At 40.9% G+C, this 108,346-nt stretch overlaps 2 protein-coding genes across 2 annotated transcripts; both read left to right on the top strand.

Annotated features, from left to right (window-relative positions):
* The first annotated feature begins 10,723 nt into the window (after positions 1–10,723).
* On the top strand, positions 10,724–79,964 carry LOC114249465 (uncharacterized). The gene is made up of 6 exons (XM_089730466.1): positions 10,724–10,860; positions 65,131–65,210; positions 72,514–72,567; positions 74,603–74,785; positions 75,725–75,916; positions 76,731–79,964. The coding sequence occupies exons 1-6, from the start codon at positions 10,853–10,855 to the stop codon at positions 78,782–78,784; spliced, it is 2,571 nt and encodes an 856-aa protein (XP_089586592.1). The 5' UTR covers positions 10,724–10,852; the 3' UTR covers positions 78,785–79,964.
* An 8,983-nt stretch (positions 79,965–88,947) lies between these two features.
* Positions 88,948–92,642, top strand: LOC114249502 (uncharacterized). The gene is made up of 3 exons (XM_028183106.2): positions 88,948–89,021; positions 89,776–89,938; positions 91,936–92,642. Exons 2-3 carry the CDS (start codon positions 89,795–89,797, stop codon positions 92,077–92,079), a joined length of 288 nt encoding a protein of 95 aa, XP_028038907.1. The 5' UTR covers positions 88,948–89,021; positions 89,776–89,794; the 3' UTR covers positions 92,080–92,642.
* Positions 92,643–108,346: the final 15,704 nt, after the last annotated feature.

Raw genomic sequence — 108,346 nt, 5'->3', positions numbered from 1 at the left:
TATTAAGGATGAATACCGTAAATACATTAATGAGAAGAGCATTTATAAGCTTACCGAGAACCGTATAGACGCGGGATAGCCCGGTTCCCGCAGTACAATAACCAGAGCCAATGTTTATTAAAACGAACTGAATATTTTCATAGAATACTCCGAAGTTCTCGGTACGGTGATCAAACTAACAAAATGAGGTATGGTTTACATTGCAGTTACCGAGAAGGTGACGCACGTGACATGAGGATAACGGTTCTCCATTCTAAGTATTGGTCATTAGTTTTCGTTTGGGTTATTAGAGTGTGCGTGTTTATGTACTTATTGGCTAGAACTGACCGCCTACCTACGGTTGTCTTGAGTTGCAGACATGACAATTAATTATTATTGCTTCAGTCATTTTGGCTTAGGAGCAAAACTGGGTAAAACTAATATTAATTTTCTTTAGCTAATACGGCCCGGAAAGGCTCGTCTGGTGATTATTTGGTACCGGAGTCCATAGAAATCACAACGCGAATATTTGACACACGAGGCTGAAGTCTTAAATGTATTCTTATTCGTAGTTGTAGTATCTCCACCGTGTATCTCACGGTATCTTGAACCCCCAGAAACAATTTTGAGTCCCGACAAGTCCGTACCTCTGTTCTGATGTTTCCGCAACATATCAGCTTTACTGTTTGATGGAGCCTCAAGAACTTCATATCGACTTAATAATAAATAAAGTAGGTACTTTTGAAAAACGGAATAGATTGTAAAGGTTCCCAGTGTCAAAACTCGGATAACTTGATACGAGACAAGCGCGTGGTGTGTTGTTGGGATGTCTTTGAACTAACAAAAACAGCAATCGAAAATAAAGTTAAATAAAATCTTAAAACAAATGTAATACAGCCCCCTGTCTACGTTACAGCCAGGCTTGAAGATACTTTTCGGCCAATTCATCACAAAAGTCGTATTCCGCTGAGCTAGGACCTACCGGCGCTGGTTGCTGACTCAGGAACGATCACGCCACACCTTATGCTATGTAATATGATCATGCCTTGCCAACTGTACTAAACGAAAGTGTTGCAACACAGTTGTTATTTTGCTAGACTAATAGCTGACACTTTGTTTTTAGCCGATTAAATCAAAGAAGAGCTATGTTCATATGTTGTAATAAAATGTAGGTAATATTTAGATTTCCAATATAAGTTCTCTATGAGCTTTTAAACGACTTATCATATTTTGGTAATTAAAGCATCATTTGCTCTGTATGCTGTTTTTGCCTTAATACTATTATTTCATGCGGTCACCGTCCTCGTCGCACCCGTCGCTTGCGACGAAGGGCTCGACGTGTGAATAATTAACCCATAGACACAGCCCACTGAGCTTCTCGCCGGATCTTTCCAGTGGGTCGTGTTTCCGATCTGGTGGTAGATTCTGCGAAGCACTGCTAGGGTCAGTGTCAGCAACACTCCGGTTTGAGCTCCCTGAACTCACCTACATGTTAGGGCGAAGCTGAAATAGCCTCTCAAGGCTATCAGCATAGGCAGGAAGAAAAAAATTATTTCATTGAATCAAATCCACGGGTGCTCATGGTAGTAGTGTATATTCATTTAACTATAATATCGTATCGCATTTCGTCTTAACAAAAACGTATTTATTTTAAAATTATCTACTAATGTCATTGTCGAATTATTACTAATTTAATGCATTCCAGATCGTTGGGGTTATTTGGGGTAAAAATATATTTTTTGTAAGCGTATGTGTGTAGTTTACCAATTTGTAAATAGATTAATTTAATAATCTATTTTAATTAAGATTAATGATGAACTTACTTCGCAATGCAAACTTTAAAAAAAAAACGGATTCGACATATAATTCCTAAACTAAAAATAAACACATTACAATTACCTTTGAGTTCGGCTACTGTATAGTATGTAAAACAGCACGATATTCACAAATGTAATATTAGCGTGTAACCTGATTGTACAATCAAATTAGCATATTATTATTCAATTAATTTCACTGTGAATATTAACGGAGTCAATAACCTGATTTTGTATATGACACACATTTTATGAATATGTTAAACAAAATGTTTGTGTATTTTCCTTCGGTCCTCGGGCAGATACAATTTTTTTAAAGCAATTGCTTACCTGACCGGTGCTCATCGACGACTTGTGTTGGAACAGTCATATCTCAAGGTGGGTTTCGGTTTTCACATTGTGATGTCTATGGGCTCAAGTGATCACTTAACAATTAGGTGTGTCGTATTGTCGTTTACAGATACATATGTACTAGTAAAAAAGGGTTTTAGTGACATTGGACTCTGACAAAGCGGATACAAACGCGTCGCTAGAGGGTTTTTTTATTGCTTAGATAGGTGGACGAGCTCACAGCCCACCTAGTGTTAAGCTGTTACTGGAGTCCATAGACATCTACAACGTAAATGCGCCACCCACCTTGAGATATAAGCTCTAAGGTCTCAAGTATAGTTACAGTATAATTATAGCTTCCCATAATCACTTAAAATCATCTAGACCCTGAACTCAGCTGCTAGTCTACCACTTGAAAAATACACCAGCCCGTAGGAGCCGCTGCGCATCATGAGGCGTGAGGTCGAAATCTCCATGACATTCTGTCTCTAGTTAGTTTGTCTCCAATTATAGCAACGCAAGATTATGGTCATTGGCGAATTATATGGTGTACGTTATAATTAGCACACATGAAAGGCGGGTGTGCGTGTACTTATTATAGGAACACGCTCATTGGACCGGATGGGATAGCGTTATCCAGGGCTAGCTTCAACATATTCTTATTTCTTCATATTAAAATTTCTTTTTAGCGTAGACGTGTCGGATGCTACTTCTGCCGATAGCCACTTAGGTTACAAGTGATTTGATAGGGAAAAAAAGCTGCAGAGACCTTAATACCGTCCATCTTTAGAAGTTTGAAGTCTCAGTTACTGAGACCTTAGAACTTATATCTCAAGATGGGTGGCGCATTTACGTTGTAGATGTCTATGGGCTCCAGTAACCACTTAACATCAGGTGGGCTGTGAGCTCGTCCATCAATCTAAGCAATAAGAAAAAAAGTTCCACTGGAACAGTAACTTTACTGCTTTTCTTTGCTTCTTGAACCAAAATATCAGCCAAGTTGGTCAGTGGATCGAGGATAGAATGGTGAATATTTATGTTCAAATAATATTTTCTAAAAATATTTATATTGCTCTAAAGAATTCAGATAGATGAATAACGACTGATATCACAAAGTCAATGCCATTTTAAAGTCGAGGTCGTGATGATGAGGATATAGTAGCCATCTGAGGATGCTGGAGTTAACAAACTGATTAGGATCTAAATAGACTTCAGTTATGTAAAACCCCGTAAAAGTACTTACTGTGTAGAAATTATTATTAAATACTGACCATATATGCAATCTAAGCGCAATCTCCATCCTTGCTATAAGCTACGTAACCATAATGCATAATGCATATTAGATGCAATGCACTCGATACGTAATTATGAACACTTGTAAAAAAAATATTAATATATTCGTATCTGTATCTCGCTTTAAGTGGTTTACGAGGTGTATAGAAAGCCTAAGGAATAATAGGAAATTCGTAGAATACCTTGATTCCCTCCCTGCAGCCCGACACAGCGGGACCGGACCGTGAAACGAATATTCCTCTGAACCGGAATGATGCGCTTGATGCTCGAACGAAAATAACCACTTCAGTTTTACGACACGTCCCTGAAATTACTAGCAGCGAGCACGTAATTGGTACTAGTGCTCCATTACGTGGAGTAGGACGCGTTGCAGGGCTAGCACAGGTTGGTTACAAGGTCCTGCTTGTTTTTACCACGAAGTCAATACTGCGGCCCTCGTCAGGCGGGACGTGGTGCATGATCAGTTGGATTTGCTGTCCTTCACATCGACAAGGTCAGTCGGTGTGAGGGTACACACCTCGGGGGGAGATATGCGGATCTATGCCGCGTATAGACCCCCGGGGCCTGAATTTCACCCTGAGGACATAAGACGGGCCCTGAATCACGACAGCCGCCCAGCTCTGCTGGTCGGGGACCTCAACGCGAAGCACGTCGCGTGGGGCTCCCGACTCAACTCAGCAGTGGGCAGGCGGCTGTTAGAAGATGCCGATAGGGGCGACTACTCCGTGGTCGGCCCCGACGAACCCACACACGTCCCGACCGCCGCGCGCTATCAGCCCGATGTGCTGGACGTGTGTGTGCACAAGGGGCTACGGTGCCCCGTAACGATCGAGGCACTGTACGACCTGGGTACCCCACATCTCCCTATCCTGGTGACACTGGGAATGGGGCTCACCCGGGTTGCGACCTCGCCCCTACGACCGAAGGTCGACTGGGAGCTCTTTAAGAGACGACTAGTCGACCTTCCCGTGATTCAGGACCCCAATACCCCTGATGGGGTCGACGATGCGGCAACCCGCCTTGTTGACTCCATCAGGGGAGCGATCGACCAGGCGACGACTCTTGTGCCCAGCGGCGGGCCCAGAGGTATACTCCCGGCCCATCTGAAGGCGATTATTCGCCGGAAGAGGGGCTTGAGGAGGCTCTGGGCGACAACTCGTTGTCCCAGGATAAAGCGCGAGCTTAATGAGCTGGAAGCGGAGCTGGCGACAAAGATTAGCACCTTTAGGGGCTATGCCTGGCAGGAGAGGATCGAGGAGGCCCGCGAGGACCCCTCCTCAGTATCCCTCCACCGGCTTTGTCGCCAGCTCTCAAATCGGCCTGCCCCGACTTGTCCACTTGTGGACGAGAGGGGCAACCGATGCTTCTCGGCTCAGGCCCGCGCCGATATCCTGGCCGAAATGCTGGAGCGGCAGTTCGCTCCTAATGACTCTGCACCCTCAGAGGCCGCATTCCACCAATCGGTGGAAGAGAGCGTAGCAAGCCTACTCTCCTCCCCGGTGCCACCGTTGGGAGATGGTGATCTCATCACTCCCAGCGAATTGCGCCTCATCATCAAGCGGATGAAGAGGCGCAAGGCGCCGGGCGAGGACGGTATTCCCTCCCTCGCTTTTTTCCACTTCCCTGAAACGGTCGTGTCATATATGACACGGCTGTTCAACTCCATTCTGTCCACAGGACACTTCCCGGGAATTTGGAAATTGGGCAAGGTTATCGCCCTGCCCAAACCCGGCAAGGACAGGAGAAATCCCTCCAGTTACCGTCCGATCACGCTGCTGTCGCACGTGGGCAAGTTGTTCGAGCGGCTGCTGCTGAGAAGGATGTCGCCGCACATCCTTCTCAGACCCGAGCAATTCGGGTTTCGTAGCGGTCACTCGACAACGCTGCAATTGGTCCGCGTCATGCATCACTTGGCGGATCGGACCAACGCGCGCCAGTACACGGCCGCAGTCTTTCTCGACATCGAGAAGGCCTTCGACCGTGTCTGGCATGCGGGACTGATCCACAAGCTGTTGCAGAACACGGACCTCCAGCACGCCTACGTGCGACTGCTGGGGTCGTACCTGGAGGGAAGATCCTTCCTTGTCGCGGTCGAGGGCGCCAAGTCGTCGGTGCGCCCAGTCACGGCCGGAGTTCCGCAGGGGAGCGTCCTGGCACCATTCCTCTACGCTCTCTATACCAACGATATTCCCACGCTCGAGGGCAACCTCGAAGCCTGGGAAGCCGACGTGAAGTTGGCGCTGTTTGCCGACGACAGCGCCTACTTCGCGTCATCCAACTTCCCCTCTGCGGCCATTTCGAGGATGCAGAGGTTATTGGACTTACTGCCCCAGTGGCTGGACCGATGGAGGGTCGCGGTCAACGTGGGGAAGACCGCGGCTATCCTCTTCGGTCCGGTCCGCACAAGAGTCGTCCCGGGACAGCTCAGTCTCCGTGGCGCTAATGTCGAGTTTAGATCCAGCGTCCGGTACTTGGGGGTCGATATCGACCGGAGTTTGAGGATGACCGCCCACGCCAATAAGGCGTTGGCGGCGGCTCGCTACGCGAGATTCCTCCTCCGGCCGGTGTTGGCCTCCAGGTTGCCGGTCAGGACTAAGCTCGGCATTTATAAGACGTATGTCCGTTCCCGTATCACGTACGCAGCTGCGGCCTGGTATCACCTCATCCCGCAGGTCACGCGGGTGAAGTTACAGGCCCAGCAGAATCTGGCTCTTCGCACGATAGTCGGAGCAGGGCGTTACGTCAGTAATGCCGTAATCGCCCGGGATCTGGATGTGGAGTCGCTCGAGGAGTTCATCCGGAGGCTAGCTCGTAATCTTTACGAGCGGGCTGACGGTGGACCCCACGAGCATCTCCACAACTTAGCTCCCTTGCACGCTAGACCACCTGATGGTCTGGCGCTACCAAGGGAGCTACTGGAACCCCCGGCTATGGTAAGATAGTCGGCTTAATCGGAGTGATATGGGAGTGCTCATAATGAGTGCCCCCATGGGACTGAGCTGTCCACACTCGTCATTTCCCCCCACATCGTCGGGGTGCCCCCTTATGGGGACCCATTTCCCACCCCCGTTGGGTGGACCACTCCCCCGTCTGGGGAGTGTTTAAATCGGTCCCTCCCCGCGATGGTCTTCCCCGTTTGGGGAGCCCGGAGCGGGTGAGCGCTTTACTAGTGCCGCGGCTCCCCCTCTGATTTGTAGAGGCGGGGCCGCGGCATGGGGCCGGTGGCGGGCCCCACGGCTGCTGACTGTTGTCCTGGCTTATGTATATAGTAGAGTAGTTAGTTTTTAGTTAGTTTAGTTAGTAGTTAGTCGTAAGGAAAAAAAAAAAAAAAAAAAAAAAAAAAAAAAAAAAAAAAAAAAAAAAAAAAAAAAAAAAAAAAAAATTACAATTAGGAAGCAGAGGACAGCGGCCGGCGCCGGGGTGACTTCGCCACGGGCATCGAGCCGTCAGCAGACCAGCCCATCGTATTATGTATAAGTATATATGTTTTGTCGATGTAGTGCAGCCGTGCGCGCTGCGAACGGCGTACCTCTCCCTAGTTCTTCCTGCATCCATACCACCCCTGCCCTATGTGGCAGGGAGCTCGTCCCGGGCAGTGGGGTTTGCCCCGAGGCCCGTTCCGTGCCCCCGAAAGGGGGTACGACGACCCTTCTTCTCTTCTCTCACGAAGTCAAGATGTAGTTGATAAATAGAATAGTCATTGCTCTAATGCATGGTACCATTAGGTGAGCTGCACTAGTCAGTCGCGATATGTTTCGAGAAGTTTCTACCCTGGCATATATTTCACAAAACATATATAATTCTATCTCTTTGGTAATTATATTATTTTTGTGAATCGAAGTACGAGTATGGCGTGATCTCAAATACAGTACTATGAACATTATAATATACCAAAGTAGCCTGAGTGTTATAATGAAAATGTTTACCAGCCATTTTCTCTGTCTTCGACTTATTAACGAGGCTGCAGTAGAAAAGTAGGATTCATTCTGTTTATTAACTCTGCACTCACATGTCAAATCAATACTCACAAATCTGAGAACTTAAAGTAAACAATAAATTATTAAACAGAAATAATAAAAAAAACACCAATTTATCGGTTTAACAAACAATGAAATGTAATTACGATAAAAACAATAGGAACGTGTGAATCACCTCTGCGGCACAGTGCCGGTTGAGTTGTCGCCGTCGGGCCACGGTCCGTTGATATTACATCTTGACTTTGAACGCGGCCTTAGCAGTGCCGGGGAAAATCAATAATTGACCGCATCATTTTTAAGGCGATTTTGTACAAACTTTATCTAATAAAGCCTAGTAGTAGTTGTAAAACTCAGCCGCGCTAAGCTGCGTCTGTCGCGAAATATTACATTGAGCCCGCAGGTCACGGAGCGACTAGAACGCCATCCTGTTATACCAAAATTTTATCCCAGCATCAATAATGGTTGTATAAAGTTCCTACTAAATGTGTTAAACTACGGTAGGGTCTTAAAATTCCTTGGGCCCGCGGTCTGCTCCCAACACCTTGCAGGTCGTCAAGTACCACATACCCCGAGCGCCCCCTAGGCGCGGGGACCTCTAGGAAGGTACAGCCCAGGCCCGAAAAAAAAAAACGCACGAATGAAATAAATATTAACTTTCGCGGCTTTCGACGTGGTTTTCGCAGTGAAGCCAGGTCCCCTGACGTTAAGCGGTCACCGAAGCGAATAACATACCGAGATTAACTCCGTTGTCCTTCTTAAAACACGACGAAGTATTGCATTATTATAATACAGACAAATAGCATATAGAAGTCGTCGTGGCCTAAAGAATAAAATATTCGCTGCATTCGTGTTCAGTGATGCGACCATAGGGGTGGTTTTTCTAATCAAATACTATTTTCATGCCTTCGACGAAGAACGAACAATATTGTGTAGTAAAAGTCAAACTCGGTAAAAAATATAATTGCATAATCACTGCGGGCAGGGCGTCCTGTGAGCCCGCCCGGCCTCTATCCCGGTAAAGTTACAGTTTAAAGGGTGGGACAGACCTTATGCTATATAACTGAGTCTTAAAAATGATATCTCAATGCGGGTGGCGGCTATCACGCAGTAATGTCTGAGTACTACTGAACATCAGATGGGCAGAGACCCCGGTCACCCGTCTAAGCGATCAAAAAATCTTTGTAAAATGACTGACATCGGACTGGCAACGGATAACAACTATGTCTACATTGAAATGTTTAAACCTTAAACTCCGATTGAAGAAGTTTCATAACTCCGAGGGATCATGGAGGAAAGTCGTACTCATGAATGTGATTTCTTCACAAGACCACTGTCAAGTTTTCATTTATTAAAAAAATTATTTGTCTGCGGCACGGCGTGACCGGTAGCTGGTGTCATTGAATTAACATCAAGCTCGATGTGATTGTGGTAATTGAGTCACGTTGACTCGACTGCGCATCGCAATCCTCCGAAACCACATACCGGTGGTAGTTTGTGTAGTGGGCCCACGTTAGCCCGGCAAGACGCAATGTCGGCGATATTATAGTTATCTTATACCTTTAAACGAGCAATTCTTGTATATTAATATATATGTATACTTAGTCTGGCCATAAATACTGTTACAATTAAAAATAAATACAAAATCTATGGCAAATAACATTCATTACTTTTACAGTGTGTTAGTTTAATACATAAAAAATATAAAAAGCTTATTCGAAGTGGTCTCCATTGGCTGCAATACAGTCATTTAAACGTTGAGGCTAGTTATCAATAGAAGCATGCACTCTTTCCATGGGAAAATTTTTCACTGCCAATCGTATGGATTATTTTAGGGACTCCAAATTATCATGGCGTTTAGCAAGCCGTACTCTCTAAAACTGACCATAAATCATAATCCAGCGGATTAAGATCGGGACTAGACTTCATAAAATTTAGTACACAGGAGATTTCGGGGGCGATAAATCGATCTAGCTACGATTTATTTTCAGAAAATGTTGTTTTATTCGTATTTTCAATAATCAAGTCTTCCCAACATCTATTGGCGAATAATAATACTATTTTTCTTAATTGAGAGCAACTAACCGCTTTAAAGACACAACAAGAGGGCGTTTTAAAAAAAAAACCGAGCCGAGCTCTGTCTTCATCTCGTTACATTTATGAGCTCTAATGTCAGAGCCATGAGTACGTTTGCCTTTACATCTATTAACATATTTCAAAATGGAACACAAATGAAAATGACTTCGGCTGCTCTACCGTCAAGTAGATACGAAAGCATCGATAAAGTATGTCAGATCGTTATTAGTTTTTTTCATAAGTTGCTATATCTGTAATGAAAAACATCCTTTTTGAAATGAATGCATTAAGTATTGTTCTATCGTTTGTCGGCAAGAAATAAGAGACTGCAAGATTTAAATGTCTCGATGCTCTAATGATTAGGGGACTTGAGTGCTGGACCACGGGAGGGGGCGTCGAGCCCTGGTCTGAGTGAGTTTGTTGAACGCATTCATCAATCACCGCGGTATTGATTTTGTTATGGCTACGCAGCTAATCTTATTTTCATTTACCAAATCAGCGAAAAGTCCTAGATTGCGACACTTAAATGCTTTGAAAAACAACATTATAGATTTTGGCTTAGATCAGTGGACTTGCTTACGTGTTGTCCATCTAGCAATGTTAAGTGATGATATTTATTAACAACTAGCTGACTCGGCAAACTTCGTAGTGCCTCAATCGATAAATAAAAGACACATCAAGGGGACACATCAAAGGAAAAACAAAATTGTTTGTTTTTATATAATTCCGAGCTTTTTTATATTTTCTTACTTTTTAAACTTTCCCTGGACTTTCACGAATAATTCAAGACCAAAATTAGTCAAATCGGTCCAGCCGTTCTCGAGTTTTAGCGAGACTAACGAACAGCGATTCATTTTTATATAATAATATAGAGATTATAACTTTAATGCTATAAGCCTACTTATAGAAAAACAAGTGGGAAGGGGTTATGAAGTTATGTGTATATAAAATACGGTAGAGACTTCGCCTTCATGCTTCAAGTACCGGTAGGAAAATTCACGATGTGATGTCTATGAACGATTTAGATAATCTGTAGGCTGGGTTACCCATACATGCAACTATCTTTGTTTATTTGTGTGAAAGCTTCCAGATTGATTCAATGTTAATATAAAGTTTGTTAGGGCAAATCTCCGCGGAATAGGGCAGCGCGTTGCCAGTAGTCACCACTAAATCGTCAAGTGATGCACTGAAGGACGAAGCGAGTATGGCGGGCTGGAGGGCAGCTCCGCAGCCGCTGGTCCCACGGCGGGCTGCGGGCTGCGACACTCGCGTTCCACCCACCGCTGCGGACGCACGTTATGGCGGCCACGCGCTAACTGAAAATCGTGCAGTGCTGTGAATTGTACGCTCCAATCTCTTCGAATACCAATTCAATTACAAAACATAATGATAAGGTATGTATTATATTGTTCTGTTATTAAAATAACGACCGTGGCACAGACGGTCTAATTTTCCTCCGGGAAATCCGCCGCGTCCCGTGAATCCGTGGATTTTTGTAGGGTTAGCTTTATTGACCCGAAATCGCATGTTTGTCGTGTAAAACGGTATCTGTTACGGTATACGACGGGACGGGCCGCCTTCGACGCGTCTCGATGCTGGATATTTGCTTAATCTGAACAAACTGAATGAGAGGTCACGAAATTACATTAAGGTTGGTTGACTGTTGACTCAGTGGTCCATCGGAATCTGGTTTGTGCGGAAACTACAGCATTTCGGGTCACGGATAGGGCTTTTTCGCGAGAAATCTTCGTTCGGAAATAACCACAACGTCTTTACTTAAAAACAAGTTTAAAAAAGTCAACATAAGGAAAATCGTCCACCTTTTATGAGTATGATACGTTTTATGAACACAATTCCATTTCATAAACCTACTGTAATATAAATAGCATACAAAACAGTGTGTAATTAGAATAATCAAATGCAAGTAATGGAACGTGTTTAATTGTTGCATTATTACGAATGGCGTTATAAAGATTGATGTACCGGTGTTATGATGAACGGAATCTAGCACGTCGATCGCCGTCTGAAGGCTGAACAGTAGATCTTCGGAGAATTTTAATTAGTGACGCAATGACCTCAACTCGCATCTTTTTGCATAACGTCGAAAAAAAGGCAAAAACCAGTTGTATCATAATCGCAAAAACCGACAGCGTGAGTCAGTCTCTTGGTTCGCGCTAGTGGGCCGGTCACATCCTTGCATGCTTCTCATTTGAAGAGACGAAAGTCTTGGATGAGCAATATCCATTTTCATAAAAAAATAATTCGCGCAGCTGAGCACTTTACTGTTACTTTTAGTGGCAGTATAATTTAATTTATTGGTCCCGGTAATGTGGTGGCTATGTTTGTCCATTTTTATTTAAATAATTACGTTGCGGTCCATTTGTCATATTATATGCTTTTTAAGAAATCTAAAAACTTTGTTTATTATTTAACTGGCTTCTCGAATTTCATACTGAATTTCTATTTAATATAATTAAACTAGATTTTTTCGTTTATAATGCAACTTTTCAAACAAGTGCGAAAAGCTCTGCGCTCCTGAGCTTGACATTTTGTTGTTTTAGGTGCTGATAGGTGGACGAGCTTACGACTCAATTGACTTTAAGTTATTGCGATATTACAACGTAAATGCAGCCATCCAATTGAGATATGAGGTCAAAATCTTAAATATGTTGCATAACAACTACCACGACCCTCAAACCGGTGCGCATTACTACACTACGGCCTAGTAATGGGCAGGAGGGTGGCGGCAGTCCGCTGTATGTTCTATTAACAGCATCTTGCTCCTTAGTAGGAAGTTTTTCAAGCGAATCACCGGGTTGTCACTGTCGTCTATGGGCACTGGCAATACCAGTGGCACATGCGTACCGCTACCTGCTGTGAATTGGTTTACATTGCCGGCCGGCCCCAATGATTGTTCTCAATAGCTCTGCGATTAGACCCGCGCAGTATCTAGGTCACAATACCGTGTAATCATTTACGACGCTAGAGACACACAGATGGACTCGCAATCTTTCGATTTTATGTAGATTTGCTTTCTGGCAGTAGATTGGGTTATAAACTAGCATGGATTGTTACCAAGCCTGATTTAGCTATAGGCGTATTTGGGTTCGAAGGATATGATGAATTTCTGGTCGTAAGCCTGTCTCCTTATCGACTTTTTTTCTCCTACCTACGCTGATAGCCTTGAGAGGCTATTTCAGCTTCGCCCTAAAATGTAGGTGAGCTCTTGGGGCTCGAACTGCGACGTCGGCTCGTCTTTTATGGAGAGATACTATAGGGTTGGAGTTATGGTCGTCGAGCTCCACTACAGTACACGGGTCTTTCTTCGCTGGCAGTGTTGATTATTTCTCTGGTTGCTCGGATTGTCGGTAATCCTGAGCACGCGGCTGTTTGAAGCCTCTGGATCTACGGATGGGCTTTAGTTTTTTACTGGTGGTAGGACCTCTTGTGAGTCCGCACGGGTAGGTACCACCGCCCCGCCTATTTCTGCCGTGAAGCAGTGATGCGTTTCGGTTTGAAGGGTGGGGCAGCCGTTGTGACTATACTGAGACCTTAGAACTATATCTCAAGGTGTGTGGCGCATTTACGTTGTAGATGTCTATGGGCTCCAGTAACCACTTAACATCAGGTGGGCTGTGAGCTCGTCCACACAGCTATGCAATAAAAAAAAAAAAGTTCATTTTCTATATTGCACCGTATGGTCTATAGGGAGTGCTTGAGAAATTTGTGGGAACAGATCCGTTATTCCTTTTTACCATCGCACCGCGATAATCAAAGTTCATCTCTTCTTCCTGAAACTATTGGGTTCATGCACTTTGAATTTCTAGAGATTGTTGTCGTCACGTAGCGAAGGTTCTAGAATAAACTTACATTCCAGTGGAGCCCTTAGCAAGCAATGCCGGTAACCGCTTACAATTTGGTCGTAGGGTCGCAGGCTCGCCTGTCGGTGATGGCAATAAAAAAACGACCCTCGTTATGTAAGAAATAAAATTTACAATACTATAATAGTTATATACTAGTTGCTAAATGGTTGCTAAGTCGTCAGTATTTTGACATTGACGTAGTCCTGACATTGTTGACGTTCGTATTTAACTATCAACCAGTGAATATAGTTTTATTTTAAACTAGTAGTCCCTCAGTAGTTGAAATTCGATTTTAATTATAATAATTGAAATTATAAGTTTGAACATTATTATGGTTCTATTGTCAAAAACTATTATACTTCTAATCACATATTTGGCCAAGATTATACTAGACAAATAATATTAAAGACAAACAATATTAACCTATTCTAAATTTGCCAACAGACTAACAAAAGAGTATAAATGCGTGTGTGTGTCAAACACATGGTAGTGTGTGTAATGTATTTTTATTCATAATTTTAAAGAAATATTAGAATTCTGTACTCCGTTTCTATATTCTCTATAAGTGTGGGAAATTTCATACTCCTCCGTCCTCATTATTTTCGTAAAAAGGGGTAAAAAGTATTTTCTTCACGTATTAATATATAGATTATAGTTTTAAAGGAATATAAATGAAAAACTTGTTCGACATTTGATCGCCTGTTTTTTTTTATTGCTTAGATGGGTGGACGAGCTCACAGCCCACTTGGTGTTAAGTGGTTACTGGAGCCCATAGACATCTACAACGTAAATGCGCCACCCACCTTGAGATATAAGCTCTAAGGTCTCATATATATTTACAAAGGCTGCCCCACCCTTCAAACCGAAACGAATTACTTCTTCACGGTAGAAATAGGCAGGGTGGTGGTACCTATCCGTGCGGCCTCACTAGAGGTCTTACCACCAGTAATTACGCAAATTATAATTTTACGGGTTTGATTTTTATTACACGATGTTATTCCTTCACCATGGAAGTCAATCGTGAATATTTGTTGAGTACGTATTTCATTAGAAAAATTGGTACCCGCCTGGGATTCGAAAACCGGTGCATCGCTCAACACGAATGCACCGGACGTCTTATTCTTTAAGCCACGTTGGGGGTGGCCGGTGCGTTAAGCCGGCTTCTGCCCAACGTCGGGGGGCCTGACCAGGTGACGCGCTGTCTCTATACGGGAGTGGTGCGATCAATGGCCCTATACGGGGCGCCTGTGTGGGGCCAGTCCCTGGCCGCGGGGGTGGCGAAGCTGCTGCAACGGCCGCAACGCACCATCGCGGTCAGGGTCATCCGTGGTTATCGCACCATCTCCTTTGAGGCGGCGTGTGTACTGGCTGGGACGCCGCCTTGGGTTCTGGAAGCGGAGGCGCTCGCCGCTGACTATCAGTGGCGGGCTGACCTTCGCGCCCGGGGCGTGGCGCGTCCCAGCCCCAGTGTGGTCAGAACGCGGAGGGCCCAATCTCGGCGTCCGTGCTGGAATCATGGTCCAGACGGCTGGCTGATCCATCGGCTGGTCGTAGGACCGTCGAGGCAATTCGCCCGGTCCTTGTGGATTGGGTGAGTCGTGACAAAGGACGCCTCACTTTCCGGCTCACGCAGGTGCTCACTGGGCATGGTTGCTTCGGTGAGTTCCTGCACCGGATCAGAGCCGAGCCGACGGCAGAGTGCCACCATTGTGATTGCGACTTGGACACGGCAGAGCATACGCTCGTCGCCTGCCCCGCATGGGAGGGGTGGCGCCGTGTCCTCGTCGCAAAAGTAGGAAACGACTTGTCGTTGCCGAGTGTTGTGGCATCGATGCTCGGCGACAACGAGTCGTGGAAGGCGATGCTCGACTTCTGCGAGTGCACCATCTCGCAGAAGGAGGCGGCGGGGCGCGTGAGAGACGCACAATCCCGCCGCCGTCGAGCGGGGGCCAGGGAGGCGGATCTCGCCCAAGCCCTGGCCCTCTAAGTGTTTCGGGTCCCCCCTCACATGTCGGTCTGGGGACCGTCGAGGGGGGCCTAAGAAGACGACGTGCAAGCTGCTCTGCACGCGTTTTACGCAAGAGCATCCGGGTGATGGAAGGCCGGCTATCCTCGACCCACGCTGGTTCTGGTCCAGCGGGGTATTCCGTAGGATAGCTCACTCTAACCGGCGCCATCTAGGCGGCCTTCGGATAGCCTGCCGACCGAGAGGGCTGGTGGTCGTGGCGCCGACGACCGCCGGTCCGGCGTCCCGAGGGGGAGGGTGATGGGAGAGATGTGCTCCGCACTAAACGCTTCACTTTCCCCCTTTTGCCTTTCATGAGTTCTGTCTCATGCGAGGTTTGGACGTTGGTTGTTGAGCGACAGGAGGTTTTAGTCAGTTCGACTCTGACATGCTCCGCCCTCTATCCCCAGTGGAGGGCGGAAGTCCGGCGATTTCCTCCTGACCAAAAAAAAAAAAAACTTCAACTTTTCTGTGACGGAGTAATTTCCTAACATGAGATGTTACTTTATTAGCTTTGTAGGTTATCACGGGCGATGGGCAGGGCAGTGTAACCGGAGCGCAGTATGACTCTAATAGTGTTTGACGCAAGACAACGCGGTAATATAAGCATTTTTGCAGGTTATGTAATTAAAAAAAATCGTACACATGATATTAGTTTTGTAGTTGTATACGTGAGCGGATACTTGCGTAATCTAATTGTTGGAGCGTTGTTTGAATCGCGAATAAACCTCGTTACAATAAATCCGTGCGACGTCGCGTGGTGTCGCAAGAGCGCGGCGCTTGTCGCCCGGGACTTGCACGGTACGACCGCGCGGAATCGCAATGAGAAACGTGCGAATTCGATCGTGAGTAATTCAGATGGACAGCCATAGTCCGGTACAGTTGCCGTAGTCTGGTACAGTTGCGCAGAGAAGGGTTTTGTTCGATTGGTATTTAGTTACCAGGATTTATTGTATCATTAGGCACACTCAAACTTCGTTATCTTTTTTTTTCGTTATATCTTCTGGTACTTATTAAAATTAACGCATGAAACGTTAAAGATTACAGTACAGTTCAGTAGCCGCCTTGGGTTCTGGAAGCGGAGGCGCTCGCCGCTGACTATCAGTGGCGGGCTGACTTTCGTGCCCAGGGCGTGACACGTCTCAGCCCCAGTGTGGTCGAAGCGTGGAGGGCCCAATCTCGGCGGTCCGTACTGGAGTCATAGTGCAGGTGACTGTCCGATCCTTCCGCTGGTCGTAGGACCGTCGAGGCGATTCGCCCGGTCCTTGTGGATTGGGTGAATCGTGACAGAGGACGCCTCACTTTCCAGCTCACGCAAGTGCTCACTGGGCATGGTTGTTTCGGAGAGTTCCTGCACCAGATCATAGCCGAGCCGACGGCAGAGTGCCACCATTGTGGTTGCGACTTGGACACGGCAGAGCATACACTCGTCGCCTGCCCCGCATGGGAGGGGTGGCGCCGTGTCCTCGTCGCAAAAATAGGAAACGACTTGTCGTTGCCGAGTGTTGTGGCATCGATGCTCGGCGACGACGAGTCGTGGAAGGCGATACTAGACTTCTGCGAGCGCACCACCTTGCAAAAGGAGGTGGCGGGCGCGTCCCTCCCTGGCCCACCGCCGTCGAGCGGGGGCCAGGGAGGCGGATCTTGCCCAAGCCCTGGACCTCTAAGTGTTTCAGTTCCCCCTCACATGTCGGCCTGGGGAACGGCGAGTGGGGCCCAAGAAGGCGACGTGCAAGTTGCTTTGCACGCGTTTTACGCAAGAGCATCCGGGTGATGGAAGGCCGGCTATCCTCGACCCACGCTGGTTTTGGCCCAGCGAGGTATTCCGTAGGATAACTCACTCCAACCAGCGCCATCTAGGCGGGCTTCGGATAGCCTGCTGTCCGAGAGGGCTGGTGGTCGTGGCGCTGATGACCACCGGTCCGGCGTCCCGAGGGGGAGGGTGATGGGAGAGATGTACTCCGCACTAAACGCTTCACTTTCCCCCCTTTGCCTTTTCGTGAGTTCTGTCTCATGCGAGGTTTGGACGTTGGTTGTTAAGCGACAGGAGGTTTTAGTCAGTTCGACTCCACCCCCATCCCCAGTGGAGGGCGGAAGTCCGGCGATTTCCTACTGAACAAAAAAGATACAGTTCAGTAGTTCATCCGGGCTCGGTTGTTACTAGAGACCACACCGCTTCCAAAAGACGAGTGGTTAGACAGCGCGGCAGCGTTAGGAAAAATCGTTGATAAGTGTATTTCGAGATAAATTCTAAAATATACAGCGCTAGAAGCTACGTGCCTTATCAATATCAACAAAAGTGTTGCCACAAGACACAAGGGCTGACAATGCGGTAATAAAGAAACTGCGCTTCAGCAATACTTGATTTTTGTATAAAGATTAAAAAATCTGAATCTTGCTACATTATTTTATTTTTGGAACAATGATAGATAACTAAAGGTAAAAGTTGTTTCTCAGTAGTCGTCAAAAGGCTTGCTTTACTCGCCTCCTAGGTTCACCACCAGCAAGACTGGTATTTTGAGCCCCTGAAAATCACAACGTGAATGCCGCCACCAACTCTAAGACATAAGGTCAAAGGATGTACTATATTTAGTTGTGTCGTCCTTCGTACAGGAACGTATAAGTATTTGTCACAAATAAAAATGTTAAGAAACACACCCTGTAGAAACAATCATGTTACATACATAGATGGTGCCTCTGAAAAATAAAAAAAAGTTTTGTAAAAAATGTGGCTGTCTATTTCCTATGAAATGTTATTTATATTATAATCCACGTATTTATTAGTTGAAGGTGAAATTTAAGAAATCCCAGTTAAAATCCACTGAAAAATCATTTCTCAAAAAAATCGTGTAGGTATGTACTTTATACGCACATAAGGACTTATACTTGTTTAGGGTAATTGAATTATGTTGTAATATTAGTATAAAAATTGAAATTCCCATAAAATATTTATTTAATCATTAATAATTTACTTACATAAATACAGCCTCAAATCTTGATACGCGGTTAACAAACTCTTGCAATGAAAATCACAACAACGTAACAAATCATGTGTTAGATCGACATGCGGCGGCTTATCGCGCGCTTAAATACAACTTTCAAAATTTAACTTCAAAAATCTAGGTCCACAAGTGATGTGAATTATTTGTATTTCGTTCGCATGTAGACTAACAGTTTTTGTATTAATTGTAATTAATTGATCAAAATTATATTCTCGAGGGCGACACAATGAGAAAGAAGACGAAATAATTAAGCACGGATCTGTATGAAAGCCTTTTTTCTTATAAGAATACGTGAAAATATTGACAAAACAATATATGTACTGACAATATATGTTACGAGGTTATATTCAGTAATAATGTATTCGTATTGGGGACATCAGCCGTGCCGGCTTACGGTCACGGTTTCTGCGTTCCACGCCACCAATTATTGTAGCCAATTGTTGTAACACCGGAAATAAACAGTTTATCAACAGTATATTGAATTTTGGTTATGTTTGTCTGTAATATTGACGGCAATATAAATGCAAAATTTAATTCATTAACTCCCTTCCAGATGTACAAACAGACAGAAATTTTGTGTGCGCACTCAGTACCAACAATATAATAAGTAGTATGTACAATGTTTTCATGAAAACAAGAATACACAATGCTGATCGAATTAAATAGTGTTTTAAATTGTAACTGTTCTCATAAACTTATCGGGGACATGACCCTTTATATGTTTAGGTTATTTAAATGCAGTTGATATATTGATCTCAATTTCTAATATTTGCTGCGATAGTACTGGCTCCAGTTACTAGTACGTCAATACCTGAGAACACGATTTGTTTTTTTTTCACTCGCCCCCCGCCGCGTAATATCTATTTTAAATTAATCATATTTTTTATTCAACGTTTACTTACTTGTTTAGTCAGAAATAACTTGATGTTTCATTGAAATTTTGAAAATCTTTACAACCGCGCCACGTCTAAATACTTTTCCAAATCCATTTGGTTCATATTATTGTTTAATTTCGTCTTTTTTTTCCTACCTAAGCTGGTAGCCTTGAGAGGCTATTCCAACGGAACCTTAACTAGTAGGTGAGCTCACGGGGCTCAAACCTGACGAAGTTGCTAACACGAACCCTAGCAAGAGCCGTGCTTCGCAGAATCTACCACCAGATCGGAAACGCGACCCACTGCGAAGATCCGGCGAGAAACTCAGTGGGCTGTGTCTGAGGGTTAATTTACTCGTCGAGCCCTTCGTCGCAAGCGATGGGTTCGACGAGAACGGTGACCGGTGCTTGAAGTACCTAAAAGCACCGTTAGTGGATCGGGAGGATCCGAAATGCTGCTGCTTTCCATTCTTTCCGCAGGATCGGGAATGTAGTCACCGGCGGCCACGATGAGAGGGTTCTCGTGTCGTGCCGCTTTATCGAAGTGGAATTTCGTCACTGTCTACATACAGTACTGCCAGTCAGTTACGTAATTCCGTGACGTAGACCTAGGCAGAATGAAATACTACGTTTGTTCATTTGATGTGAGCTCATCTGCCCATCCAAGCAAATAATATTAGTACGACATATTCATTTGATTAAAAGTATTAAATTAAAGAGATTAAACCAACCTCGTGTTTTGTAATTTTACAGTTTCCAATAAGTTAAGCCGTAAAAGTAATTATAATTTTTTTTACAACTCGCAAAATTTTAAGTAAATCTATACTAATATGTATTATAAAGCTGAAGAGTTTGTTTGTTTGAATGCGCTAATCTCAGGAACTACTGGTCCGATTTGAAAAATTATTTCAGTGTTAGACGGACAATTTATTGAGAAAGGCTATACCTTTATATAACATCACGCTAAGATAAGAGCACCAAATAAAGAATATTTCAAAATCGGGTTTTTTCCCTTTTGAGAGCTTCCGCTGCGTGCGCTGCGGAAACGGTTAAAGTTTTGCTAAAATAATGTATGACAGAGTTGTTCCCCATTAAAAGATCTAAAAAAAATCCGCGACAGCATATGTTTGACTCGCTACAACGTTTTTTTTATGTTAAACAAATTTGTTTTAAAATAAAGCATTATTTGTGAAGGTGTTTTTATAAAGATATTAATCCTTATCCAAACAAATACGTTATTCATTACAACATTGAAACAGCCAAATCACTTCAAGATAAGGTTTGAAAATTATAGATTTTTCTAGATTTCTCCAGGATCTCATCAGATATGATTACAGGACCCTTGGGGAAGTCTACCCTTTCGAACAATAAAAGAAAAAAAGAATTATACAAAAAAAAATTATGGTCGAATTGATAGCTTCCTGTTTTGAAGTTGGTAAAAAAGCGTGATTTTGGTACCTTAAATAGCTCCTTAACATTCTATTATTCAAAAATAAATTCACTTTCTACGTAAATGAAGAGGCGGGTAAAATTTAGCCTTATGCTAAAGTAACTATTCCACGCGGACGAAGTCGCGGGCAAAAACTAGTATTAAAATAATTTGTTACGTTTTGCCCTAAATATCTAAAATTCATTCATATTTTGTATTTTATTCTAGCCAGCCGATATACATCTTCCGATCATTTTCCGATCCGGTGGTAGATTCTGCTAAGCACTGCTCTTACTAAGATTAGTGTTAGCAACGTCATCAGGTTTGAGCCTCGTGAGCTCACCTACTCGCTTGGTTACGCTGGCATATCCTACCTAACCTCCTAACCTAAGCTGGAAGCCACGAGGCTTCAAAGCAAGCTTAGGTAGGAAAAAAAAAACGGTCCACATGATTTGCGTAATAAACCATCTGCATGTTATATATATATGCCTCGTATAATACAAGAGAGATGGCATATAACGCGTGTGTAATATGAAACAATAGCGTTACTACAAACAAGTGTCACTGGCCACCGTCCATTGTTCCGGCCTGTTCAAACAGAATCATAAATGTTCATTATACACTATTCAGGAATGTACCGATACCGAATACATCGAGAAATCGCGATTATAATAACTAGCGACCCGCCCTCGCTTCGCTTCCTAAACTGTAATTTATTATTAATTTCTCCGCTATTTAATGGATGTTATTATACATATTTTTTTTTTTTTTTTTTTTTTTTATTGCTTAGATGGTTGGACGAGCTCACAGCCCACCTGGTGTTAAGTGGTTACTGGAGCCCATAGACATCTACAACGTAAATGCGCCACCCACCTTAAGATATAAGTTGTAGAGATTAAGATATAATAAGATATAATATAAACCTTCCTCTTCAATCACTCTATCTATTAAAAAAAACCGCATCAAAATCCGTTGCGTAGTTTTAAAGATTTAATCATACATAGGGATATAGGGACAGAGAAAGCGACTTTGTTTTATAGGTACTTTTTTTTTTTTTCCTACCTAAGCTGATAGTCTTGAGAGGCTATATCAGCGGAACCTTAACTAGTAGGTGAGCTCACGGGGCTCAAACCTGACGACGTTGCTAACACGAACCCTAGCAAGAGCCGTGCTTCGCAGAATCTACCACCAGATCGGAAACGCGACCCACTGAGAAGATCCGGCGAGAAACTCAGTGGGCTGTGTCTGAGGGTTAATTTACTCGTCCAGCCCTTCGTCGCAAGCGACGGGTTCGACGAGGACGGTGACCGGTGCTTGAGGTACTTAAAAGCACCGTTAGTGGATCGGGAGGATCCGAAATGACGTGTTTGGGGCGACGTCGACTGCTTTCCATATAAGTATATGTCGAAAAGTTCAAATCAATCTTATAAAAACCATGTGCAGCAATAGAACACAAGCAAAATCGTAATTGCATTTCTACATACCGGAAGACTAATAGCGGATAGATAAGCGGTTGCATTTGTCGTCAACACTCAGTAATACATTTGAAGTTATGTTCAAAATATTTTATTTTGCAAAACTGCACTAAAAACTATTCTGACATAGGAAGTAGGTAAGGACTAGGCGCTAGGGCAGATGGCAGCTAACACGGATGCGTTGAAATAAATCGAGCAAGAAGTAATAATACGTTTTATGAATATTGTGAGAGGTACAAATCAGCTGATTTACGGGGTCAACGCTCTCGTATGGCCGTTTGGCGTGTTATCAACATTGTGGGTACATAAAATATTAGTTTGCTAAATGAAGCTTATAGATATTGTTTATAATCCAGTCTGGATAGTATTTTATAGCTTTTCAGTTTAGCGTAGCGTTTTATAGGCAATCAGGCATTAATTTGGTAACTAAAGCGAGCTTGCACCGTGTTTTGTCTCCTTCGATATTTGTATCAGAATCTAATAGTAGGTACTTTGTCAATCTTTTTTAAATATTTTTTATTGCATTTATAGGTGGAGGCTGGATGTGCTCACGGCCCACCTAGTGTTAAGTGGTCACCGGAGCCTATAGACATCTGCAACGTAAATGCCGCTTGAGACATGAGTTTTAAGGCCTCACACTTGTAACATTACAACGGCTGGCCGCCCTTCAAACCGAAACGCATTACTGCTTCACGGTAGAAATAGACAGGCTGGTGGTTCCTACCCGTGCGGACTCACAAGACGTGTAAGTTTCGCCCCTTTCATCGTTTTATAGCTCACGTTAGTAGCAATCGACAATAGCAGCCGCCCATGTCATTAACAATGCCGCAGTACTCGAGAGCTGAATTATTGTTCGACACTTTCCGTACGTCTTCGCCTAAATATTGCGACCTTGACTCATCAGTGAGCGAACTACTCTGAGTGTAACGTAACTATAATTAAATTTTTAATTATTAATTTTTGTAGGATTATTGTGTTATTTTTTTCACGAGTTTTAGACATATTTTGAGTTTTCTGAACAAGAGATTAATTAATATTTGTGACCATAAGAACGGTTAGTGGTTTGAAGATATGTCTGTTAGTTTATGTTCCTTTAGTTAACGTTGTTAATAGAAAAAGTATTGTGAGGAATCTTGTTGGATAGAAACAAACCGTGTTAGTATTAATAAGCGGGCCCCGAAAAACATTGAAAGAATAGGAGTGTGGGAGAGTCTTGCGCTATTTTCCATATCTAGTGAAAGTGTCTGCGGAGCGGTAGACCGACGCTCTTACGTCATCAGTTTACATTCTACTTTATATGAGTTCGTTTGTTTTGTAACACGCGCCGTTTATTAGTATGCGGAATCTTGTTTTAACAATAAAACAATTTTTGTATTGAAATTGGACGATCGATCGATTGGTTTTTACATCAAAATGCAAGCAAAAAATATGTGTGCCAGTGTGTGATGTGTCAGAAGATTGATACTTTTGTAGATTTCGAAATGACCACATTTAAGGATCGTTTAATAATTTTTGTTCCTACCTACGCTGATAGCCTTGATACGCTATATCAGCTTCTGCTTGACGTGTAGGTGAGGTCACGGGGCTTAAACCGGCTAACCTGCTAACACTGGCCCTAGCAAGGGCAGTGCTTCGCAGAATCTACCACAGGATCGAAAACGCGACCCACTGAGAAGATCCGGCGAGAAACTCAGTGGCTGTGTCTATGGGTTAATTCACTCGCCGAGCCCGTCGTCTCAAGCGACGGGTTCGACGAGGACGGTGACCGGTGCTTGTGGTGCCTAAAAGCACCGTTAATGGATCGAGAAGATCCGTAATGACGTGCTTTGCGCGACGTCGACTGTTTACCATTCGGTCCGCAGGATCGGGTATGTAATTCCCGGCGGCCACGACAAGAGGGTTCTCATATTTTGCCGCCTTTTTGAAATGGCGCAATGATGCCGACTGTAGATACATACTGACTTAGTCAAGCTCCAGGTCATCATGGAGATCCACGTTCTTAGGAACCATGGTGCTCCGACAGCTATCCTGCAAATCGTTTAATGTGGCAGTCGTATGCGAAGTATGCGAAGATCGAGTGAAAGAGACCTGGCGGGCGCAGTCCGACTAGGTGGTTCGACGAAATCCGCGCCACACTAGAGATCCCATTACATGAAGCCCTTCATGTGGTCAATAAGCGAAGGCGCTGGAGGGACATTACAAGGAGTAAAATCCTCAGCAGTGAGGAAACGACGCGACGCGAGGAAGACGTATGCGATAAACGATTAATTTTATAGCCTTGACGGGAGAACGAGTTTACAGCTCACCTAGAGTCAAGTAGTACTTACCTAATTGGAGCACATTGACATCGGCGCCATCCATATTTATACGTGAAGTTGGAGTATCAGTTGTATTGTATAATGGCTGCAAATGTATTCTTTTAAGCACGATTGCATCCAATATAACGCCAGTTAATGCTCGTTAGCGATCACTGCACGCTGGCATCTGGCTCTTACGACATCCATGGGCAGAGATGGAATGAAGCTATTTAAGCTGGACTCAGAGCCATCAGTGTTATTGAAACTTACCACCTCATGTACCAAGGTGGTCGCGCTTACTTAACACGTTGACTGGCATGTAGGTCACCGGTGCCCTACGCGGCGCACTGAAGTAACTACGTCGATTTCTTTCTTTGTTTTTTTACTAAGGCGCCGGTATATCTAGTAAACTCTTGATAAGACGAATCCGAAGATACTGACAGTGAATCTATTTCTAAGAGACCTCTCTCTCTCTCTCTTCGATCGGTTCCTCACTGCTGAGGATCGTGACTCCGTCCGATTTCGTCAACCAACTGTCTCCATCGATCCCGCCCTGCAGCCCGGTGGAGTGCGTCGCTGATAGGTATCCCCAGTTCCTAAGAGACCTAAGAAATTAAAAAAAACATTATCAAACAAAAGAAGACAAAGTTAGGCAATTCAGGCGCTTAGTAACAGAAATCGACATAATTACTTCAGTGCGCCGCGTAGAGCACCGGTGACCTACACGGCAGCGAATGTGTTAATGATTCATGTGACACCAACAAAGTACGATATGTTTGATCTTAAACTGAGAGTCGCACTTCTTGCAATAAGCGTTTAAATGCATACCATCACGGCTGGTTCTGGTTCTCGGAAACAAGTGTCACTGTATGAGTGTAATGAGCGAAGTTCAATACATTACGCACGTGTGCACTTGTAGAAATATTGAAGTATGTATGTGTGGGTGTCTTGATTCATGCGTTCGCATGTAGATTATGGCATTAATGAGCCACGTAAATCACCAATTTTTCTGTGTAATCTCGTACATAATCTTAGAATATGTTTGAGGTGATCCCGTCATTTTCAAAATACCATTGCACCCTGACAAGAGCGAAATTAATTCCTAATTCTGATATTTCCTCGTGAAACATTCCTTTTGGTCTTAATTGGTCAGCAGCAACGTGTTCGTAGCATTGCTGATCTTGATCGAGCTGCGAAGGATAGATATTTTCAGAGCGATGGTCGATTTTTATACTATATAGTATATTTTTTTATAGTTTAAATGGGTGGACGATCTCACAGCCCACCTGGTGTTAAGTGGTTACTAGACACAACGGCTGCCCCACCCTTCGAACCGAAACGCATTACTGTTTCACGGCAGAAATAGGCAGGGTGGTGGTAGGCAGGCTTAGTCGTCGTGGCTTAACGGATAAGACGTCTGGTGCATTCGTGTTGAGCGATGCACCGGTGTTCGAATCTCAGGCGGGTACCAATTTTTCTAATGAAATACGTACTCCACAAACGTTCATGATTGACTTCCACGGTGAAGGAATAACATTGTGTAATAAAAATTAAACCCGCAAAATTATAATTTGCGTAATTACTGGTGGTAGAACCTCTTGTGAGTCCGCGCGGATAGGTACCACCACTTTGCCTATTTCTGCCGTGAAGCAGTAATGCGTTTCAGTTTGAAGCGTAGGGCAGCCGTTGTAACTATACTTGAGACCTTAGAACTTATATCTCAAGGTGGGTGGCGCATTTAAGTTCTGGATGTCTATGGGCTCCAGTAACCACTTAACACCAGGTGGGCTGTGAGCTCGTCCACCCATCTAACCAAATAAAAAAAAACCTACCCGCGCGGACTCACAAGAGGTCCTACCTCCAGTATAGTACTATAACGAAAACTTTTGAAGCAAACAATGATAATGTACTATACAAATTGGAACTTAAGTTTGTCTTACGTCAGAAGTAGATAGAAGGCAGGTGAGGTAACTGCCTGTATCAGTAAATACCGGCAACGCCATCACCAAAATTGTAGCTGAATTCCAAGCGCATAATTTATAAGGAATGCGATTTTCCTACAATTAATTCTATTTATAACGTGAATGCTTTCATTTATACCTCTACATACACTTTCGACTGACGCACGGTCCGAATGCTAAGCAGTCAGTTTATTACGAATGCGAACCCACGGCCCTGCGTCTCCTGAGCATATAAATGCTTAGGAATATGCATATGCATTAATATTTACTATTAAGAGATGCATCGGTGAACATTTCCTGTCGTACTTTTTTTTATTGCTTTTGTAGGCAGACGAGCATACAGCCTGGCTGATGGTAAGTGGTCACCGACGCTCATGAACTCAGTAATGGCAGGGGCAGTGCCATGCTTGGCAGCCTACCAACAACCTACACTGGTATATCGCTCCTGATGGCCGACAATGCAACACCTTGAGGTCTTCCAATTCGCAACAGAGAACTTGGTTGGTCTTTACCTGGAGTACTCTTATTTTGAAGTCGAATAATCTGCTGGAATTCAATATAATAATAATAATAATAATATAGCCTTTTATTCAGATCTCTTAGTACAATGAATTTTTAAACTTATGTAAAATCTAGCATTAAAAACTAAAACTTAATAGATATGAATAAATTTAAACTAATATTTGTTGTTTGGTTATCTTTCCTAGATCTGTTTGCCAGTCGGCAAAGGCCTCCTCTAACCTTTTCCATTCCTTTCTTTCTTGAGCCACTCTGTTCCATGTGACTCCTGCCACTTGTCTAACGTCATCGTCCCACCTTTTCTGTGGTCGGCCTCTTTTTCTTTTGCCTTCCCTTGGGTACCACCATGTCACCCTTTTGCTCCATTTGTCGTGTCCTCTTACCAGGTGACCAGCCCATCGCCATTTGAGTCTTTTGATTTTGCTTATTATATCGGTAGTTTTTGTTTTGATTCTAATGACGATTTTTTTTACTCTGTCGGACTTTTTAATGTTTAGCATACTCCTTTCCATTGCATACTGGCAAGTTGCTAGTTTGTTTGAGGTGACCTGATTTAAGGACCATGACTGACACCCGTATGTAAGGACAGGTAGTACGCAGGTGTTAAAAAGTTTGCTTTTTAGGTTTATATGGAGCTTTTTATCTTTCATAGCCTCTCTTAGACTCCAGTATGTCTTCCAGCCATTTGTAATTCTTCTGTCCACTTCCTTCTGCATAGGATCTTTTTGAGTTATGAGCTGCCCTAGATATACGTACTCGTCTGTATAGTTGATTTCAGTGTTTCCTAGATCTATAGTATGTTTGTACCCGTTTGTCATCACCCTAGTTTTTTCCGGATTCATTGCCAGCCCTACTCTCTCACTTTCTTTCGCAAGTTCTTTTATCATTCTGGTTAACTCTTCTGCTGTTTTGGCCATTAACACTATGTCATCAGCAAATCTTAAGTGTGATAACAGTTGGCCGTCTATATTAATTCCAAGATGTTCCCAATTGAGTCTTCGGAAGATTGATTCTAATACTGCGGAAAATAATTTCGGAGATAGAGGGTCTCCCTGCCTTACGCCTTTTTCTACTCTGAAAGGAGTACTTTTCTTTTCTAGTTGGAGTCTTGCTCTGCTGCAGCTATATATATTTCTTATCAATCGAATGTACTTGTGCTCAATTCCTTGTTCTAATAACGCCTCCCATATTTTGTCATGATGTAGAGAATCGAATGCTTTACTATAATCGATGAATGCGATGTAGTATGTGAGTTGGTACTCGTTGTATTTCTCCAAAATTTGACGCACTACGTGAATGTGGTCAATCACTGAGTAATCTTTGCGGAATCCTGCTTGCTCTATAGGTTGGTTTTCGTCTAGGGTTCTTTCGATCCGTTTTAAGATGATCTTAGCAAAAATCTTATATACATTGGACATAAGACTTATAGGGCGATAATTTCCTATGTCATATTTATCACCTTTCTTATACAGTAGGATGATGAGAGACTCGGTCCATTGCTGGGGGATGGTTTCAGTATTCATTATATCATTGAATATATCTGTGAGGACAGGTAGCAGTATCTCTTTGCTATTTCTTAAGATTTCATTGCTTATGCCGTCAGGCCCGGGTGCTTTCTCACTCTTTTGGGTATCGATAGCCTTACTGACTTCAGCTTGGAGAATACTGGGGGTGTTCGAGGTTTCCACTAGACTGATTTCAGCTTGCGTAGTGTTGTTTCGGTAAAGATTTTTGTAATATGACGTAGCTGTTTTTAATATGTCAATTCTGTGATAATCGAATTTTCCTCGGTTATCTTTCATTTTTACGATCCAGTTCTTCGTGCCGGTCAATTCTTTGAGTGCTTTTTTAGTTCCACCGGTTTTTCGTATGTAATTTTCGATTGTTCGCAACCTTCGTTGTTTTCTATCCTTTCTGATACTTTCATTGATATCTTTGCTGATTTTGGCTAATTTCTGTCTTCTGTTTTGGGTACTTCTTTCATTAGTAAGGTGATTTCTTTCTTCTAGGAGTTTTATAGTGGCTGTTGATAGTTTTTCTTTTGCATCAATTTTCCTATCTGTTATAAGTTTAGTTTGGGTTTTAATAATATTCTCTATATACTTGTATTTATCTTTGGTTTCTAGTTCCTTAGTGTTCTCTTTGAAGTCTCTAAGTTCAGCTCTTAGAGCTGTTGTTATTTGCTCTAAGTGTTGTTCTTCGAGTTTTATGTTTCCTGAGTCTTGTCTTGGTCTAGTCTTCTTTGGTTGTTTTATTTTGAGCTCAGTTCTAAGTAGCCTATGGTTGGTGTTGAAGTTAAATCTTTTAATGACGGTAAAGTTTGTGAAGTAGCTGTTTCTGTTGGTCATAATAAAATCAATTTCATTTTTTGTTTTACCATCCGGCGAGATCCAGGTCCACATGCTCTTTCGGTTCTTCTTGAAAATAGTATTTAAGATTGTTAATTTGTTTTCTAGCGCGAAGTTTGTAATTTTTTCCCCATTTCTGCTTCTGGTCTTGTTACTATATGAAAATTGTCCTAGTATTGCGTTTTCTCCTAGGCGTCTTGCTCCAATTTGGCCATTGAAGTCGCCCATGACTATAAGGTTTTTGTGCGTATGCTCTTGAATGGCTTCGTTTAAAATATGGTAGAAGTTATTTATCGTTTCCAAATTTGATTGCTCTGTAGGTGAATATATTTGTACAATGGACCACGCTTTTTTATATCCTGGTAGTTTCAAATTCATAATCGCTATGCGTTCTGAGATTCCTATGAATTCTTCCACATATTGTTTTAAATGTTGTTTAATAATAAATCCTACCCCATATTGGCCTTGCTTCTCCCCTATTTGGTATAGTAAATAGTCTGGATGACAAGTAATACTTTCGCCCATTCTTCTCACTTCGCTCAAACCAATTATGTCCCATTTGATAGATTTTAGCGCATATATCAGTTCCGTAAGATTTTCTTCTTTTCCCAAGGTGAGTACATTGAGGGATGCTATGTAAACTACTGGTTTTCGGTGATTGTTGTCTTTAGATGTTGGAGGGTTGTGGTCGCTTTCCCCCTCGAGGACCAGTCGGCTTGGGGGAGTTCGTTCCTTTTTTGTTTCTTTATTGACAGTTTCTTTGGTTGGTTTTGGTTTCCGTTTGCCGTTCTTTAGTTGCTATTGGTTTTTATTAGTATTAGGCATGTTCGAAAGGGAGCTGGATCTATATCGCATTAAATCAAAAGCATTTGTCCTGTTTGTCCTCATTGTGTTTACGGTTTGTTGCTTTTTTGGTTGATTATTATCTGAAGAAGGTGAAGCGGATATTTCCCTTTTCCTTTTCTCTTGGCTGTAGTTGTTCTCTTTAACAATCAATTTATCATATTTCAGGTATGCTATATTGCCTTTTTGTCTCTCTTCAGTTAACTTGGCTTGCAGCTCTTTTCTTTTTTCTAACACATCCTTCGAGTAGTCCTCCGCAATGTATATAGTTTTTAGGTTCTTTTTACTTTTGATAATTTCCGTCTTTTTCCAGTTGCTTATAAACGAACACAGTACCGGTCTCGGTTTGTTGCTCTCTCTCTTTCTTTTTCCTAAGCGATAAACTTTGTTGATATCGTATTCTTCTATTTTAATATTCAGATCTTGGTTGAAGGTTTCTTTGAGATTTTGTAATAGTTCATAAGAGGATTTTTCGTTTTCTTCTAAGCCGAATACTATGATATTATTGTTTTTCTCAGACCTCTTAAGATAATCTATTTCTTTTTCCAGTTTTTCTAATTTAGTTTTCAAGTTCTTATTTTCTTCAATAATAGGGATTAGTTTCTCATCCATCTTTACCATAATACTATTTGTTATAGAGTCCTTCAATTCAGCATTTTGACTTTGCATCTCCATTTTCATTTTTTCAAATAATATTTGAAATTGACCTTCCATCTTATAGTTTGTTATCTACGTGTAACGAGACGGAATAGTAGAATATGGTATAAATATTTTTCTCAATTAGCAACACTGTTTAATATGTCAGTTAAATTGACGTTCACGACAAGTGTCATTGAGTGAACGATTTGTTGTTTTCGTGTTTTCTAACCTCTAAACCAATAGTTGATATTGTGGTTGTAGATCCGCGATGGATTCCAGTAATCGCACTTCACTGTATGTTTTTAGTCACTTCCAAGAGGTCCCAGCACTGTATCAACGTATACCAGCAACCAGAAATTACGTTTGCTATTTTATTTCACTTAATTTCACTCGGAGCTTATCACTACGGTGTTGACAGTTCGGATGCCGGAAACGAATTCAATATGCTATAAATAAAATTAAGCGACGCGGCACATTTATTTATTGCTTAGTTGGGTGGACGAGCTTACAGCCCACCTGGTGTTAGATGGTTACTGGTGCCCATAGACATCTACAACGTAAATGCGCCACCCACCTTGAGATATAAGTTCTAAGATCTCAGTATAGTTACAACAGCTGCCCTACCCTTCAGACCGAAACGCATTGCTACTTCACGGCAGAAATAGGTAAGGCGGTGGTACCTACCCATGCGGACTCACAAGAGGTCCTACCACATATTACGACTTAAGGGTGGTAAGGCGTATTGTGAGTCCTCGTGAGTACCGGTTACACTTTTGGTTCGAATGGGGTCTGACAGCCTCTTAGAATTAGGTGAGATCGTCTGACCTAACACAGTAATAAAATATCCCACTTCTGTACTATTGTGGTAGCAGAGTTTGTGAGGCCATGGCTATCTGAAGTCTCTAAAAAGTTCGCGTAACTTTGTCAGGCTTTGTCGCTGTTTGGAAACCTTAAAAAATATAAGGAATATTTTTCCCAGATAAGATAACCTACAGCAACAGATATTTTATTAACTTCATACAAACAAATTGTAACCATCTCTCATCTGGTGATATTTCGGAGCGTCTGGAATCATGCCTTGTTATCTAATGGTAGAGTAGTCAACCTTTTCTCTATTCTCTACTATTTTACCGGAGCCGCTAATCTCATATTCATTATATAGGTATATACTGAGTTAGACGGTGGCCCCGTTACCATCTCAAGGGGTCGCAGGTCGGGAGTAGAATATAAATTTTGCACGCCCCCGAAGAAGCTTTCCGTGTTTTATTAAACAAATTATCATTTGATTCCGTCTGCATAATTATAGTGTCTCGAGAATTTCAATTCTCAACAGATATAACACAGTGCATTATTTAATGTCTAGTTTTAGTAACTTGCTAATAAACAAGCTTAATATTGTATATGTGGCGAAGTAGCGAACGCACCGGCAAGCCCAGTCAATAAACTTACTAATATCTAAGAATGACTATGTTTTGCATAACATCATCCATACCTCTCTAATTGAAAATTAAAATCTGATATTATATATCCTGTTCAATATTCTGCATACTTAGGCCCAATTCTTTTTTATACCAACGTTCTCTGTATGTACATCTTTATGTTTGCATAATTAAGCGACACTCAATTAATATTGTCCTTACTGAAAACGTGAGCAAGCCGCATGCATTTCCAATATAATATCTTATTTACAGTACTGCTGTGCATATACAAAGATATGTATTACATAAAGTGACGTAATTTAAAGAATACAATCAGGTTAAGAGCCAGTATGCGCGAGTATAATATTGTTAATGCCGGAGAACTATTTCGGGACCCTCTTCTTCCGAATGTGTAAAATCAAATCATACTAGCCATTTATACGAGAGTCGTACTAGTAACTTTACATAAGTAGATGAGTTCACAGTTCACCTAGTTTTAAGTGGTTACAAGTACCCGTCGATACTATTGTTCAATATGAAAGCCTCAATTGTATTGTAATAACTATTGTGATATGGTTCAAATCAAAACGCCCGACAGTTTTTGCAGCGATTGCCAGGACGGTGGTACGTATCCAGGTAGTCTTGCTATGCGAATAACGAACATTAACTCGATCCGAAAATGAGTAACTACTGCAGATATTTTATTATTTAGTATCAAAATAGGATTGCTATTGCTAGGAGGTCCCGGAAGCTACGATCTCATTTTATGAGATATACCTATGTATAGTCTATATGTATAGTCGCGGGTTCGAATCCCGCAAAGAGAAGATATTTGTATGATAAATATAAATGTCTTTTCCAGGGTTATGGATGTATATTAAATATATGTATGTGTATATAAAAATCTTATATTTATTTCCGTTATCTGGTACTTGTAACACAAGTTCTTTGCGAACTTATCACAGGACCAGTTAACGTGGCGTGATTGTTAGTCAATATTTATTTATTTATTTATTATTTATTTATTTATATATTTATTTACCTGTATCCATATGTATGTTCGAAATCCCAATTTCTTCAGTCAACCTTCTCCGACCGGAAATCGAATGATCACATTTTGTATGAAAACAGGTGAAGCTAATTAAACACATTAAATTTAGTTCAGGACATTAAGCCGTGCCAGTATTATAAATACAGTCTAGGAGTAGCTCTCACTGAAAACGAAAAGCTGAGAAAATACTCTTCTCTACACACACACATAAATTTCCAAATAAAATACTATACTCAAATTCAACACAGGCTCGTAATATTGTATTTTCTAGGAAGCCATCTTTCTCGTATTTTCCTTAAGTGACTCACTTTAAACAAATAAAATACATATTAGGAATTTGTTTGGCGCAACATCGACGCCGTCTTCAATTTGTGCCGTGTATACTCGTACAAGGCGAGGTCCTTGTTTGACCGCGAAAATAAACGTTAAACGAAGGCGGAAAACTTTTTATTGTCGCCATTAACGTTAACAATGTCAGGGGCATAGCTGATGTTCCTAAACTTAAGCCGTTTGAAGGACATGTCAAGGTTCTTCATTTTATTCACACCCTTTGAATTAGCTTCATATATTATGTATTTGTTGTCGCAATACATACTCGTAAGCCCGAGATCATTTATTACTTGAAACATTTATACAAAACTAATTTAGTTTAATGAAATGGAGTGAGACAGGAATGTTTTCAATGTTTGAATGTCTGTCGACGGTGTTTGAACATAAATTAATCAAAATCAACGTATCTATCAATATTTCCTCGATATAAGAGATCGTCCACACATCTAAGCATAAAAAAAAAAAAAAAAATTCAGCCGAATTATTTTTATGCCATTATACACGTAAACAGCTGTGACGCATAATTAATTGGCTGCCTTAGAAATAAGATAGAGTCAACAGCGCCCTGTGCCGCGGTAACCCCCCCGAATGTTACCTGAAGAATCTGAAGCGGTAGAATGTAGAATGAATGGCTTACATAGCGATAGCAAGAATCATCGTGAGGTAAACACGATCTGTTAGTATAACAGCACTGAGTCATTGGTGATTCATCGAGTTAACGTCGAGTTTAGTTCTGGTGCTTATTTGATAACGAATACAATAGTTACCGACGTCTACAGGGTTTGTTATGATATTAGACAAGTTCTCATGCATGTTGTCACAAGTTCGTAACTGCACGCGAGCTTCCACATTTTCAGCATCGATATACATATATGTATCGGTAGAATATATGTCAATGATTTTTAGTAAGTCAAACGAATGGTAGCTCACCGTGACAGTTCCGTTAGCGACTATCAGTTACTTAGCAACTACAACCACATTGCATCAATGTCGGCGTTGCGCTATAATATTATAGCTAAAAGTCACTGAACCCCTATGCTACTCATACTATTCCTAATTAAAAGTACTGTTTCATTTTAATTGCGTGCTTAATAGTTTCCGACATTTCGAACAATTTGCAGTTTTCACGCGGTGGTCACCCACGACTTAGAATGATTTTATCTGACCCAGGCGACGCGGCGACGGATCCACTCTCAGTGCTGTTAGTCCCCTCGAGCATCGGTCACCGTCCTCGTGAAACTCGTCTGCTATGACGAAGAGTTCGACGTGCAAACCAACTCATAGACACAACCCAATGAGTTTTTGGCCGGATCTTCTCATAGGGTCGCGATTCCGATCCGGTAGTAGATTCAGCGAAGCACTGCTCTTGCTAAAGCTAGTGTTAGAAAATTCTCTGAGGTTGAGCCTGTGACCCAACTTACTCGTCCTGGCGTATCTGGAATAGCCTCTTAACCTACCAGCAAATAGGCAAGGGGAAAAAATCGCCACTATTATTGTGAGAATAGAAGAGACGCCGTTGCTACTCCTATTCTCGATCTGTGCAGGCTGTACGACACGTGCCTTCTAGCGCTCGTGGCCAGCAGCTGTGAGTGAGCGACATAATTAGACGACGGATGCCCTCTACTCTGTGGTCGGATCAGAGACGTTACAATGTTATTTATGTTAATTATTGTTAATACGAGAGTTATAATTTGCGAGTTGCCAGTTTTAAGCACGTGCGTTCCGTTTTAATACGATCAGTTTTCGCCGGCCTTCGAGCAGCGCAGCTGTTTCAATTAGGTTCCGTCAAATGTTTTAGGATAATAAAATTTAGGCCATTATATATTTTATTGATAAAAATTATTTAAATATATGAATTTATGGAAGAACGTTCTAAATTTTGAACTGACTACAAGTTCTGTTACATGTACTAATTTAAATATATTGCTAGCGGACCGTCTGAGCGGATTGATCTGAGCATATGGGGATATAGTACTTGATGTATACATAAATTATATTATTATATAGATCACAATAGAGTGCAAGTATTGAAATTAACTTATTTGATGGATTTGATCAAGTTCGGTTTTAAAATAATAAAAAAACATTGCCATATTATATTTCGTCCTCAACCTCCTGATTCTAGTGCTAACATTGCCTCACCAGCCTAGTAATAGAGGGTAGTAGTACGGCTAAATGAGATTATGAAGTCGGCGCGCTGAATGCAAGGTCGAGTTTGAGTGCAACATTTTGTTGCAGCGCGGTCTGTCGTTATGAAAACGTATAATAACTCTCATCACTCTCGGTATCCGCCCTCGAGGATCGGTAGAGTTACACGCCCTCCCACACTTTTATTTCAAGAGTCCGGGTGGATATTGTTTTTTATTATCATCAGACTTTCCTGTCTTCCATGCATATGCGTTGAATTAGCATATTCCTCAGTTTTCCCGAGTCCTAGACATAATCAAAACCACTTTTACAGTTTAAGCTGCCATTTTACAGTTACCGCTTAAATTAGCGAGGTCGACCGTGACCACAAACTGTAAAGTAACCTAATTCATGGCGCACCGTGGAACTCAATAGTGCCATGTGTCTTCTACTTTCAGAATCACATTTCTACGTTAATTTACGAGTGAATTCATACGAATAAATGTTTTTTTGTTACAGGTAATAAAAACCAGGAAAGACAAGACGATTCATTTGCATACGATTTCAGAAGAAAGAAACCATTACACTGGTAATATAACTTTAATGTGTTACCAACACAAAAAAAACAATGCCTACTAAGTTAATTGCTAAAAATAGACATTGTTTTAAGACTTAGGAAGTTGTCTAGTCTGCAATCTGGTGCATAACAATGAATCTTTTTACGTACAATTTGAGATTTTTGTCTCATTGCGACGTTTTACGTAGATTGAATTAAAAACGCAGATTAAGATGCACGGAGATTAAAATTTAGTTTAATCGGTGACTGATTTTGATTACGGGTTGGAGACAACTTGCGCGCATATTACGTTCATTACATTAGATATTCATAAGAGATTAGAGTTACATTCCATACGATCATCCTGCCCAAGGATCCCGCTTATTGCTAAGTACTCCAACGTTTTCAATTTGAAGACTATGACAGCCGTGAAATAATATAGTTGAGACTTCAACCTTGTCTCAAGGAGGCTGCGGTATTCGCTCTGTGATGTCTATGAGCTTCAACAGCCACTTAAAACCAGATGGAGTATGAGCTTGATTGCACATCTAGAAACTATAAAAGCCATTTTTTTAGTGGGTCAATGACTGCATCGGTTCCTTGGTTTGACGAATTGAATGCATAGTTATCAATTATTTTTTAGTACAGTTCCCATGGGTGTTCTCTTATACATTCGATTTGTGACTAAACTAATGCAGCCTGCATATTTATGTCCTATTGCTGTGTGAAGCAGGGAAAATGTACCAAACTCCCATTTGCATTCTTGTTGTTATTATATTTAAAATCAGAAATATTATAAAACTTACACAGTAACTCCTAAAAGCTTGCATTATATCGCTTTATTATATATTTACCAGAAGGTTTTTACGCTTTATTTTATATATTTTTTATTTTATTAATTTTTTTTCTTAGATGGGTGGACGAGCTCACAGCCCACCTGGTGTCAAGTGGTTACTGGAGCCCATAGACATCTACAACGTAAATGCTGCCACCCACCTTGAGGTATAAGTTCTAAGGTCTCAAGTATAGCTACAACGGCTACCCCACCCTTCAAATCGAAACGCATTACTGCTTCACGGCAGAAATAGGTAGGGTGGTGATACCTACCCGCGCGGACTCATAAGAGGTCCTACCACCAGTAATTACGCAAATTATAACTTTGCGGGTTTGATTTTTATTACACTATGTTATTGCTTCACAGTGGGAGTCAATTGTGAACATTTGTTGAGTTCGTATTTCATTAGGAAAAGTTGGTACACGCCTGGGATTCGAACACCGGTGCATCAATGCACCGGACGTCTTATCCTTTAGGCCACGATGACTTGAAATATATTAATAAATTGAAATTGCAAGTAGCGGCACCATATTAATAAGTGTACATATGTACCGACACACAATTGCGCATGCGTCAACGGTAGCCGCAATTGAAGTCTCGGTGAAAGTATGAACTTTCGCACATCTATCATCTCTGTCATTTATTTTGAATTAGAAAAAGACAAATGGCATCGGTTCGAAATGATTATTTTTGGCAATATTTGGGTTACCTGGTCATTTCTTTTAGGTTTTTTTTGTTATGGTTTGGTTGATTGACTGGTATTGATGTTAAATGATGTTAGCGTCGCTCCCAATAGAGTAGCAATAGTAATTGGGTTATAAAAAGTGCTTCGTATCGTTTTGCTAGTCATTTTGACCTGGATTTCTTTGATGTCAAGCTTGATGTTCCGTAAGCATTCCTATAACACAATCAAACTAGATTACTTTCAGATTGTATTAGTATTAATTATTTCCTAATGTCATTTACCATCGTACCGGCCGCTGCTACGTAGGGTTCAACCTAAAATAGTACATCAACACTGTGTTTTCAAATATATATTTTTTAACACACATCTTACGGAAACTCTCCTCCCTCATTCCTTTCTCCTTGGAATGAGTTCCCTTCCCTGTTTTTCATGAGAGCTATGACTTTATCCAAACAAGGTTTGAAAAGAGTCCTCACGGGAGTAGCCGCTAATGATAAGGTAGATTCGCTGCCTTTGAGGACAATAAAACACGACCTTCGTTATGTAAGAGATCGGAATTATCATTGTATCTATTGTAATAGTTATACAGTGGTTGCTAAATGGTTGCTAACTCGCCAGTATCGCGGCATTGATGCTTCGTTCGACTCCCGGCCAGGCAAGGTTATGTAACGTTTGATCAAACTGTCATAAACAAACAAATAAATTGTGTTTTATAAACATGTGTTGGTCACGGAGGACTTTCAATTTACACATTGTCACATTAGCGGTGCGACGTCTGCTCCTGACTTGTTAGTGGAAGGTAGTATTAAGGGTTCATACGCGTGAGTACCACTATCCTGCCTATTTTAACCGCGAAGCCAGCTTAAAGAATAAGACATACAGTTTAGTTATATATATTTTTATTTATTATTGTATATTTCTTTAATATGTTAATTAATTATTATTCATTCAAAAATGAATGAAGAAACAGAATACTTAAAAATTAATATGATAATTCTCAAGTGTTATTAGTTTTAAGCGACCAGTGTGTGAACACTGGGACTTATAGAAATAAAAATCGACTCAACAATCTGGTCCACGAGGCTTACTAGTGGTTGGTCGTGCCGCGAGTCAGCAGGTGTTAGCGCCGCCGGCTCCGGTCTGTCTGCCAGGACAGCTAGGTCAGGTGCTCCATTATTGCACGATGAAGACTTCCACCGCTATAGGCTTGACCGGTCACCGTCCTCGTCGAACCTCGATGAGCGAATTAACCCACAGACACAGCCCACTGAGTTTCTTGCCGGATCTTCTCAGTGGGTCGCGTTTCCGATCCGATGGTAGATTCTGCGAAGCACTGCTCTTGCTAGGGTCAGTGTTAGGACCACTCCGGTTTGAGCCCTGTGAACTCACCTACATGTTAGGGCGAAGCTGAAATAGCCTTGAGAGGCTATCAGCATTGGTAGGAAAAAAATAGGCTTGAGTAACTGATAAACGTAAAATTTACTACCCATCTGTACTATAAAGTGTTTTAACGTCACAATATGACATCATCAAGTGACATCTTATTTGACTATATAGACCTGATTACTCAAGCGTTTTTAGTGCAAACTATTATAGATGAAAATATGACGGTCTCAATAGAAACGTATTGTATTAGGGACGGGCGGCAGGCGTTGTCTGTGACCTCCGCTGCCAACCCTCAACTCGGCAAGATGGATGAAGTCCGCGCACGCACACATCAGATCGTTTCACATTACGTACTCAATTAAAAGCAAAGTAATGCTTTGTCCTGTCTCGAACTCACGATCTGGGAGTCTTCGAGTGTAATAAAGTGACTGCGACCAACTGACCTACAACGTTGTGTCGGAAACAATCGTCATTACAAAATATCGATGAAAAACAACTATAATATATAAACGAATGATGTGTATAGTCTCGTGTTTCGAAACTTTTATTATTGTAAATAGTCTTACACGCAGGCTACCTACCGTTTGAAAGTAAACGTTAGTTTGTTAGTGCTGAAAAAGAAATTTGTTTGATAAAAAAAATAAACTTACGTCTTTATGGTTCTGTTTGATTGTTCTACGCGCTCGCAGTTATTTAGGCGTTTAAAGTTACGTTACTTAGGAATTCAATTGTTGTGTAAATTAATTAATTCAGTTGCGAACTTATTTGGCTGATTAAAAACTGTATTTAAGTATCGGCTGTACGTTTCGGAGGCCGCTGTAGCTCGGAGGTTGTGAAAAAAAAAAAAACTGGAAACATCACTACCAATTTATTCATAGTTCGGCTTCGTCGTCCTACCTATTTCAATCGAGAAGTAGCGAGATGATCCTTATTCAATGCAAGGCAGTCTCCGGTCTCTAGGTCGCGGTACAGGTGGTGACTATTCACGATGAGCAGACACCACTGGTGGTATGACCTTCTTGTGAGTCCGCACGGGTAGGTACAACCATCCTGTCTATTTCTGCCGTGAAGCAGTATTGCGTTTCGACTTGAATGGTGGGGCAGCCGTTGTAACTATATTTGAGACCTTAGAACTTATATCTCAAGGTGGGTGGCGCATTTATGTTGTAGATGTCTATAGGCTCCAGTAACCACTTAACATCAGGTGGGCTGTGAGCTCGTCCAATCAACTAAGCAATAAAAAAAAAAACACCAGTTTAGGCTGTCGTGACGGTTAATCAGCCGGCTGTGTGCTCCTTCATCGACACATCAGAACAAATCAAGAACAAACTTTTTTCGAGTTCATTCGATGAAAACAAATCCTTATTAATTCATGTCTCGCACAATCGATACAACTCCATCGTCTGTCCTCAAACGTAATTATATCGATACGTTCTCATCCCTGTATGTGGATCACGTAGTTAGGAAGCTGTGACTAAAGCAGGGTTTTCCTTCGACCTCATGAATCTTGCAACAGCCGATATTGTATGTGATTGCGGGCACAGATGACTCGTGTTTGTGCTGCGTTCAATCATCGCTTCCCCGTATCTGCTGGTATGTAATCATGGATACTGGTTTTAGGTCTCTGAGCGAATATAACGTTTATTATACTGTAAATAAAAAAGAAAAAATTAAAGGTTTTTTATTCTATTAGGTTTTTACAGACGCTTTTAAATAATCGTAACTTACCACCGGTTCGGAATGCAGCTTCGGAAAGCTCGGAAAGCTTAAAGCTTTTTCTTTTTTAGTATATATAATTTTTTTTTAATATATTATTCCAAGTCCAATATTACCTGTGTTTATTGTGTTTACTTGCATTTGTATAATATTATCAGAGGATATCATATTATTATTATCATACTTCTAGTATTGATCGCGTATATCTCAATATGTTGTGCAGAAAGACACCAGAATTCGGTTTGTTTTTTTTATATTTTTTTTTTTTTTTTATTGCCTTTGTAGGCAGACGGGCATACGGCCCACCTGATGGTGAGTGGTTACCGTCGCCCATGGACTTCAGCAATGCCAGGGGCAGAGCCAAGCCGCTGCCTACCGCTTAATACTCTCCACAAGCCTCGTTTGAAGAAGGACATGTCATAGCGCTCGGGAAACACCGTGGAGGGGAGCTCATTCCATAGCCGGATGGTACGTGGCAAAAAAGATCTCTGGAAACGCACTGTGGATGACCGCAGTGGCTCCAGGTAGTATGGATGAACTCTACTCCGGTGGCGGGCGGTGCGATGGTAAAAACGAGATGCTGGTATCATCTCGAACAATTCCTCAGAGCACTCCCCATGGAACATACGGTACAAAATACAGAGGGAACCGAAGTCCCTCCGCAGACCCAGAGGCTCCAAACGATCCGAGAGAATGGGATTATCGACAATCCGAGCGGCCCTCCTCTGTATGGAGTCAAATGGAAGAAGCTGGTATTTGGGAGCCCCAGCCCAGAGATGGGAGCAGTACTCCATGCGAGGCCGGACTTGTGCTTTATAAAGCAAAAGTCTTTGTCCAGGCGTGAAGTACCGCTTCGCTCTGTTGAGGACTCCCAGCATTTTGGACGCCAACTTGGCTTTGCCTTCCAAATGACTCCGAAACTGGACATCGCTCGAAATGTCGACCCCAAGTATCCCGATACTCTCGGAAGTTTGCAGGGATACTCCTTGGAATTGCGGCGCCATGACAAAGGGGTCCTTCTTCGCAGTGAATGCGCAAACTTGTGTCTTTAACGGGTTGAATTAAACCAAGTTCAATTCCCTCCATTCGGAGACTCGCCCCAGAGAGTTCTCCACTTCAGACACAAGTTTTGATCGTCTCTCTTGCACCACGCTCCGAGAGAGACTCTGATGGCCGATATATCGCGCATCCCCCGTGCTGTCATCCGCATAGCAATGCATGCCATCAATAGACAGCATGTCATTGATATACAGGATGAAAAGCGTGGGGGAGAGCACCGAGCCTTGTGGAACGCCAGCGTTAATGGTCATGGTATCAGAACAGTCACCGTCTACAACGACCGTGATGCTCCGCCCATCCAAAAAGCTAGCGATCCACTTGCAGAGACCCTCGGGGATTCCGTAAGATGGTAACTTCGATAGAAGTGCCCTATGCCAGACCTTGTCGAAGGCCTTCGCGATATCAAGGCTCACAGCAAGAGCCTCGCCCTTGCTCTCCAAGGCTTCAGCCCACCTGTGAGTAAGGTATATAAGAAGATCGCCAGCTGAGCGACTGTGACGGAAACCGTACTGTCGGTCACTGATCAGCTGGCGATCCTCCAGATACTTCAGGAGTTGTATATTAATTATTCGCTCCATCACCTTGGAAAGCAAGGAAGTTATCCCGATAGGCCTATAGCTCGATGGGTCCGACCGGTCACCCTTCTTGGGGATAGGGTGGACGTGGGCAGTCTTCCATGAAGACGGAACCCTGTTAGTGCAATAAGAGAGGCGATACAAACGCGTTAGCGCAGGCGTCAGCTCAGGGGCGCACGTTTTCAGAACCACTGCAGGGATGCCGTCTGGCCCGCTCGACTTATGGACGTCCAGGAGTCGGAGTTCCCGCCTGACTGCACACTGTGTAAAGCAGATCTCCGGCAGGGAACTATCACACCGGAGGATGTTCGGTGGTGTGGCACCCCCGTCGTCCACAGTCGAGTTCGAGGCGAAGAGTTTGACCAGAAGGTCAGCCTTCTCTTTCGCACTATGGGCCAGACTCTCATCGGACTTGCGTAGTGGTGGGAGACTAGACCTGCAAAAGCTACCTTCTGCAGCTTTGGCGAGCGACCAAAAAGCACGGCTCCCAGAGGGATAGCTCTTCAGTCGCTCGCCAATTCTAGCAACGTGCTCCGATTTCGCCCTGGCAATAACCTTCTTGTAGGACCTGGAAGCGGCGTTATATTTCCGCCTTTCCCCTGAGATGTTAGGATCCCGACGTCTCCTGGCATTATCCCATGCCACGTATGCGGACCGCTTGAGGTGTGCAGCATCCCTGCTGGCATTATTATACCAGGGTCTGCTGCGACCCCCAACGGGCACTTCAGAGGAGGGAATAAACAATTCCATCCCCTGGAGCACCACGTCTTTAAGACGGTCCGCACAGACGTCAGGATCAGCAGAGGAAAAGCAGAACCGCCCCCATGGGTAGGATGCGTAAAATTCACGCAATCCATCCCAATCTGCTGACATATACCGCCAAACTCTTCGATACCCGGTCGTCGTTCGACGATCAGGACGAGAGAGTGGTACGGCAGCACGAATAAGGCAGTGATCAGACGATCCAAGCGGAGCGTCGACCACCACACTGTATCCGGCCGGATCTGTGGTCAGCAGAAGGTCCAACAAAGAAGGCTCGTGCCCCTCGATATCTGGGACACGGGTGGGCTGTGTCACCAGCTGGGAGAAGCCGTAGGCCAAGGCGAAATCGTAGGCAGTCCGACCCGGGAGGTCAGTGGTTCTGGACCCCAACCACTCTTGGTGGTGAGCGTTAAAGTCTCCAAGAACCACCACCTCCGCAGATGGGTACTGCTCAAGCACGCGGTTAGTCCCCTCTTGCACATGCTCAAACAGAGCTGAACCTGCATCACTGCTGTGGGACCTGTACAGGCACGCGTAGATTCGGCTACGGCCCCCGTGATCTACGCGCAGCCACAAGAGGGACAGGTCCCGTTGTTCGAGGCCCCGAAGACGGCGACAACAGACATCAGCCCGGACGAATACGCACACCCCGGCTTTACGCAGGAAGTTGTGCTCCAATACGTAGCCGGGGTATTCAAGGTATGAGGTATCATCCGGAGCAGATATCTGCGTCTCCGTTAAAAAAAGCAGGGCAGGCTGCGCCGTCTCAATGTGGTGGTGTACGGCGTCAAGGTTGCTATGTAGGCCCCTGACATTGCTGAAATCCACATTAAATGTGGAATGGGGAGCCGCCTGTAAAACCCTTTTCTTTTTTTTCGACTTCATTAATTAAGTTGTTATATTTCCGGAGAGTAGGATAAGGAGAGGTAGGATGTTAGAGGTGAGATCGAGGCAACACCTGAATGAAGCGCGGAACATAGTACGTGCTCGACCACGGGTTGCGTGAGAGACCGACGCAGGGCATGGAAGGGCCCCCAGTCCACTCTGCGGGCGATCGCCGGGATCCACTCCGGTCTCCGACTCCGGCACGACGACCGCACGACAGAATTTTACACCGGTTGGCGGGACAGCTTCCCGGGGCGGAGTTTAGTAGAGACACCCGGGTTCAGGTCCCCTACTGACCGGCGGGCGGCAGCGGGTACCGTTTCACTGGGTCTCCCTATACCCCCGTCAAACAATCACGCCCCGTGAGTTCGCACGCACGTCTGCTCCGCAAGTTCCAGGCGTCACCAAGACTCACCCACAACAAGGAAGGGGAAAGGGAAGGGATAGAACTGGCTCTCCAACCCACACGCCGGAACACAGCTAGGCTATTTGGCGGCGGACTCTAGTTGGAGGGTGGTCGCCAGCCAGTCGGACTAAGTCCTACCACCGGTTATGTTTTCGGCTCCCGTTTAGCACCACCCAGGGGTCACTTGTAGGGAATCGCGGGTTAAACCTACGGAAGCGGGAAGCACCAACCCCCAAATTGTCTGTATATTGTCTGTCAATGAATAATAAACATATAAGGGAGTAGTAAATAAAATAGAGTAAAAGAATATAATCCAGTTAATTTTAGAATCCCCCTCATATTTTATGTCTGTTTTGAGAACCCCTCTTGAACTACTGAATGGATTTCAGTTTTTTGTTACCGCTGGACGGAGATTAATTTAGAGGTTTAGTCAGTGGTCAGAGTAGGCTCTGTGTTATTGAAATTGAAAGTTGTAAAAAAAATTGTGTGGTAAAATTCCGCAAATAGTTTTAAAAAAGACGGCACAATATTAAGGCATCTCATTTAGGTACTAAGTAATTAATAAATAATTTCCAAATTTCGACCCACGTAAATTAGCCTGCCCTAAATAGCAGTTAATCTGTGTGCGCGATAGTCACAGTGCCCTGGCGCCGGAAAGTCTCGTGTAGCTAGACCCGTACACCCGCCTCCTGCCCTGCTCTGCAGCCTGGTCCCTTTAATTAGAAGAAGTAGAAAATTTCCCAAAATCTGCTACTGTAGATGTGTGCAGCACAATTTCACAATTGGAAACGAGCGTGTTGTATATGCCATTCTCGAACCTGCGACCTACAGCTGCAGCGTCATCATCATCATTAAGAGCCCACAGTCGTCCACTGCTGGACATAGGCCAGGTCTACGGCTCTCCTCATCCATTTCTTGCCGGCCACCGTTCGGAGGTCATCGCACCACCTAGCCAGGGGGCGTCCCACATTACGTCTTCCGCTGCGCGGTCTCCACTCGGTAGCCCGTCCACTCCAGCTATCGTCAGTTTTACGGCATGTATGGCCAGCCCAGAGCTGCAGCGTCACATTGATTTAATTCAATTAAAGTCATTTTAAATTTAAATACTATTATTCGATCCCACACCTCAATACCCTTCATTAAAAATGGAGATATTGTAGTCGAAAGCCTTATGTAAGATAGATTATTGGTTAGAATTTAAATATGTGTGTTTGTATGCCGGCCGGGTGTGCTGCGGCCATCGGTCAACAAGGCGTCGACGACGGCATTGTATCAAGCTTGTGATCGAAGACTTGGAACTACGTGGATTGAATGTGTCGAGCTATGGGGAAAACGGTCTATGGTATTGTTAGGAACATGCCATTAGTGTTTCCCACCGCAGAGAGGTAACTTCTTTCGACGTCATTCAAGACACATATATTAAATTTATATCCGAATCTACTTCTATGACAGATATATTTCCCTTGTTTATTGTGCCTGTCGAATAAAATTACTTATTTAAAATTAACAAAGATGATACTCATTTTATGCGAGATGTCATTGCATTGAACACAACACAACGTACACGCTGTGGCTGTATGCGCGAGACATTTTCTTTAAGGAGCTAGTAGATAGTTACAATTTGATCTTTGGGGAATTCTTCGGTTCTACTCCTAATTTGTACAGTTTATCGCAAAACGTCGCTGGGCTATAGTACTAAATGGGCTGTCGTTGAGAGCTCTAAATATGCTTATAGCATTAAATATATGTAATTTTGAAATAAATCCGATAAAAAATACAAAAAGAGTTTAGCTTGTTTAGTGTGTTAGCGGTGCAACTCGTTTAGATTTGGTATCAGTAATTTGAATGTTATTCAATGGAGGATAATTACCTCGTAATGAAAAATTTAGTATTATGTCAAATAGCAGATAAAGCGTGTTTGAGCTTTGTGAGCCCGTAATATGGAATACGTCCGCTCCTGGCTGGGCTCGGCTCTCTAGAGACATAGGACATCGCCCTTTAACTGACTTCTTCTTTTTATCCTACCTAAGCCTTAGAGGGCTATGCTAGCGTTTGATTTGTAATTGTTTTCTATACGGTTAATGAAATGGCATTAGTATCATTACGTTTCATTAGCTGTTTACGTCTCTGGAAACCTGTTTCAATATATTTGTAGGGCAATTACTGGAATAGGACGCGCTGTGATCTTGCACGGGTACATACCACTATCCTGCCTATCTACCGTGATGTAGTCACGTGTTCTAGTTTAAAGCCTGGGCAGCCGCACTTAGTAACCATTAGACTTCAAGCGAACTGTGAGATCGACCGTCCATCGAGAGATAAAAACAGTTTATGAAGAATCACTATCAGTTAATGATGTGTAAACGAACAATAAGCTATGAATAGAAAAAATATATATAGGCGACTTATTACAATACACTTATATACGAGTATATACAATCTTTTAAAGTACGGTAACTTTTTCTACCTTATTTTGAACAAAATAATAGAAACATACAAAAAAACCCATTAGAACGTTTCATAAAAACCCACAAATACTCGGAAACACATAATTTTATATTGTACGGAAAAACCATTTATTATTTTACTGGCTTTGACTGAAATTGTCATCAAGAAAATTGCTTCGCGTTAATGTGACAATTCAAGTCATCTTTTGTCAAGTGCTCAGTGACCACATGTAGTCGATAAAAGAGGCTGTAAGATTTTCTTCTCTTGCTATTTCCTTCTGCACGAGTCAGAGTTGTCCTAGAATCGATATAATCTAATTTTATGTTTTCTCTGGCGTTTTCAAGATCTTAAATTTCCAACATTACAGGCGGTCGATTTGTCGTTACCAAATTCAAATATTTCGCTACCTATCATCTAATACACGTTCGCGTTTATCCGCACTGGTTCCTTTCAAAGAGCCTTGAGGTCTGGCAGTTTGTTGATCTGTTTTAGATTTCGGATTCACGACAAAAGGAACCCAGAATAAATAAGTAGTTTTAAATAAAATATCTGTGACTCTCTGCCTATCTGCTTTGTTCTGACCCTGTTCACTGGGGCTCGGAATAGAGTTTAGGAACTAATTTCTAAGCTGTTAGACCTTTCATGACCATAACTATCAAGTTAGATGAGCCGTGGTACCTTGATGTAAGCAAAAAGTATATTTTCTCAAGAGATATACATGTATTTAGACAGTGTTTCTGCTGCGAAGTTGAAATATTTCGCTTGTGATTACCATAAAGGGCTCGGTATGATAATTTTGCATTGCTAATTTACGAGGCAGTTGCTGGTGGTGGAATTATTCATAACGCCAAGTTGATGTATCGTTCCGGCATTCCCTTGAGAATATTTTGGAATTTGAAGGTAAAATTATAAAATTTATGGCTCCCATCTGCCAACCTTTGCCTTTTTCACATTGATGCTTTCTTTGGGCAAAATAAGAATACGTGGCTTGTAAAAGGTATCTGTTAACATTATATATTCTGGCCTGTCATGCAAGTTAAAATGAGTTTACTTTTTGTGTAGATAGGCTAACAGCTTAAGGTCATAGTAATTCCGCGCTGATAATTTCTTCTGCTATAGTTCTACACAAGAGCATAGGAATGCTCAGATTTAGTAGCAATATTTTCCCTATGATTTTTTTGCAGTAATGTTACTCTTACTTTAATATCCTTTACTCTTCCTCTAGATTGTTATCCTGAACAATTGCATGGTTGGAGTTTCTATACGCTACATTCCCAGTGTTGTGCCAATTTTTGGTGTAAGGCAGTCGTACGATCGATACGAAGTGTAGGGTATCTGTTAATTCATTGCAACTGAGATTTCAATGAAATATACTAAGGTGACATTATGTCATGATCCAGACGTCAACATATAACAACAGGTGGACAAACCAAGCCACTATAAACAGCACACTTGGACGGCTCATGCGGCTTTATGCATATTATATTGGTATTAGTAAGGGATTTATGTCGGAGGCAAAGCAGAGCGTTCGCTTTCTGAAGCGCGAGGTAGTCAATGCAACTGATCCTTCGTCCTCGCTTAATTGTACGGATATAGAGACGCTCTACTGTTGGTACACTGTTACTACAATCACAATGCTTAAGCCGCTTCTTTCTTTACGGCGCGAAGTCAAAGCAATTAATTGATTGCAAGGGCCGCACTCTTTTAATATGTATTTATTTAATTATTTCTTATGACATCCCTCACCTCGATACATGAGTTCTAAAGTCTCAGTTTTTATAGTACAGCGGCTGCCTCACCCTTCAAACTATATTACTACTTCACGACAGAAATAGGCGGGTGGTGGTTCCTACCCGGGCTGACCCACAAGACATCTTACCACCTATTGCTTCACAAGCCATAACGCTGATCTGACTAGCGTGAGCTCCGTACAACTGTCTAAATTACAACCTCTGATTTGACTTCAGCGTGGTCGTCTACAAAGTCACGTAATAACTCTTGTAATTTACATTTAAAAATATTGTATTATAATGAAATGCATTAACTACACGGAACTTAACATGAACATCAATCCACAAAAACTGAATTACTAAAACAAATAGCATTTAAAAATATGTTAATTAACATTACAATTAGTTAAATATGATTCATGTTTAATTAAGGAAACTGTAATAATTCTTTGTTTTATTTTGAAGACTTCAAACCATAATAAGTAGGAAATATGACGATACATCTGTGTTGTGAAGTAAGATGCTTTTGTTACGTGAATGAGCTCACGACTTGCTTAGTATGAAGTGGCTACAGCACGCATGGCGTCACTCATTTCGGGAAATAGACGGCTCGATGGTGTTGTCCAACTACCGTCCCACCCTTCAAACCGTAACGAATGATTGCTTCGCGCGGCAGAAATAGGAGCATATTGCCTACCCGTGCAGGCCCACTATTTGCGTTACTATTAGTCTTAGGTTAAGACTTCATGTGTGTGAGGAGCATGTGTGAATGTTGGTGATGGCAGAGATGAAACTCACGCTTCATCCGGCTTTAGATTAGAACAAATCCATCACAAGTAACTAAAACTTTAAATGTGCGAATAATATGTGCGGATCAGCATCATCATCATTCCGCATTTTAATGACTTTTACTGTGCATGATCCGAACATTGTAAAATATTGTTTGTGAGAGGTAGATTACAGTTTATATTCAATCTAAGGTTCGAAGGTTCAAGTTCATATTTCATTAGATAGTGTCATTCCTGTGGATCGAAGTTGTTAATTGACACTTGTTAGGGTTTTTTTTTATTGCTTATATGGGTGAACGAGCTCACAGCCCACCTGGTGTTAAGTGGTTACTGGAGCCCATAGACATCCACAACGTAAATGCGCCACCCACCTTGAGATATAAGTTCTAAAGTCTCAAGTATAGTTACAACGGCTGCCCCACCCTACAAACCGAAACGCATCACCGTTTCACGGTAGAAATAGGCGGGGCGGTGGTATCCACCCGCGCAGACTCACAAGAGGTCCTACCACCAGTAATAGAATCTACCACATTTCAATCAATCACTGAGGATTCAGGCAAGATTTTGGCTTCACTTAAAACGAGCAGGACACATGGGTTATATTTGAAAGCCTTATAACGAAGACAGGTTTGAGTGGTTGATTCCTACCACAAAGGAAGATTTGTAGTGGGCGTGACACTTCGTTTAAGTAATGTATTGTTGCGCTGCACGTAATGTACGAGTAAGTAAAAATCAGCCGATGCGTGCGTGCTGTCTCGGGTGGTGTGTAGAGCAGCCGCCAGTTGCAATACATTGCGTGGTCCAAAATGTGATCTTACCAAAATGACACTTTTTGAGACTTAACTTAGCAAAATAATGTTGTTTTCCATTGCTGATAGCAGTTTCGGAACAGGGCATTGTCTCTTCCTCCTATCTTATACAGCAGAACAGTAAGATTAAAATGAATGTATCTTTGTCTGTTTGTCCTCAATGCCTTCATAAGACATTCATCTGATTGTAGTGAGACTTGGTACAGTTGAAGTCGGTACTTAGGGTGTTTTTTTTTATTGCTTAGAAAAGAAAAAAATCGTTGAAGTTGGTTAGGGTGTTACGTTAAGATCGGAGTACGTCGAGCGATGCCCGTATTGTTTCAACAAATAGGTATATTTGATTGATATAAGGATGGCGCAACGTGGCCGGATTCCTCTATTTAACTATAAATAAATTGAGCCGAGAACAATATACTAATTAATTCCAGACGATTAGATTTTATAAACGGTATAATCTTGATGTTAATGTCAAGACAGCTATTGCCTTGCAGTTGTTCTGTTGTTCTCGCTGTACAGCACGCCGCGCTGTCTGTTCCAAGCGCGAATATTTATGAACAAATACGTGATCACTTAGATGAGTAGGTACTTAGCGGTCACTACATATGTATATGTAGTACAAGGTATTTGAAAACAATCTGGTGAATTTAATCATTACATTTGTCGATATTAGAAAACATAACATTCATTGTGAACTTTACAAACTGAAATCTTTTTGTATCGCTTTCGAAAGCAGACGGCCCGCCTGAGGTTAAGTGGTCACCGATACTTATGGACATCAATGCCAGCATCGTAGTGGATCCGTTCACCACTGTTTCAAAATATAATCGATTCTAAGAACTAAAAGACAGAATCGATCTAACAAGTCTTCTTCTTTGTCGTTTCCTCATTACTGAGGGTCGTGACCACCTTGGTCCAGTTTTTGTACCAGCTTCCTCCAATGCTGCCTGCATTCGGCCTGCTTAATGGCGCCCGGGACGCTGGTGTTTGTGGCCTCCTTGATAATGTCCGTCCACCTGGTTGGCAATCTTCCTCGACTTCTCTTTCCTTCCACGTGACCTACAACTATTAATTTTTCTAAGTTCTCTGGATTTTGTCGGGCCACGTGTCCATTTTGTGCCAGTGCTAAATATTTTTCAGAAAACAAATACAATAATAATGAATAACAATCTCGAAGATTACCAATAATAAATATTACAAGCGCTGTACGCAATCTAGCCACCATAAAAAAAGAATCGGCACCAACCTCGGAGTGCAAGGTTGGCTGTTATCTGCGCATGCGCCAAGTATGGATTACGCGACTGTCTTCAAACAAGTCTGACTAGTGAACTAAAAATAAAACTAAAAAAAGAGACAACCCGGTGTCTTCTTCGCAGGTTCGATGAGATACTCGTAGTATTATGAACTTTCTTAGACGCAATACGTACGTACGTACGAGGTAACAAATTCAAAACGTTGACTTGGGATGTGGCGTGACAGATAAAGTTTTTGTATCTTTGAAGTTTTCGCGAATCGCACACCAGAAACAATTCTTTGGATTAGCTGCTTTTAAAATTTTGTAGCAAATAAAATAAAAGGGAGCTTTTTGCTAGCGTATTAGGATCATCCGATGTTAAGCGGCTATGCGAGTCCAGAGATTCGAAGTCACGATGGCCGGCACCCGCCTCGTAATAATAGGGACAACCTAGGTTATTTTGAGCAACTGGTGCCTAGCAGGATTGCTTTGCCCATTCGCTTCGTAAGGCATGCTGTGAGCCCAAACATACATATGTGTGTGTGCAGCGGTCGAGACGAAGCAAATATGCATTCCGGTTTCAAATTTAGGACATCCGCTCCATTAATGAAACTGAGACGTCAGTCTAATGGAAGCGGGCAGCAGCGTGGTGGTTTGGCTCAAGTGACTGCTTTATATCAAATGGACTTCTATTATTTTACTAAAAAATTCGAAACATTTTTTTTAAATTTTTTTTTTTTTTTTTTTTTATTGCCTTTGTAGGCAGACGGGCATACGGCCCACCTGATGGTGAGTGGTTACCGTCGCCCATGGACTTCAGCAATGCCAGGGGTAGAGCCAAGCCGCTGCCTACCGCTTAATACTCTCCACAAGCCTCGTTTGAAGAAGGACATGTCATAGCGCTCGGGAAACACCGCGGAGGGGAGCTCATTCCATAGCCGGATGGTACGTGGCAAAAAAGATCTCTGGAAACGCACTGTGGATGACCGCAGTGGCTCCAGGTAGTATGGATGAACTCTACTCCGGTGGCGGGCGGTGCGATGGTAAAAACGAGATGCTGGTATCATCTCGAACAATTCCTCAGAGCACTCCCCATGGAACATACGGTATAAATACAGAGGGAACCGAAGTCCCTCCGCAAACCCAGAGGCTCCAAACGATCCGAGAGAATGGGATTATCGACAATCCGAACGGCCCTCCTCTGTATGGAGTCAAATGGAAGAAGCTGGTGTTTGGGAGCCCCGGCCCAGAGATGAGAGCAGTACTCCATGCGAGGCCGGACTTGTGCTTTATAAAGCAAAAGTCTTTGTCCAGGCGTGAAGTACCGCTTCGCTCTGTTGAGGACTCCCAGCATTTTGGACGCCAACTTGGCTTTGCCTTCCAAATGACTCCGAAACTGGACATCGCTCGAAATGTCGACCCCAAGTATCCCGATACTCTCGGAAGGTTGCAGGGATACTCCTTGGAATTGCGGCGCCATGACAAAGGGGTCCTTCTTCGCAGTGAACGCGCAAACTTGTGTCTTTATCGGGTTGAATTGAACCAAGTTCAATTCACCCCATTCGGAGACTCGCCCCAGAGAGTTCTCCACTTCAGACACAAGTTTTGATCGTCTCTCTTGCACCACGCTCCGAGAGAGACTCTGATGGCCGATATATCGCGCATCCCCCGTGCTATCATCTGCATAGCAATGCATGCCATCAATAGACAGCATGTCATTGATATACAGGACGAAAAGCGTGGGGGAGAGCACCGAACCTTGTGGAACGCCAGCGTTAATGGTCATGGTATCAGAACAGTCACCGTCTACAACGACCGTGATGCTCCGCCCATCCAAAAAGCTAGCGATCCACTTGCAGAGACCCTCGGGGATTCCGTAAGATGGTAACTCGATAGAAGTGCCCTATGCCAGACCCTGTCGAAGGCCTTCGCGATATCAAGGCTCACAGCAAGAGCCTCGCCCTTGCTCTCCAAGGCTTCAGCCCACCTGTGAGTAAGGTATACAAGAAGATCGCCAGCTGAGCGACCGTGACGGAAACCGTACTGTCGGTCACTGATCAGCTGGCGATCTTCAAGATACTTCAGGAGTTGTGTATTTATAATTCGCTCCATCACCTTGGAAAGCAAGGAAGTTATCGCGATAGGCCTGTAGCTCGATGGGTCCGACCGGTCACCCTTCTTGGGGATAGGGTGGACATGAGCAGTCTTCCATGAAGACGGAACCTTGTTAGTGCAATAAGAGAGGCGATACAAACGCGTTAGCGCAGGTGTCAGCTCAGGGGCGCACGTTTTCAGAACCACTGCGGGGATGCCGTCTGGCCCACTCGACTTATGAACGTCCAGGAGTCGGAGCTCCCGCCTGACTGCACATTGTGTGAAGCAGATATCCGGCAGGGAGCTATCACACCGGGGGATGCTCGGTGGTGTGGCACCCCCGTCGTCCACAGTCGAGTTCGAGGCGAAGAGTTTGACCAGAAGGTCAGCCTTCTCTTTCGCGCTGTGGGCCAGATTGTCATCGGACTTGCGCAGTGGTGGGAGACTAGACCTGCAAAAGTTTCCTTCTGCAGCTTTGGCGAGCGACCAAAAAGCACGGCTCCCGGAGGGATAGCTCTTCAATCGCTCGCCAACTCTAGCAACGTGCTCCGACTTCGCCTTGGCAATTACCTTCTTGTAGGACCTGGAAGCGGCGTTATATTTCCGCCTTTCCCCTGAGATGTTAGGATCCCGACGTCTCCTGGCATTATCCCATGCCACGTATGCGGACCGCTTGAGGTGTGCAGCATCCCTGCTGGCATTGTTATACCAGGGTCTGCTGCGACCCCCAACGGGCACTTCAGAGGAGGGAATGAACAATTCCATCCCCTGGAGCACCACGTCTTTAAGTCGGTCCGCACAGACGTCAGGATCAGCAGAGGAAAAGCAGAACCGCCCCCATGGGTAGGATGCGTAAAATTCACGCAATCCATCCCAATCTGCTGACATATACCGCCAAACTCTTCGATACCCGGTCGTCGTTCGACGATCAGGACGAGAGAGTGGTACGGCAGCACGAATAAGGCAGTGATCAGACGATCCAAGCGGAGCGTCGACCACCACACTGTATCCGGCCGGATCTGTGGTCAGCAGAAGGTCCAACAAAGAAGGCTCGTGCCCCTCGATATCTGGGACACGGGTGGGCTGTGTCACCAGCTGGGAGAAGCCGTAGGCCAAGGCGAAATCGTAGGCAGTACGACCCGGGAGGTCAGTGGTTCTGGACCCCAACCACTCTTGGTGGTGAGCGTTAAAGTCTCCAAGAACCACCACCTCCGCAGATGGGTACTGCTCAAGCACGCGGTTAGTCCCCTCTTGCACATGCTCAAACAGAGCTGAACCTGCATCACTGCTGTGGGACCTGTACAGGCACGCGTAGATTCGGCTACGGCCCCCGTGATCTACGCGCAGCCACAAGAGGGACAGGTCCCGTTGTTCGAGGCCCCGAAGACGGCGACAACAGACATCAGCCCGGACGAATACGCATACCCCGGCTTTACGCAGGAAGTTGTGCTCCAATACGTAGCCGGGATACTCAAGGTATGAGGTATCATCCGGAGCAGATATCTGCGTCTCCGTTAAAAAAAGCAGGGCAGGCTGCGCCGTCTCAAGGTGGTGGTGTACGGCGTCAAGGTTGCTATGTAGGCCCCTGACATTGCTGAAATCCACATTAAATGTGGAATGGGGAACCGCCTGTGAAACCCTTTTCTTTTTTTTTGTCGACTTCATAGTTGTAAAATTTTCGGAGAGTAGGATTAGGAGAGGTAGGATGTTGGAGGTGAGATCGAGGCAACACCTGAATGAAGCGCGGAACATAGTACGTGCTCGACCACGGATTGCGTGAGAGACTGACGCAGGGCATGGAAGGGCCCCCAGTCCACTCTGCGTGCGATCGCCGGGATCCACTCCGGTCTCCGACTCCGGCACGACGACCGCACGACAGGATTTTACACCGGTTGGCGGGACAGCTTCCCGGGGCGGAGTTTAGTAGAGACACCCGGGTTCAGGTCCCCTACTGACCGGCGGGCGGCAGCGGGTACCGTTTCACTGGATCTCCCTATACCCCCGTCAAACAATCACGCCCCGCGAGTTCGCACGCACGTCTGCTCCGCAAGGTCCAGGCGTCACCAAGACTCACCCCCGACAAGGAAGGGGAAAAGGAGGGGATAGAACTGGCTCTCCAACCCACACGCCGGAACACAGCTAGGCTATTTGGCGGCGGACTCTAGTTGGAGGGTGGTCGCCAGCCAGTCGGACTAGGTCCTACCACCGGTTATGTTTTCGGCTCCCGTTTAGCACCACCCAGGGGTCACTTGTAGGGAATCGCGGGTTAAACCTACGGAAGCGGGAAGCACCAACCCCCAAATACCTTAAGAATCGTGAATATATTGGTAGGATTTTATTTTATTTTAGAAAATGAGCTTCTGATACTCATTTTGTGAATATTATCCACATTGTAACTATACTGAGACCTAAGAACTTATATCTCAAGATGGGTGGCGCATTTACGTTATAGATGTCTATGGGCTCCAGTAACCACTTAACACCAGGCGGACTGTGAGCTCGTCCATCCATTTAAGCAATAAACTAAAATGGCTCAGATAATCTCACTAGCTCACTCTCTTTACTGGTGGTAGGACCTGTTGAGAGCCCGCGCGGGTAGGTACCACCACCCTGCCTATTTCTGCCATGAAGCAGTAATGCGTTTCGGTTTGAAGGGTGGGGCAGCCGTTGTAACTATACTTAAGACCTTAGAACTTATATCTCAAGGTGGGTGGCGCATTTGTAGATGTCTATGGGCTCCAGTAACCATTTAACACCGGGTGGGCTGTGAGCTCGTCCACCCATCTAAGCAATAAAAAAAAAAGCACCATTCAGCATGACTCCCTTGTTGCTACATAGATAGATGCTGTACTAGAATGACGCAATCCAGTCTAGGAATGTTTCTGCTTGTGTATTATTACACGTACGTTTTTTAAATAAAAACCTGTTTCGCATGAATACCACACATCTCTCAGAGATGAGTTAATTGTTCTCTTGTATGTACGAAGAGAATTTTTTACGACTTGTTTATTTTTCCAAAGAATATTGTATGGTTCGTATCATATAATAACAAACAGTGGATCCTTGGAATAGAGAGAGAGAGCTAACCGGTGTGTTAGTTGTATGTGACATGGCCATGTGCGGGCCTGGCTGCGTGCGTACTACCACGAAGCGGAGGTCCCGGAGTCTATGTGTCTATATTCTTATTTCGTGTGTGTCTCCGGTGTCTATATTGCAGGACAAAATTCTAGTTTGGGGTCATCCAAATGTAATTAATATACAGCAGTAAAAAGCTTAGGGCTAGTGGCCAAGCAGAATACGGGCATCTACCATTCTACATACCTATTATTGCTGTTACAGTAGGATAGGTTTATATTTCGACATCAAACCCTTAGGTCAGCGTGTGCGAGAGCCCAATTTTTCAGCAATAACAGCAACAGGCTTTATCAAAATCCTTATCAAGACAAATGACACAACTAGTGATAGCTTTCCAACACATTATTAATACAATAGATTAATAAGGCCGGAACAAATGCACAAACCAGCCCCTATAGTGAGAGTTCTATAACACGGTCCTAAGCCCTGCGTGTAGTATCGCCATACATTAGAAATATATTGTAAAAAAGGTCTTAATAAAATAAATTTAGCATATTTATTAAGTATGTTAATCAATTAACCTCGCACACATAACAAACACTTGACATTCAGAGTGCTCCTTCCCATCAATGATCAATTGGGTGAAGCTCTTAACATCGATCTTACAGTTACTTACGTGTATGGATGTATATTGATAATAATATTCAAATTGAGCGCAGCAAGTTTTCGTATATGTCTGGCGCTCACCAAGTGTGGATGTCAATAGGTTTAGATTTGACAAAATATTTGGCATACATTTTACAATATTACTAGACTAATCAATTGTATGTTTCATAAATAAATTATAAAAAAAAACTTCTTCAATGCAGTAATTGTACATAATGAAACCACCGTTATAATAAAAACATCGACCATTTGCTCGAAATAGCAAAAAAATGGGAACAATAATACATTTCACCGTAACACGTTTCTGTCAATCATAATACAGCCTTTATAGCCGTCGGTAATGGAATGTCATGACGCACAATAAGCGGCGGCCCACATTAACGCTTATAATCAATTAGTCCAGCTACACGATGATAAATCGTTTACCGTGAAAGGGGTACACGCTTGAAGCATTCTGCTATGTTTGTTTTGATGAGATTGCTATTTTTAAATTACTTTTCACTTAGCGTTAACTTGGTTTAATATGAACTGTTTTATAAGTAGGTAATATGAATGTGCGAAATAAATAGATGATTGAATAGTTAAAATTTTTTTACCCGTAATTCACATGTTTAATTTCTTTGTTTCCAAACCAGTAACCACTTAACATCAGGTGGCCTGTGAGCTCGTCCATACGTCTAAGCATAGACATTTACAACGTAAATGCGCCACCCACCTTGAGATATAAGTTCTAAGGTCTCAGTATAGTCACAACGGCTGCCCCACCCTTCAAGCCGCAACGCATTACTGCTTCACGGCAGAAATAGGCGGGGTGGTGGTACCTACCTGTGTATACTCACAAGAGGTCCTTCCACCAGTAAATTAAATGTAGAAAACACCTCTAATACCGCGACTGTGGCTGTGGCTTCCAAACATAGCACATGCTAAGAGACAGGTGGGTTAGAGTTGCAGGTTGGTTAGGAGCACATTGCTGATGACAAGAGTAATCGGGTACAGAAATCCGCAGCTTGAGAACACGATATCACATCACATCGATATAACACGATATTCGAAATTGTTTCGAAGTGTAAAAGTAAACAAGCTGAGCGAAAAGGAAAAACAATTCTGGCACCTAGTATACTGATTGCCTTAGCAAGTTTCCATTAAAAAAACTTATAATATAAACTAATCTGAAGATAGTGGGCAGACGTCCCCGAGCCTACGAGGTCACGGGGTCACTTGACCTCGTGCGTCAGTAGATTTCATTGCGTGCTGTACAAAAAACAATCCTAAATATTTCGATCACATTTTTATCATTATTGTGAACCTGTTTTATTTTGCCGTGATAGTTCATTCTTCATCCGGTATACTATAATTTAGATTTCACATTTTATTACAGGTTAAAAGTTTGCATTTCCTACAACGATTCCCAATTTCTTAGGTGAACCAAAAAAGGCATCTTCGCGGCATCTACAGGACATAGCCATAGTTATTTAACGCATCAGAGATCTAGACAACAGTTAATGCAACCAAAAGTGGAGTTGAATGAACTGCAGAAAAACACGATGAAACTCATTCCTCTAATGTCATGTATTTAATGAGAATGCCAAAAAAACATGATCGGTTCTGCGGCGCCGGGTCTGTGGCGTTTAGCACGTCGCTAACTAGCGCTCGATTCATTTTATTTTTCATTCCTTAATGGGTCATTGACAGGGTCAATAACTTTCTTTATGCTTCTTTTATTGGCATAGCTGGGTAAAGGTTTGATGGATACGACTTTTGGTCTTGCGATTGAAATCCGTTTGAGTCGAATATTCTAAAGCTTTCTTGCATATAGCTTTAAGAATTGGTGCTTTTAATCTTTTTAGAATACGGGCTAGCGTTGAACTTTGGTTCTCTCAGTGTTGAGTTGCTCGCTCCAGGCATTTCAATATTGTAGTAATTGTTACGTTATAATACTCAGTGTAAAAAATTCATATAAAAAAAAATAATCTAATATTAAAAAATTAATAAATAATAATTTTATATGTAAAAAAAAAAGACATGCCCGCTGAGTTTCCTGCCAATTCTTCTCAGGACGGAGGCTAGTTCTTGTGAATTGGCGGTAGTTCTTTGGCCGTTCAACAAGTATGTACTTTCATTTATGTTGAATAAATTTTTTTTGATTTGATTTTTTTTGATTTGTTGTGTATCGTACGCGGAGTGGTTTATTTGAATCGATTCTACCATTTCATTTTTACCAACCATCGCACTGGCCACCACCGGCGCAGAGTTCGCTCGCACCACCTGGAACACCTGTTTTGGTCGATGTTATGTCTGAGGGCATCCTGTTTACCATACTGGTTTTGAAATGAATTACCCTCTACAGTCCCTCTTCATATGAGGTTTGAAAGGACTTCTTAGTTTGGTGGCAGGTTTTTTTTTATGAATGAAGGATTACTGGTGGCCCGGAGGCCTTTCCAAATTCACCAGGACAGGTGGGCGAGCAAAGGCTCAGCCAGGAAGGGTGGGATTTGCTAACAGCTACCCGAGCGCCTCCGAAGGAGACTTAACAGCTCAAGAGCAGCTGCTTCGCGAATGAATCTACTACCGGATCGGAATCGCGTCCCGCTGAGCAGATCCGGCGAGAAACTCAGCGAGCTGATTCATGGGTTAGGTTGTACGGCGAACTCTTTGTCGAGTTCGACGAGTACGGTTACCGGGGTCCCTAAGCCTGCTCCTAGTGTTAGAGCTAAAGGCGTCTAATGCAAAGGTTATTGGATCTGATGGATCCGTAAGGATAGTGGCAGGTAGCGCATTAACTATGCCCCTGGGTGACGGTAATCACTCAATATTAGGCCTTACCTCATACTTTTTTGGCTTTGGTGACACTATGTACGAATTTGTTAGACCCGATTACTATTCATAGTATAGTCACAGAGCCTAGAACATACAACTTTGAAATAAGTAATTTGTAAAATGTGACCCAGTTTTTATTTACTATTGATTTACTTTCCGGTAAAGTTTTTTTTTTTTTTTTTTTATTGCTTAGATGGGTGGACGAGCTCACATCCCACCTGGTATTAAGTGGTTACTGGAGCCCATAGACATCTACAACGTAAACGCGCCACCCACCTCGAGATATAAGTTCTAAGGTCTCAGTATAGTTACAACGGCTGCCCCACCCTTCGAACCGAAACGCATTACTGCTTCACGGCGGAAATAGGCGGAGTGGTGGTACCTACCCGTGCGGACTCCCAAGAGGTCCTACCACCAGTGATTACGCAAATTATAATTTTGCGGGTTTGATTTTTATTACACGATGTTATTCCTTCACCGTGGGAGTCAATCGTGAACATTTGTTGAGTACGTATTTCATTAGAAAAATTGGTATCCACCTGCGGGATTCGAACACCGGTGCATCGCTACACATGAATGCACCGGACGTCTTATCCTTTAGGCCACGACGACTACGTGTCATTACATTAGGCAGGGACAGTATAATATGACGCATCTTATAGTTACTATGTGAAGCATCTTCCACGGATCGAGGGTAGGAAATACCTCATCTATGTATGTGTATCTTGAAGTCGTGATAGTCAGAGATCCTCATAGAACCTGTACCTTGCTGGCTGCTTCTTTTAAAGAACTCTAACAAGGTAACGATCTTATAATAAAGATGAATTATTGCACTAGTTACCCTAGTACATTCAGTGTAAATTGAAGCACACTGAACGGTAATTTAAAAAATAATGAAAGACAAACACACATCTCAGATTACATTACGAAATTATTATATGTTTATGTATACATTTACATAATACTGCCGTCGTAGCATATTATTCTATTGACACGATCGCTATTGTTTAAATGATTTGTCTGTTACTAGCTTAACTTAATTAATAAAGAAATTGATTAATTTCATGATTTAAAATGGTAATAATCCAAGTCTATCCATTATAAGTCCTTAATTGTGGCACCCTTTGGCTGAAACAATTCATAGTAAATTATTCAATTGGTTCTGTTTTATCCTCAATTGAATTGAATAGTATAATCCCTTGTTTATCTCACAAACATAACATGATAAAATAAAGTTTTCAAAGAAGCCGAAGCGACGATGAACACTTACAATCAGATGGGCCGTAACCTTATTTGCCTGTCGCGGAAAAATAATTATGGTGATAATAGGTGTAAGGAGTTAATAAGCTTGGAATCTTATCTGAGAGCACTTTCACACGATGTCACTCTCTCTCTTGTCAGAAAGTCACTTATAAGACATGTAGGGTTGTCGAGTTTGATAAATTTATAAAGTTAGGGATTAGCCCAAAATCTATAACATAGCGTTGGCGATGAAAATGACCTTAATAAATAAATGGTAATACATTACCATGTCATGATAATTGCATTAAATGAATAAAGTCCTTTGGACCCTGAAATGCTGCGTTTACGCAGCTAGCTGACGTTACTAGGGGGTGCAATAGATGCGCGGGTGCGGGTAGCGCGGGGTGGGTCGTCGCGGACCTGAGTCACATCCCCTTTGGCTACTGTTGCCCCGCGAAACGGAACGCTGCGTTACAACTCCAATTAAACTGAAATATGGACAAATGTTACATGTGCACACACAGACTTCTAATACATTCAATTTTTTCTAAAGATATTGCTTTTAAGGTTCATTATTTTACTACAAAATAAACGTAGGATCAACCCTACCAGTGCCGATTATTCTATTGAGTGTATTACGGTTTTCTGATTGAAAAATGACTGCCGGTCGTCTGCCCCTACCGTTGAACCCTTATTGGGACACGTTTCATTGAACCCTATCGAGGACATGCGCTTATTGCTTCTGAGACACAGGGTAACCAGGCTTTTAAAGTGTCTGTGGAGTAACAAGCACTCAGGATACTCACTGAGTTCATGGAATAGTATTCCGTAATTTGGTGTAGGTCTTGTTTATTTTGCTCAAATATTTTACCTAACGCCCACGAATGATATACAGTACTAAGGAATATCAGTTTTGATTAAGGTTGAAGTCAAAGTCTACTCACGATCTGACGGCTACCTGTCAAGCAAGAACGAATTCAGGCGTGTTTTATTACTGTATGAAACCATATTATTCAGTTTGTTTATGAATCGGCAATAAAATATTTTTCTGGTGTATTACTATTTTTCGGATTACTTGTAAATTTTATAACTACGTAAAGAACATTGGAAAGAAAAACCCAAGGCAGTTTCCATTTGGGATTCACTTTTGAAGTTATTTAGAGATTCCATACTAGCCTTTTCCTGATGTGAAGAACATATAAGTACGTTGCAATACCCATCAATTACTGAAATAAAGAAATTACTTAGTCTGGCCATAAATACTGTTACAATTAATAATAATAATAAATCTATTGCAAATAACATTTATTACTTTTACAGTGTGTTAGTTTAATAAATAAATATAAAACAATTTAAAGTATAAAAAGCTTATTCGAAGTGGTCTCCATTGGCTGCAATACAGTCCTTTAAACGTTGAGGCCAGTTATCAATAGAAGCATGCACTCTTTCCATAGGAAAATTTTTCACTGCCAATCGTACGGATTGTTTTAGGGACTCCAAATTATCATGGCGATTAGAGCAAGCCGTACTCTCTAAAACTGACCATAAATCATAATCCAGCGGATTAAGATCGGGACTAGAGGACGGCCAGTCTTCAGCTCTGATGAAGTCCGAAACGTTCGTTTCCAACCAAGACTTCGTAGACCGAGCTTTATGACCTGGCGCCGAGTCTTGCTGGAAGGACCATTCTTGATTATTGAACATGGTGTTGTTAAGGGGCTTCACTACCTTCTCAAGAATGGTATCTTGATACACCTTTTTCACAAAAGTATGGCTCAGTCACTCCTTCATAGCTAATACCCCACCAAACCATAACTGAAGTCGGATAGTGCCCACGTTGCTCTCTGTCGACTAATTGGGAAGCTTCCTTAGAGCTTTGAGCATAAATACAGTCATTTTGTTTGTTAAAATGTTGCTCAATTGTAAAAAAATTCTCATCCGTAAACAAAAAATTTTCTATGCGTACCGCTTCAGTAGTTGTTTCGATTTTACCACCCTATTCTCTTTTAAATTATCAGTTAAGAAATAACCAGTTCATCTCTTATAGGCTGCAAGTCCTAAGTCATCTTTTAAAATACGCGACATGGTTCTAGGTGCTATCTTCATCTCCCGAAATAAAATCTTTTGCTTTCGGACAGGATTTCTTCGAATTCTTTCCCTTACTGCTTTGACCACCTTTTTCGTACGAACACTACGTGGACGGGCAGATCTTTTTCTGTCACAAACAGAGGAGGTCTCATTGCACCTATAAATAGCCCGGTACACAAACATTTTACTAATACCATGCGTATGGAGAGTATTAAAAATTGCATTTGGCTCCATACCTACTTTGTGAAATGCAATCACAGCTATTCGGTTCTCTTTATCACCCCACTCCATTTTAATATCGCAAAATATTGTACAATATATTGGCGCCAAAATGAGAAAACTCAATGAGTAATCATATAAAAATGACAGATTCCAAATTCAAATGTAATATTTTGTTTATTTTTTATTGTAACAGTATTTATGGCCAGACTAAGTATATTATGTATTTCAATAATAACAATACACGGTTTCGCAAATTTCGGTTCAGGAGCGGTAGAAAACGAATGATCAGCTCTTTGTACAATTTACAGTCAAAATAATGGCCTGTCTACTGTCGATCAGGACACGTTCTCGACTACACATCCCTTCATCAGTCATTGGGCACCGTTATTTGTCACGTACGAGATGTATGACAGTATTTATTGTTGCTCGTATATCAGGGTGCTCTGTAATACGGTCGGAGCGGATAATTGATGGGTCATTCATATAAGTCGGTTCGTGTTTTGAAACAACAACGTTTTGATCAAACTTCTTTCTCATTTGTGAATAATTAATGATTATTTCGCGAGTTATTATGTCTCCTTTAGTAATTTAGGCCCTTTCACACTACTTATTATACTACATAGTATTTATACTTTCACACTACATAGTATAAAACAAAGTCGCTTTTTCTGTCCCTATGTATGCTTAAATCTTTAAAACTACGCAACGGATTTTGATGCGGTTTTTTTAATAGATAGAGCTATTGAAGAGGAAGGTTCATATGTATAATAATATCCATTAAATAGTGGAGAAATTAATAATAAATTACAGTTTCCGAAGCGAAGCAAGGGCGGGTCGCTAGTTGTAAATAAATTGAAGACATTTTGTTTTTGTTTCGAACCAGTACCTACCGCCCGCCAAATGCTGACCACCAGTAGGCCACGTTACAAAGTAAATGCATTGTACTGTATATAGTATTACGTGGGCAGTTAAGATTGCATCTTCGGACGTTGCTCCCGCCTTACCCATGTACGAATAACGTTCGGTTTTTGCTATACGTTCTACAACATTGTAGTGTCCTTGGTATTTAGTTGTGTTATTGGGTTGCTATAGACGTATTTTTCTGTGAAGAGTGAATTTTCTGTGGGAGTTTACGACAAAGGGAAGATCTTCTACCGAGCGGGTAATATTGCGCGTAATATTGACCGATGGTCCAAATGTTGTTGTTGTTCGGAACTTGTGTATATGATTGATGAGATTCAGGCATCTGTCAAATATCTTGTGTTCTATGATGGTTACCGCCACATTATTGTCTATTTTGTTAGCAACACTATTTTTGTTTTAAGATATAATTGGCTTTACGCCTGAAGATTTTTTTTAAAGCTTGTCCAGTTGTGCCTATTTCTAACAATAAATTTCGTTGTTCCAGGTCAAAAGGCGACATGGCGTCGCCAAGATTTTCGACCGTTTTGCTGGCAGCATTCCATCTTTTTACCGTATGTTGGGGAGGTGAGTTAAGAAATAATTTTCTACCTTTAAGATATTGACGTTACCGATGTCTAAGAAGGCAACGAGCATAATGATTCATCAGCACAAATTAAGAAAACGTTACAAAATAACGTAATCACTACTCGAAACAATAATGATTATTTCCTTGAAAATTCTTTATAATAATATGTATTTTGAAGTTAAATATATCCTTGACTTTAATTTATTGAGCACAACTGCCAGTCCAACTGAATTCTTCTCTTGCTTCTGTCACGGCGGATGCGTTAGCGCCAGAGCGACTAAAATGTTATTATTTATACCAAAAATAAACAATCTAAGCCCAGTAATCAGTGGCCAAGTCTTTTTTCCGCATATTATGATGAATCACGATTTGAAGGTTATGAAATATTGCGTCAGATTCGGAGACGCAAACTTTATGACAAAATTGTTTTTTTTTTGTATTTCTAATGATGGCGTTAAATACTTAATGAGTAAATAAAGCGATATATGAGAAATTAAAGTAATTTGCAAAACATAAGCTAGTAAAATAGTCAATTGTAAAGACGTTATCTTGTTAAGAATATCTTCGTAGGCTATTTCGATAAAAGTGACTTATGAGAATGTACGTGTTATGCGCGTATATTACAGATCAGTAATGAATTCCTTAGACATTCCATCTCCATAGCGATAGTGAGATGAGCGCGCTCATTCCGACTGCTTGCTGGTATGTAGCTGTCACAATTATAAAATATTTATAGCTGTCATTTAAATTGAGATGACAACAAAAGAACTGAAGAAGACGTGGATTGTGTGTAAATAATATGTTATGAAATATTCAGCTGTGAAAGATGCTTTATTATTTTATTGCACCAACTCCGATTATTCGCTTAGGGAGTCCATAAATCGCAGAATTACAGTATCACGGGTAGAAATGAAACTTAATACGGCTTTATTTAGGAAGACAAATATATATTATATATACATCATATACTCGCTGGGCTAGATTACTGTGAAGATAGCGTAGTTACGAAGCAAGTGACTTCGGAAGGTACATAATATATTTCCAAGGACAAATTGTTTTTTTTTAAGTTTAAGGGGTGAACGTAATGCCATCACTAAAGAACTGACACATAAATGTCTTAAAACTCTCTAAACTAACTAAAGAAATGTACATAAGTACATCGACGAATAAGTGAGTAAAATTAGAAATTGGTAAATTAATTAGCGATAACTCCGAAAAACTTTCTTAAAGAAAGAAAAGAAAATCTTTGAACATGGAAACGACTTGCGAAAAAAATGAACATTAAATCAGCTGTCAATAAAATTGGTCGCAGTAACTTACCTCAGCGCGTCCGTTGAGTCACGCGAGGAATGCCGTTTGACCGCCGCCCCCCTCCCCTGACCCGTGTCTAGTCCATGGGAATTGCATGGCTGTCCTCATCTAGTCATTAGTAAGGCTAAAAATAAAACTGCCCGGCGTCCTGCGGGTGTTCAGTGCCTCAACAACGTTAAAGGAACCTTTGTCCTTACGTGCCTTTTTAATCACGCTATATGACCAGAGCACTTATATTTGTAGTATGTTTTGGTGATTTTAATTTGGTGTAGTTTTAAAATATAGAAATTAAATTGCTTTTTCATAATTTACCTAATTATTTATTTTGATTGATAGAACTAGTTCATTAATGCGTGTAAATGCAAATGGTGGGGTATGTTCTAAATTCGCACGGGTCGGTAGCACTGTCCTATCTATAATACAACTGAAATGTCGACTTTGACTGTGGGTAGCAAGCCCGTCCGCAATACACAAAGCATCTGTTTAATTTAACACAAAGTAAAGTTCAAAGAAAAGCTCACAGCGAAAGTATCAAACGCGGTAAGCTCGTCAAAGTAAAATCACTGAAACAGAGGTATGTATTTCAAACGAAACACGTCTTCTTTGACTCGGCATAAGATCTTTGAGTACTTTAACGTTATTTCGGTTTTTACATTTTATTTCCAAGTGGTTGTGTATTGCCGACTCTGAATATTGTCGAGAAGAATATTCTGAGGACATTTCTCCCGTTGCGTTGGTCGTAATCTTTATCCTAATCTTAAAATCATCATTATATATATTTAATTTATTAAACAGAAGATTGATAAATAATTCTTAGACATCTTTGAAACATATATTAATAACGGATTTCGCTTGTAAGTTTGATCATATCGTATGTATTGTTGAATGTCTGAGGAATTTTCAATCTGGTCGCGGTATTAGCAGATGAAGTAGATTCATTGATGTTAAACTATAATTATTTATTTATTTATTTATTTATTTATTCGGGAAACAAACAGTACAATACAAAAATATAATATTTTAAAAATTATAGCTAAAACAATAACCAAATATGTTTCCACAATCAAAATCACATATAAGTAGAAAGTGAACAAGAAGAGAAATTTAGAAATTTAAATTACAAAAAAACAAAAGCAACACAATACGCACATAATATTTTATACATTAACTTACACTATAAAACTATAATACTTATCAGGCTAAACCACCTTATAAATATTTTTAAATAGCTTTTCTATATGCTACAAGTGACAAGCAAAAGATGTCAGCATTAATTAAGCTTACCTAACTTCATATTGTGGTGAAAACGATTCGTTGCAGAAGTACTGATTAATTCATTAGTACCTACATCTCCAAACTTCATTTCTTTGTGGAATTTAATTAAAGTTTCTTCATAATAATATCCTTTTCTTCTGAAACAAATTGTCATACAAGTTTTATATTAAAGTACTTAGTTTATATTTTATATTAAGTTTTATATTGTTATTTTTCTTAGCATTTATTGTAATAAAGAATAAGTAGATATCATGTTCATTGGCTAATACACTAATATAATATCTGGCTTGTCCCTGTGTCCAAGTTGCTTTACAGTTTCGATCCGTGATGGGAAAAATGCGTATTCGATATATTTACATTCTCTAAATTATGTAAATATTTATACTCTTGTGTTGTAGCTTTTATGTTTCTTCGTTGTTATTTCCACTTAAGCCAAATGATCAACCTGATCTCGAGTGGTCAGTGATCAAATAGACCGATAGTAGGTACTAGTGGTAACCCACAGTTGTTAAGGCCAGAGGCTAACTTATCAAGCAATTTAAATTAGGGAGCCGAGCGGCTTGTGTCCAACTTCATTCAACTTCAACTTCATAGTGCGAAGAGAATTTGTATTCCAAATCGGACTGGGCGAAATATCGACTTGATAAAATTGCGTACAGTAAAAATTTAACCTTCAAAACTATCGGTACAATACACACTAACAAAAAGTAAATACATTCCAATTTAAGTTCAGAGTACGAACCTGTTTCACATATATATATGTACTGTCTTTAATACTCATTGCGGTTCAAGCAATAAAAAACATTACGCTGTGATAAAAAGGTTCATTTAAGTTCATGTATCTTATTTGGATGGATTTGAAAGGGCTTTTTAATTAAGATACACAACAACACAGCATTAATTATACCGCTCCGATATAATACAGAACTTATAGGGCAACATTTTGGTTTATATGAGTTTTAAATGAAATACATAACAAACTTTGTTTCGTGGCGGGTGATTTTAAGTTTAAACAGTAATAGTTCGCTAGACATAGCTATTGCCAGATGGCAAAGAACAAGAAAACGTTTTTGTTGCATAGAAATAACGAGCTCGCGGACCATTTGTTGTTAAATTGTTACTGAAGGCCGTGGACATTTTTTTACTGGTAGTAGGACCACTTGTGGGTGGGCGCGGATAGGTACCACCGCCCTGCCTATTTCTGCCGTGAAGCAGTAATGTGTTTCGGTTTGAAGGGCGGGGCAGTCGTTGTAACTATACTGAGACCTTAGAACTTGTATCTCAAGGTGGGTGGGGCGTCTTCGTTGTAGATCTCCATGGGCTCCAGTAACCACTTAACACCAGGTGGGCTGTGAGTTCGTCCTCCCATGTAAGCAATAATAAAAAAATATAACTTAAATTGATAGAGCTTCAATTTTGTCGCTTAACAATATTGCTATGTAATACTGACGCATCACGTGACAAACATGATGATGTGTCCGCTTACGTTTCTACGTCACGGAATATGTTTTTGCAGTTGATTTAGTACTTGATAGATTAGTGTTGATGACGTCATCAACATCAGGCTGTGCGTTACTCGTATTTTGTGTTGTTGTGCGTGGCCCCGTCGTGTAGAATCGGGCAAGCGTGTGCAGCAACACGCGGCGTGAAGAGTTCCGTAGATCGCAGTCGTCCGTCGGAGTTAATATGAATTTCATAACATCAAGTCGAAATTTTCAAGAACTTAAAAATTAAAAGGAAAACTACATGTCGTAATTGCATTGTTTAATGACCGAATTCGCGTTTTATGTTCAATTGTATATATGTTACTTTATGCACACTTATTGCTGTCAATTTAATTGAAAGATTACTTTGGTTAGTAGTAAATAGACCAAATAGCATTATGTCATTTAAAGAATTCGGGTTGTTTATAAAACATAATATGTACGTATATATACATCGTAATGTCTCCACACTCAAATTTCGTATCTAAATAATAATATAACGAATCGACTTCAATAATTACGAGCATCGAATAGATACTCTCGCACAATTTTAGAACAGACCATTTCCTCTCATTCACATAAGATATTAATTTTTCAATTTTTTGTTTTACTTTTTTATTTTAGTTTTAAAGTTTTCACTTTAGGTTAGATTTAACTTCAATGTCGTTCTCGTCGAGCCCATCGTCGCAAGCGACGGGTTCGACGAGAACGACATTAACCCTCAGACACAGCCCAGATCCGGTGGTAGATGCTGCGAAGCACGGCTCTTGCTAGGGTTCGTGTTAGCAACGTCGTCAGGTTTGAGCCCCGTGAGCTCACCTACTAGTTAAGGTTCCGCTGATATAGCCTCTCAACGCTATCAGCATAGCTAGAAAAAAAAACTTCAATGTTGTTTACAATTTAAAAAAAAACTCTACTTTCATTATCAGAATTTACTATGACGGAAGGCAAGATCACGCCTTCGCTAGAGTCCACAGGATATCAAATTTGGTTGCCACCATCCACAACCACTTTGGGATATAGGGTCTACTTTCACTGCGAAGTGCGGTGTCTCAAGAACTGAGTGCTACTGACTGCTGTACGGGGTTCTTCATGAATTTAGTCGGGCGATTAGGACTGTGAAGACCTTCATAGAGCGGACGTCCAAATCTTGTTGCTTAGAGCTTGTATAAGTAGGAATGTAAGCGTGTCGTTGTCCTTAGCGCGATTTAGGCTTCTGTCAAATATTTACTATTCTTTGATGGCTACCGCTAGATTAGCACTGGGTACATTTACCCAAAGCTAATTATTTCAATTATCAAAATCATTTTCAGTTTCTAGATTTTAATACATTATCCGAGTCAGTACCAAGTGAATATGCTAAAAGGAATCGGAAGGGCTGAAACATTTAAGCTGTAGAGTCTAAAAAGAATTTTAAATGCGTCATGTTGCTCTTACTCCAGGACCAGCCCTGACACAGCACTAGCCGCTAACAAAATCTTATTAGGTTTGAACAATCCCTCTCGTCGCGACAAGGCAGTAAACACAAAAAAACCATGATCGTGTATAGCACGTACGGCAATAAATATTTGGTTGTGACAAGTTTTGTGACGTCATTGTTACATATTTGCTCAGCATATTTGCCTTGTAACACGTGTGTCTGCCGAATCTAATATTTTTGTAGTCGATATTTTAGTGGGAAAGCAAATAATGTTTATTCATTTTGTAATTTGCTATGTGATTTTTAGGATTCCGCAGCTGAATGCTACAGAAGGAACCTTTAAAATGTACTGTTTTATCCAGATTCTTTGTCCCATGGCCCCACACAGTGTTCCCTAGGTAGATTGACCGAACTCAAAAAGTTGGTAATTAATAAAAGATAGTTCAATAACACGAAGGCATACATTATGACGCAAAAGATTGAAGGTGTGAAGATTAGGCAATATTATAAGGTTACGAGAAAAAATAACATTCAGGGACATCTTTATATTCCAAAGGCAGTGAAATCAGAGAAGCTCAATCCAAATGAACTCTAGTTCAAACGCCCTAAAATACAAAGAGGAAAAGAAAAATAAATTTAAGCGCTCAAATAAATCAACGGAGCCTCGCTCTGTCAGTGATTGCCGACTTAAATCAAAAGTTTTGTAGGGGATTCGGTCAGAAGCGGGGGGTGAGAAGGGGGTAGAAGTGCGGAAAAGGGTAAAAGACTTCTGTTCATGATGTGATAGCGCTGGTTAATTTTTGTCGCAAATATTTTTTTTGGAAATCTCTTTTAATTATTTTATTGTATTAATATAACGTGAAGGGGTGCATTGTAGAAATTATTGACACAGCCAGGCATAGTGGAAGTACCAAAAAGCTCTAAATGGATTGTGTTAACATTACGTATGTTTACTTATCTCATGCCAAATAAGAAGCTACAAAAACACAGATTATAATATGTTCAGCTCCAAAAACGAACCGCAACCAGTCGAATCATGAATAGTCTGCCTTCCTTTTATATTCCGAGGGGAGGGTGCGCTCCATTCGTCATCCCAATCTGTCGCAAGGAGCAGGGTTTGTCTGAATGAGCTTTGCTGAGTGGAAATTAGTTGGTCATTCTGTTCTCGAGAGGAACTCGATGAAAGGCGAGTCGTTGGATAACCTACTTTAAAAAAAAACGGTTGTCTGTAAAGTCGGTTTACTGACGATAGTTGAACGTGACAACGTCATAAGAAAATACTGATGGGAATGGTTTCATTTTTCAAAAGAAAATTTTAATTTTATTTGTTTGATAGATATTTTGTATAGAAATAGATTAGAAGGTAAATGGAAACCACTATTGAATTGATCGTGACGCTTCAACTTCTCTCATGACGTTTTCAATTTTCAAATTAGACTCGAATTGACTACGGCGTTCCATGATCGCGTCTTTGTTGTCGTCAAATAATTGGAGGAATTTATTGCCAGTTTAGCCACGTGATCGCCTCAGAGCGAGGTAACGCCGCATGAGTCATGTTGCGTGTGCGTGCAGCCGGCTCCATCGAATTATAAGACGTTGTCACGTCAAAAAATAACTGATTGTGGTTTAATATCGATAATTGTGCGAACACAAACTATAATTTGACATTGAATGCAATTTAGCAGCAAAAATATTTGAAATTTGTATATATTGTGAGTGTGTGAGTGCATGCTTAATAGTGCTTTAAAATTAGCCTATAAATTTATAACTTGACGTTGATATATGATTACATCTCACTTCCCTTGTTGCCAGGTCCGGTGGGTCCGCTACCGAATGTAACGAGCGTCGATTTGGGACTTAAGGAAGGTTTGTATAATAAAGGATTTGAAATATTTATTTTATTTTATGATTCACTGGAAAGCTTACTTTTCATATTATTTGCTTATAATAATAGCTGGATAGTGTAATTTTCACCGAGTGATCGATGCTATTATTTGGCCAAAACAGAGAGAATCTGGCTGACTGATAATGTTTGATGCTTGAATGAAAAGAGGTGGTAAACATTCCTGGTACTGAATGCTAGCTACTATTTTTGCTTTAACAACAGTCGTTCTTATATCCCTATCTTATTTACTAACTTTTTAAATATTATATTTATAATATTATAATATTTTAAATATTTAATATATAATCTTTTTAGTCTTCATTTCTTCACGTTCAATTTTCCTTTGATGTGTTATTTTCCAATTCTTATCCTCTTGTTATCGAGTCTATTATTTTCTGTTCTATGCGTTCTGTTCCATCACAAATTCGGTCTGCGCATTTCCTCTTTAGTAGTCTGACCCTTCTCACAATGTCAGTTAACTATTGAAGTATTGACAGACATGGCTTCTATTTTCTTGTTTCTTCTTTGGTCAATGAAGAACATATAATGGCTATCTTATTTATTAATGTTATATATACTCTAATAGTTCACGCTGTGTGATTTCTTTCTTAATTCACATAGCCCCGTTAGGACTTCACTGCTAATAATTAATATTTTATTACTTTTACCAATCCAAACCATACAACCCGAATTCTGATCTTTTGGCGTTGTTGTAGTCAGGTGCAACCACATTAGGTTCTTGGGCTCAACCAACTGTCTACTCCCACATATATTATAGTAGTAAGTCATTTTAGCGTTAACACTAAAATATATAAATACTAAATTTCTACAGCGATAGTACATAACATTATCGCGTGTTACATAAATTGGTTATAGAAGCACGTTGTAGCGCACGTGTGTTTGTGTGTATGTGCAATTATAAATAATTGGATTTTGTTCCGTTTCCTCGGACCTAGCTATCGACGGTTTTGTTTTATGCAAAATTCTAAGTCTGAACTACATGAAACTAGAATTGATTTGATTGAAATAGGCAGGTCACCGACTTGCAACCTAATTTCCTTACCTATTCGCTGGTGGCCTAATGGGCTATCCCAGTTTCTCGCTGACGACGGGACGTGCAACCTAGCCCACAGACACTGGTAGCTTACTGGTGGTAGGCCCTCTTGTGAGTCCGCACGGGTAGGTACCACCGCCCTGCCTATTTCTGCCGTGAAGCAGTAATGCGTTTCGTTTTGAAGGGTGGGGCAGCCGTTGTAACTATACTTGAGATCTTAGAACTTATATCTCAAGGTGGGTGGCGCATTTACGTTGTGGATGTCTATTGGCTCCAGTAACCACTAAACACCAAGTGGGCTGTGAGCTCGTCCACCCATCTAACCAATAAATAAACAAAAAAGCCCACTGAGTTTCACGCCGATTCTTCTCAATGGGTCGCGACTCCGATACGGTAGAGTCATCTAAACACTGTTTTTGCTACGGCTAGTGTTAGCAAATACTCTCAGGTTGAGCCTGGGAACTCAACTACCAGTCCGCCCGTTGTTGGAATAGGTTACCAAAGATTAGGTAGAGGGAAAAAAACAAAGGTGAATCGGAACACACGATTAGCTTTCTTCTAGTAGTAGATAATGATAAGACGACAGTAACAACTGTACTGGTTTCCAGCGCGATCTAAATCCAGGAAAATGTGGCTTGAAGCATCCACCAACTAGCACCAATTAACTGCACATTACCCAGTGCAATTTGAAACTGAGGAGTAGTAAATAATTGAAATATTTTGCAATTTGAAACTGAAGAGTAGTAAATAATTGAAATATTTATTGAATTAGGAAGGTCCTTTTTCCCTTCATCGGCACAAAGTAGTCCACAGATTAGCATAAGCGTCACTTAATCCTTAACACTGAGTTAAACTAAGAAGAAAGTCAAGTTTTGTGTAGCATAATACAATCCACATATTGCATCAATTTATTATATATTCTTAAAAATATTCTATAGCATATCTATTTCCTGATTTTCCAGGTAGTTGCGCGCTAGGAGACGTGGTATATCTACCCGGAGACGAATTCCCAGGTTCAGACCCCTGCGAGAAGTGCAAGTGCTCCGATGGAGGAGGAGTCCAATGTGAGAAGCAGCAATGCGAATCCAGGCCTGGCTGCAAGGCTGTGCATCGACCCGACCATTGCTGTCCAACGTATCAGTGTGGTACGTAGCCGATGAGCATATAAAACCCAATCATTGCGCATACTGTTGACGCTTTGACGACATCCTATCACCACAAATACATATACGGCATTAAATTAAATAAAATAAACGGCAGGTTAGTAGGGTGCGGCCACGTGTGTCCTATGAAAAGTCCCGACGCATAGACATATTAAATAATAGATTATATTTCTTATTATGACGTTCGCGTTACAAACGTTCTGAAACATTCCGGTCTGGCGTGGTTAATCAATTTGCGCCCGCACTTAATCAAGCACACATCATCTGAAAAAAAAATTACAATAATATCTCTGTCGTGGTCTTACAAGGACGATAATCACTTGTTGACTTTTAGGAAGACATTTGAGATTACCTTTTGCTTTCCGAATAATGACAATATAGTCGTATTATCCTTCAGGCCACTACAACTTCACAATATCCTTGAATATCGGTGACTTTAAACAATCAGGTAGATTCATCGTCTTCGTAAGCTATTCAAACACGCTTACCATAGTGTTGTCATGCCACGGTCTAGGCTTTTTAAGTCATCAAAAGCTAAGTGAAATAAATATGAAAAATATATTTTAAAATACACCTTTTAGCTGCATATTTTGAGGGAGGATTTGTAGATAAGAAAGGAAGTTTTATGGTTGAGTCTCGGGCTAAATATACATATTTATTTGTTGTTTCGATTACCATTGTTTTGAATACGCGCACTTGTCGTGGTCATTTCGTTTTTGATTTATTGCAAAGAATCGAATGTCAACTTATTTATCGAAATTTGATAGCTTAATAGTTTGTATGCAAACGATTTCACAATGAAATAGTTCAAATTAATTACTCACTTCTTCAATATATAGGCATAAAATAAATCATCGAATATTCTAATAGTTCTGAAGATTATAAGTTCAATTTAATACCATTCATTCCTTTTCATTCCAGATTGCGAGCAAGAAGGCCGTGTCTACGACAACGGTGAAAAGTTGGTCGATCCTGCAGATCCCTGCCGCGTGTGCTACTGCCAGGGGGGAGAGGTAGTCTGCAGACGGATCGCTTGCTTCGTCAGAGATGACTGCACTCCTCGGCTTGTGCCCGGTAGATGTTGTCCTGAATACGACAACTGTCCTGTCAGAGGTGAGTTTCTCGTTTCTCTTATAAAAGATATCATATAAAACCTGACAGTTACACAACTAGTTATGAAGAGTGAAATGCATAGACTTGGTCAGCTAAAGTGGCAGTTACTTATAACTAAGGTATTTACAATGAAGACCATAATACATGCACAGTATGATGCGAGAAATGAAATGGATAGATTAAGCTCTAAGGTTAAAAATGCAAGTAGACTCTGCAGGCAAAAGACTTAAAACCAATCTATTTGAGGAAAGGCTTGAACTTTTTACATCTGGGTATATGGCTAATTCCTTCTTCTTCTTTGGAAATCTCTTTAACCGTTGTACCATCAATCCCATCGCTGATGGATAATAAAAACAAATTATTTTGTGTCATCCTACTTAATTTAACTCGTATATAAATAAGTAAGTAATTAAAAGAGAGTAGTAGTTGTAGTACTTAGGTTGGTAGTACTTAAACCTGGATATTGTGGTATAATATGATCAACGTCACCCATCCTTAAAAACGTGGGCTATTAAAAAAGAAGAAACAAAGAGATAATTCTCAAATTCTAAAATCTAATTTTTCCCACTATAAGGCTGTTGCGTTGCTTAGCGTTAGAATTAGACAGCGGCACTAACTCCTCAGACTCTCAGACTTAAGTAGTAGAAGCCATCACGTAATCTACTAACTTACAGTCTAATAAACTAAAATTTACCATTTTGAGATTTCAAAATCTGTAGCATGTTTGTACGTACCGAATTCTTGATGGAAGTGGGGCGGAAGTAGGCTAAAACCGCAATGGTAGTAAAATTTTGATTACGTGATTTATTTACAGGGGTAACCATGCTTCCTGGCGTCTCTTCCTTGCCGCCCAACCTTTCACCTACAGAAGATATCAAGGGTAGTGCTGCACCAACTGCTCCTAAAGAAAATCTTAAACAAGAATTCACTATTAAGGAAATAACACCAGTATCTGAGATTCCTATAATGAATGATGTGAAAATTAAAAAGATCTTACCGTTTCCAAGTATCGACGTTGCCGAGTATTCGTCGTCGAAGTCTCCTCCTATCACAAGAGAAGCTACTTCTGAGATATCCGTTAAAACAGAATCTGAAATCGTCAAAACAGACGCTCCTACGATCACTGAAGTCCATCAGAAAGAGAGTGACAAGAAGCCAGATGATACACAGCCCTCTAAAATAAGTTTTTCTACTCAAGATTCTATTAACAGTGATATTTATTCGTCGAATGAATCAACTGTCACAAATGGATTACCTACAGCTCCATCTGTGACTACAACTAAAGCACCGATCATTGAAGAAGAAGACACATCACTTTTTGATCATAACCCAGCATTCCCACCTATTCCAGACGATTTAGCAGTCTTGAGCAACCACGGAGATGAAATCGTACCCGAGCCATCTGCAGAAGGCGACCACATGACTGTGCACGACACCGTTCCCAGCTTGCCTTCAGTAGAGTCAAAGCTCGAAGAACCTATTGAACCTAAAGAAATCTCTGACATTATACTGACAACTGAAAAACCATCGGTCACTTCAATCGAAACTAGTACAACAGCTAAACAAGAAAGCACTACAGTTGTAGAACAGCTCAAAGAAAGCCCAATGCTTAATTTGAGGTCTGCTATACCAACTGAGATACTCAACGCTCCATCTCTTGTACCAGCAGACACCGGGGAGCCGTTAGATGATGGCATAACTACTGATGTACCAGAAATATCCTCAACCACAGAGGAAACCGAAATGTCCAAAGAAAGCTCTAACCACACTATTGAAGTTTCTGAAACTCCTGTTATCGAATCTTTTGCTACAACTACAGGTGCAGAATTAGACACAACCACACCTAAAGTATCCACTGGACATGAAATTGAAGTCACCACTAAAGACCTGGAACAAACGACCAGTTCGATAGCAAAATCAAATAGCGCAACGGAAGTGACGTCCCATACTGAAATTAGTTCTTTACCGATTGAAACGAGTGATCAAAATCCACACGAGTCTGAAGCTGTGGTGAAAGATAAAATCGTAGACTCTACTGTCGACCCTTTTGCAACTAGCGCTAAGGTTTCACCGTCTGAAGTGATAACCGTTTCGAGGGCGGTGTCAAATGAAGATAACGTATTAGAAAATGTTGAAACTACTGAATTTATTTTAACATCGTTTGGCTCTTCCGAAACTGCCACCGATTCTGTCGAATTGATCAAAATATCTGGTGATCCTGAGAAAAGTGCTCAGATAGTTGTAGAGCCTGAAGAGAAGAGGAATAGTGTACTCGCTGATTTAATTAATCTAGTTAGCGACGTAGCCACGATTAACGACCACACTGAAAACCCTAATAAGGAACAAGCACCGAAACCAACTAGTATATCTGATTCTGAAGAACTCATACCAGTCAACGCTGGGTACAAAAGCAAGAACAGTAATTATAATCAAAACTCTATAACTGAAATTCCTTACAAATCAAAAAATACTCCAGGAAACCGTCAAAAAGTAGTCGAAATAGAAGACGACGAATCTGAGAGTATTACTGATCTTCCGGCACCACACGACAAGGTGGAACCTACCACACGCCGACCGATTATCGATAATGTGTCGGACAAAAAGATGGAGAACACAACTCAGGAAAAAGATACCGAAATCATAACGCAGTCTTACGTCCCGACGATCAACAGACGGCCGATAAAGGTCATCATGAAGAAAAATAACGACAGGCCGGTTACTGAGTCACCCGAAGGCTCACTGGTATCTGTCTCGAGTGAGGCCTTTACTGATGACATAACCGACACCACAGAGAATAGCGTGGCTGCAGAGGAGAAGAAACGTACAGAAGATTCCACGGAAACCGTGCTGGTCACAGAGGCTCAATGAGGGTCTCCTGACTACTTCCGAAACCTCAGCTTTCAGCATTTCATAGAAAATAAGTTTCGTTCTTGAAACTGTAAGTTAAACTTAGAGACAATTAGTTAGTGACCCTTCCGGGACTTGATTGTATCCATTGTCAATTGAAGTCCGTGTCAGCGGGAGCTTTAGTATAATAATCGTAGATGGTCGAAATATTCGATCGACTTAAGTGAAATTTGGACAAACTATAGTTAAGATAGGCAACAAGGCGCATCGCGTCACATGTGTCAAATTATGAGTTAAGCTGGAGTTCCAATCCTTTTTACCACACGACGTTGCCAGTCGTCGCTGTCGGGATTCCGCCATGGGTTTCCCTATGTAGTAAGTAAGTTATTTATTTTAGTGAGAGATTCTCGAGTGATAGGTGAGCAATCTAGCTAGTCATGGAGTGAGAGCGCAGCCTCTGCGCTCCTAGAAGCCACGTTGCCATACTGCTAGCTTATAAAGAACATGACAAACACATACTCTGAAATTTCATAGCACGAAACGATCTTATGATAATTTAATAAAGAAATAAACTTTATTTCGTACGTTATAAGAATCATTGTTGTATGTTAACGTTTTGCGTTGTATGTGTACTGACATTCCATAGATGTAGTTCCTTTATATCGATGTAACACAGTGAGTGGTCCAGTTCATCAAAACTGGGTTGAATGCCGCGGAGACAACAACATTGGGTACAAAAATGAATTTTAAAATTGAAACAACCTTATGAAATATCTCTAGTGTATCTCTAGTTTAGAGTGTAAATGTGAACGCACATACTCGTAGTTTATATATTGCACCAATTCGGACGATCGCTATCAATCAATAATTCCATACCCAAAATAATTGTCAAGTGTTTCCGGTACTTTACCATATCATATTAGATGTTTTCTTGAAAACGCTTTCTGCAGTTGTCAAATTTGATAGCGATCATTTATTATTATGAAGCATTCTTTGACGAGGCTCAATGGTAGAGTTGAAGTTATGTGTTATCGGTTTTTTCGTATGAACATTACGTTGTGTTGTCTGCAGCCGGTCGCAGCACGTGCCAGCATGTTGCCCCGGAAGACCTTTTCTTTTCCCGGGTAATAAGCGCACGTGTTCACTGTTTTATTTAAATATTTGTTTTTTTTTATAATCAATTAAAGAAACCTAGACTGATTATTGGTTTTATTATTTCATCACCCTATTTATTTTAAGACATTACGAGACTATGCGATACACCCGTTAAAAAAATAATCTCTGCTTGTTACTGAAAAATAAATTACGCGTAGTTGAGTGAAATCCACGTGATGGTCTATGATTCTAATGATGACTTCACGCATACCCACATACATAATTATGAAATTAGCAAGACTTCGGGTTCCAGTCCAGGTCAGGTATGGACAGTTTTTTTTCTTCTCCAATAAAAAACCAATAAAAAAACCCACATCTGCTTCAGGATCCCATGCGCGTAATCGTAGGACCAAAATTACTATATAATTGACATATAGATCATATAAGTCTTGATCTTGAGACGTTGTTTATGTTTATGACTCCGGTAATCACTTAACGCCATGTGGGCCGAGGGCTCGTTTAGCCATCTAAGCAATAAAAAACCACGAGCGCCTGTTTTTTATGTAACATGATTGAGAGAAAAACTTATTTTGTTGACAACACAATCAACACACGCAGCAATATATGCCTACTTTTTTGCGGCTACAAAGCGGCTGCTGGGGCGTGGGAGGCAAACGCGAATTCATCTATCCAGTTGCGAAGTAGCTTAAAAAGAAAGAAGTTGGATACATTTTTTTTATTTTTTTATTGCTTAGATGGATGGACGAGCTCACGGCCCACCTGGTGTTAAGTAGTTACCGGAGCCCATAGACATCTATCTACAACGTAAATGCCGCCACCCACCTTGAGATATGAGTTGTAAGGTCTCACTTTTAACAGTATAACGGTGGCCCCGTCTTTCAAACCGAAACGCATTACTGCTTCACGGCAGAAATAGGCAGGTTGGTGGTACGTACCCGTGCGAGCTCTCAAGACTTCTTACCACCAGTAAGGATATTCTGGCGCGGCCCTTGCTACCGTGTCGAACACACTGACCGTATGTATTCTATTGGTAACATCACCACTGTCAGAGAATGGAACATGTTGCAACGTGCTGTCAATCCGTATCTACGGTTCTTCTTTTTCTTAATCATTTCAGTTAAAGTCAATTGCTGAATCTATAAAATATGTCATTTATTATTGCCAGTGAGAGATTGGCCTAGTCTTGAGTGAAACCCGAAACATCACGATGTGAATTGTAGCCTGAAATTTCTAAAGTTTCCTTTTAATAGCGCCTGTCTGTAATATCTACTTTTCAAGCCACGTATGCCGTAGGAGGTCATGATGATGGTACCCGGCACTTCGGTTCTCATGATTTGAGTAAGCAATGAGAACTGTATTAATTTTGACTCGGTGGTGCAGAAATTAGTGCCCTTGATTGCGGGACCGCACAGGTTTGTTTGTTATTTGGTTATGTATGTTTAAGTATGTATATCAATATCTCCGGTTCTTATAATCCAGGGGAAGACTAGTTGGGAACCGGATGAGCGTGCGTGACTTGTCCTCGGTTATTATTATTATTTCTGTTTAATTTCCTACATTTTGTTAAATGAGCATAGATTTCGTGGTCACCGACGACTAATGTATCGATTAATTTTTAACAATCCGCTAACTGTCATCTAATAATTTAAAATGTTTCGTTATTGTCAGTTTGTTTGTTGGGCTCGACGATGCGGCTTGTTTGTTGGGCTTTTCCTGTATTCAAATATGGACTATCTCATCCTTCAAATTAGGATATAAAATGCCCGACAGAAGTAAGCAGCTGTAGGCATATAGCTACTTACAATAACGATGCCCCATAATTTGCTAAACCGGTCCCCAAAAGCTCACTCCTATTATGCATGCAAAAAGCCAACTTGTCTAGGTTGGAAACTAGGACGCATTCCTAGCGAGGAGCCCGCATGGTGCGACGACCTCGCTACCCATGTAGGGACAACTTGCGTAAATATATGCGCTGCATTACGTAAGGTTGAGATTACACTCAAATTGTAGTACCTACATTAGCCTACGGAGTGTGTAAAATAAAATGTATCGGAAATTGTGTGATAAAAGTACGCATGCAGTTTTAAGTTTTTTTTTATTGCCTAGATGGGTGGACGAGCTCACAGCCCACCTGGTGTTAAGTAGTTACTTAAGCCCATAGACATCCACAACGTAAATGCGCCACCCACCTTGAGATATAAGTTCTAAAGTCTCAAGCACAGTTACAATGGCTGCCCCACCCTTGAAACTGAAACGCATTACTGCTTCACGGCAGAAATAGGCAGGGTGGTGGTACCTACCCGCGTGGACTCACAAGAGGTCCTACCACCAGTAGTCGTAGGCTTGTCGTATTAAGCTAATGCTAGTTTCAATTGACGAAGAAAAGAGAGACTGAATTACACTGATTGTCTTAGACACTGATCGTAGAGGTGATCCGCGACTGTATACATTGATGCGCGTCAATGAAAACATTAAAGGACTGATCCCAAACAAATTATGATAAAAGCCAGAAACTTGACCTATTTAGTGTAAAAAAAAACATCAAAAATATCGTACATTTTATTGAGAATATCCGTAACACACGCCAAAATGATTGCAATTGTTTCGATTCCTCCCGCACTCCTGCCAGTGACGTTAAATACAGTATAAACAAAGAAGAATATTTAAAACTTTCTAACAATATCCTGTTGTCAGTAAAATCAAATGGATTCGTAAATGTTTTTTTGAATATTGATTGATTTCCTTTCTGAGATTTTTTCACACAAAGACGAACGGTTACATAAGTGCGGGTTATTCACGCGTCACAGAATTTATCTTTATTCATACTGCATTTATATTTCTTACGTGATTAACTTTACATTATTTATTCATGAAAATTTTGAGACATTTGTGATTTTTTTCATTTACGTAATCTGAGGCTTTTACCTGTCAGACATTATCAATAGTTTGACCTTTAAACTTCGTATCTATTTGACTCACATTATGGTGACTGGTTTTTGATGAGGGTGCAGGACTATGAGTATACGTCATTTGATGGGTGAACATCACATCTTCGGCCACCGAATCCCGCACGTATACAATAGTAATGTTTGTAATGTAGATACATAGAAGCTTACAACAATCTTTAGATCCGGTCAGACGAGTGAAGGATCTTTTAGCGCACTTACAAGTCCGATTGCCTAACTTACACTTTACATGGTAAAAGCTCTGCTCATAAAAGTACATTCCGTTATATGAAAAGTACGGAAGCGATTACCCATTATGACGTGCAGTTCATCATATATAAATCCTCAGTAATGCAATAGTCCACGACTGTTGCGTTGCATCGGTTGTTACATCAGTGCTGCATCGCGGCTTACAATGACGAACATTACGTTCGGGTCAGTCAAGGAAATTTTGTATTGTTTCGAACTTTTAAGATTTTATGACGCTTAAGAAGTTTCGGCGCACTTTGGCTTGACGCTACAAAACGGATTCACGTTAATTTATATTTTTTGCAAGTTTCATTTGATTACACGCCGACAAAGGATACATATGTTACAACCGCGGCCCCGGAATCAAATATCTACAACAATAAATTGTGGAACAGCATAACGGGAGACGCAGGACTAAGTTGATTCGTATTTACAAGTTCAGCACACGACTGCCGCGCGGCTAGATGGTGTGAAGTCGCGGTCACGGCCGAGGGTCCCGTTATGGTTGATCGTGCGGTCGACTTGCACAGTATGGTCACCAGGCGCCATCACATTAAAAAAAAGGCGTGATGTGGCCGCGTCAAATTGTACTCCTTACGTTAGTTAATTTGTTAGTGAGCTTTGTAAAATAGGAATAAGAGGTGGTAAGTGCAGACTTCATTCTCACGACGGGTGGTCGCGGTCAACATCAGGTGGGCTGTGGGCTCGTGTAATCATCTACGTAATAAAAATAGTAATAATATAATACATTTTTTTCCCTACCGCTATATCAGCGTTGCTCTAGCATGTAGGTGAGTTCTCGGGGCTCAAACTGGGAGCGTTGTTAGCACTGGCCCTAGCAAGAGCAGTGCTTTGCAGAATCTACCACCGGATCGGAAACGCGACCCCCTAAGAAGCGGAGATACGGCGAGGACGGTGGCCGGATAAAACAAAGAAAGACTTTCTTAGTACTGTAGCTTTGAGGCATTAGGGCATCATCGGATACACGTGGAGAGTCAAATAATGCTATTGAGAAGTAGGCAGACACCACGAATATGCTATCCTTTAATACGGACTCCTCTATCTTATAGACTTGAGTAATATGTGTGCAGAGACTCTTTGTCGCGAATACATTTAAAATTTTCCCATGTTCTCGCGTATATGATTAAAACTGCCCTTATGTACACTTATGCCTTTGTTAATTTTTATTAATTGTCTTTTTATTTTATGGTTTATCGATTGCGATTATTTTGTATTGAAGCTAGTCAATTTCTGAACACCGCTAAAAAACCATCTATCTTCTTAATTAACTCTGTTGATCAAATGTAATATCTATTATTCCGTTAGATGACTAAGCACAAACACATTTGTGTGACGACAAATACAACTGTGTGCTTAAAATATTTGACTGTTGTTTTTGCGTCGACTATGTTTGTATTGTCAATAATAGTCACGAGTATACCTACCATACGATTATGGCCCCAAGCCGTCACTTATTAGTATAGCTTTATCTACGAAAAGAAAAATATCAGAAAATCAGAGACCATAAATTGCTAGCGGACATGTTGTTGTGAGCCCGCTGAGTTTGTGTCGCTGGTTCTTCTCAGGACTGTGGCTTTTTTTGGAACCGATGGTAGAGTTAACATTGCTATTTATATTTGACATTCAACAAGTGTGTTATACTGACATCTAAGTTGAATTAAATGATTTTGAATTTGAATTTGAATTTGCCCTCACGGAGCGACATCACCGTCCTGAATTAATCCTGCATTGCGTTTTGGACATTGCGTTTTGCGTTTTACACAGGAAAACCCAGGAAAAAAACATAGGAAAAAAATAATAAAGCAAATTAAATATAAATCTTATTTTTCAAGATGTGTCAGGGCACTGACGTTTAGAACCATTCAAAGTGAGATCTGACCCGAACCGAAAATCCTAGCTTCCAGTTCGAAGGGTCGGTAAGCAGATACCTGTAGCCCGGATACGGATAGCCCTTTGACTTCAGGCTCCAAAGTCTCAATTATGTTGTGTCACACAATGACGTTGTATCTCGTAGCTCCCGTTAGCTTAACACGAAAGCTCGCTTGTCTCTTATACACGGAGCGACTTCAAATGGCATGTGGTCCCGCTCACTAGCCGTCACCTATACTTGAAAATGTAATATTATAACGAACGGGGAATTGGCTTCACGCATGAGTTTTTTTACTTTGATAAATCGAGTCTATTATTTAGAATAATTCAACTCCAACTATTCGAATAAGAAGATATCGTTCATGCACCTTCTATGGTAGGCAGCGGCTTAGCATTGCTGAAGTCCATGAGTGACGGTAACCGCTTACCATCAGGTGGGCCGTAAGCTCGTCTGCATAAAAGGGCAATAAATAAAAAAAACATAGTAAACTTCAGATCGCGACTACCAAATTAGGACAGTGGTTCCGAAAGTGACGCTTCGGCATCAGCCCCACGGAAAGCAGAGCTGTGCTCTTCAAAAGGGATCGCCCTTCCAACACCATAGCTAGTAAGTAGCTCGTCCGTCCCGGATTAGGCACGGTTACTCCATTCCCGCCATCAAAATCTTTGGCCAGCCCATACCGTGGGCTTCGAAGGCCAAGCACCTTGCCGTCACCCTCGATAGAGGGATGACATTGAGGCCCTATATTAGTACAGTACGCGACCGAATTGTACCTACTCGATCGACTCTATCCGATGATTTGCAAGCGAAGTAAATTGTTCTTTCGTAACAAGTTTGACACTCTACAAAACTTGCATTTAAGGTCCATCATGAACTATGCAAGTGTATGCGACGGGTCCTTACGCAACCCGCAATCACATTAATTCTCTCCTGGTCATCCATTCCCTTTTCTGCAGGATAGCCGTCTGAGCAACGTAGTACGCAAGGAAGTTAATCTTAACGAAGACCTAAATCCATAATCGATACGTAAGTAAGTATCTTAAGGAAGTGTGAGAACGTTACTTTGATAAATCGGCGCGACACGAAAACTTTCATAACGTGGCTGATGCCCCGGATTTATTCTCGGTTCCTTTAGGCATCGATCACCGTCTTCGTTGAAATCGTCGATTAGAATTCGAGGAGCGCACGAACCAATAGACACACGCTACTGCGTTTCTCGATGGATCTACTCAATGGGTCGCGATACCGACCTGGTGGTAGATTCTTCGAAGTATTGCTCTTGCTAGGACCAGTGCTACCACATTCTCTCAGGTTGAGCCCCATGAGCTTACATACTAGTCTGTGAATAGCTGGGATAGTCCCTTAGGCTACCAACGATTAGGACGAGTTTTGTGCGAAAGAAAATTATTGGAACGTCATCGGGAAAATATGTCACAACTAGTAGGTAGTTATAACGGAGCGTGACCGGGCCCCTCAAGTTCTCCAACCAGGAGTATAATGTAGTTTTGGTTTAGCAGATGAATTTCGCTATTGGATATAGAATATCCTTTGACATTCTAATGGGTATAGAAGCTGTTCATTTTATATCCTATTTATCCTCTCTCCGGTTTTGGACTTAAGTAATTGCGTCATAGATTTGAAAAATCTCAAATTATATTTATTTACTCGTTTTACAAAGAAACATTGCTTTGGCGCCTAAGGGGCTATTCCTACTACGCGGACCGATAGGTGAGTTCACGGGTTCAACCTGAGAGAATTGCTAACACTAGCCCTAGCAAGAGCAGTGCTTCACTGAATCTACTACGGGATTGGAATCGTGACTCACTTGGAAGATCCGGGTAGAAACTCAGTGGGTTGTGTCTATGGGCTAGTTCGCACGTCGAGCTCTTCGTGGGAGTCGACCCAATTACGCTGTCATCAGACTGCCTGGCCGTGAGCTCGGCACACTCGCACTGTGCTACACGGGTTTCAGAAGGCACATAGTCTAGTGCGGCGAGTGCAGGTGATGCGAGCGAGACTACGAGCTAATGCGAGCAGCATTCAATTGTGACCTAATACCAATTACTGTGACTTTCGTAAACTTACATTCTAAAATTTACAGTCACCATCGCTTAGAGTCACTTCACATTAACCTTTTAATAAAACTACATTTAATCATATGTATATATAAGTTTCGTAGTCTCATTGGGAAGTCATGTAACTATGGTCTCATGTGACATCTAGATAGAGTATACTATAATTTAGACACAAAAATGTAATGGTCGGTCTTCTCGTTAAAATAAACCTCTTTCAGGCAAAACCGGTTGCTTATCGGTCAAAGAACTGATTGGTAAGACTAATTATGTGAGTAAAAAACCCATAAATTTTCTTAATATGAAGTAGTTAGTCACTGGACTCCATGGAGATCATAACGTGAATGCCACCACTTACCTAGAATTTTAGCTGTATTTTACAGCGCAAATCGGAATGCCCAACTGCTTCGCAAGAGAAATACCGTCACCTCTCATCATTATTTGGAACCCTTTAACTTATGTCGCGAACTCAGGTGAGTTCGGATTGAGAAGAAAACATGATTACTTCTCAAAAAAATCGAAGTTGTTTTTTAATAAAATCACTTTCATATGTATCGAAAGCCAAACTTTTATTTGTTTTGTAGTAAGTAATACGGATGCGGACTGTGTGCACTGCTGATAACTTGTAATTGTATGTCGATGTTCCTTCTGGTCCTATGTGAACGTACGGCCACGAAGTGAGAGAGTACCGGAGCGGCAGCGGGTTTTATTTAACGAATTACTACAACTCCACGCGTCACTTGACATTTAATGTGTGCGATGTAATGTCTGTGCTAAAATATTGGTTGGATTGTGATTTCATTTAATTAAATCTTAAACCACCTCCGTTTTCAGAACAGTTTACTTAATATAAGTATTTTGTGTGTAACAAAACACATCGCTTACATTCTAATGTAAATAGGACAATTTTTTGTGGTTTAATTCAACGTTTAATATACGTATCAATTTCAAAATTTCCTACACGTAGAATACTTGTCAGCTTTCGAAACCACGGGCGACTGAAGATTCGAGTAGCAAACGTGAGATTAAACTGTTAAATACTGCTTACAATGGCTATTTTCCAAATTTAGTAAATACCAAACCAACGCCGCGGTTACCCCCCGTTAAATTTGCATGAAATAAAAAAAAAATCGGCGTACGTAATTTTTTAATGAAAAAAGTTATATTTTTTTAGGTATTTTAGGTATCTTTACCTACCTATTCTAGTAGCCTCGAGCCTGTTCTACTAGATTCGCAGATTAGTAGGTTAGCTCTCGGCTCAAACCTGACGCCGTTCCTAACACTAACCCTAGCAAGAACAGTACTTCGCAGAATCTAGCACCGAATCGGAAACGCGACCCACTGAGAAGATCCGGCGAGAAACTCTGTGTGCTGTATCTGTGGGTTAATTTACTCGCCGAGTCCTTCGTCACAAGCGACGGGCTCGACGAGAACGATGACTGGATTGTGTCTTTGTTTGGTCCATAAGTACTAATTGCTTTGTAATCGTTAAGATCTATTGGTACGTATAGTAACGAATCAGCGAACACACTCTGGTAATCAATCCACTAGACATACCAAACTGTATCTGGGTAATTAGTGCAAATTTAGTCCAAATCTGTCCAGCAAGTTTTCCGTGATTGAGTAATAAACATCTAAACGTGCATTGAGATTGACGACTTAAACAATAACCAGACCACAGCAAGAAATCCCATTGATTGCGAGCTGACCATCAATAGATCGTTAACACAGTATAGATCAATGCGCATTTCGTGAACACAACAAAGTGTATTACGAAATAACACAATTAGTAGGATGAGTCTTGTGGCCCCGCCGCGGCGGTTGCGAAGGCGATCGAGGTGAAAGTACCGCGGGAGGGGAGGGGAGGTATATGAGTGCCCCATGGGTACGCGCGCTTCACTACTCCGAAGCTACACAGGTGAGACCCCATATAAATGGCTATCACACACAAAACTAGCATTCTGTAACTCATTTTTGATAAAACGGTACGTTGTAGGTGTATTTTTGTTTATTGTGTAAATATTTTGTTTCATTTATTAATTTTAGTTCAAAGTTTTGTTACTGAATGTCTTTTTGTGTGCTTCGAAAATGTGTGATTATTGTTTAATTTGTTTAGTGTCCAAGTGCTTCCGAATATAATTTCTTTTAACTTGAACGTGAAAATACTAGCAAAAACATTGCAATAAAATAAATTTACAAACAATGTCATATTATGTAAACGCATGAAGTTTTATTAACATTAAACAGTGTAATAGTCAAATTGTCTAGTTCTCTCAAAAAACAAACACATATTTTGAAGTAATCTGCATTTGAAATCTTTTTAATATAATATATAAACAATCTCTCTCAAAGTGAAACTGCTTTGTAATGGCAGAGCTCATATCTGATTATCGTAAGTCCGTGAATGATACCGCGTGCTTTACATAACGGCCACAGGAAGACCACACTTTCATTGATATTATGTAACTAATTCTGATTCTGAATATCTCGCGGCTACGACAGTTACTTTTGGACTTTATCGCGCCAAACACTTTATTAAAAAAAATCTGTTCGTCCATGAGGATAGTAGACATAATTGAGATGAAACTTCGAAGAAAAGAATCTACAAGAACAATTATTATTAAAGTTTAGATTAAATGAAATTTGCCGTCTTATACCCATACCTCCGACTTACAGTGAAGATCGGCAATGAGCTCTTCCCCGGTGTGTTATCTGCTACATTTTTATTTTCGTTCACAGATATTTGACACAACAAACAATGCAGTCCTACGTGTTCTGCCTCCTGGTCGTGGTGGCGGTCGCCGCTGCCGCCCCGCAGCGCGAGGGTGCTGTCTTCTCAAACGAAGCCATTAAGCAGGCCCAGAACACTCAGCTTATTCCTAAGGATGCCGTGATCCAGAAGGTAATAACCGACCATTTCCGGCCAGTGGATTTACGTTTTTACGACATCGAAGCCAGCTGAAATGTAACCCACAATTCAGACCGATTGTCCAAATGTCACGTGCGTGGTTGGCGTTGGTTTAGGCAGGTTTGTACAAGCCCGGCCGTAACCGTAGATCAACAATACTTTAAAATAATAAGTGTGTTTATTGTACTCGTAATTAACTAAGAGATGATATAAAAGCACGGGTTGGTGCTTGGTGGGTGCTTGAGACACACTTGGCTCGCAAAATACGTCCACTAGTTCTCGTCTATCTTCTTATATCAAAGAACAAATAGTTGTGAAATTTAAGGGAAACTTAATAGTGTACATATAAAAACAAAATTTAAATGCAAATTTTATAATTCTCAAATAATTTTGAGCGTGTTCATATTAATACGAAATTGAAGATTTTTAATTTGATAACTCGTTAGAACAGTTTCCGGTCTTCTGACGATAGCTCGTAAACTGTTTTGGCATTCCGATGTGGAGGTTCGAAAGATCGTTGTCACTGTATATACATACGTGTATACACAACAGAATAAGTATTTTCTCCGGTTTTTAGACATAATTAAACATATTTTTTCGGTTTATTTATTACGGTATATTATTTCTGAGATTTCGGATCATTTCCAGTTGTCGTGGTCTCAGACGACAGACAGAGGACGGACAATATAACGTCAATAATTTTAAGATTAAGAGAGATTAAACTGTAAATTTAAGTTAACTAGGGTTTCATTTAAAGTAGCTTATTATGTTCTCGTACATGAAGCACAGCCGCACACAATAGTGCCCAGAGGCGGCTTGTTAACAGAGCGCTGAGACTGTTGTCATAGATGCCGCGGCCCAGTCTCGGCAAAGGTAAGCCCGATGTAGCCCCGAAGACTTGAAAGCTACACAATGTATCGTGTCCGGTGGAATTACCGATGTATGAATAAATAATCAGGAATCAGTGTGTCAATTTAAATCGAGAATTTGAAGTACTCTGACACTAAGCTTATCACAAATGTATTTTTATGAATTTAAATCAATATTAAAATTTATTTCAGAATTCTATTAAGTTCATGTTACTATTTGTTTTCTTTTTTACATAAGTACAGTATATTTTGGTTATTAATGGATGGATATGGACGAAATATCAATTTCGTCTCATCAAAAATACAAAGTTGCGAGTGTGAGCTTGGTTCATCGTAAAGTATTGATCGTGCGCTTTGAAAGCATTTGAAAGTAAGATCTGTGCTTATGTTGTATAGTTTAGCGTAGTCGATAACTGTCGAAACCTTAGCGTTCACTCTCTTATAAAGTTCACGTTAGAAATACAGAGAACCACGCTGACATGGATGCATTCGTTATTTGGCTTTGGAAGTACTGAAAGAAAGCTCGCGTATGCATTAGACAATGTCCGACATTCTGCGTCGAGACCATTCATCATTCATTGCAAATAACGCAATCATCTTTATCACATATCATGCACTTTAGTGTTAGTGCAAATTGATATGTTTCATCATTTTTCTATTGATTTCATTGCGATATCGGACACCCTTGAAATGAACGATGTCGTAAAATATGATTGCATGACATTGTGGTTAAGTACATATGTTTGGATTTCGGAAACTGTTTCGACAGAAGCGCGTTGTTCAATTATGATGATTTATTATAAACATAATCTTCATCTTTCTTCATATCTAATTGAACACTTGACTCCTTCGAAGCATAAATAGTATAGGTAGTTAATCAGATTTACCAAACCTGCAGGAACAGATGAGGAGATGCTGTTCTGGGCTGATACTCAGACACACACTCAGACATAGACTCAGACCAGTCATCCATTGTGCCCTTTAATTAACGTCTACATATTATGTTTAACTAAATACTAACACAGGTCAGGTGGGCACCAGCTCTTAAGAGTGCTGACATTTTATGCTGACCTTAATAATAATGGCAGAATACATGATTAAATTTCACAATTTATCGCACAGGTCCAAGAGGGTATTGAACTCGCGGCCTACCAGTCAATCCCTGGAAACCAGAGGATCAACCTGTACGAGATCCTAGGAGACCAGGTGCCTTCTGAAGTCATCAACAATCTGCAAAGCCAGATTGACCAAGTCGGCAGAAACTGAGCTAATTAATATAAGAAGAAACATGTTTTGAGGAGACTGTTATGATGACAAGAAATCCTGCTTAAAAATTTAATTGAACTAAAAATCTTTGAGAGAGCTTCGACCTCAAGTCGCAAGCTTACATCATCTATCTAGTTTATGTGAGCTACAGTTATTTATTAACAAAAATTTAATGAGAGTTTATCATTTCCACTTAATCCAACAATCGACGATCTCAACCAGTAGAAGATACTATAAAAATCACAAATTAATCAAAATAATATTACCGAAACACTTAGTCGATTCGGGTTATTAAAAAAATCCGACTTCAACACATTAACTAAATTCTATCATCTACAGTATTCTACTCCACGTAGATAAGTATGTAAACAAGAATTGGAAATATGAAAATAAGTTTGACACATTTTGTAATGAACATCATAACTGTCTCTGATTGCAGCCATGTCAACAAATTAGATATTAATTTATTCGTGTCGAACCAGTGGAAGGTGCGTAACGGTATTTTGTATGTTTGTATATAAAAGAAAAATGTTATTTAAAAATAAAGATGATCGTGTTTTAAATACTTGTTTCTCTTATTGTCTCAAATCAATGGTTTTATTACTATCAAATACTAGCTTATGCCCGCGACTCCGTCCGCGTGGAACAGTTACTTTGTCATAACGCTAAATGTACGTAGAAAGTGAAAATACATTTGAATTATAGAATGTTAAGGAGCTATTTAAATCTCCTATTTTGAAACATTCTTTATTGGTGCTTCACTTGTATTGGTCTTACCGTGATGTTGTATAGCCTATAATAGCCTTCCTCAATAAATGGGCTATCTAACACTGAAAGAATTTTTCGCTAGAACGCGCTAATCTCAGGAACTACACTGCCCCTGAGATTAGCGCGCTCAAACAAACAAACTCTTCCGCTTTATAATATTAGTATAGATTGTGTTGCCGAATCCTACACGTTGATATTCGGCATGCCAAATACCAAAAATACACATAACAAAAGTAAGGCAGGGAACCTAACTCAGACTACAGGTTCGTACCCGGCCTGTCTGATAGTCAGTTTGTTTTTCTTCACTTCAGCATATTTAGTTGTAAAAAATATTCGAGATAAGAGCCAGCAGAGATTAAAAAGCACAGTGACTTGCTTAACAAAAAATAGAAAGCCTTGGGGGAATTGAATAAAGCATCACGCATCGGTTGTGGACTTTATTACGATAAGCACGTATCGAATGAATAAGTGTTCCGAACCTCCGCGGCTCGTGTCCTGTGTGGTATAATGTATGGCCATGCCATCCGTCTCTGTGATGGAGCACTCCTGCTTCCAATGAGAAATTCAGAATACCCATTATTGTAACAGTGATGAGAGATCACGTCAGAAGGTAGGATGTCGTGGTTTCCCACGGACAGGAGCTGATTCGGCTACTCATCGAATATTTAGGCATCAGCATTTAAAACGGTTCAGTTATGTTTTTATGATATATAATTTATATTCTATTAATTAACATAACGAGTTGAAAACCAGATTATCTACTATTTAACATCTCAGTTGTATGAAAGTAGATATTTAATTAATTTATTGCTATTTAATGTATTATGTAATTTGTTTGGTAATAATATCTTAAGTGTTTATTTTATCGTATGTTCTCTCTGGGTTCTAAAACTTTTCAGTAAACTGAATCGAAGCTTACAGTTATCTCGGTCTTAAAACAATTCAAATGCTTAAGTCAGCCATAAAAGTAGTAAGAATGTTAATGTTGATTTTAACGAAGCTATCTATCAAAAAAGTGGACGAGTGCGAGTAGAATACGTTTGGAGTTCCGTTAGCTTATTTCACACATGTACATATGTAGATAAATTGTTAGCCTTGCCTGTTTTTGATGCTGAGAATTTCGAAACATTTGAAAATCTTTAAGTTACTTTTTTTTTAAATTAAATATTTATTTTCCGTAGTTTAACTCAGTATGTGTTCATGTACCTGCGGAATAAACGTATGAATTCTTAGTGTCGTATACATGGGCAGACAGATAAACAAGAAAATGATATACATATTTGTATTTGTTTGGAGTTACAGAGCCACAAATACGATACGAATTTAATAATATAAAACCATTTAGGCGAATCTGATTTCCCAAATGGGTATTACATTCTGTGCGTTGGTTTGTTTTGGTATTATGCAACTGATTACTGATGTGATGAAAAGCTTCAGGCCAACCGCACAGATTTTTTATAAATATGGTTCTTATTTATTGCCAATGTGTCGTGGCCAGCTCTGTTGTCGTCATTCATGTTGTAACGAAGATGTTAAATTACTTTGCTTATTTACCGTGAGTTTGAGAATCTTGGAATGTACTGGACTGATTCTAAAAAATATTTCATTCTCATATTGTTTCCAAGTTTGTTTACAAGTGTAGTCAGCTGTAGGAAACGATTTGATTATTTTCTTAGCATTAGTGGAACTCAGGAGCTTTTTTTTTTTATGATTGGAATTTTTTTGCTGGTTGCCCGAATGCCTTTCCAGTTTCACCAGGACAGGTGGGCGAGCAAAGGCTCAGCCAGGAGGGGTAGAATTTGCTAACAACTGCCCGAGCGCCTCCGAAGGAGACCTAACAACTCAAGAGCAATTGCTTCTCGAATGAATCTACTACCGGATCGGAATCGCGACCCGCTGAGAAGATCCGGCGAGAAACTCAGCGGGCTGATGCATGGGTTAGGTTGCACTTCGACCTCTTTGTCGAGTTCGACGAGTACGGTTACCGGGGTCCCTAAGCCTGCTCCTAGTATTAGAGCTGAAGGCGTTTAATGCAAAGGTTATTGTATCTGATGGATCCGTAAGGACGTGTCTAGGGCGTCGACGATGACTGGCTTCTGCATGATCGGGATTCGGGGAGTAGTCAGCGGCGGCAACGATAAGGCGATTATCATGACGCATAGCCTTATCGAACTCATGAGCTACGAGCCCATGCGATCGTTTAACGTGAGATGTTAGCTTCAAGGCAGTAAACCTAACCTAAAAAAGAACATTAATCAGTAAAGTTGTGAAAAATGGTTATGAATAATAAAATTCAAGAGAATGTGTCGAGAACGGGCACACAGTACAATTGCAATGTTGCGAAAATCATTACGAGACCATTTCGCAGAAACACATTAGACGCTACTATCTGCCGAATATGTTTATTTACCTACTGAACTTTTAGCATTTTATAAAATGTATGTTGAAAAATAAGCGTTTTAAGCTATTTGTTAACAGATTTAATTGTGAATTTATAGTATTATATTTGAATTGAAACAATTTAACTACTTCTTCCGTCGTAAGTACGTAAATATGAGAGTGGTAAAGTTTATCTGAGACATTTTCAACAGCACATCCTATGACTTATTGTACACGTAGTCCTGTGACATGCTCTGTGTCAGTACGGGAACATGGAGACATTATCATTCTATTCTAGTTAAGATGATGAGTTACCCAAGCTACTCGCAAATGTTGTACTTTTTTTCTTTTCTTCTCAGTCATTTGCACTCTTGGCAGAGTGGCCGTGACAATTATTTCGAGTGGTGATGTGTTATACATATGTATCAGATTAATATTCTTCTCCCTTCCTGGCCCAGCCCTTGAGTTCGCTCATCGGTCCTAGCCAGGCGACGAGCTCACTAGACCAGCTGCGATCCTTCCAATCCAAAAAGAGTATTCTGTAAAAGTATCCCGAGATGCCGACTAGGAGATGTATGGAAATGATAGTGCTAGGTAGAAGGGGGAAGAGGTCGACCGAAGAAGACGTGGATGGAATGTGTGAATGACGATATGAGCTGACGGCTGATAGAAGAGAATGGAAGAGAAAAATTAGCTGTACCGACCCCACCTATTGGGATAAGGGTGAAGAAAAAGAAGAAGAGTAGGTACGCCGGTGTTAAAATCTCGCTCCTGTCTATAATTTTTCTTAAATATTTACTTGAGAATCACGTGTTCACAAATGATGTTCTTTTATTTTATTTTATTGCTTAAATGGATGGACGAGCTCACAGTCCACCTGGTGTTAAGTGGTTACTGGAGCCCATAGACATTTACAACGTAAATGTGCCACCCACCTTGAGATATAAGTTTTAAGATCTCTGTGTAGTTACAACGGCTGCCCTACCCTTCAGACCGAAACGCATTACTGCTTCACGGCAGAAACAGGCAGGGCAGTGGTGCCTACCCGTGCGGACTCACAACACAAGAGGTCCTACCACCAGTAATTACGCAAATTATAATTTTTGCGGGTTTGATTTTTATTACACGATGAATGAAACCCGTAAAGTTAGTAAAATGTCTGCTAGTATTACGGTGGTGGTACGCGCGTAATGAGATTCTCAATACCGACATTTACATACATAATAATATGTCGAGGTGGAACTGCTATCGTCTGCATTATATTTGATTTGCGCCACTATCGGTTCAATCGTTATTCAGGATCGTGTGCTCCTTGGGTGAGTTGCGATGAGGTTTTCCAGTCAGTTATTACAGCATCGTTACGACACGTCGCGACACCGGCATGATAATCAATTTATTAAATGTATGGGCCTGGAGAAAGTTTGCTGATATGTGGGCTCGTGGCCGCGGTATACTGGCCACAGGTGACGTTAGGGAACGATTATATTGGTTTCGTGATTAAAATTTTAAAACTATTGGATAAACGCCGAATTAATTAGTTTTTTTTTTATTATTTATCATTTACATGGGTGAACGAGTTCACCAGGCCCATCTTATATTAAGTGGTTACGAGAGCTTATGGACATCATAAATTCATTGCGGTCACAGTTTTAATCTATGTAATCTGTAGAAAATCAATGAGAATACGTATTCAAGTATCCCATAAAATGGCATAAAATTTTATTAAAAGCATTTCCTAGCAGTATTTTTCATGTTATTTTTCACATTAATCATAGAAGATATAGATATAGGCGTGCATGCAGTTTAGTATATTATTTTGCAAAGAAAAATCATTACTACCTATCATTACTATCAGTACTAATCAATTAATATTATACAATTATACAGGCGGCGCACGACAGCAAGCTGCCAGTCGCCATGATCTTCAACGAATATCGACACATATCAGTCAATTTGAATAAAATTTAAACCATCCTGATGAACGACTCTGGTGAAAGGCGCACGAAAATCCACCAGATTGTTTCTGAGTTTGTTTTATAGTATATGGGTTATATAGTATGTAAGGTCTTTGTTTTATAATTTATGTTATACGTGACAGTGCCGGCTACAATCATATTAGAATTGTGTTCATCGCCGGCGCGGCGCGGCGGCGGCGTTGAGAGCTAGTCGCAGGGCGTCACGTAGGAACAGTATATTCAGACTTTCGGGTTTGTCAAGGTTCTTAATCCGGTGTTAAGTAGCTCGTGTGATCGTTGTGTATGCAGCCCTTATACTACGTTCATAAGACAATTACACGAAGTTTATACTCCTTACGTCCTTTTTTCGTTCCGATTAACAGTCAATCGGCTTAGCTGTGATTTAGATATTTTTTGTTAATCTAGGAGTTTCAAATTAATTAATTATTATATTATAATAATTAAAGCAATCTTGTACAGCGTGAAATTGAAGAAATACTATAGTGTTTTCAATTGACGGGGAAATATATAGTGCTTAGTTGAATTAAACTATGAGTCCATAATGAATGACAATATCACGTACCTAGTAGTAAATCAAATTGAAGCTCGCATGGCTAGTTACCGCCATCTTAGCAATTTTTGCCGCGAAACACGAACGCTTTCCGGTATTGAAGGCAGGGACAGCTGACATTAAGTAATATTGAAATTTCGAGCTCATGTTTTAAGGTGGACGGCGGTGCGGTATTCGTGTTGTGATATCCATTCCGGTAATCGCTTAACGCTAAGTGGGCCGTGAGCTCGTTCACGCATCTGTACCGTGAATAAAACACTAAAAAATATCAGGCATGTAAGATTAGACGACATCTAAAAATAATATTAAAATAATGCGTTTCCAGATGCATTCGTTTCATTTTTGTGATATAGCGACATCTCGTGGTCAGTATTAGAACCATTTGATATTTTGAAAACCGTATACAGAAAGTGCTTGTGATAATTATTGCTAGATGGTACTAAAATATAAATTCGGTATTTTAAAAAAAGTCTTCATTAAAACTTTATTAATTTTATCGCGTTAATAACAATTTAACATTATTCTTTGAAAGTCCTTATGAAAAATTTATAATTTTGGTATTTGGTGTTCTTATCTACCAATGCGGACGCAGGATACGTCCTACCTTAAAATTTCAAGGCCATATTAAAATGATATTTTGACAACAGCCAGTTCGCCTTTAATTTAAAGGTAGACATGTCACATGTCAATGTGTAGTCGTCGTGGCCTAAAGGATAAAACGTCCGGTGCATTCGTATGTAGCGATACACCGGTGTTCGAATCCCGCAGGCGGGTACCAATTTTTCTAATGAAATACGTACTCAACAAATGTTCACGATTGACTTCCACGGTGATGGAATAACATCGTGTAATAAAAATCAAACCCGCAAAATTATAATTTGCGTAATCACTGGTGGTAGGACCTCTTGGGAGTTCACACGGGTAGGTACCACCACCCCGCCTATTTCCGCCGTGAAGCAGTAATGCGTTTCGGTTCGAAGGGTGGGGTAGCCGTTGTAACTATACTGAGACCTTAGAACTTATATCCCGAGGTGGGTGGCGCATTTACGGTGTAGATGTCTATGGGCTCCAGTAACCACTTAACATCAGGTGGGCTGTGAGCTCGTCCATTCATCTAAGCAATAAAAAAAAAAACCTGCGCCGGTTACTACTTAACTAGAGCAACTGGAGCATTACGAGTATAACTACGAGGCACCGACCACTCGTAGTCTACTTGAGCTGTCCACTAAGTCCGCGGTTACCGTCACCGCTGAACCCGTCGCTTGCGACGAAGGGCTCGGCGAGTAAATCAATCCACAGACACAGCCCACTTAGTTTCTCGCTGGATCTTTTTAGGCCGGTTCAGGCGTTTCCGATCCGGTAGTAGATTCTGCGAAGCACTGCTTTTGCTAGGGCCAGTGTTAGCAACACTCATGGTTTGATCCCCGAGAGCTCACCTACACGATAGGGTAACGCTGATATAGCCTCTCAAGGCTATCAGCATAGGCAGGGGAAAAAACAAAATGAATCTTCCTCTTGGCGGCTTGTTTGTATGATGTTGTACGATTATTTTATTGAACCTTGTGTATATAAGTCTTCGCCTACCTGGTTTTAAGTGGTTACCGGGCCCAATGATATTAGAACTTCAATGCGCGTGTCGCCGGATCCTGGGTGTAGAGTTGCCACGTATCTCTTCACTGCAATATCGTTTTCTACTTGCACTTGTCAAAAACATGACAAGAAGGGTCGTTAGAGATTGAACTTACTCCGGCAGGGTGTCGAGCCTGGATCTCGGGTTCAGTGGCCGGGGACACAACTATTGGACCAACGGGGCGATATAATTCTCTATTGTCATGCTTACATTTTCATTTTCCCCTTTTAACGCCTCCAAAAATTAGCCTCTATTAGAGCCAATTAGTGTTCATAAAACTTAATCATTTCTCTCTAGTCATTCCGCCGTAAATTGTATTTCCATGAAAAATGTTTTAGAGCAGGGATGCCAAAGTCTCGAGCATCTATCAGCGGATACTTTCATAGAAACGATCAACGTGACAGATTACTAAAACTACTGTATTTTACTTATACGCAATATAAGACCATTCATAGCTACATCCGCGCGCCCGAGTACCGAGGCGCTAGAATCATCAACTACCCTCGCCATCGCCGTCGACTGCGATTTACTAATATGAAACTCTTTATGTTTAGATAATTAATGCATTTTTCTGCCTATGATAAGTGTATTTTAATACTGTTACGCCGGTAAGAGCAACGCTATCTATCGTCGAATAGCAGAAACGAATATCAAAAGACCTAGTGAGATCGAGAACGCTCGAGAAGTATACCGCCATCTGTTGTCAAATGGCGGAAACGCATATCGAAAATACTCGACTTGTGAGGAATGTTCTCAATAATTCTAGGGATGTTGTATCGACTATAAAAGTGTTGCGGGGATGTCACGAAGGCAGTCAATAATCGGAACTACTCAAAGCGAAACAGCGAACGGATTACTAAAAGCGAAGCGGAATGTAGTTCTAATTGTACTGCAGTTCTAATTTGCACAACGGTAGAATTTTTATTTATCTCGAACCCCAGACAGCGTAACAATACCTTATTCGCTTTTTAAGCAATCCTATTTGTGAATGATTTTTGTAATTAAAAATAATATTAGTTTCGTATCCATAACAAAGTTCTGGTACATGTAATTTATCAGCCATCCCTGAGCGGGAGCGCCTTGTGGCTTGTGATGTTCCCAGAGTTTTTACATTTATACCAGAGTCGTTTAGCTGTCCACCATCATTCGATTACGGTTAATTACGCTGGTCGGCGCGGCAAGGAGACACCGCGACTTTTTGCTGCTTCATTTAATAGTTTAATTGTCATCTAGAATGTCATTTCGCGCGTCAAGGAGTGTGTCTGAGAAGTAACGGTGGACTAATTGTGGTGTTAGGATTTGGATAGACAGAACACGATGGAACATCAGTTTTATTTAAAAGAAAAACATTGATTGGATCATTCGGCTTCTACAGACAGTTAACAAATTTCAAAAAATGTACACTTTTTTAATGATAAGTTGGCTTAGTTAGTTCTCTTGCAATCGAATTTGGGGGGGTCGTTGGTAGACTTTCAATAAGAATTACTTTTTTTTTATTGCTTAAATGGGTGGACGAGCTCACAGCCCACCTGGTGTTAAGTGGTTACTGGAGCCCATAGACATCTACAACGTAAATGCGCCACCCACCTTGAGATATAAGTTCTAAGATTTCAGTATATTACAACGGCTGCCCTACCCTTCAAACCGAAACGCATTACTGCTTCACGGCAGAAATAGACAGGGTGGTGGTACCTACCCGCGCGGACTCACAACAGGTCCTACCACCAGTACATTAAAATGTCTTTCAAGTTGAAATCAATTTTGATTTATTAACTTTTGTTTAACGTACTTTAACGTATCTAATAATTTAAACATTTTTATAGTACAGAGATAATGGCTTATTTACTTATACTAGAGGTCCCGCAGTAGTCGAAATTCGAGTATAATTAATTGGAATTGTAAGTTTGTACACTATTATGATTGTATTTTATACTTCTATAATCACAAATTTCGCCAAGACTACACTTTAAAAAATATTATCAAAGACAAACAATATTTAATCTATTCTCAATTTGACAACAGACGTCAAGAACAAAAGTTTGACAATAAATAGTATGTATGCGTGTGTGCGTCAAATACATGGTACGTAGTGTGTGTAATGTTTTCTTTATCGATTTAATGTACCTTTTATGCATTATTTAAAAAAAATATTAGCGTTGTGCACTTCTTCTCTATATTCTCTATAAGTGTGGAAAATTTCATACTCTTCCGTCCGCAATTTTCGTAAAAAAGGAAACAAAGTTTTTGCTTCACGTATTAATATATAGATTGTATTTAATATCATCGTCTCGCTCGTAGTTGCAGACACGCAATCTTGCATTTTTTTTAAACTTAAGAAATTTTGACACATTTGAAATCATACGAAGGCATTGGGGAAGGCCTATGTACAGCAGTGGGCAGATAAAGGCTGATGATGATGATGATGAGTATGTCTGGAGGCTTGTTGTGTTTGTACTGCGGTTCATCTCGTGAGGCGTAAGTGGGATGTGAGTTCTGGCACATACATAGACGGTAAAATGTACAAAAACAATCCTAAATCACTAAGTCGGTGTCGTTCTAGAAGCGCCTTAACAAACCTGAATGTTAATTATAATAATACAAAAAGCATCGTGTAATGGTATCGTCTCGTTGTGGCACCGCTGGCACGTAACGCTTAGTGTTGAACGATCCTGTTTGCGGAGAAACCTGACAACAGATGTAAGAATGCGTGTGAAGTATTATTTATAATTGTGTAGTGTAAAGTTCTATGCGAGCTTTCCGCGAGTCGGAGCCGCAGTTAAAAGCAAAAATCTATATATTAATACGTCAAGCAAAAACTTTGTATCCCTTTTTACGAAAATTGCGCAGACGGAAGAGTATGAAATTTTCCACACTTATAGAGAATATAGAGAAGAAGTGCACAATGCTAATATTTTTTAAAATAATGCATAAAAGATACATTAAATCAATAAAGAAAACATTACACACACTACATACCATGTATTTGACGCACACACGCATGCATAATATTTATCGTCAAACTTTTGTTCTTGACGTCTGTTGTCAAATTGAGAATAAATTAAATATTGTTTGTCTTTGTTAATATTTTTTATAGTGAAGTCTTGGCGAAATAAAATACAATCATAATAGTGTACAAACTTACAATTCCAATTAATTATAGTCGAATTTCGACTACTGCGGGACTTCTAGTATTGTTTAATCTCGGACCCAGTAAACACTGAAATAGTAAATTTGTCGTTAAACAGTGTCGTGATCTATCAAAATCCCCGTATTCTGCAACAGAAATGAAAATTCACCACGGATCTAAGGGCTTAGATATTCCAAATCTGTTAAAAGCTTCGAAGTCATGTCATGAACAGCAGGATTGGCGCTCTATATACATTTCTATCTCCTGCCTATCTAAGAATAAAACACAGTTGATTGTGTTGTTTTCCCTAGTCGAGTACGTTTTGGTTAATTGCGGAGTGAAAGTCGGCGCGCACTGATAGTGATGCACATCAGACAGGATGTCACCCCATGCGGGTCTTTTCTAAATCAAAACAGACTTGTTAATATTATAGTGTAGTAATAATCGAAATATTTTTATTTTAGTAGAACCATTAGTGGGGTGACACCGCCGACTCGGTCTGTAGTGATGGGACAATCTCCAATCTGAACAAAGCAAAGAGAGTGAGAGGCAAAACGGCTAGAGAAATTCCTCATGAATATAGTATATTATGTAACTTGCATATCCGCGCGTTAGTAATAAGCCTTATGGAGGCAACTACCCGTGTGGTCTATCAAGACGCGCTGAAATAAAATAACTTAAAAAAAATTTGATCAATACTTGTAGATGGTTAAGATTAATACGTTCCCTATCAATGCGACTCAACTTCCAGCGCAAATTTTTTTCCTCAAACGTTTAATGTATTGCAGCAACAATGTAGCGACGTATCTGAGGTTCTAGTTGTTAAATCTTGAAATGTACAAGTACAACAAGTATTAAGGAGATACGCTATAAATTATACTAGAGGTCCCGCAGTAGTTGAAATTCGACTATAATTAATTGGAATTGTAAGTTTGTACACTATTAAGATTGTATTTTATACTTCTATAATCACAAATTTCGCCAAGGCTACACTATAAAAAAATATGAATAAAGACAAACAATACTTAATCTATTCTCAATTTGACAACAGACGTCAAGAACAAAAGTTTGACAATAAATAGTATGCATGCGTGTGTGCGTCAAATACATGGTATGTAGTGTATGTAATGTTTTCTTTATTAATTAAATGTATCTTTTATGCATTATTTAAAAAAAAAATTAGCATTGTTCACTTCTTCTCTATATTCTCTATAAGTGTGGAAAATTTCATACTCCTCCATCCGCGCAATTTTCGTAAAAAGGGATACAAAGTTTTTGCTTCACGTATTAATATATAGATAATACAGTTCTGTCACTCGCTTGTATTTTAAGCACACTACATTGTATGGTGTACGACAGCGAACGGACGTTACGTGGGGACACATAAATCATCTGGTCCTCTATCAGGGCCTGTATCTATCTGACTAACGACGTTTTCAAGGAATCTTGCTTAGTTATAAGGGTTTTTTTTGCCCTTGTAGGCAGACGAGAGCATACGGCCCAACTGATAGTGAGTGGTTACCGTCGCCCATGGACTTCTGCAATGCCAGGAGCAGAGCCAAGCCGCTGCCTACCGAGTGACGAGGTCGAGATGACGTCGAGGTCGCTCGGTGACAAATAACGGTTGGTTGGTGTTCGGGCGTTCGGCACTCAGCACTCTCTGGAGCCTTATGGTGGATAACCTCTGGTCCAGTTTCAGTTTATTCAGAATGGATATACGGAAGGCCCTCTCGAGAATCTGTAGTATACGCCGCCAGCGCCATATCTCAGAAGCATAAATGTGTCAGCTGCATCTCTGGTCCAAGTCTCGGTGCCGTACAAAAAGGAAATCTGGAAAATCAGGGTTCTGGCAATTCAAATGTTCATCTTCTTTAGCTCGTTTAGATCTTATTATATAATATGGCATGTAGTAGGATGCAGTACAGTTGTTTCATGAGTATAATTTAAGTTCAAAATAATTTAATATATTTCGTTTTGTTGTCCTTTTCGTAACATTTTTTTTTAATTCGTGTTTTTTTTAAATTTTACATTGTTGTGTACTTGTGTTTGTTTAAATCTAGCTATCTTATCAAAGTATAGCGTGTTTAAAAGAAAAGTAATAATTTTCTAAGCTCAAACTCAAGTGCATAACGATTGGTCGGTCTGATGCTGGTGTGCGCGTCACCCCGCAGGTGCCGGCGGAAGATCAGCGCCGCAGTACCGATTGTTTCGTTACTGTTAGGGATGCTGAGCCGGTAACCGTTTCCAAGCCTCGTTATTTTTCGTATCCTTGTTTTTATTTTTTTTGTACCTAATTTATGTTTGGAATAAATGTTTATTATTATTATTATTATTATTATTAATTTGTAACCGTAGAGCGTTGTCAAACTGACCGTCGGCTCCATTAGTGGAAGGCTCGGTTTTTGTCCAGAAGGACAAGGCGAGCTGTCGCTAAGCGTCGGTAGCTGCCAGTCCGTACCAAGAGCTCACAGTGTCTCGCCTCACACTTACATGCTGCCAGTCCTATTCATTATTTTACATATTCATATCAGATATATTTATTCAAGTTTCAAGTTCAGAGCCTATGTCTTAATGTAAAGCGCAGCTAACACGACAGTTCCGAGCGCTTGCTCCCGGTGCGCCGTAAGCATTCTATGACACATTCACGTCATTACGGATCCTCCCGATCCATTAACGGTGCTTTTAGCTACCACAAGCACCGGTCACCGTCCTCGTCGAACCCGTCGCTTGCGATGAAGGGCTCGACGAGAGAATTAACCAGAATTAACCCATAGGCACAGCCCACTGAGTTTCTCGCCGGATCTTCACAGTGGGTCGCGTTCCCGATCCGGTTGCAGATTCTGCGAAGCCCTGCTCTTGCCAGTGTTAGCAACACTACGGTTTGAGTCCCGTGAGCTCACCTACACGTCAAGGAGAAGCTGAAATAGGCTATCAGCATAGGTAGGGAAAAAAATTACACATTGTTAATCAAACATGCAAATTTAGCGTTACAAACTGTAGTAGGTATCAGGCACCGTTTTCTCATTGTAATGCACAAAGTCTCGCTATATTATTTTAATTCATAGTAAGCCATAAATTTGAACAGTATTAATAACGTCGTAAAATATTAATAACAATATTAACAAAGGGCGGGGAAGGCACCGCGGATCGGACGAACGTCTGTCCAACGGTCAATGACCTGGCCCTACAAAGTAATCAAAGGTTGCGCAACGCTAATTACATTATACAAATTATATATTAGGTAGAATGAAAATTAAATGCTTTTAAAACAAATATGGATCTCGGTTCAATTAGTTTCAAAATTCGTTCTAATAACAATACTTGCTGTGTAGTGACATTCGCACCTCTGTTTGGAGAACGGGTCCCAAATCTCGATTGTGGCAGAAACGAGCGGGAAGACGACAGATCGCCAGTACACAGATGAGTATTTAGGAAGATAAGTATATAATTATGTGGAATATTCTAGACGATGGAACAATAAAAGACTTATGGCGTTTTCTGTTAAATACTAAGAAAACAACATTTAAAGCCTTTAATCTTCTTTTTAATATATTATTAAATTATGCCAAACTGAACTCCTCTTTTTACCGAATGACAAACAGACAGGTCAGTCAACCCGTTTAAGAAAAAACTTTTTTTAAAACTAAAGAGTTTTAAAGGTTCTAAATACTAAAGGTTTTTCTTTACAAGTTTTAAAGAGACAGATATGTCATAGAGTTTGAAAGAAGAAATAGGTATATGTTGCCGACACGACCGATGAAGCTTAGTCCTAGAACCATAGATTATACACTTAATATATTAGAGAACGGATGGGTGCAATACTGTACAAACAGTGTACGTCGTGTTATGTTGATAAAGACAAAGATGGCGGAATATTTTCGGGGACGCTCCTGAATGATGGTCACAAATATACTAATTTATGTGTATTTTTCTATGATTCTGATAAACATTCGCGGAGGATCGGCCACCGTCTGCGATGAGCGATGGAATTCAAATCAGTATACTTTTTAAACGTCCTTCTGTTTTTCTTCAAACGTATCTTAAGGCCAAACGTATCATCAGCCTATATCTCTCCAATGTTGGATGGAGGCTTCTCCAATCGTCCGCCACAATGAACGATTTTCCACCTTCCGCATCCAATCTTTCCCAGCATATCGCCGCAAGTCATCGATCCAACGGGCAAAGGGACGCCCAACGCTGCGCTTACCGGTACGTGGTCTCTCCAATCCAGAACACGTCTGCTCCATCGGCCATCGGTTCTGCGACACGTATATCAACAAAGTAAGGTAGATACGAAGTTTTTGTATTCCTGTGACCCTGACTCGTTGGCAGCTATGATCACAGATGTGACACACGGGTTTGCCTGCGACAACTCGCTTAACAATATTTATATTTTTTTATAACAGTGATTTATTTAGTTTTGATGAAGTAAATTAGTTAAGACACATGTGTATAATGTTGTGTATTTTATGTAAATCAAATCCTATATATTTAAATACGTCGAATCCCAAAGTATAAGAGAACACGTATGATATTTCATAATAAAAATACTCATTATTATACGCAAGAATAATAAATTAAACACCAAAGCCTGTGGACTAAGAGCCAGTAAATGTTATCCGCACGACGTAAATAAAAAATGTGAGATAATTGTTTGCAAGATGATATTATTATGGTTTAGTCGTAAAAATTTAGTTCATAGTGTCAATGAATTAGTGCTTAGTAAACTTATCGTAGACGTTATATTTTTCACGAATAACTACTTTTACGTCTGGTACGGGTGACGTCGCCAGGATCACGATTCTCCATTTGTAACTCAAAAAAAGGACAAACGATATAAATCTGCTTAATGACTACTTGCCAAGCCTGAATGTGCATCGTTTTGAGACAAATTTTGTCATTAAATAATAATTAACCGATGAGCTCAGAGCGACCTTCAATTCAGTCGTTTACCGTAATCACGGATGTCAATCTTTCGAACCAAAACTATCTTTCAGCGGTCCTTTTTTCATCATATGCGTACTACGTCCTTTACAGACTCGTTATCTTTACTAACTCATAATAATATTTAAATTTAAACCCCTGCGATCCGATTAAAAATTCAAAAGCTTAAAGCTCTCGGTGACGTAAAACCGGTGAGTGCTAGCTTCAAATCTACAAGTGGATGAGTCGTTGGTCGAGTCGCAGACCGCACTGCCTTTGGGTGCGCAGCGCTAAGAAGTAACAGATCTGCCATAAAATTAATGTTTTTCATAAAATTAAAATGAATCTTTCGTTTTTTAACTTATTTTGATAAACATTTCTAACTAAATTTCTTTCAATATATTGTAACTTGCATAGGCAAGTATGTATAGTGGTCCTTTAAAGATCATAGAAGCACGATGGATGAATATTATGTTCCCTGATATCCCCGGACAACCGCTGTATTTCCTGAATTCCTCGGAGCTGATGTGATCATGGTGACTATATTGAGTTAAAGTGTCACTACTGTATGGAAAAAATAATTAAAAAACATTTAGTAACCCAATAATCAAGTAATAGTTCTAAATATCGCTTCAAGCTGGAATAATCTGCGCTGAAAGATTTCAAATTTCATGTTATTTCAACTTTACGAGATTAATCTTGAGTTTGATATTATTTACTAGAGATAGGTTAGGAATATAAGAATAGGGAAATTATATTGGAACATATAATTGTATTGTCAGCGTTTTTTATTTTAATTACCTTTTAGGCAAACGAGAATATGGCTCAAACGATGAAAGGTTACCTTCGCTCATGGACGTCAGCAATTCCAAGAGAACAATCGAGTTGCCACATAGGGCAGTATGAATAAACTT

This window comes from Bombyx mandarina, chromosome 10 (assembly GCF_030267445.1).
Source record: "Bombyx mandarina strain Sakado chromosome 10, ASM3026744v2".
NCBI classification, from domain to species: Eukaryota; Metazoa; Arthropoda; class Insecta; order Lepidoptera; family Bombycidae; genus Bombyx; species Bombyx mandarina.
Note: the sequence above shows the minus strand (reverse complement) of the source record. Positions and strands in the feature narration are given on the sequence as shown.

Excerpts from the sequence above, each read along its gene's own strand:
- LOC114249465 (XM_089730466.1), top strand. Across the intron at positions 74,786-75,724 it reads CTGTCCAACGTATCAGTGTG|ATTGCGAGCAAGAAGGCCGT; the intron begins GTACGTAGCCGA and ends TTTTCATTCCAG. Across the intron at positions 75,917-76,730 it reads CGACAACTGTCCTGTCAGAG|GGGTAACCATGCTTCCTGGC; the intron begins GTGAGTTTCTCG and ends ATTTATTTACAG.
- LOC114249502 (XM_028183106.2), top strand. The coding sequence starts at position 89,795 with ATGCAGTCCTACGTGTTCTGCCTCCTGGTCGTGGTGGCGGTCGCCGCT. Across the intron at positions 89,939-91,935 it reads AGGATGCCGTGATCCAGAAG|GTCCAAGAGGGTATTGAACT; the intron begins GTAATAACCGAC and ends TTTATCGCACAG.